Consider the following 144,179-nt stretch of genomic DNA (forward strand, 5'->3'; position numbering starts at 1 on the left):
TTGGGGCAGCAGCTGCCACTCTCACCCGCTGACGGGGCCAGCCCCGCTTGCGCCTGCTGCTGGCGCTGGACCCAATTGCTCCACGCTGTCAGTGGGTGTGAGCGGGGCTGGCCCTGGCAGCACATGGGAGCAGCAGCAGTGGGAGCAGGGGACCAGAGGCCATGGCGGGAGGGGCTGGGTAGGGGCGCAGAGGATGGGCCAAGACCGCCCCTGTGCCCACCCCAGCCTCATGGCCCATAGTTCCTTTTAAGGTGCATGAATTCGTGCACTGGGCACCTAGTTCTTATTATGCATAAAAATAGTTTTAAAATTACATTGTGCTTTTTTATGCTAATACACATTTTTAATATTGTACTATGGCTATAGAATATTACTTTGCACCAATATCACAATTTAGTCAAGCCTCTTGACTATTGTTTGGCATTTTTTTCTAGCCTCCTGTTTTTAAACTAAGTACAATAAATGTCATTTTGATACCAGGAATGGAACTGGCATTCAGCAGCATGGTTTGCATCTGTCTACCAGCACTTGCATATTCCAGGCATAGCCATTGATGGAATCTGGAGGAAATGCACCATTGGGAGATATGATTTGAAACTACAAGGAAAAAACTTGATCCAGATATAATACCTCCAACCCAATTAAAATATGAAATTATTTTCTGATTGTATAACAGTACTTAAAATCTTATTGTGCAAGACTAATGTAACCATTGAAATTTGATGCCTGTGCAATCTGAGCATCCTGGGGGACTATTTTCACTATCACAGCCACCACACCTCCTCAACTCCTCTTCCTAAATTAGCATGAGAACGAAATGTAATATATGCTCTCAGATCTGCAAGAAAAAACAGTCTAAATAGGAATACAGAACAATGTAGGCAAAAGAAAAATTATTTCTGCCATTCTCTCACCACTTCAAAAAATATCCTTCTGGTATTCTCAACCTTTTTACATCCACTGCATTTATATCCAAATGTTCTCAGACTCTCTTTGTCATGTCTACACTTAGAGGTAAAATGGTTCCAAATGTCAGTGAATTTGCTTTCTATTTTTCCTACTCAAATCTCTCCATTTCCTTTATACTATCTGTTCATACCATTTTTTAAAATCCTGACCTCCATATGTCCAAAATTATACTTTTCCCTCCTCAATTCTTGCAAGGCATGGCTATGTCCATTACCTTTGAAAGTTCTGGACTTCATGATCAGACTTTTTGTAAATGTATTGACATTATTGCTTCTTTGATGCTCCACATATTTACTTTGTATTCCTAGATTATTATATACTAGAGGCCTGGTGCACGAAAATTGTGCACTTGGAGTGGGGGTCCATCAGCCTGGCCTGTGCCCTCTTGCAGTCCAGGAGGCCTCAGGGGATGTCTGACTGATGGCTTGGGCCCACTCCCCATGGAGAGTGGGCCCAAGCCATCAGTTGGACATCCTTAGCGCTGCCACAGAGGTGAGAGGGGCTACCACCACCGCTGCTGCACTCACCAGCCGTGAGCCTGGCTTCTGGCTGAGCAGCGCTCCCCCTGTGGGAGTGCACTTTCCCCCTGGGGGCAGCTCCAGGGGGCAGCTCCTTCTTTGAGCATCTGCCCCCTGGTGGTCACTGCGCATCATAGCAACCAATCATTCTGCTGTTCAGTCGACTTGCATATTAGCCTTTTATTATATAGAACTAGAGGCCCGGTGTACAAAAATTTGTGCACTCAGGGGGTCCCTCAGCCCAGGCTGTGCCCTCTTGCAGTCTGGGACCCCTCAAAAGCTGTCCGCCTGCTGGCTTAGGCCCGCTCCCCGGGGAATTGGGCCTAAGCTGGCAGTCAGACATCCCTCTGACAGCCTGGGAGCCCTCAGGGGATTTCCACTTGCCAGCGGGGAGCAGGCCTAAGCTGCAGTCGGACATCCTTAGTGCTGCTGAGGAGGCGGGAGAGGCTCCCGCCACCACCGCTGTGCTGGCAGCCGTCAGCCTGACTTGTGGCTGAGCAGAGCTCCCCGTGTGGGAGCACACTGACCACCAGGGGGCAGCTCCTGTATTGAGCGTCTACCCCCTGGTGGTCAGTGTGTGTCCTAGTGACCAGTCATTCCCAGTTGCTCGGCTGTTAGGGTCAATTTGATTTGCATATCACCCTTTTATTATATAGGATAGAGTCCTGATGCACTGGTGGGGGCTGGCTGGTTTGTCCTGAAGGGTGTCCTGGATCAGGGTTGGGGTCCCACTGGGGTGCCTGGCCAGCCTGGGTGAGGGGCTGATGGCTGTTTGCAGGCTGGCCATGTCCCCCAGAGACCCAAGCTCTGAGCCTCTCCTTTTTATCTTTTTTTTTCTTTTTCTGGGATTTATTTATCTTCTATAATTGAAACTTTGTAGCCTTGAGCAGAGCCGAGGGCCAGCCAGGGCAGGCCGGAAGCTTGGCTTCCTCCATCGCCGGGGGCAACCCAAGCCTCCTGCTCTCTCCAGCTCTGTGGCCACCGCCATCTTAGTTGGGTTAATTTGCATACTTGCTCCTGATGGGCTTGCGGGCGTGGCTTGTGGGCGTGGCTTGTGGGCGTGGCTTGAGCTTAGCTGAGGGATTGTTAACTTGCATGTTTCTCTTTTATTATATAGGATTGCCAATGAAAGTCACAGATCTAGACTATAATGTTCTCTATAAATTCATGATTTTCCACCTTCAATGTTGCCTACTAATCCTTTCATTGATGTTTCATTGATGGACTTCTTATGGCATCATCCACAGCTGCTATTACAAAATTTTTTCATATTCCCTTGAACAATCCATGTAAGTTGCTTGCCCTGAACTATTTTACCCTTTGTTATTTGCTAATGGAATCCCTCTTTTATTCAGGAAGTATAATGCTCAACCCCAGAGTGAAAATCATGCTTGGTCTAAGCCAGTAATGCTAATTTCATTTGTTTTTTTACTAATTTGTGGTCTTGGGGTAGCTGCTGACCAGTTTTGGCCAATGAGATTAAGGCGATATTTGCTAATGCCTTCTGGAAAAAGACTACATATATATAGTATATATAGGAGAACATGTGTAAATGTGGGTGTTTTTCCCTATCTATTCTCGTTCTTTTTTTGTAGCTGTCATGTGAAACTGTGATTCAACAGCCATCCTATCACTTTCAGGAGAAGGTGGAGAAAGTTTCAAAGATGACAGGCCTGTGTCCTAGTATTTGTTGACCTCCTGAACCCATCCTGGAATTGCCTGCTTCCAAGCTCCTTATCATGTGATGTAATTAATTGCCTGGACATTATTATTAGTTGGTAATTCTTCTACTTGTAAGCAAGGATATCCTAATGGATCAGGTTAAGCCCCAACCCTCATTACTACCTCTTGATCTCAGCAGATGATTTTGTCTGCTACTTTACTAACACCAAGCTATCCTGCAAGGCCTCAGCTGGATCATTATCGATTCTATTGTCCCTTTCTCCTCTTATCAAAATTAACTCATAATCAATTTAAGCTGTTAAAATTAACTCAAGCTGTTAGAGTTCATCAGCTTGTTCCTGCTCTAAGACACTGCTCCTCAATCCTTAATTTCATCTACACCTTTAATCTTCTTTGTTTCATTTGCCACCTCTTCACCTTCTTGGAGGAATCCCCACCCTATGGTTTTGGGGATAGCCAAACACATGACATTGACACTATACAAATGACTTTAATAACAGTTTATTAGTCACATCTCCTCATGACCCAGAGGAGAAGGACACCATTTGAGACACATGGTCATATGGAGGTTGCACTCAGAAGAGAGTAAACAAGCAAAGGAGGAAGGCTTTATAGTACCAAGAGGATGTGACTGGCTTGTTTAAATATTTCGGTGGCTGGTAGGGAACTAAAGCCTTAGAAAAAAAGAGGACTGTGCCTGGTGCCCATGATAAGGAAGGTTGTTTGGCTAGGGGAATTTATCCAAAAAACAAATGGGAACTTAATGGCTTTTTCATTCTAGGCAGATATAAATATAAACTTAAATATATTATTCACATATTTTAAACTTCTAAAAAAATTTTGTGGACATTTTTCTATTCATTTGAACATGTACTCATATACATGACACATATACAGTGTATTATTTATGATTATACTCTCTTTACTTAAAGGCCAAAATTTAGATATTCTATTTGTTTCTGATGATATCTTCTTGTTATATTTTTTGCTGAATATTCTTGTGGCTAGATGTTTGTACATATAAATTATTTTTTTTCCTTTCTATAATTTCTAGAAAATAAAAATGTTGTCAGAGTTTACAAAAAGCATTAACTTGTCAAACAAAAGTTTATCCTGATTTATACTTCCCAAAATGTTTTAGAGTACACATCTCCAGGTACTTTTGATAACAGTACGCTTGATTACACTATTAATTTACTCCAATGTAAGAAGAAATTCTCACTCGGTTGAATCCATGTTTCTCCATAAGTTGATTGGCTACTTACATTTCTTCTTTTATAAACTAACAGTGTTATTTCCTATTTTCTTATGTAAATGTACATTTCATTTTCTGACTGAATACTTGTAGAATATTTTTTATTCTATAAAGAATTTTTAAAATTTCCCCATAATATGTCTAGTAACAAAAATATTGCTGGATGGGATTATTTTTTTCATCAAAATGACCTGTTTTTTTTTTTGTTTGTTTGTTTTTGTTGTTGTTAGGAGCCCTTTATATTTAAATATCAACTTTTAAAAAAATCGAAGGGCAATTTCTTTCCCTTTTCTTTTTCTTTTTTTTTTCTTTTTTTTTGTATTATGTCTTTTCCTCATTTACTCCTTTTGAAATTTCTATTATGACTACATTTGATGGCCCTGTTCTATATTTCTGTATTATTCTCTTGACTTCTTGGTCTTTATTGTCTTACTCTGATTTTTTTTAAGTAACTTTAAAAATATTCTCTAATCTTAAATTTTTCTTCTAAACAGTTCACTGCTTCCATTGTACCTTTTCTGTTTGGCAATCATGTTTGTAACTTCTTTTTGTGTTGAGTCACTCTTTTTCTAATTTCATAGACACAATATCTTCTCAGATTGATTGGAAAGTTAAATTCAAGATGTTCTAGAGACCTAGCTGGTTTTGCTCAGCAAATAGAAAGTAGGCCTGCTGACTGAAGGAATCTCAGGTTCAATTCCTATCAAGAACACATGCTCAGGTTTCGGGCTCAATCCCCAGTAGGAGGTGTGCAGGAGGCAGCCAATCAATAATTCTCTCTTATCATTGATATTTCTGTCTTTCTCTCCTTCTCCCTTCCTCCCTGAAATCAATAAAAATATATTTTTAAAAAAAGATGTTCTAGAGTTTTCTTCTGATTCTTTAAGCAGTTGTATTCCATAAGATATATTTACTTGCTGTTTTCTCTTCTATTTATAGTGGTTTCCATTTATTAATCTTATAGAAAGAGATCGTACTATTCTATTTTTTTTACCTTAGAGAGTTGGAATTGGTGCTTTTGGACATCATTTAGGCCCCAATTTAAGACATGGAAAATGTACAGGATGTGGGAAAATTTAAATTTATTAAAGTTTAACTTTGCCAGATCATATATTCAAGACCTTTGGTGAAAATAGAGGGTCGTATCCCATGTAGGCACGTTTGCTTCTGTGCTGAAAAGTTTCTTTTACATGGCTGTTATTGTGGCCTAAATATAATTTAGCCAGTGACTTCCTCTCTAACTAACTTCACTAATGGCAATTGGAATATTACCCACATTTTATTTAGCGTGCTCTTGGCAACTCAAGGGTGTAACTTCAAAAGAAGAGTCCCAGAGAGTTACTAGGATATAAAATAGGCTTTTACTCATTTTCCCCAGAGACCTCTTCACTTCTAGGGTCTTCCTTTCTACACAAGAAGATGTTATTGTAGTCCTACTAGGTAGTGAGCTCTGTGATCTGCTATGTGGTAAACATCGGGCCACTCAGTAATTCCCTAAATCCTGGAATATTTATGAACAGTTCTAATACTAGCACATTTTCAATCGTTTTAACCTTTAACACTGCTGCCAACCCTAACTTCTAAAATTTTTCTCTTTGTTTTACATGATACAAAATGCCAATGACCTCTTTTCCTAGCTGATTGTTTATTGTATTTTTCTCTAACTTCTCTTTTCACAATGACCTAAGTGTAGTTGAGCCTTAAATTTCTACCCTTTTTCAGTTTCCATTGTATCTCTTTTCTCTGTCCTTGTATGACCCTATAGGAACATTTGAGCATTCATATGTTGACCCAGTTTTTCATCATTCATTTACCAGGAATTTGTCAGTTTTACATGCGCTATGCGATATAAGGATGAATAAGATAAAATCCCTACCTTCAGGGAAGTCACTGATTAATTAGAATGGCAAACATCAAACAGTTTCAGTAAGATAAGCTACATGTTTTAATAGGCATATGATATGTGTGACATAAGAAATTGTAATTCTGGTGAGTAGGATAACTAAGTAATTTGAAATATGATACTATTTAAAGTCATTCTCATTAAATTATTTTTAAAATATGAAAAGTGATGACTAAAGCTCTCAAATTTTGAATGAAATCTTTTACTTAATCACTTTCACATGAAGTTTTATTTTTTTATTTAATTTGTTGGGGTGACACTGGTTAGCAAAATTATAAGGTTTCAGGTGCACAATGCCACAACAACATCATCTATATATTATATCGTGTGTTTACCACCCCAAGTCAAGTCTCATTTCATCATCATTTATCCCTCCTATACCCTCTCTACCTCCTCCATCCCCTGTCCCCCCAGCAATCACCACACTGTTGTCTGTGTCCATGAGTTTTTCTCATTTTTTCTTTTTTGCTCAATTCCTTGACTGCACTGACACTGGCCCCTAACCCCGCCCCCTGACAGCTGTCAACCAGCTCTCCCTCTATGAGTCTGTCTCTATTTTAGCTTGTAAGTTCATTTTGTGCACCCCTATATTCATTGCAGTGTTATTTACAAGTAGCCAAGATTTGGAAGCAGCCCAAGTGTCCCTCAGTAAATGAGTGGATAGAAAAGCTGTGGTATATTTACACAATGGAATACTACTTGGCTGTAAAAATGAAGGAAGAAAAATAGAAGGAAAACTCACCCTCTGAGACAGCGTGGATGGACCCCAAGAGCATTATGCTAAGTGAAATAAGCCACCCAGAGAAAGATAAGTACCATATGATTTCACTCACATATGAAAGAACTCTGGAAGGTAACTGCATGAAAAGGAACTTCCATCAGGCACTTCACTACTTCACTTATTATTTAATAGGGCATGTGCATTTTTCCTGGTTATGTTCATTTTTTCTTTATTTTCTCTAAACTGTTTAGAAAATATAAGAGCTAGTTCTGAATTCTTAAAGATCCAACTTTGCCTCTTTGTGTCAAGCAGAATGCTATATACAGTAAAGCCTCAAAAATATTTATGAAATAAAATAAAATTGATTAATCATTTATCTTAAGAAAATTTAGCCTTTTCATCTACTTATTACCTAGAAGTTAAAAATCCACGTGGAATATAAAGATTAATTTATTATTTCCTTAACATTCTGGAAAACAAAGTCAAGGCTACTATAGAAGACCTAGATTGGAGATTGGATCTACCACTTGCTATATATGTGCAAATTACCTTAGCTTGGTTTTCTAGCTTTAAAATTTGAGAAATTGATGATTTTAAATAGCAATTGGATGATATGGATGAGCCTAAGGTATATAACTTCAGTTTTTATAACTTTAGATTTCTGTGTATCTGGGCTGGGAGAAAGCCAAACACCCCAAAAGCCCCCAATCCCAAAGCCAGTTCCTGTATACTTACAGTATTTTGAGAGTGGGCATGATGTACAATTGTTTCAGGCTGTGTATAAACGTCAATCTGCACCAGTCCTGGAAAGTAAACATTTGAGGTAAGCATCCAAATAAATAAGGTAAAAATAAGCATTTTTTCATAAAACTCAATAAATCATTAACTTCTCTCAAATTTAGAATGATGTGGAGGAGTGTAAGCGGTAAGCAAGAGAGAAAGAAGCATGATTTGATTCCTTTCCATTTCAGGACACGTAGAGTCTCTGAACTATATAGCATCATAATGAAAATAAGTTAATTGCAATCATATTAGTCCCTTAACACTTTGGAGAAACCCTTTATATAACAGACATATGTTAAGATAATTTGAATTATAAAGGAAACCATATTCAAGTATCATCTAAAATTTAAGTTAAAAAATAAGCATTTTGTGAAAACAAATGATCCTGGAAAGTGAATCTGTTGGGGTTAAAACCTGTAAAGGGACAGTCAGCTTCAAACATACATGTGAGTAAGTACCCACATACTAATTCAGAGGTTAAAGTCACATGTTTAATACTTGGAGAGCACATGAGCCCTTTTGTTAGCAGGTGAGACCTAAATGACTCTGCTCCACACGTGCAGTGCAATGCTCTCTTCGGAAACTCACTCTAGTGATCTTCTCAGTTGATGACTAAGACACAGACCTGATTGTCTATTAATTAAATGCTCTGCCATGATGTTTCTTCACTGAATTATGCTGAAGCATTTAATTAACACATTACATGCTGCCATAGCATTTTCTTATGTGAGACAAGAATTTAGCTTTTTAATTATAAGTTCAATTTTTCTCTTTATACTTTTTGGTCATTTTTGGCAGAGAATGAATAAAAGCTGAATGATTTACAATACAAGTTTGAGAAGATTTGCTTGGAGACAAAAAGTAAAATGTAGCAGAGGACTATTTAGGCTGTGTTGTTTCATGGCACCTGTTAGAAATTGGAATACTCAACTTGTCACCTTACAACTATACTTACATAGTTGAAAATAAGTCTATTTTATTTCCTCCTTGGCTCTGAGGAGTGTGATTTTATTTTCCCTAGCAAAACTTATGAGTCTTTCCATTACATGTATTTGGGTTTGGGACTGTAACTTCTCTTATTGTTTCTAAGGAAATGGCCAGGAAAGGTCACACATCAGCTTTTTAGAGTAAAAATAATGAATGGGCATTTGAAATGAATAAGAATTATTCTCACCCTCTGTCCCACCTAGGCCACGTGTTCGCCCTGTGCCTCATTTCCCACAACTGGAAGCTCCCAGCTGAATAATCATATCCAAACATGCTGAGCTAATTGAAGAAAGGTGCCATGTAAACAGAAGGTACTATTATTATGGTCATTTTCCCAGACCTTGGCTTCCCCACCCACTTCCTCTAAATTTACAATGAGATGGAAAGCGTAACCTCCTCCAGCGGATGCAGAGCAAGAGCAATGCCTTTGGTGCCCTCAAGTGGTTTCCTCTAGGTAGAGGTCAATTGACCACAGAGCCGAAGTTCATAACAAGGAAATTATTCCCTTGAACATCCCAATTTAAAAGGGGAATGATATACGACCAAAACACTTATGGCCTTTTAGATGAGTATTTTTAAACAAAATATTTACATGCATTGAAAGTGCCAGGCAGTCTTCAGTATTACTAAAAATAACATTAGCCTCTCTTGTGAATGGGAGAGGACAGGCGCAGTAACTATTTTTCTGGCTAATCTAATCACTCAACAAATTGTTCGAGCATATCTTTCCATCCTTAAATTGGAGGCTGCATTGAAGGTAATGCATGAGGGTATGTGGAGGTACTGAGCAGACAGCCAGTTCTTTATAAATATTTCCTGAGTGTCTCTTGTATCAGGTCTACCACCATTGAGTTGGGTGAGGTCAGACAGGTACTTGTCCTGGCTGACCTAAAATGTCTTTATTCCCCAAAGAAATCATTTAACCAAATGAATAAAGTTCATTTTCTCTACTTCACTGCCTCTGTGCACACACTGATGATCAAAGTAGAAAAAAAACCACACACCTTATTACAGATCAATGGAAAAGTTAGGAGAGTGTTTGAATTTGAAAAGTCAGAAAGGATCGGAGGTTTATGAGGTCTTCATAAAAGTTTGGGGGCAGGAATGAATGATCTCAGCCTATCCTTGTGAGGCTGTGTGGTTGCAGGAGGACCGATAGCTGGAATCAGCAGCTCTGTGGCTGGACCTTGGCTTTACTCCTTAGTCAATGGAAGGATGTCTGTAAAGACACAAAAACACCTAGCAATAAAAACAATTAATTTCTTCTCTTAAAGTAACATGGAAACATTAATTTGCTCCCATATATACATTATTTTGCCATGTAAAAATATTGGAATATTACAACATATTTATGATGTGAGTGCATAATTTATATTTTGCAGTGTATTAAGTTTTAACCTGTACTCCAAGTAGATAATTCATGTTTAGTATGTAGAATGGTGATGCTAAGAATTGGTGTAATATTTTCAAACATGAGTGCAATAGCTAAAGGAAGCCTTTCTCCCTGTCAGGTAGGCATGCCTTAGGGACTCTACCTGCTAGGTCAATGCTGCCCTAAACAGATAGCACCAGTCTTCAGGTATCAGCTGTTCTGAGGTGGAATATTCGATACTGAGAACATGACTAAAATAAAAGGTCAATTGCTATCTTCAGGGAATAAAGCTCAGATAGAGAAGAGGTAACAAGGAAGTTAGTTGTGCTGATAAAATCATCATAGATCCTACTAGGTGAAAGAATAATAAAAATCTACCCCTCTGTAACAAAGTTGGTGGTTTTTCTCCTCTTAAATTTCTTTTCTTTTCTTTTTAATTTCTCCAATGGGCTCGTGTGATTTTGGCACTGGAACAGGTTGAAGTGAAAACAGGAAACCATCATTCCTCCGACTCTGCTTCCTGAGGGGCAGAGCTACAAAGTGCTGAGGACCAGAGGGGTGGACTCAAGTCAGTTCCTGAAATCTTCCTAATTCAGTTTGGTTCATTCCCTCTGAGGGAGACTTGCTGTTAATAAACACTGTGGCCCAGATTAAGAAAGAACATTGACAAAAAATTAATTATTTTATCGCACTAATAAGCTAAATTGAAAAAACAAAACAGGGTAATCTCAAAATGCTGGAAAGGTATTGAAAATATTCACAAATAAAGACTATTTTAGTATATTTGAAATTGAAAGATGTATTAAAAAGTAGGCAATAGGTTTTCTAGTGGTAAGAAATATATAAATATTGAAAAAGCAGGCAGAGAATTATTATATGTAGGTGATGTACCTACCAGGAGACTGAATAAATTACTTTGACAACTGTTTAAAACCAAGAGATTTAATCTAAGTGAATGATTGTACTACTTACATATGAAAATTAGTAGATGTTCTCCATTTACAATATCAAAATAAATGGAAACATTGTAAATAAAATAAGAACTATTTTAGAAAAAAGTTTGAGAGGCTTAATAATAGAAAATGATTTAGTGGAGATATGGTGTATTGTCTTACTGCCTTGGGGTGCAAGCAGTATGAGGATATATATATATATATATATATATATATATATATATATATATATCCAGGGGCCGTCACATACGAAACAACTGAATGGAGGACCAAACAGGCTAAGTGGGGCAACAAGGCCGTCAGGAGGGTTAGTGAGGATGACCAAACGACTGAGCAGCAGACTGCATGGGGTGACCAGGCCAGCAGGGGGGCAGTGAGGGGTGACCAAGCTGGCAGGGGTGGGGGCAGTTGGGGGCAACCAAGTTGGCAGGGGGGGGCAGTGAGGGGCAACCATGCTGGCAGCAGGGGGCAGTTGGGGGTGACCAGGTTGGCAGGGGAGGCAGTTAGGGGCGATCAGGTTGGCAGGCAGAGGCAGTTAGGGGTGATCAGGCTGGCATGGGGGCCAGTTAGGGGCTATCAGGCAGGCAGGCAGGTGAGCAGTTAGGAGCCAGTGGTCCTGGATTGTGAGAGGGATGTCTGACTGCCCGTTTAAGCCCAATCCCCAGGATTGGGCCTAAACAGGCAGTCGGACATCCCCCGAGGGGTCCCGGATTGAAGAGGGTGCAGGCTGGGCTGAGGGGGGACCACCACCCTGATGTACAAATTTTGTGCACCCGGCCTCTAGTAAATTATAATTGTGTTAGAGTTATTAACACTCTGCTTTTCAATCTATACCTTGAATTGAGAACGTTGGACTTTAACGTTGCTACTCTCTCTGTAAGTTGTCCACCACTGTTAGAAGCCATCAGTTCACCTCCAATTCCTTGACATTCTCATGCCCTATATATTTTTCCATGCACAGGCCACTCAGACTAAGATTTGCCTTTAATGGGCCTTTTATTGCATGTGACCACAGACAGCCCATGCCTGCCAGCAGCTGCCAGAGTTCCAGCTCTTAAGCATCCCAGGAATTCCTCACTGCTGTTAGTACCAACAAGGCCAGGTAACGCATCCTAAATTCCACTGACCTTCCTTGTGGAAAGGTTGTTGATTGCAATAATTTCCAGTGCTAACTTTTGCATTAGTTTACTTGTAAACCTGACAATTTAAGATATGTTTAGATGGGTTTATACAGGTAGAAAATACAGATGTGAGAGAGACACATCGATTGGTTGCCTCCTGCATGCACCTCAACCAGGGCCAGGAGTCTGCAACCAAGGTATATGCCCTTGACCAGAATCAAACCCAGGACACTTCAGTCCCCGGGTCAACGCTCTATCCACTGAGCCAAACTGGCGATGGCTAGAGGCTCTTTCTTAACACCTCTGTGCTTCTCAATCTTACTCTTTTCACGACCTTCTTCGCCTGCCTCGGCACTGCTTCTGCCCCTTCCCTGGTCATCGTCACTGTGCCCTGGTTCATGGTGGTCTTTGGAGACAGTGCAGGGGGCAGATCCGGGAGGCGGGGGCGGGGGGGGCGGATAGGAGGTCAATGGGGAAGGAGACATATATACTACTTTTTGTAATACCTAAACAATAAAAAAAAATAAGATAGCTTTTACTTGAGGTGCCAGAGAAACAGGCATAAAGGTCACAGACAGGAAGAGCATCGCAAGTCACGCCCAGCACTCTTCTGCTGCTGCTGGGACCAAGGTTGAACATACAATTAATGAAGGAGACTGATACCACTGGAATTGCTGCAGCTGCTGGAAACTAGAAGTAGCTGCAGCCTCTTCTACTACCTGCCAACGCAATATTAACTGACAATTACAGCCTGAGGAAGGCTGTGTCCCACTGGCATGGCATGAATCATGTGACCATACCTTGAGCTATGGCGGCTGGGGACGCAAAATTTTACATTTACAAGTCCTTTAAGGAGGCAGCCTTACTTTCTCAGGAGAGGGAGTGCTGAATTAAAAGAGGACAGAGAATTATTATTATATCTTGTCCTTTTTATATTTAGTTGTGCAAGTTCTTCATATATGTATTGTAGATATTAATTGTTTATCATATATATGATAATTTTTTTCCATTTAGGAGGTTAGTTTTTCAATTTATTGATGGTTTTCTCCTTTGTTAAAAAAAAAGCTTTCTGTTTGCTCTAATCCAAGTTGTTTATTTTGGACAAATATCAGCAAGTAGGGGAAGTCTTCTCTCATGTATTTTCTTTCTGAAAAACATTTTGATTCAATATTTCCATTCTATTTTTGTTTCAAAACTAACCTTAGCATCACATAATACATTTTGAAATTATTAAATAGAGTTCAGATTTTGATTACAGTAGATTCATGCTGGGGTCCAATCCCAGCGGGTCCAGGGGTCCCCAAAGGTGTGGACGGAGTCGGCGAAGAAGGAATGACACGAAGACATATTAAGAACAGTATGCTATATATGCCAGGTCCATTGAAACATATGCTGTGCAGATGTTTCTTTCCTGCAGCAACTGTGTAAAGCAGCAAGGATGGACCGGCTTCCGGCAGATTCAATGAGTGGTTTGAAAATAGTTACATTTTATAGTACTCGGTATTTCAGTCTAGGAATGAAGTATGACGCAATTGATTTACATAGTCACTTGTATTTTGGAACAAAGTTTGCATGCATCTTATTTTTGTGAATGTATAATTCCCATATAATATCTTATTAGTCCCAAGTGTTCATCATAATGATTCAACACCTATTTACATTCTGAAATGATTTCTATGATAAGTCTAGTTATCGCCTGTCAACATACAAAATTATTATAATATTACTGACTATATTACCTCTGCTATCCATATAGCCCTATGACTTTCTTATTTTATAACTGAAAGTTTGTATCCCTTAATCCTCTTCACCTAGTTCCCCATCCCCCAATCCCTCCCCTCTCTGCTAACCACCAGTTTTCTTTCCTGTATTTCTGAGTCTGTTTTATCTTTTTTGTTGTTGTTTTTTAGATTCTACATATAAATGAAATTATACAGTATTTGTCTTTCTCTGCCTGACTTATCTCATAAAGTATAATACCCTCTAGGTCCATTCATGTTGTCACAAATAGCAATGTTTCATTCTTTTTTTCTTTTTTTTTTTGCTGAATAATATTCAATTGTACATATTTGTATACCACCTCATCTCACCTATTCATCTATTAATGAATAATTAGGCTGCTTCTATATCTCAGCTATTGTAAATAACGCTGCAGTGAACACAGCGTTGCATGTATCTCTTTAAAATAGTGTTTTTGTTGCCTTTGGATATATACCCAGAAGTGGAATTGATGGGTTATATGGTAATTCTATTTTCAGTTTTTTGGGGAAGCTTCATACTGTTTCCATACTGGCTGCACCACTTATGTTCCCAGTAACAATGTATGAGGGGTCCCTTTTCTCCACAATCTTACCAACACTTGATATTTTGGGTCTTTTTTTTAAATTTTGTTTTATTGCTTAAAATATTACAAAGAGGGTCTTTTTTATAATAGCCATTTGAACACATGTAAGGAAATATTTCATTGTGGTTTTGACTGCATTTCTCTGATGATTAGTGATGTTGAGCAACTTTTCATGTGACATCTGCATGTCTTCTTTGAGAAATGTCTGTTCAAGACCTCTCTGTATATTTTTAAAAATGGGTTCTTGATTTTTTTGATATTTAGCTGTGTAAGTTTTTTATATATGTATTTTATATATTAATTTCTTATCACATATATGATAATATCATTTCCCATTTAGGAGGTTGCTTTTTTAATTTATTGATGGTTTTCTTCTTTTTTCAAAAAAAAAAAAAGCTTTCTGGTTGTTCTAATCCAATTTCTTTATTTTTTCTTTTGTTGTCCTAAGGGGACTGGTCCGACAAAAATTGCTGAGACTGATGTCAAAGAGCTTTACTTCTAGAAGTTTTGTGGTTTCAGGTCTTATATTAAACTATTTAATACACTTTGAATTTATTTTTGTATATGGCATAAGATATTAGTTCAATTTCATTCTTTTCCATGTAGCTGTCTAGTTTTCCCAAAACCATTTATTAAAGAGACTTTTATCCATTGTATATTGTTGCCTTTTTATGTCACAGATTAATTGAGCATATAGGAATAGGTTTACTTCTGGGCTATCTATTCTATATGTCTGTCTTTATGTAAGTATTATATTGTTTTCATTACTATAGCTTTGTAGTATAGTTTGAAACCAGGAAACATGGTTTCAAACTATACTACATAAGACCTCCAGCTCTGTTCTTCTTTCTCAAAATTGAGTATAGTTTGAAACCAGGAAACATGGTTTCAAACTATACTACATAAGACCTCCAGCTCTGTTCTTCTTTCTCAAAATTGCTTTGGGTATTTGGGGTTTTTGTGGTTCATACACTTTAAGATTCTTTGTTCTAGCACTGAGACAATGCAATTGGTATTTTCATGGGAACTGCATTGAATTTTCAGATTATTTTGGGTAGTGTTAAAAGTTTAACAATATTAATTCTTTCAATCCATGAGCATGGTATATCTTTACATTTATTTTTTATGTCATCTTCAATTTTTCCCAATGTCTTAAAGTTTTCAGAGTACAGATCTTTCACCTCCTTAGTTAAATTTATTCCTAAATATTTTATTCTTTTTGATGCAATTATAAATAGTAGTTTTTTAAAAATCTTCCTCTGAAAGCTTGTTATTTGTGTATAATGTATATCTATATATCAGTCTTTGGGGTAACTCCTAACCTATTTTGCCTCATCCAATAGCTGCTAGACTGTTAGTTTTTACTGCTGCCATAAAGTTGAGAAGCTGTTGGATTTCAAAGCTACCATAAAACTGAGGAGTGGACATGTAATTTGGGCAAGCTAAAATGTTATAAAGATCAAGGTTCTTACTGAGATTCAGCCCTTCTCTTGAACAATTTCTTTTTGGATTGTTATGAGCTTTTAGTTGATTGTCAGAGTTTTGAAAAAGTTAAATTTGACCATGCTTGCAATCTTTTTAAAAAATATGTTTTTATTGATTTCAGAGAGAGGAATGGAGAGGGAGAGAGATAGAAACATCAATGATGAGAGAGAATCATCGATCCATCAGCTGCCTCCTGCACACCCTCTACTGGAGATTGAGCCCACAAGCTGGGCATGTGCCTGATTAGGAATTGAACCATGATTTTCTGGGTAATAGATTGATGCTCAACCACTGAGAAACACTGTCCAGGCCAGTATGATATCTTAAACTGTTGTAGAAGACCGAAGAAACCCAAGCAACACTTAGAGAAATGGAGTTACACAGCTTTATTACGTCGGCGGTCTCAGAGGAGTCACCTCCAAAATCTGAGCAAAGAAATATAGTGGGAGCTTTTCCTTTATACCCTTTTGGTGTCTTTGTCCCCCAAATACAGATTATACTTCCAGACCTTTTGCTGGCTTTGCAAAATACCCCAGGTGTTGGGGGTCTTGAGACCATACCTAAGGGCCTGCCCTGGCGCCAGCACTGATAACCCCTCTGGGGGCTGTGTGCTGATCATTCTTTACGGCCTCTGTAAAATGTGAGCATTTAGGTAAGAGGTCTCGCAAGACCAGTTTGTGGAGAAAGGGACAGTGACTTAATTATAGGTTATCCAGAATGTACATTAGATTGCTGGCACAGATTCAGATTGCTAGCCCCCCAAATATCAGGGTTACATTGGAATTAGCCTTTTAGCCTTCTCAAAACAACTTCCGTCATTTCAGTACAGGTCCTGACATGGGTTTTTAAAAACAGCAATTTTATTTTTATAAGCTTTAATAGGTGTTGCCAAATCACTAATCCTATAATTTGTAAATAAGGCAAGTTTTCTTCCTAAACTGGTTCTAAAGTCAATTCCAAAAAAATATTCCAAGACATTATCTGAGTCAGTGGAAGAATATACTTAGAATAAGTAAAGCAGACAACCTTCAATAGTGAATATTTTGAGGGCAATAACATTCACATGGATTTTTAAACTCTGTATAGTTTTAAAAATTATTCTCATTTTATTAGTGCAGTCTTGTCTAAAATATACCAAATTTGGAGTTAGCTGAGTTTACATTCTGCCAATATCATTCACTAACTATGTAATATTGAGCAAGTTCTATAACTTCACTGATATTCAGTTTTGTCATAGTTAAGTGTATAACAATAATAATGTCTTTCTTAAAAGCATAGTGTGAGGATTATAAATATAATTTATTTAAAGCACAAAGCCTGCCACAATGAAGATGTCCTCCAGGTGGTAATTATTGAGAGCTATATTGATATCAAATTAACTAAACTAAGAGCAGGAGCATAAGACTTCTCATCCCACTCACATTGTACTGTTTTCAATTTTATGAATTAATAGGTTGCAAGTTTTATAAGGAACAGGGTTTAACTCTCTCTCTCTCTCTCTCTCTCTTTCTTCCGTTCCTCTCTCTGAAATCAATCTTCTGTAGAACCCAGATTTTTGACAAGTATGAAACAGTTAATTCAATGACCTTCATTTCCCATATTCTTACTGAGCACTTACTATGCTCATACAAATTTAAAACTAGTGAACACCTTGGGAGAGCTTAAATCTGCCTTGTCTTGTTGCCTCGTAGAAATGTTTGATCACTAGGTGGCAGCAATATATAGGGAAGGACACAGAAGACCTGACTGTTGGGGAAGTGAGCTGTTCTACACGAGCACAAGCAGCTTGTTGGCCTCCCAGTGGCTGGTAATGAATGGCCTGACTTACTTCCTAATTGTAATTCAGGAATGCATTTCACAGCTGGTGCTAATGAAGCAAAGTCACTTTCCTTCCTTAACCATCCCTACTGGATTCTCAGCATGATATTTTAAAAAGAGCTTTGAATCCGTTTTTAGTGGAAAAATATTGCTGAATGAACAGTATATTCAAAAATGCTCCCATTGCATTTTGTGTTACCTCCTACTTCAGCTCAAATCGCCTTATCTTCTACTTGTTTATGTAGCTGTGTCATGAATCTCTAGTAAAAATATATATATTCTTACATTTGCATTTTAAAATTTATATTTATCATCATTCCTCAAATTTAGTTTTCCTCTTATATAGAAGATAATTGTTTTAATCAACCAAAACATAATAGAACTAGCTGAAAAAATTAAAAATCTTTTTATTTTAAAATAATTACAGGTTTATAGGAAAATTGTAAAGACACTACTGAAAGATCAGACGGAGGCCTAAAACCAGGACTACAGGCTTTATTAGAGGAGAAGCACCTGCCGGGCTGTCTCACAAGGAAAGAACAGCAACACGTGCAGGGGTGGGCACGCCTTTTGAGGGGCGGAATGGGAAGGGGTGGGGGCTTAGTGTACTCAGCGCACACTGATTGGTGGCTTACTGCATTGTCCATACAGGAGAAGGGCTTAGGGTATTTGGCAGGTGTGGATTGGTGGTCCAATGTATAGTCCATATAAGGTACCTGGTTAGTCACTCAGGTATTTCTGGGCTGCAGGTTACGTCATACCCAGCCCGCCAGTTGGGGGAAGGGAGGATCTATCAACTACAAAGAAATCTCATATATGCTCCTGGTGAGAATATTTTACCTCTCTTTGTGACCCTTATGACAGTGCCATTTTTCACACAGTAGGGAGAATAAACGATTCACTAATAATTACTCCCAAAATGATCTTACTTATCAATGGATTGGATAATTTTAATCAGATATTGTTTTTCAATGAAGTTTTCTGTATCTAGTACTGTCCGCGGAAATTCAATATTTTGAAAGTTACTTTTGTTTGCCTAAGGTTTTGAACCAAGTTGTTTCTTATTATCATTTTTGAAACTTCTTATATACCTGCCTTGCATTTTATTACCAAATCTCAAGGTGATAGGGCAATTTTGGACTGGCAGGATGGTCTCCCGGGCTCTTTTCAGGTGGAGTCGAAAAATGAACCACTGATGAAAGGTGGTACAGTGGGGCCTTGACTTACGAGTGTCCGGACTAACGAGTTTTTTGAGATACCAGCTGTCTTTCGGCTGTTTTTTTGCATTGAATTGACAGAGTAATTTGAGTTAACGAGAGAGTTAACGAGCTCGGTCTCAGAACGAATTAAACTCCTAAGTCAAGGCCCCACTGTATAACAAAGGTGGAAACTTATTGAAGAACAAGTACAGGCTCCTACATGGGGAGGGGGAAAGAATGTCACAGCACAGACTCCCATGTGGGGAGGGGGAAGAGTCCCACTGAGTCCCTTTTTTCATGGTTTTTAAGGACTGCAGATCTGTGTGTCTTGATACTCCCTTTGACTGGTTACTATCTCTTTCATATTTGGTCACTATAGCGACTCCTGAGCTCAAAGGTCTGAACTTCACAAGGGACCTGAGGCTCTCCTCCCCTCCTTCTGTATTTCCCTATTCCCTCTGGGCTTTCTTCCTCCTTCCCTTTATTTTGTAAATGTGTACCTTTTGCTACTCCCAGCTCCCTTATCTTATGGAAATGTAACTTCTGCTGCTCCCTTGTCTTATGGAAATGTAAATTCTGCTGCTTCCTTTTCTTATGGAAATGAACCTTTTGCAACTCTGTAGCCCTGTGTTTTTTCCATGGACCCCTTAATTTTTAAAATTTCCTAAGCCTGGCTATTTCACCCCTAAAAGCTCCTTTCAAAAGGATTTTCCTATATTTACTATTCACTGCAGTCTTTATGAATAGGTAAAACAGGCATTACTCTGTGAATTTTACATATTTTATAAATAATTAAGGTGACAATTAGATTAAGTAACTACAGGAGAACCAAATCAGTATAAGAATTTATATCTGATTAGTTTGACTTCAAGTTTACTGTTCTTTCTTCTCTACTTTGCTCATTTTACCTCAATAGAAAAATAATGAATGGAATCCAGAAAATACATTTTAGAAAGAAGATGAATGAGGCACTGAAACTTTGAGCTGCATTTAATCTGAAGGCTGGAAACTTGAAGACAATCTCTCCTTCTTATAGTTTTGAATAAAATTCCTCAAGTTGTCTTTCAGGAATTAGAAATATAAAGAATTTCTCTTCGCCCAACACTGATACACACCCTTCATAAAAGTCAGGTCCTTTTGATCACCTGTGACAGAAAATCCAGCCTACCTGGCTTTATACATTAGAGGAGTTTGTTGATTTCTGAGTAAAAGTACAAATATGGGTCTGATTTCAGAAGAGACTTCATCTGTACACTCAAATCACATTATTGAGAATCCTTTTTTCTCTCTCTCTTTACCCTGCCTTCTTCAGTGCTGACATCCTTCCCAGGATCCACATGCCCCCTTGCTCTTCTCCCACTCCCCTCACCCCAAGATAGCGCTGATATATTACTTCCTGGTGGCCAAATGGCTGTTGTGGTTCCAGACTCCAAACACAGCACCATATCATCTAAGGATAAAGCGAGATTCTCTTCTGGAAGTACAAATGGAAGATCCCAATAAAATCCATGGGATTTATCTCTTTTTTTGGCCTGAATAGGATATTATGACTATTCCTCAAACAAACCATACAGGTAGGATTTGCTGATTGGCTTTAAGTCAACCAGGGGCTATTCCTATAGCTGAGAAGGAGCTGATCCTCACCAAGTCCAGTGCTGAAGGATTCTCCAGCCAAAAGGCAGAAGAGGGAAATGGTACTGGGTGGCAGTCAGGAAATTATACCCCCTTGACTATGCCCTTATTTTTAGGCTTTCTCAACTTACTATTTTGTCAATTATTATTTTCTCATATTTACTCAGAGTTTGCCTCCTCTCTTTGAATTGGAATGTTTTGGGTAAGATTCATAATAATCTAGTTTTCCTGTAGTATTAAGACCTTTATCAGGAATCACATCTGATATTACTTCCTGGCTGCGACATTTACTCACCATGTGGCCTAGCCACATTATAGGTTTTCTGAGTCAAAGGTTCTTCAACACTAAAAATAATGGGTCTGAAACTCCTTAATTCCTGAGGGACTGAGATAGCAGAGGTAAAGCACCTAGCAGAGAATTAATTTGCCTTTCTCTCATGAACTACCCGAAAGTCAGCTCAGGTAGGTATGACTTAACTAGACACTGGTGCCTCATCTACCTGTGCTCTAATAGGGATTGGCACTAAAATATCTCTTCCAGAAAGTTCTCTATCCACTTCATTCTGGTTTTCCCAAAGCTCTGTCAACTTATATGCTCATATTCAAAGATTATATCCTCCTCCAAAGGAACATCATGTAATTGGAGGAATGAAACTACCACCAACCATCTTGCCCCCAGACAGACCAAGAAGGAGGATGTCCTTTGTCTGAGAATCCACTCCAGTCCTAAAAAGTGATAATTTCAACAGTTTTAATGTGCCTTTATGTAGTTAAGAGAATGCCCAATAAAAGGCTTCTTGTTCACTGTTACATTTATTTCTTGTTATCCTCAAGCCTAAGAAGGGAAAATGTGAAAACTATGAAGAAAAATAACTGAAATTGCTGTTCATAGTAAGATAGGGTCCTGCACTTAGAGAGCTGGTTTTTGGTCAGGACAGTTTTTCCCTTTGGAGGACATATGTCAATGTTTGATGTCACTTATGGCCACAAATAGAGAAGGGTGTATTGCATCTGGTAATTAGAGACAAGATGGCTGTTAAACTGTCTACAATGCACACAGCAGCCCCAGCAACAAAGAATTATCCACCTCTGCTCAAGAACATCATTGCAGATGATGAGAGAGAAAAATACTTTTCTCACATTTAGGGTTTTTTTTCCCCCTACATTCTGTAAGATTTGTGTCCTTCAGAAGGTAGGTGTGTGGGTAGTGTGTGTGTGTATGTGTGTGTGTGTGTGTGTGTGTGAACATTTATCTGCTGAGTAACCAGGAAAATAAAGAAATATAAATCTACTAGAGGCCCAGTGCACGAAATTCATGCATGGGGGGAGGGGCTCCTTCAGCCTGGCCTGCACCCTCTTGTAATCTGGGACCCCTTGGGGAATGTCCAACTGCCAGTTTAGGCCCAATCTCACAAGGATCAACTGGCAGTTGGACGTCCCTCTTGCAATCCGGAACCGTTGGCTCCTAACCATTCACCTGGTCACCCCTAACCACTCTGCCTGCCTGTCTCATTGACCCTAAACCCCTTTTCCTGCCTGCCTGCTCGCCCCTAACCACTCTGCCTGTCTGCCTCATTGCCCCTAACTACTCTACCTCAGCCCCTGCTGCCACGGCTTCATCTAGAACAGTGGTTCTCAACCTTCTGGCCCTTTAAGTACAGTTCCTCATGTTGTGACCCAACCATAAAATTATTTTCGTTGCTACTTCATAACTGTAATGTTGCTACTGTTATGAATCATAATGTAAATATCTGATATGCAGATGGTCTTAGGTGACCCCTGTGAAAGGGTTGTTCAACCGCCAAAGGGGTCTCGACCCACAGGTTGAGAACCGCTGATCTAGAAGGATGTCTGGAATGAAGTCTGGAAGGTCGTTCGGCTGTCTGGTCTAATTAGCATATGACACTTTCATTATTATAGATAAATCACTGGGGTTAGATTTTGAAAGGATTTGAAATGCCACTGCTTCCTTTAAGCCATTTTATTAAAAAAATGTGGGCATTCAGATGAACACTTTCTCCTTGCTCTGCCACTCAAGAATTTCCGAATAAGATTCACACTTGGAGAAATGTACTTCTTGAGAGAGGGTCATGTACTGTGAGTGAAAAATTCTGAATTCAAAAGAAAGGTGTATGCACAGAAAAAAAAGGGGAGGGGGGAGACAAAGAACTTACCTATTTGATCTAATATGAATATAATATGAAATTTCCATGAATGTAGTAAAAAATAGGCAGTTATTCACTGCAGAAGTATTTATAATAGTTATAAATTGAGACATAAATATTCATTATTGAAAATTTAGTTAAAATGTAAAATAGCAAGATAATGGAATATATATATTAGCTCTTTAATATATATATTAAAGAGCTAATATGCTAATTAGACTGAAGAGCAAAATGACCATCCAGACATCCTTCTGGATGACCGTCCTGACGACCATTCTGATGAAGCCAGGGCTGCGAGGGCCGGCCGAGGTAGCCAGGGCTGTGAGGGCTGAGCCCCTTGCAGGAATTTTGTGCATCGGGCTTCTAGTATATATACTAGATTATATATATATAATCTTCAGTCCAGGCCGAACTCCCATTTATGCTGGTCTGAGTACTGGATGCTTTGCCTCTCCTCTCAGGTGGATATGACTTATTTGTTCTTGCTTTTCTACCTGGCATTTCATCTACTCTTCGTATGGTTCATGACTGCGGTTTTGTTTTGTTTCTTGGCCTAACTTTCTATGTTATTCATTTAGTGACTGTTCCTGCTCAGCGGAAAACAACAGCAGAGTCCTGTCTGGCCTTATGTGCCAGTATAAGAGAGAAAGTAATAATTACATTTCTGGATTGGCCCAAGGTTTGAAAGGCAGAGCTGAAAATGGAGTCTGCCAGGAAAATGTGTGCCTATGGAGGTCTGCCAGACATTAGGAGAGAGGAAACCATAAATATTTACACCCAAAGAACAAATTTGGAGTGGAATAGCTTAAGGCAGTGTGCTGTCACACTCGGCTGGTCATCACATCTCCTGTAGGAATTTATAAAATATAGATGCCCTGGCCCCACCACAGACCTCTCAGTGAAAATCATCCAGGTTGGGATCCAAGAATCTGTATTCTTGAAAAGCATCCCAGGTGATTCTAATGACCAGTCAGGTTTATGAAACTGGGCTCTGGGGGTTTCTGGTGAACAGCTGGCTTGCAGGCCTGACAACACTAATGGGTCTTGTCATATCTACAGATAGGGTACAGGGTCTGTGACACAATATCAAGTATATTAAATATAGTTTGCCCAGCCTAATTTGTACCCATTGCCCTTCTGTACTCCGATCTGGGGCCAGGACCTCATTGCCTGTGTTTCTGGCTTTACACACAGTGCTGACCTAATGTACAGGTCCCATCAATTTAGACTGGGCCTCACTGTGTTTACCTTGGCTTATTCTAGTAGTACAAAAGATAAGTGATTAATCTTCTCAACTTGCCACATATCATATATTTTTTTTCCATAAAATCTGCTACATAAAGAAGGAGTGATTTCCAAGCCAGGGAAGCCTCTAACAATTGGCATGTGTGTTTATTGTACTGAATTGCCTCTCCTGAGTGGTGTGGCTCATCTCACCACTTCCTGCAAGAGATTTTAAAGCTATTATCTTTGTAGTACAATTTTTGGGGTAATTGGGATAGTTATATATAATGGGACTTCACTATTTAAAAAATATCTTGCCTCCTAATTTCTATATAGTAAGTCTACTTCCATCCATGTTTCCTTTAAAAATTTAAACACCTTTGCTTATTGTTTTGTTTATTGCACTTTCCTGTTATTAAGGAATTAATTATTATAGTACTATATGACTTAAAAGTAATATTTTCAAGGTCCCTTCTGATCTATACTAATAAAAGGTTAATATGCTAATTAGACTGGATAGACTGGATGTCTTACAGATGTCCCTTTGGACAAAGCCATAGTGGCAGGGGCCAAGGCTGAGGCGGTTAGGGGTGATCAGGCCAGTAGGGGAGAGCAGTTTGGGGCAATCAGGCTGGCGGGCAGAGTGGTTAGGGGCAATCAGACAAGCAGGCAGAGTGGTTAGGGGTGATCAGGCAGGCAGGCAGGTGAGTGGTTACAAGACAGTGGTTCAGGACTGTGAGAGGGATGTCCGAGGGGTCCCAGATTGGAAAGGGTGCAGGCTGGGCTGAGGGATCCCCCCTACAACCACTGTATGAATTTTGTGCGCTGGGCCTATAGTTTTTAATAATCCCTAATTTTAATTGTTCAAACCATTTTTAAAGGTGTTAAATGATAATTCTAGCTAAAAATAGTCTTCATGGAATGGCCCTGTTTTGGATTGAACTTTGGAAGGAAGAAAATCAATGTTCGTCCTAGAACTTCAACTTTTCAGCATTGTGATGAAGTTATAATACAGTTAAGTTTGTTTGCCCTGGAGCCAAACATTCAAAAAGACTCTGGCAAATTAGTGGGATGTCAGATGATGGGTTTAAGTAATTATAGGATAAACCTGTTGCTAAGTTTTTCAGGGTTTAGAAGCCTCCAGATGAATGTGACTGGTATGAGGGGCCTAGGGGCATTAGCAGAGCCTGTGATTATGGCCAATTATTCTAAATTTCTTTAACTTACCATGATTGTGGGCTCTTTTCCCATAGAATATAGGTGTCTGCTTCTATTTCCAAATGGGTAATATTCTATACGCATTTGGAAAGTAAGAAGCTATGCATTTCCAGGGTTATTCAGTAATAGTCTGAATTATAGCCAAACACTCGAGTACAATCTGCCTTTAGAGCCAATTGAAATCATAAATCTCTCACTTAATATTCTGACAACTACTGAGGTGATATTTTCCACCTATTTGTAACTCACCTAAATATCCTGAGAACAAGTCTCAAGTATGATAACTTGGCTTTCCCACTCATAATCTTCAGAAAGTAATTTCACATTTATTTATGTTGCTTCACTCAAAATACACCCCCCCAAAGAAAGGAAGAAAGAAAGAAAGAAAGAAAGAAAGACCCACATGATTTTAACTAAAAATAGAATACCAGCTTATCATAGATAATGTTTGGAAACAACAAAAAAAAGTAAGGAAAACGAGTTTCTCAAATGTTCATCTATCTGTAATGAACCACTATTAAAAATGTTGTAGTTCTTAGAATATATAACATATATTTTTAAATAAAATTTGGATCACATAGTACTATTTTATTGTTTTCTTTTTAATTTAATAATGCAATGCAAATGTCATACCATTGTATATATTCCATGTCTTCTATAATGTTGTTTAAATATTTTTGTAATATTTCATTATCTTGCTATTTTACATTTTAATGAAGCTTTCAGTAATGAATATTTATGTCTCAATTTACAACTATTATAAATACTTCTGCCTATTTTTACTACATTCATGGAAATTTGTTACTATATTCCTATGACATCAAACAGGTAAGTTCTTTGCTCCTTCTCCCCCGCCCCCCCCCTTTTTTTCCTGTGCATACACTTTTCTTTTGAATTTTGGAGAATTTTTTAAGTTTGTGTTTTTTAAAAAAATAGGTTTTTATTGATTTTATAGAAAGAGGAAGGGAGAAGGAGAAAGAGATAGAAACATTGATAAGAGAGAGAAACATCTATGGGCTGCTTCCTGCAAACCCTCCAATGGGATCAAGACCACAACCCGGGCATTCACCCTGACCAGGAATTGAGCCAGTGACCTCTTGGTGCATGGGATGATACTAAACCAACTGAGCCACATTGGCCGGGCTCAAGTTTGTGTTTTAATTCCATTTAGTGTCCAATTTAATATGTCCTGCCTCCTGTATACTTCATTGCAAAGTATATTTTTCATCTCTAGAATTTTTATGATCTGAGCTTTTCTCAGCCTCTGAAAGACGTAGGCTAATTTCAAGATGTAAATATTTGTAATTATTTTCTGTATATGTAGGTGTGCTTGCACACACATAGAAGGGAGGAGGGAGAAAGAAATGGAAGGAGGTTGTTAAAAGAAGCTCTAATACATGCATAAGAAACATTGAAATCAGAAATGATGGCATCAAAAATAATTTGAATGAAGAGAACAGGAAATGACTTGGGTTGTAATTGTAGAAAGCAATTCAGTAATTAATACTCATCAGATTATAACTTTTGTGGCAAGGCAGGTTAGATGCAGATAACCGGAGGCCTGTTATGTTGGCACTGGATGAATAGTATTAGTTTTTGCCAGTGATCGCGAACCTATGACACCCATGTCAGAGGTGACACGCGAACTCAATTTTTTCGTTGATTTTTCTTTGTTAAACGGCATTTAAATATATAAAATAAATATCAAAAATATAAATCTTTGTTTAACTATGGTTGCAAATATCAAAAAATTTCTATATGTGACATGGCACCAGAGTTAAGTTAAGGTTTTTCAAAATGCTGACACGTCCAGCTCAAAAGGTTCGCCATCACTGGTTTATACCTTTACAACAAAAATTTATTTTCCACTTATATTAAAACCCACTTGAGCTGGGTATGTTATCTCTCTAGCTTACTGTGATTTTGATATAATGAGAAATATGTATTTTTATCTTTTTTCTTGCCTCTGGCCAGAGCTCCTAAAACACTTGTGATGTGCTAAGGTATAAGAGCAAAAGGAACATCTTTGGTTATAATATAATTAGAGGCCCAGTGCACAAATTCGTGCACCATGGGATCCCTCAGCTTAGCCTGCAAGATCAGGCTGAAACTGGCTCTCTGACATCCCCCAAGGGGTCCCGGATTTCAAGAGGGGGCAGGCCAGGCTGAGGGACCCCACCGGTGCACAATTGGGGCCGGGGTGAGACGCAGGTGGTTGGCCAGCTGGGGAGAGATTGTGGGAGGGCTCCAGGGCATGTCTGGCCCATCTTGCTCAGTCCCGATTGGCTGAACCCCACCAGCAAGCTAACCTACCAGTTGGAATATCTGCCCCCTGGTGGTCAGTGCACATCTTAGCGAGTGGTTGAGCAGCCTTAGCATATCATTAGCATATTACACTTTGATTGGTTGAACAGCCAGCTGGAAGATTGGACACTTAGCATATTAGGCTTTTATTATATAGGATTATTTTTGTATGTGTCCCCAGTTCATGAAATAGCTTTAAAGCTATAAAGGTGAAAGGAGCATGTTTTTTTATTCAGAACAACCTTATGTTAATGAAGTGACTTTGAAAAACCTCTCAGGATGGAGGTCTGCTTACCAGGAGAATCCACCAGGTGTTTAGAGACTTCTGTCCTACTCCCTGACCTTTGAGAAGGGAGAAGGGCTGGGGGTTGCTAACCACAAACAGAGGTGAGATGACATCTTATTGTGGTTTTGATTTGCAGCTCCCATGAAAATTTTCTTCTACACTGAGAATGCTGTAGTCCAAAGTGGTTGGACGGAGTGTGGTCGAAGACCCCTGGGAAAATACATCCATAAATTTTACAGTTAAAAACAAATGGATAGGTGGGAATAAAACTGAAGGATTCAGCATGATGAGAAAACAGGCAGGGTTTCCCTACTGAAAACATGCAAACATTTCTTTTATCAATGCTTTATTACTTACTTTTAATAAGTTATGCTATTAATTTAACACTCTTCAGCGATTATTTGGAAACTAGAGGCCATATGCATGAAAATTCATGCACTGGAGGGGGGGTCCCTTAGCTCAGCCTGCCCCCTCTCACAATCCAGGAGCCCTCAGGGTGAGAGGCAACCCAGCGATCAGGGGAAGGCGATGCCCCAGCACACCTCTGCTGCTGCCACTGCCAGCAGTGCAAGCCTCAGTCAGCCCTGGTTACCTGAGCCTCGGGCGGCCCTGGGTGGCTGGGCAGCTGCCATCTGAGGCTTGCCTGCACCTTGGGGCTGGCCCTGGGTAGCTGGGGGGCTAAGAGGACTGGGGGACTCTGAAGGCAGGCACCCCGGTGGGGCTGAGGGGACTGGGCACTACCATCTTCTGGCTGTGGGTGCCGAAATCTTTGGGGGCGGGGCAGTCAATTTGCATATTCCCTCCTTATTGGATGTGGGTGCCACCATCTTTGAGGGTGGGGCAGTCAATTAACATATTCCCTCCTTATTGGCTGTGGGTGCTGCCATATTTTGTGATGGTGTGAGGGTCAATTAGCATATTCCCTCTTTATTAGATAGGATCAGCACTGAGCAAAAATGGAACATTGACTGGGTGGCAGATTCCAGGCAAATATACTGCTTCCATCAATATACTGGGGACCTCGGTGGTTATCCACATCCAGTTTTTCCCATATAGCTTTCTCTTCTCCAATGATTAATATGAGTGAACTTCCTAATCCCCTGCTACCACGATTTGTTACTGCTACTTGAGTTTGCAGTTCTCCCTCCTCCTCTCCTTGCATACACCTCTCAGCCATTGTCAGGGTGCCTATCAAAAATTCTGTTGAAATTCTGGCTCATCCAGTTAATACTTATGTGATAATTGTCAACATCACTGTGTAAAACAGAAATGATATTACTTGTCCTACAGTTTTTATAGATCAAAAATTAGTTTAACTTATAGGAAAGTATACTATACACTTTTGCTATTCAACCTTATCAAAGTTTAACCTAGGCAAATTCACATTGCTAACTTTGTTTTCACTGCCAAACATCACTGTGGAAAGTATTGCAAAAATGCTGATCCCATTGAAATATTTATTGTCAGTCTGTACCTCATTTCTGTCCCATAATAATTTAACATTTGTTGTCTCCCTGTTGCATTATCTAAAATTACTGTTTCATCCCTTTTCTGCTTTTCTCATATATCTACACCCAATTTTAGCTCCTGTGATAGGTAGTACATTCATTGGGAGTCCCTTTCTCTTTTCTGCTTTTATCTGTATGTTTCTCTGTATTTTCATCTCCCCTATGTCTCTTTGTGTTGCCAAAAATATCTCCTAAAGATTATCTTGACTATAACCCACATTCTCCCATTCCTATGAAACCAGCTAAGTCATTATACTCTCTCTTCCCATCCTTTTTCCTCTCTTCTCATTTGTTGACTTGTTGCCTTCACATTCAGTTCTCACCCTCTTAATATAAACTCTCCTTCATCCTGCTTCTACCTTATATTACTATCGCATCTCCATCTTTCCTGGATCCCAATTCTCTTAAGTGAGTAGTATTTCCTCATCCCCCTTTCAATATTTAATCTATCTTTATTTCTCTTTATCTTCCATCCTCAAATATCATTTTGTGTGACTTCTCTTAGTTCACCATTCCAATCTTTATGTCACTAACACCTTTTTTGGCCTCTGTGACAATGACTGTTCTAATTCTTGTCTTACATCTCATACCCTTTCACTGATTCCTTTTTTTGTCTTGTCTTCCAAGTAGTTTTACTCCAAATTCATTTCACAGTCATCTTTTCTTTTATAATTTCTCCCTTAAGATTATCACCCATCCTTACCAATTCTAATATGAACATAGCTCTCAAATTTATTTTCTTGAGTCCTATTCTTATATTTTCTTTTTTAATTCTTTACTTTTATATTTTCCCTTTTTATTGAATTTATTGGGTGACATTAGTTAATAAAATATAGGTTTCAGGTGTACAGTTCTACCATACAGCATTTGTATATTGTATTGTGTGCTCACCACCACAAGTCAAGTTTCCTTCCACCACCATTTATCTCCTCTATATCCTCTTCTACCTCCTCTGACCCTCCTCCCCCATGTCCTCTGGTAATCACCTTACTGTTGTCAGTGTACCAACAGCTGTCAGAGGGGAAGGGTTTGTGAGGCTGGGTGAGAAAAATGAAGGGATTAAGAAAAAAACCACCATAACAACAATAACCAAAAAACCCCAAACAAAAAAAAAAAGTATTCTTTAAAAAAAAAAAAAAAAAAAAAAAAATATATATATATATATATATATATATATATATATATCCATTGATTTCAGAGAAGAAGGGAGAGGGAGAGAGAACTAGAAACATCAATGTTGGCCACCTTCTGCACACCCCTACTGGAGATCGAGCCCGCAACCCAGGCATGTGCCCTTGGCTGGAATTCAACTCGGGACCCTTCATTCCGCAGGCGACACTCTATCCACTGAGCCTAACCAGCTAGGGCCAAAAAAAAACCTATTCTTATATTTTCAATTGTTTCATGACAACTCCAACCAAACTTATATTTAAAATTAAATTCATGTCTAGCAGGAGTGGTTCAATGTCCTCCCGTACACGGAAAGGTCACTGGTTCCATTCTCTGTCATGGCATGCATATTCTTGGTTGCAGATTCCATCCCCAGTCAGTACAGAGGGAGGCAACTGATCAATGTTTCTCTCTTCTCTCTCTCTCTCTCTCTCTCTCTCTCTCTTCCTCTCTCTCTCTCTCTCTCTCTCTCAACTCCTCTCTCTCTCAGCATGTCCTCAGGTGATGATTTAAACACACACACACACACACACACACACACACAAACAAAAACTGAACTCATTATGATTTCCTCAAGCACATTTTACCAGTGTTTTTTGTTTCTATAATGGCATTATCAGCTATGTAATATTGGTACTGACACCTCACTCAACAACCTACTCAACTATATTTAGCCTAAATGTCATTAGATCCATATTTTAAAAGCATGTAATCAGTTTAGCCCATGCAGTAAAATCATCTCCTAAATATACACACATGTTCTTTATTTGAATTTATTTTTAAATAATATTAATATTTTGTAAATACTATGAAATGGGTTGCTAGGAATAGTCTGATTTGATGGTACTGTATGTATTGGAAGAAATGGATTTACAGTAAGCTGACATGTAACCGTCATCTAAGAACTCATCAAATCAAATATCTACTGCAGCATGAATCTCTTTTACAATAACTGTTGCATTTTTCCTTTAGTGTATTTTTAAATGTCTTATTTTACATCCTAGGTTATAATGTTAAGTGACAGTAGGGATTATATCCCATTAATCTCCATTTTATCTATAGTCCCTAGAGCATTGCCCATATATAGGTAATCAAAAAGCATATATTTACTAAATTCACAAAAACATTCAGTCTTTGAGGTATAATTGAAAAAGCCACCCCCAAAATGGAATGGCTAGTGGGGGATAGCTGATAACAGAGTAGAGAGACTGCAGAAAGCAATCTTTGCTTACTTAAACTTTTTTTTTTCCTAGACCCAAGGCCAACTGTGGCATCTTCAGTAAGAAACAAGGAAGTTAGTACAAGAAGAGCATACAGTTCTACTTTATATTACCACCATGTGTTTCTTATATTCTGTCTTTTTTCCTTGTAATTGGCAAGCCCTAACTAAATATTTAGCTGAACTATTTATTTTGGGAGTTCTTCCAGAAATATCATAAGCTTAGTGCACTCATGAAAATTGAGCAGTTTCATTACATCATTATTACTAGTAATAACCACTATTAGTTAATAAATAGAAACAATGATTCAGGACCAACAGAGTTTCATGAGATCATTTTGTTTAAATGTAACTGGAGGTGGTGCTAGGAGCCCCAGGGAGTAGAGTTTGAGCCAGGAATTGTGGAAACATAACCTTTGGGGAACTAGCTTCCAACCTCATACGTTTCTCAAAGTTTCAGTCACTTTTTTGAAAAGTTTCATATAATCCCAGCACTTTCCATTTTATTCTGGAACTGGATTTTCTCAGATTCAGACCACTGTTCTTATCTGATTTTCACAGTTGGTTTCATACCATTTTTTTCATTAGTTTAACTGGCACTGACCCTAGTGCCAAGACTGAAAATGAGGGCATGTCAAGAACATCCTTTTTTTTTTTTTTATTGCCAACCTGCTTTGTATACCCTCATAGAATACTTAGTGGGTAACTGGATATTATCCATTCATTCTGGTGACAGGAATTACTTTTCAATACTGTCATTTTCTAAAATGAGTGTGCTGGTGTAGGCTACTGCTTACACCAACAGTGTCTAAAATTATAAACAAGTTATAAGAAACCCTAGCATATGAAGACAATTTAAATCTTAAAATTGATAGGTTGATATTTGATTTTCTAAGTGTATACATTATCTATGGAACATTTACTAGAAAATAAATAAGAAAAGGAAAGAAAAACACAAAACCTTTTTGACTTTTATTGTCTCTTTTAGCTTTTATAAGCACAGAAAAGGTCAGAATTCACCATCAAACATTCATCCATGAGCTTAAGTCAAATTAAGTAGATGTTATTTAATAAAGACTTTGCAAAATTATGAGTAGCTATGTATATTAATGGAAGGAATTATTATATTGCAATATCACTTAAAGTAATATTAGACAGTAAGGAACAGTTTAGAAAATATTTGACAGATTTTAAGCCAGAAAGATGTTTTACTTAATTGTTGCATCTATTCAGCAAGGTGATATATATATATTGATTTCAGAGAGGAAGAGAAAGAGAGAGATATAGAAACACAATGATGAGAGAATCATTGATTGGCTGCCTCCTGCATGCCCCACATTGGGGATCAAGCCCACAACCTGGGCATATGCCGTGACCTAAAATGGAACTGTGACCTCTTGGTTCATAGGTTGATGCTCAAACACTGAGCCACACTGGCCAAGCAAGGTGGCATATTTTAAGTGAAGATACAGTTATGAATATATTAATGTATAATTCATATGTATATAAAATATATGTGAATATATAATATTAATATATAATTTATATATGTTTACATATAAATTTTATATATAGAACTATAATTTACAAAGAAATATTGCCACCATAATGAGTTTATTTTTAATCACCTTCATATTCACAATTGCATGTTTCTATTGTTTTGTGGAAACATAAAGAGTTAAATTAAGAAAAGTAAAAGAAAGCAGGAGCTGAGAACTTTCCAGTGGGACACACTAGGAATATTTTTTTAAAATATATTTTATTGATTTTTACAGACAGGAAGGGAGAGGGATAGAGAATTAGAAACATCGATGAAAGAAACATTGATCAGCCGCCTCCTGCACACTCCCCACTGGGAATGTGCCTGCAACCAAGGTACATGCCCTTGACCGGAATTGAACCTGGGACCCTTGAGTCCGCAGGCTGACACTGTATCCACTGAGCCAAACCAGTTAGAACCACACTAGGAATATTTATTTACTTATTATTTAAATATATTTTATTGATTTTTTACAGAGAGGAAGGGAGAGGAATAGAGAGTTAGAAACATCGATGAGAGAGAAACATCGATTAGCTGCCTCCTGCACACTCCCCACTGGGGATGTGCCCGTAACCCAAGGTACATGCCCTTGACCGGAATTGAACCTGGGACCCTTCAATCTGCAGTCCGACGCTCTATCCACTGAGCCAAACCGGTTAGGGCAGGAATACTTATTGATTGATTTGTCTTACCTGAGACTATGGTCCTACAAATTTAACAGGATGCAGAAAATACCTTGGTGACTCATCTATTTTCAATAGATGTTCTACAACTTATTATACATGGAAGGCATTCCTACTCTAAAATGACACACCAGCTCTCTAAATGAAGTTAACTTCTAAGTCTGTTTCTTTACAGAACATTTTAAAACTAGGTTCTAACACACTTTGGAGACTTGATAAAGGTTCATCAAAAATGTAAAATTGACTTTCTCCTTGTTTATGAATCTTACCAGACCCTACAAATCCAGAACTAATCTCACCTTCTCCTGGAAGCATCCATAGTGCAAAAGGTAAAATTAAAAATTATCATAGTGGGCTGTATTATTTTACAGATAAGTAAACTAGGAACTTATGCATAGCCCATGGACACAGACAGTAGTGTGGTGAAGGCTTGGGGGAGGCAGGTTCAAGGTGGAGGAAGTCAATGGGGGAAAAAAACAAAGACAACATCTGTAATACTTTCAACAAGATAAATTTAAAAAAAAGAAAGGAAAACGGGGATGAAGAGGGGCTAAGTGAATTGTGTAAAGCCACACAGTTTACTCCACTTTCCCGGCTTCCTCTCTGTCCCTGTGAGCTTCTCAGACTCTGAGCATTACCTCATAATGCAGTTTAGGAATACAGTGTTCTTGGAAATGGGTGAAATGTTCCAGAATCAGCTCACTAGCTTTGCCAGGAAGTGGGTCTTCTGGACAAAGGGAATCGATGTAGGAGGCCAGGCCTAACCTGTCCTGGCTGGTTAGTTTGAGGGGGTGATGATGGCAAGACCAGCAGGAGTGGAACCACATCCTTGTCAACGTCATCATCGCTTACCGTTGATATCAGGAATCGGTGGATGTCCCAGAACACTGATTTTGAAATCATATCTATAAATTGACTTCAAGGGGTGAGTATCTCCCACATGAAAGTCTGTGCAGAATTTCGTGGGAGGTGTTTTGTTGCTTGCTTTTTGTTGTTTTTTAAAAACCACATTTATCTGTGGTAAAGTCCACAGAGTTCCTTAAAATTGTTAAGGTTTTTCTGAACCGAAAAAGTGTTAAAAATCATTGACCTAGAATTTCAAAAAAAGTGAATCCTGCTATGAAACTGTAAAGTTGATCCTTTAATCTTTGGAATGTCCCACTTCTCCTTGCTATAATATTTTGCTTCATTAACAATACTCTGTTTCAGTCAGCCCCTCCCATTTCAGGGACTCAGTGTTCTCCTGTCTTTTTCTCCTGCTTTAAAGCTTATCTTCAAGAACAAGTAATCAAAAAGCTTTATTGTCATCTGGAATGTGTAAGACTGATGCAGCAATTACGCATCCATTCCCTTCTATTTAGTTGAGTGTAGGGTTGAGGGAGTCCAGCCACATCCTGCTTTGGTAATGAGAGGATGTACTCAACATTCCTTGGCTCTTTGCCATTCTTTCTTTTAGGCCAACTTTTATGATTCCAGGTAGAAGACAGTTCTCTACCTGTGTTTATTAATTTAACCTTCTAGAGAACGTGGACTTTTGTCCATGGGTGCTAGGTAGCATTTGTAGTATCCTTCAGTTCTAAGAATTTTCTAATTTCCCTTAAGATTTGCATTTGTTTGACCTCCAGGTATTCATAAGTCTATTATAAAAATTCCCATTCATAAGAATTGTTTAATTAAAAAAAAATATATGTTTTTTATTGATTTTAGAGAGGGAGCGGGGGAAGGAGAGGGAAAGGGAGAGAGAGAGAGAGAGAGAGAGAGAGAGAGAGAGAGAGAAACATTGATGAGAGGCAAACATTAATGAGAGAAAAACATAGCTAGGCTGCCTCCTGGGGATTGATGTAGTCCCACCTGTTCATTTTTGCTTTTGTTGCTTGTGCTTTTGGGGTCATATCCAAAAATCACTGTCAACATCAATTTCAAGTAGCTTTTTCCTATTTTTTTAAGGAATTTTAAGGTTTCAGATCTTACATTTAAGTCTTTAATTTATGTCAAGTTAATTTTTGTGAGTGGTAAATTACAGGATTCCAATTTCATTCTTTTCCATATGAATATCATTTTTTTCTAATGTAATTTATTAAAAATACTATATATTCCCCATTGAATATTCTTGGCATCCCTGTCAGATATTAGTTGACTGTGTATACATGGGTTTATTTCTGGCCTCTTCTGTTCCATTGGTCTGTGTGTCTGTTTTTTATGGCAATACCATACTGTTTGATTACTATACTTTACAATATAGTTTAAAATCAGGAAGTCTGATGCTTCCAATGTTTTTCTTAATTTTTAAAATTGCTCTGGCAACTTTGAGTTGTTTATGGTTTCATACAAATTTTATTTTATTTTTTCTGTTTTTGTGAAAATGCAATTGGAATTTTGATAAGGATTACATTGAATCTATAGACAGCTTTGGCTACTATGGACATTTTAATAATATGGACACACTTCTAATCCATGGACACAAAATATCTTTCCATTTCTTTGTTTATTCTTTAATTTTTTCATCAATGCCTTATCATTCTCAGTGTATAGATCTTTCACCTCCTTGGTTAAATTCATTTCTAAAGTATTTTATTGCTTTTGATGCTATTGTATATGGGATTGTTTTCTTTATTTTTCAGATACAACATTGTATGTGTATAGAAATGTCATTTTGTATGTTGATTGAATTCTACAATTTTGCTGAATTCACTTATTCTAGCACTTTTTGGGTGGAGTCTTGGGGTTTTCTATATATAAGATCATGTCACCTGCAGAGACAATTTTTTTACTTTTTTATTGCCTATTTGGATTCTTTCTTTCTTTCTTTCTTTCTTTCTTTCTTTCTTTCTTTCTTTCTTTTTTTTTTTCTAATTGTCCTTGCTAAGACTTCTAGTACTATGTTAAATAGCAGTAGTGAAAGTAGCTACTCTTGTCTTGCTCCTGATTTTAGAGGAAAAGCTTTCAGCTTTTCACCATCGTTTCTCAGAATATGGTTTCGAAAACTCTCTTTTAAATAATTTATAGACTAGTTTTAGTAAGAGTCTAAAGCATTACAATCCTGACACTTCACATATCAGTTATATTAACTGTTATTACAAAATGGATCTGAGAAAGAGGAACATAGAATATACTTAGGTGATTTGTCATATCCTGTATTTCCATATCATACGAAGGGTAAGTGAATGCAAGTGTTCCTTCCCTGGAGGCGGGACTGAAGTTTCCCATGAACTCATCCATCCAATAATCCACTGGGACTCCGTTTGCTTCAATCCCATGTTCAGGGAGACCATACGGCTCAGCTTGCCTAAGCCAGCCTCAGATTTTATGGTCAGAAATAAAATATGAATGTGAGTAAAAGTGAAAAATTTTGTTTGCAATCAAAGTTGGGTTGTTATCAGCTTAAGATTGACTGTTATAATTACAAGGTGACTTATATAAGCCTGGTGGTAACTACAAAACAAAAACCTACAGTAGATACACAAAAGATATATAAAAGGGAATCAAAGGATATCCCTGCAGAAAAATCATTAAGTCACACAGAAAGGCAGCAAGAGAGGACCAAAAGATATCTCCATTTCAAGGATGGACTAGGCAGAGTTTGTGGACTAGACAGCACCCTGGTTTAGAATGGAATACAACGAATGTTTCTGGGGAACCTGAGCTCAGAATATCTACCTGAGGTCTCCTGAATATCTAATTATAATCTAGAAGATCATATTTGCACAAAATGCCACCTGACAAGTATTTGAAACAAATATTAGCAGGCTGAGATGGAGTTAGAGCAACAGGCAGGAGCACAGAACTGGTTAATGTGCACATAAGGCTTTTGGAGGAGACAGTGAACAGTACACAATTCACTCTGAGATCAAGCTTTAAGGAGAAGTGATAAAGAGAAGTATGAATTAATGATGGCTCACTTTGTAACCTGGTACAAACCGTATTTTCTGTGTGTAAACGTGGCATGCTCCATCCCTCTTTTTTCATCCAGAAATGGTCAGAATAGATGACTTTGGAGAAATTTGTTTTGTAAGATGAGCTTCTGAATTGTATAGTTTTTTTGTTTTGTTTTTTGTTTACATTCGCCTTACATCCAAACACAGGTGCTCAAATTCTTTATCCCACTGTTGGGGCGTGTCCATTTCTCAGTCTGCACTGATACATCTCTTGCCCTGAGCCTGGTTCATTTCTGCCTAAATTACCAAATGAGAAATACTAAACTGGATCAGAGGTTGCGGCAGCAACAACCAAAGCTCTGGATTGAGAGACAGGAGGGCTGAGTTTATTTCCTGCCTTGGCATTAACTAAGAGTGGAAATTAAAAAAAAAAAAAAAAAGAAAGAAAGAAAGAAAAGAAAAGTAACTTGGCCTTGCTGACCTCAGCTTTCTTATTAGGAATCTTAGTAGGTTTGGCTAGAAGGCCCACTAGATTCTTCCCACCATACTAGTTATTCTTGAGCTCAGATTCCCGATACATTCAGCAGCATCGCTGTTGGGGTTAATAGCAGTGTGGACCTCATTCAATAAGTTGAGGACATTAATAGAAAAAAGATTAACCTCCTCTGAGAAACTGCATATTTTGCCAATAGATGGCCTTCACACTTGAGCTAGGTTTCCAGCCTGCTGGCCATCCTGCAGGTTGCAGACTTGCCTGCTAACACAGATGTGTGAAGCAATTTAGTTCAGAGTACAATAACTAAAGACAGAAATTAAATAACATGTGGGAAAAGGTAAGATTAGCTGGAGAACTAGGCTCTAGACAAGGGCTTGAGTTTGACTGAGAAGAGTAGGTTTAAAGCACTATTCAGCTGTCACTTCTTTGAGATCTAGCTACCTTGCCATGAACAAGCCAATACGAACAATGGCAACCAAGCTGATGCAAACTAGGAGCCTTCGTGTCCTATGTGGGACACCATTACAGTCTAGGAAAGGTTCAGAGACTGTAAAAATAATTCTATATTATGGGCTGGTTTCCATCCAGTGACAAAACAATTGCTACAATAGACCAGCAGAGTTCACTTCTCACTCTCTGCTTAATATCTTGAAAAGGCATCACATTTTCCAACTATGTAAGCCTGCGGGAGCTGTTGAATAATTTTGGAGTGGAAAGGCATACAGAAGCATATAATGGGTTCTCTGCTAATAGTGTTCTATGTGTGTTCAAGTGGATTACTAAAAACTTCTCTAAAGTTAAAATATATATCAGAATTTTATGTTAATAAATAATTTTGCTACAAAATTTTTTCAAAATCTTCAAATTCATTCATTTGACAAATATTAACAAATATTTATTAGGCATTTACTCTGAAACATTCACAGTCCTAGATGCTGGAGATACTTGTTTAAACAATTACTTGCCCTCATGGAACTTACATTCAATTGGATAAGACAGACTATAAAAATAAACAAATAAATATACAGGGGTGGGCAAAAATAGGTTAAATTACCAACCATCATTACCTAAAAGATGTCATAAGTAAGGATCTGAAATAACAATAAAAATAATAAAACAAATCATACAAATAAATATTATAATCCTATATAATAAAAGGGTAATATGTAAATTGACCCTAATGGTGAAATGACTGGAAGGACAGGTAACTATGACGCTCACTGACCACCAGGGGGCAGATGCTCAAGTAGGAGCTGCCCCCTGGTGGTCAGTGCACTCCGAGCTTCGCTCAGCCGCAAGCCGGGTTGACAGCTGCAAGCGCAATGGCGGTGGAGGGAGCCTCTCCTGCCTCTTGGCAGAGTGGGGAGCGGGCCTAAGCCATAGTCAGACATCGGGCCTAAGCCACCAGGTGGACATCCCCCGAGGGGTCCCAGACTGTGAGAGGGCACAGGCCAAGCTGAGGGATTCCTCCCTCTCCACGAGTGCATGAATTTTCATGCGCCGGGCCTCTAGTACTTAATAAATAAGTAATAGACCATAGACACAGATAATAGGGTGGTGAGGGCCTGAGGGAGAGTCAGGAGAGGGCAATGGGGGAAAAGGGGGACAGATGTAATACTTTCAACAATAAAGATTAAAAGAATAATAAATAAGTAACGATACAAGAATAAACCATGTTCTGCATACTCACATCTATAAATCTACTTTTACCCATCCCTGTATGATATAGAATGCTAGTATGTGATAGTATGCAATGAAGAAAAATAAAACAGAAAGGTATAGGTTGTGTTAGAGAATAGAACAATGGAAATTTCTGACCAGGTTACACATCAGGAAGTCAGACCAAATACTTAAAATTGTTAAACCATTCAGGTAGATATCTGAGGGAACAGCATTTCAGGCAGAAGGAACAGTCACAGCAAATGCTGAGGCAAGTATATGTCTGACATAGTCTAGGACTGTGGAGTAACCCAGTGTAGCTTGATTAGAGTGAACAAGAATACAAGGTCAGAGACCAGAAGGGACTGACCAGTGAGTGCAGAGTATCCAAGTGTGGGTCCTGTACAGCACTGAAGGTCATCATACTGGATGGAGTTGAGTTTAATTGAGATGGGGAATATTTTCAATCAGCTTGAATCTTTATGTGTAGGCAGATCATGGGAGTAAACATAGGATAGCACTTTCTACCCATGATCATAAATAAGAGGAATGAGATCTCCCTGTGGGAGTTTGTGAAATCAAAACATAATAAATCAAAGGTTATGCAAACAAAATGCCACCTGAGGATATGGAGCTGCTACTGGAGGTGTATGCGCTGGGGTATCCTATTTGTCTTCTATTCCGTTGGTGAGGGACAGTTTCTAACTTTAGGGTTATGGGTATGGCTGAATGCACACCTGTCACTGGTCAGAGGAGACTGAAATAGTTTATGTCACATATACTCACAGCCCAGGGTTGGAGAATGCTCATGCCATCTCCAAACACAAGGGCTACACTTGGGAACAGAGTGAACAATCAAGAGCTTTGGGAGGCAACTAAGGGGGTGAGATGTCCCTGGTCCCCATGGGAGTGTGTGCTGGGCTTGAGTAACTCTGCAGGTGGCAGGAAAATGAAGCAACTACTCAGAGATAATCAGGGCTTGTGCCTGGTCCCTGTGATAAGAAGAAGTGTTTGACTAGGGCCGTGGTTGGCAAACTGCGGCTCGAGAGCCACATGTGGCTCTTTGGCCCCTTGAGTGTGGCTCTTCCTAAGCCTTAGGAGTACCCTAATTAAGTTAGTAACAATGTACCTACCTATATAGTTTAAGTTTAAAAAAGTTGGCTCTCAAAAGAAATTTCAGTCATTGTACTGTTGATATTTGGCTCTGTTGACTAATGAGTTTGCCGACCACTGGACTAGGGGACCTTATCCATGGGAGCTGAGTAGGGAAACCTGTGGGTAGGCCAATGCATGCCCTCTTGTAGAGGGACACATAATATTGGGTCTTAATTTTAGTTCTTATACCAGAAAGAGAATGGGAGCGAATGTATGTAAGCAATGGAGCACAGAGAAAGTAGGAATTACATTTATAAAATTAGAAAGTGTCTATCTTTATTCTACCTGGAGCACAGAGTGCTCTGCCAGCCCCTGTCTGCTAGTTAAAGTACATCAAATGCTACATCATTTTGATTGGCCCCAATAGATCTCTGCTGATTATCTACTGCTTTTAATTTAGATGTAAAATGAGAGGGAAGGCCACTCATGTTACAAAGAACCTAATGGAATGCAACATGTATATATTAAGCACATAGCTAATAATTCAGGGGTAAAAGGGTTTTTGGCTGATTATAAAATTAACATCTAAGCAAGAAAGTAAAATCTTATGTAAATATTTTTTACATAAATGTACCTGAAAGCTGATAACAAAATCTCTCCATTTTCTTATGTAAAAATGTATTTACCAAGCTTAAAAGAAAATAGCTTTCCTTTCTTTGTGTTACATTATCTACTTACATGGTAAGTTAGAATAGGAAACCCTAAGTCTTTACATTGGTTTTGGCTTTAAAAGACTAACAGCGCTTTTTCCTTCTTTTCTTCTAAGACTCAGCTGCTCATGCTTGTAGTTCAGAGACTCTGCTAGTTTTTTGTTGTTGTTGTTGTTGTTTTGTCTTTTGTGTGTCTTTTTTAAAAACATTTTCATACATTTTAGAGAGGGAGGGAGAGGGACAGAGGGATTGAAACATCAATGATGAGAATCATTGATTGGCTGTCTCCTGCATGTCCCTTACTGGGGATCGAGCCCACAACCCAGGCATGAGCCTTTGACAGGAATCAAACCCAGGACCCTTCAGTCCTCAGGCCAATGCTCTATCAACTGGGCCAAACCAGCTAGAGCTCTGCTTGTTTTTTTAAGAGTGGTCCTCTTTCAATCATTAATTCAGTGTGCAAACATACTCAGTAGTGCCCCGCTGGCGTGGTTCAGTGGTTGAGTGTCAACCTATGAACCAGAAGGTCACGGTTTGAGTCCCAGTCAGGGCACGTACCCAGGTTTCGGGCTTGATCCCCATTCTGGAGCCAGCAGGGGGCAGCCAATTGGTGATTCTCTCTCATCACTGATGTTTCTGTCTCTCCCTCTCTCTTCCTTTCTGAAATCAATAATAAAAATATATTTTTTAATAACCCACATATTCAGTAGCTACTATTTTCTAATAGAAAGACCAATCAATAATTTTAGGGAAAACTTATATATTTTTGTTTATTTTACATAATTTAAAAATTGTACAAGTAATGCTAACCACTACTTAAAATTTTTTAAAAAGGGAAAGAGCCTGGCTGGTGTGGTTCAGTGGTTGAGTGTCGACCTATGGACCAGGAGGTCGTGGTTTGACTCCCAGTCAGGGCACATGCCTGGGTTACGGGCTCAATCACCAGTAGGGGATGTGCAGGCGGCAGCCAATCCATGATTCTCTCTCATCATTGATGTTTCTATCTCTATCTCCCTCTCTGTTCCTCTCTGAAATCAATAAAAATATTTTTTTAAAAAGGGAAAGAAAATGAATAAGAGCACATCTTCCCAGCACAAACACAAAAGCCTGTTGGATTTTTTTTCTGTTTCTGTGTTTTACTCTGAATAGCTTTTCAAAGTTTTTATTTAAGTTTGATTATTTTGTATATAATTTTATTGCTTTATTTTTTCCTGATATTATGATGCAAAGCTTCTCCATAATGTTAAAATTTATTGTACAGGTTAGTTTAAATATTGACTTAATATTTTGTTGAGTAGGTATGTAGTAGGTTACATACCTATCTTCTTATTTTGGGATATCTAATTTTAGTTTTATCTTTTATACATAATTTAATTGACATATTGAGGCATAAAACTCATTTTGTATTTTAGAAAATTTTCTTAGAATGATTCTCAGTGGTTGAATTATTTATTTACATATGAAGAATGTTTAAAGTTTTTGAAGGTGAAATGTCAAGTCTTCTCTTAGAGGGTACAAAACTCTTTGTGCTTTTGTTTGTTCTATTACCCAAAGTAGTGGTAGAGATTTGATCAGATAAGATTTCAATATGTATACGTGGTGAATCGGGCAGAAAGACAGAAAGTGTTCAACCATGTTTAAACCTGAGTTTCTTAAACTCCATGACAAATACTTTTTAGCACACTGGAAGCATTGAATCTGTGCCAACTCTGTGTACTACATTCCTAGGTACAGGAAAGCAAAGAGGGCAGTGTCTCAGCTCTCAGTGACTCTACAGCTCTCTCTGGATTGAAGGAGTGGCACCTCTCTGCCCATTCCAGATGCAATTGTGAGAGCATGGCAGTTTAGAAACATATAATTAAGTAAAAACATAAAATGAAGATCCTGTATCCAATGGTCCCAAGATTTAGGTGGTATGAGGCATGTATTAAAGGGAAGGGGCTTTCCTAATATCTCAGAAATTAGAGGGATTACTCAACTGGAACACAGGTTCAAAGCAGGAATGACCTTACCTACATCCATATCATAATAAATACACACATTTATCAAGACACATCTAAGTTCTTACCTCATGGTGGCTTATTGGGCGGTGGTAATATATTGGAAACACACTACTTTTGAGTGGGGATACTGGGGAGAAGAAAAGCTAAGCCATAGCTCATGACAAAGTAATCTTAGAACTGGGAGCCAGTCAGAACTTCCGCCTGCTTGTGCCATTGTTGCGGGACCACAGCTTCAAGGTTGTGCAACACCTTCAGTAAATACTTCCTGAAGCAGCGAGGGGAATGAGCCTGGGAGTCTCACTCGGTTTCACTTGAGAGGTGGCAGTGAAAGACCCAGCAGGCACTTCTGCTCGGTCAGACACCACAGGCCAGGGGTCGGCCAGGATGTTGCCAGGGCTGCTTCTGGTGGCCACGTTCTTGCTTTTTTCAGTTCCAGGTAGGTGTTTACCTTTTTTTAGGTTATTTTAAATACATCAGTGAGCTGCTTGCTTTTTATCTTCTCCAGATGTATTTGTTTAATAAATTTTACTGACTAGTTGGGCAGATTTTAATCTATTTTTGGAGAAGGCAGGTGACTGATGTAAAAACTCAATGTAAATGAGAGGCAAAGAGGTGTCCTTAATCAATATTGACATATATGTTCTGAGAACATGGGCATCAAATGGAAGATTTCATTCAGCATAATTAAAATAATGAATATGATCTTCAAGTCAAAAGGTGAAATTCATCAAAACCCACCTTGTCCTTTTTAGAGCAGTGCCCACGGCTTTGCAGAGGCTTTGGAAAGTATTTTCTATTATTATTGGGACGAGTTGGCTTGTCCTGTTCCTTTTGAGCTCGCATTTTTAGTTCTTTCATTTATGGTGATAATAAATATGATTAATTAGAAATAAATACTTGACCAATTTCATTTTATAAAGCAGTGTTATATTACTTGATCAAAATAATGCTGTTGCTAAACCGAACTTGATCACTTACTTCTATTTTGCTGGTATATCAAGCATTTATAAACTTAAAAGTAGAGGAATTCTACCTCCTAGTAACACATAATGTCTACTATCTCTGTCCATTGCTCATACATTCTTCTGTTAGATTTTGGTTAAATTAGATTGGCTAGCACATTTCCTTAGCTTATTTATGTTTCTAGAGCTTAGGGAAGCACATTAGCTTTAGTACCTGGGAATCCTTCCTTGGTCAGTCTTCTCTTGGTTATTGGCATGCTTACTGGGATCCAGGAATGGGAACAAATTATCAACCAGAAGTACAGGATTGGGGAGAAGTGGTCCTCTTCCCCTTGAACTCACTCTGTACTTTGTCACTAAAAGTGATTTTTCATTTCCCCCTGGTTTCTGATTTGTTTTCCAGATTTTTGAAAGTTTTACTTCATATCTTTAAATATAGAACTACGCTAGGCATTTAAGTTATTGGCTTAAAATTTCTACTTTTTGAGTCAAACTTAATAAAAATATTCTTTCCCTACAGTCTCCAAAAATACTATCACTACAAACTCTTTGGAAGCCTTTGTTTGGGTGAAACATAAGAATTGCTTGGGTACTAGCTTTTTCCCACAGCAGAAAGATCAAGCTGTATCCATAAACAGAATCACATCACTAACACTGGAGGTTAGCCATATTTCAGTCTTTTCAGGGAAGTTGGGTGTACAAACTGACTCTGCTCCCCCTGTGTCTGCATTCACTACATGGCCCCCAGAGATGCAATTCCCTTAGAAGTCATGCTTAAAAGTGTGGCATCTCTGAGTACTTGGTGGTGAAGACAGAGGTTCTTGTGAGAATGAGGAGACAGACAGAAAGCTGCCCACCTCGTTTTCCATCGGGAACAGAAATCTGCCCCACTTGTATTACCTGCCCTCTTGTATTTTCAAGACTGTCTCCCCCATAGTGAAATACTCTGATATTTTTTCCAATAAGTTGATTTCCCAGCCAGAATGCAAGAAGTAAAGCAGTTTTATTTCCCTATCTCTTCTTTTATTTTGTTTCTTTGTTCACATCATCCACAGAATAAATAGGTGTTGCTCAGACGCTGACATTTATCTAGTTCTCATATAATGAAATAAAAGAAGGGGGTAAAATCAGGCCAACTGTTTGTAATGAGCTTAGTAATTTCCTGAGAAAAACAACTTATAGAATTGCATCACAGGAAAAACCCCCACACACAAATATTTAAAAGAATGTTCCAGGTGCTTGGGAGTGAAGAACTAAATGCATTGACAAAGGAAAATGGTCTTTACTATATTCCAGCAGATTACCCAGGGGGATCAGTACTTCTGAAATTATTTTGTTTCCAATTAGAAATTCTTTCTTGTCTTCATAAGGTGACCAGAAGACCCTAAAGAGTACATATAATTTCATCTTAATAGCCAAATGATAGACTTAATTAAGATGTTTTTTTGTTTTCCTCAGTGTCTGTGCTCACTTTTCCTACATGAAGTTTAAAATTACCAGATGGGTTGAGGGGGTTCAGAGAACCCCGAACTTCAGTCAGTGTCAGGCATGAACCCTGATCAGGACTTCATGTCATGTGCTCAATCTGGGAAGACAATGCTTTAAGCAGTTTTGAATACATATGAAAATGTCATTATGTACAAATGTGCTAAAATCCAAAGTGGCCCAAAACATATTAAAATATAAATAGCAATCCAGACCAATGTCTATTACATTAATCTTGTCAACAGAATTAATTTTTAACTTTTTAACCTAAAAGAATTATTGAATCTAAACCAAACTAAGAGATTTCTTTTTGTTGATCTAGTTTTGCTAGTCAAAATTAATCTCGCACGTGAGTCCTGTGGGAAAGAGAAAGCAAGTATTCCAATGAGTGAGTAGAAACATACTGTGTTACAGCTCAAATTTGTGTAATCCCTGGATGGCAGTTAGTTGTGTTTGTTCCACAGGCTTCAAAATAACAAGCCTGTGTAATTCTGCTGAGAGGAGGCTTAACTATCTCTATCACCTTATGATGAACGAGCCATAAAATATGAAGGTCTGCTGCATCTCCTAGCTGCTGGGTCATTCATTACATCTCAAGTCACACTCATCCCAGGGCCTACTGGGTTTCAGAAAATCAAATGCCATTAAGGGAAATTCTATCTGCTTTTTAAGAGAATGTATGATGTTGCAAGAGTTTGGAAAGAGCTAGAAATCATTCATTTCAAACTGAAGAAAGTGAGAGGTTGCCGGAGACCTTTAAATACATTCTGGTTTATTTATTGATTTATTTTGCTTGCCATTGGAAAGTGATCTGCCGTCAAAAACATAGTTGAAAGTAAATTTCTCCACTATTTTACATATTTCAACTCCATATTTGAATCAACTGGTAATTTTGAATTTCACCAAACTCTAGAATTTAGATACTAATTAGAAGCATACTGATTAGATACTAAGCAGTGAGTATCAAAGAAAACTTGTGTTGGTCAGATCAACCTGTTCCTTACTCACCACTTTTGAACGGAGAATGTGCATGTGTATTACTTTATGCATTTATGGAAAGAATTATTTGGGTAGGTATTATTTTATGACCCGAGGGCAGCTTGGATAATATTTCCTGTCAAAATGATGTGTATTATGGATGAAAATGATTTTTCATATAGCGTTCTAGAAAAAGTTACTCTGTTTGCAACATTGGTGAATATATGGCTTCAAGAGCTCTGTATTAATGGGTCTAACTGCACTGATTGGACACAAGCCACCCGCCAGCATGCATGCCTCTTGGTATGTTTGTTTGGTATCAGAGTTACAGGGGGCTGTGGAGAATTGTGCCGATACCATTAGTTACTTTCTGGCAGGAGTAATTTTCTTACCTCTTAACATCATACTACTTTGAAATAAGTGTGATAATTACCAAAATATTCACTTAATGAAAAGACAATGATTGATTAAATATTTCTTCAGGTTTTTGGACTTCTGTTATGAAAACCGTTTATAACCAATGTGGGTTTTTTTTTACCCAAAATTAATTAGATAGAAATAAAAGAGGGCCAGTGATTATCTGTGTAACAGCAAGAAGTAACTGAGAGAACCTCAGACGTGGTTCTGTAAGTGTGACTCTGTGGCCAGACTTATTTTATCAACTGATTAGAAGTTTATTCAAATGAGCATTGCCTCTTTGAAGAGATTATAGGGGATTCTGTATGTATTTGCATGAAATTGTAGACTACTTGAACTGGCCAGAAATCACTTAACCTATCCTCTCTTTTCAAATAATTAAAAAACCAAACTAAACCCAAAGTTAAGGCATTCTATTATTGATGCCACGTCTTTAAGTGCCTTTGAAATCTTGCTAAGAGTAAATCTCAGGCCACTGAATAAAAAACTGTTTCATCATGTGAACACCTCATTTTTGACACAACGAATTTGCAGATAATTTTATCACTTTTTCTATCTTTTAAAGTTAGATGTACATGGCTCCTGAGTGATCAAATGAAATAAAGACATCCTAAAATAATAAAAGAAAATTGACATCACCAGGAATTTTAAAAATTTATGCTTTAGTTTTTAAAGAAATGTTTTTAAAATAAATCTTTATTCTTGGAACATATTGGGATAAGTGTACAGTCATTCAAGGTGACTAACAAAAATCCTCAGTTCTATTTGTTAAAAGACAATCAGGGTAACATACATTTGTATTATCATAGGACACAGGTTTGAGTAGTGTAGTGAGCTAGGGTTACCTTTAGAGAGCCTCCGACTCTACACAGACAACTAAAGTCTTCCTAGTCCTGGTGTCAGTCCATCGCCGGGTTGGGCCCTGGTTCCTACTGCATCAACATTCCGTGTGGACCTGCAGCCTCTTCAGTGGCCAGAGAGCAGATCTGCTGACATTTTCTTAGGCTCCACTCTGCACAGAACAGGGACAGGACCATGTGGGTAAATCTGCAATAATAAAAGTGTAATATGCTAATTAGACTGGCCAGCCGAACGACCTTCTGGATATCCTTCGGGACGATCTTCTGGACAAAGCCGGGGCTGTGAAGGCCGAGGCAAGCCACTGTGGCTGTGAGGGCCGAGCCCCTTGCACAAATTTTGTGTATCGGGCCTCTAGTAGAAAAATAAAAGAAAATAGAAATTCCAGTGTTAGCTTTGATAAAACTGAATATCTCTCAAAAATAACTTCTGGATCAGGGGTGGGCAAACTTTTTGACTTGAGGGCCACAATGGGTTCTTAAACTGGACCGGAGGGCCGGAACAAAAGCATGGATGGAGTGTTTGTGTGAACTAATATAAATTCAAAGTAAACATCATTACATAAAAGGGTACGGTCTTTTTTTTTTTTAGTTTTATTCATTTCAAACAGGCCGGATCCGGCCTGTGGGCCGTAGTTTGCCCACAGCTGTTCTAGATTCAATGTTGAGATGAGATTTCAAGATGCAGAAAGGAGGTTAAATGAGATAACTTTTCAATTCTCTTTTAAGGTAACAGCAGGCTCAGACATTTCCTTTCAGGCCAGTAATAGTGTTCTGTCTGTGTCTCTAATTTTTTAAAAATATTTTTTCATGTGTTGTATGCAAAAATGAAGGTGTGTCTGTGCTGCAAAGAGCCTGCCCATTCCATGGCGCTGGTATTGGAGTCTCTTACTGACTTTGTTTCTTTCAATAGTGTAAAGCATTGCTTTTGGGAAATCCAAGGAAAATATCTTAGAATCTGAAATGACACCCATTAGTTATTTCATTTTTCTAACACTGTAGTTTTGAGAGTGCTTCAATTCTACCATTCTGACACTGATTTATCTTCTTACAGGGTTCATTTGGCTTCTGCCTTCATTGACTAACTTTTGTCTATAGTATAGACTCTATACTGTTTGCTCTATTCCTCTGTGGGGATCCAAGATAGCAAAGAGTAGTGGAAAAACTTAAAAAAAATATTCTCAGTGGGGAAATATTTGAAGGGATAAGTTAAAGTAAAGATTTGAAAGGAAGAGTGAGTCTCTGATTTTGTGGATCTCTTTTGGTGTTTGCACTTTAATAACTCTCTGACATAACTCAAAGTCTCGGTGGGGGACACCATTCACAGAAATGCATTAAAGATGACCATTTCAGACCAGTCTATTAGTTCTGATTAGTTAAACCTTCTCTTATCTTTTTTTCAGTAAATGCTATAAGAGAACTCCATGGAGTAAAGAAGTATGAAGTGGTTTACCCCAGAAGACTTCATCCACTGTATAAACGAGAGGTCAAGAAGCCACATCAACAGGTACAGCTTTTGATTTAACAGAGACAAAAAAATCTTGAATTTATATATATATATATATGTATACAAAATACACATACATACAATATATAAATGCACATGGTGTACATAGAAATATATAATTATATTTAATATAGAAATACATATACACATATGTACACATTTGTATTTGATTTTTTGACCTGTTATACTTATTAATCTTTAAAATAATGTAATATTCTACCTTATTTTTCATATTAAAGTTCTGATGGTTAAATTAAACTGTCCAAGGTTACAGAGAGAGGAAAATTTAACATTCTTATGGTCATATATAATTTATTCTGTGTACTCACAAAAAAATTTGATACAATTTATTATCTCTCTATTTATACACACACATATAAACAAAATCATGAACTTTAAAACTGATGTAGAAAATAAAGTATTGTGGATAAATGCATGCATATATGCATACCAAGATTAATTACTGTAATTAAACATGACATTTACCTCTGTCCTTTCTAAAAAGGCAGCTATTAAAGTCTGTATAATTCTTACTAATTAATGGAATGACACATTCTCAGTCAAAAGAGGAAAGCTACAACATAATGATTCATTCAACAATAATTTTCTAATTCCCTACATCTGGAACTCTTTTGTGGGGCATCAGGAAAGCCCATATATATGAGACATAAATAATAACTTGCATCCTCTATTGTGAGATGGAAGTTCATATTCCCCCCCCCACCACCACCACCTGGATAATGCCAGATACCTTTCTTCACTGAATATTTGGAGAACAATTTGAGTACATGTCCAGTGTTTTTCATCACAGTTATATAGCGAGTTCCTCATAACTATAAAAATAAATGTAAGCTTCCGAATAATCTATCTTAATGAAAAACCATAAAGTAGTTATTGGCACATACTAGATGTTAACCAATTTGTTAAATGATTGAGTAGATGAATGCAATGCACTTGATATTTACTGCAAGTACATATTTATCTAGTCAGCTGTTCTGTTAACTGGCAGTATGAAACTATGGTTTCCTGATCCTTAGGGAAAGTGCAAAGGCTCTGAATTCAGAGGGCCTGTTTGTGCTCATGTCTTAGCTTTAGCTTAAGCTTTAGCTTAATCTTCCCTGTGTAAGTTTAGGCACACAGGAACTTCAAATTCTTTGTGTGAAAAGTGAGATGACAACAACATAAGTGCTTATCTCATACGGCTATTTTGAGGTAATTATACAAAAATCAAAGCAGGATGCAATAATTAACTCCCTGTTCAAGTTTTGCTCTGATGCTATCCTATGTAACCTATCATATTCTACTTCATATGACCAACTTTTAAGGTATTTTATATTTAATGCTATGGCTTATTAAGCCATTTTGTTATCTTCCAGCTTCTCAGCATAACTTCCTTTTTAGTCGCCCTGGGTATCCTGGAGGCCTTTCTTAAAAATATGCGTGCATAGCTTATATGCCCTTTCTTATGGAGTTCTTGAATTAAAGTTTTTTTAAAAAATATATATTTCATTGATTTTTTTTTTTTTTTTTTTTACAGAGAGGAAGGGAGAGAGATAGAGAGTTAGAAACATCGATGAGAGAGAAACATCGATCATTTGCCTCCTGCACATCTCCTACTGGGGATGTGCCCACAACCAAGGTACATGCCCTTGACCGGAATCGAACCTGGGACCTTTCAGTCCGCAGGCTGACGCTTTATCCACTGAGCCAAACCAGTTATGGCTTGAATTAAAGTTTTTAAATTAAAATTTTAAATCCTCACCTGAGATTATGGGAGAGGGAGAGGGAGAGGGAGAGGGAGAGGGAGAGGGAGAGGGAGAGGGAGAGGGAGAGGGAGAGGGAGAAGGATCCCCCGGCCAGGTATTCGAACCCATTCAATTCCTTATGCTGACCTGGAATTGAACCAGTAACCTTTCGATGCATGGAACTATGCTCAACCAACTAAGCCTCTCTGGCCAGGCCATCTTACATTCTTTGTGATAGATAGACGCCTTTTCTTAAGTCATGCTTTAGTCATGGTCAATGTTATACCATTTGGCTCTGGATTTTTTTTTCTGTCTATCTTATTTTAATGGTGATGGGTGTAGTGTGTGTGTTTCTATGAGAGTGTATGTATTTGTTTTCTGGTTTGAAACTGCCCAGGTCAACAAGAAAAGTGTTTTCTATATCTTTGGCATGTGTCTGTCCCTCTTCCCTGTCCTGTAGATTTAGTAAATAAAAATACAGAATATCCACTTAAACGTGAATGTCAGATAAACCATTAGTGCTTTTTTACTATAAAATATTCTCCATTATATGGGGCATTCTGATATTGAAACGTCATTCACTGTTTATCTGGCATCCTTATTTCACTGGTTGGTGTCCTGTATTTTATCTGGCAATCATATATGTGGCTTTTGTCATCTCCCTGTGAACATCTAGAAACATACCAGAGATGTCTCTCTGGCATTCCAGTCCTTGTCCCCCTTGTCCCTCTAAAATATAAGACCCCAGGCTGCTGCGTGCCTGATATTTCAATCCTGCCCTGTCAGGGTTGCTGATTTCTGCCATATCACACTTGTCTACTAAACATGTCTAGAAAAGCTAGTGGCATCCTATCTGCCATGCAGGCACATTCTTTTCCCTAACATAGAATATTCCCTTTTTGCTCAAGTACAGATTATGACTAATAAAAATACTGCCATCGATATAAGCCAAGGTCTTGGAGGTTATTCTTGTGGATTCTGTATTGAAACTATTGGTCTTTCTTGTGCAAAGAACTGATGAGCAATTACTTGAAACATCCAGAATTCATAATGTATGTGACCAAGAGGATCTCTGCATCCCATTGATGCCCCCTAGGTCTCAGGCTAGATTAACCATGTCTCATGTACTTATAAAGCTCTGTCCTCTACTGAACCAGAGACTCAAGCACCAGTGTTACCTGTCAGCTGCGCCTGAAGCTTGGCTCCATTTTTCTAAGTTTATCGTGACTGACTATATAACTTACAATTTGAGTTGGAATAAAATAATCCTTTGAAAACTTTCTGGAGGGGCCACTGAACATCAGGATAGAACCTTGAACATTTTATTCATGATTATAGATTAGATTCATTATTGTATTTTATATACACAGCATAGGGAAACTAAATAAGTATTTGAATAAATGAACAAGTGAATAAGTAGACAGATGGACAAATGAATAAAGGAATATAACTGGAGTACATTGCCCAAACAGCTGCATAAACATTTGCTCAACAGATACTTAACCAAAGTCCCTGATGTTGGGAACTTACATTCAAAAGGTGGTCACTATTCTTCCTAGAATTCAGCCTTCAGCTCACACACTTCCTAGAGGCCAAAATTGACTTTCTTTTGGCTCATGCCATAAAATAAAATATCTGGCAGCATAATGCTTCCTCTTATTAGGAACAATTTTAGACCTTAGCTAGGTCCACCAGGGTTTGTAGAAGTCTCAGATTTTCTGTATGTTGTGGCAAGGCGTGAATTAAGATCTTCCCTGGAACCTGTAGGGTTTCTTTTGCGAGGTCATGTGTGCCCATGGGCATCATCTTGATCTCATAGATCTACACATCTGCTCATATTTTGGATCATCCATGACTATGGCCCTCTTAGTACACACTCTAACCCTTAGCCATGGCATTTTTTCTGGAGAAAATTTACACACACACACACACACACACACACACATCTATGACCAACTAAACTTATTCAATAGACTTCACATCATTTCCTTCTAGTGGATTCTCTCCAAAGCAAGGTGCATTTCCCCTCTCCTAACCCTTAGTTTTGAACCCAGATAGAACAAAAATTGGGCACATTTCCTATTAGCAGGCATTGCTCTTCCCTATGGACTTGTACTTGAGAAGTACAGTTATAACCTCGCCCAGTGCACTCTCTTTCATACAGACTCTGGTTTTCTTCCCTGCTGTTGCCTTTCATCCAAAATCTATATGCTAGTGTCAGCTAAAACTCCCATTCCAAAAGCAATGATTATTTTCTAAAACAGCCTCTAAATAATGTTTTAGGTAAAGCTCCACTAAAATTCCATTGCTAATAGAAGCAGATATCTGGAAGGCTCTTCTGATTAGAAGCTCATATCTTGTTTCCTCCTAATATTTTTATTCTATACTAGGGGTCCAGTGCACAAATTCATGCACCTTGAAAGGAACTGTGGGCAGCTAGCATGGGGTGGGCATAGGGGTGGGTCTCAGCCCATCCTTCATGCCCCTGCCGGGCCCTTCCCACCACAGCCCACAGTCTCCTGTCTTCCGGCAGCCCCTCTCCCACTGCCACTGTTCCCATTCACTGATGGCAGCACTGGCCCTGCTCACAACCACTGATGGAGCAGAGCGATTGGGCTGGCACCAGCCGCGGGTGTGAGCGGGTCCTGCAGGGGGAGGTGGAGAAGCCCTCAGGGGCAATTGGGGCTGGCAGCCACTGTTTGAACCCGCTGATGGTGACAAATGATCAGGACTGGTGCCAGGCACCAGCAGCCGGTGCAGGTGGTGGCTCCAGCACCAGCTGCATGTGCGAGCAGTGGCTCTGGAGCCGGCAGCGGGTGCGAGAGGCGGCTGCCGGCCCCTATTGCCCCTAAGGAGCAAGGGGAGGTGGAGAAGCTCTTAAGGGCGATCAGAGCTGGCAGCTGCCCCTCGCACCCACTGACAGCGCCGAGCAATCAGGATTGGCACCAGGCACTGGCAGCAGGTGCGAGTGCCCGGCAGGACCATGGCGCATGGGAGCAAATAATTTTTAGTAACCACCAGAGGCTGGCCCCAATGACAGCGACCAGTACCCCGCCTTGGTCTGGCCCTCCAGCTCACCTGCTCCACCATCCCGCCCCAGCCAGTGCCCGCCATGTTCCGCACACACCCCCTGGTGACCAGCGCACGTCATAGCCACCAGTTGTTCGGTTGTTTCACCGTTGGTTCTGTTTGCATATCAGGGTTTTATATATACAGATGGCCTTTCTAACCAGTGGTTAGAGCAATTCCCCATGGATTTTATTTTTTATCCTCAGGATTTTTCCCACCTCCTGTTATTTATGAAAATGAACTAAATTACAGCAGCCTCCCCACCTTTAGGCCCACAGTATAGGATATTTATAGTCATGCACTTTTGACCCCAGGGAAGACACCAATAATTGATAATTGAAAGGAAACATGGGCCAAAATGCCGACCTTGGAGATGGTAAATCTCTGCATGATAGCCCTGACCTATGGGTCTAATTCACTATTGTCCCTCGATGAGCTCTGGTACTGTTGTGGCCAGGAGAGGGAAGGGAGAAGAAAAGTTGGCTTAGGTGCAACAGCAGAGAGAAGAGCACTCAGTCCATCATAAGTGGTTCTCAATCACATGTTGTCACCATTTTTAGATCTCTTTAATAGCAATGTCTTGGCACTTTCCAGTGAATTTTTAGGTGTTGTGTGTAACCATGACTAGTAACCTAGTTTTATACAATAAAACCAAAACTCCATACCGAGTGCGATCTTTAAAGTATCCTATATAGTCCTCTATAGTTCTTCCCTTAGACATAAATTGAAACTTAAGACAGTTCTCCTAATCCACATGGTTTACTTGAGGTGATATTTTTTTCTCTCTGAATACCTGAGACTGTTTTCTTCCTGATGGCTTCTTCCTGCCCCAGGGTGCATATTCTTGTTGGTTTTGCTCATATTCTGACCTCTGCTTAGCCTTAAGAAGATCTCACACTAGAAATCATCAGTGAGATCTTTAAAGTTTTTGGGTCTGTGCGCAAACTAATCCTTCTCAAATAACTTCCCTACCGTGCTTCAGCTGGCTAATTCATATCTCAGCTCATGCATTACTTCCTCAGGAAAACCTTCCCTTTCTTTAAGATGTTAGACATCCCACATTGCCTCCATATTTATATCATTTATCATACAACATAACTCACAGTTATTGTCTGTTTTTCTACAAGATTATAAGCTTTCTGACAGCAAGTACCAATTTTTATTGCTTAGAGTTGAATTTCGAGGACCAAGCCATATCTTGTAAATAACCAGCACTCAAATAACATTTGTAAAATGCATGAATGGGTAAATGAATGGATGGATGGAGGAAAAGATGGATGTATATAAAGGTCTCACATAATTTATCTATATAGTTGGCAAAGTTGTTAGATTTAAGAGAGGCAGAAGCAGATATTTGGCATTATACACACTAATGTTAAGGAAAAGCAGGCATTGCTTGCTAATGATTAAACCTAGCAAAACTAGATAGACCTAGCAAAATAAATATTTGTGTGTGTCTTTTAATTGCCAGCAAATGTTTTTACATTTTTGCAGGAAAAATATGAAACTGAATTGAAGTATAAAATGACAGTTAATGGGAAAATGGCAGTGCTTTATTTGAAAAAATCCAAGTAAGTGTCTTTACTTCTGATATAATCCTCACCAATAGCTAATGAGCATGTGGGAAGTATGCTAATTGAGTCTGTTATTACTTATGTCTCACATAAACTCTGGCTAATCAGCTTTTGCTCTCTACTGGCCCAAGAGGTTCAATGAATATTTGTTCCTACTGAAGTAGTAGAAACATATTGGGTAAAACAACCGTTTACTAGTATTTTGATAGTTCTAGGAATAAGACAAACTAAATGAGGTGCAAACAGACATACATTTTATCAAATTCAATGAAATCATTATAGATTTTTAACTCTTCCCCTACACTATTTCATTTTATTATTCTAACACTGAAAGATTAAATTTTAAAGCAATTTGCAACCATTTTCACTGGTAAAAAAAAATAAGACATATAAAAGTTAAATAAACTCTAGGGCCAAAGAACCCAGTCAATGGTAAAACCAGACTTGGACTCCCCTGATTTCAACACCAATGCCCTTTCTACTCAGCTGCCCACTAACCCATCCATTTCTCTCATATGTTACATTAGGCTCGTACCTCTCCATCCAGTTCATCAAATTCAACGTTTCTTTTCAAGTTTCACTGCCTAAGCTCTTACCCAAATCCTGATTACCCTATAGATACACTGTTTCAAAAGCAATTTCCTAATGTGTGCTTTCAATTTATTTCAATTCCTCAATTATTCTATATAGGACAGCAAGATAGACAAATAGAATATCACCTTTTGCAAAAAAAAAAAAAATCACAACTGTCTGGAGTTTGGAAATAGTGTACTGTAATGGAAGGAATACAGGCTTGGGATTAAGGCAGACCTAAACATGATTCTATGCCACTTGAACTATTTAATCTCATCCAAACAATAGAGAATGATATTTATTTTGTAGGATTGTTGAAAAGATTATATTAAATGACTCATGTAACAAGTCTAACCCAGTGGCCAGTACAGAGATAGCACTTAATACACAGTTATTACTTCCTTTTCTCTTTGCCCTACCTCTTTTAAAAATATAGTCAGGCTCCTATTTTCTAGAGAGTAATTGAAAGAATTTTAAGAAGGCTCGGCAGAAATGCTGGGAGGACCCTAACTGCCAAATGCAAGGGAATTTTTAATAAACTTGAACAGTCACTGGTGACTGAAGGGCTAGGGGAAATGAAGTTACCTTAAACTGGCGAGGAACAGCACTCTTTTCAGCCACTTTTTACCAACTTTCCCCTCAGTTTCATTTCTTCCTCAAGTCTTTCTTCAGGCCAGTAAGCAAAGTCAGACAACAAAGCAGATATTGTTCCCTACTACTCATGACTGCCTGAACTTGTAAGGGGTTAGGACGAGGTCCTCAGGAATTAGAACTTCACTGCACAGCCAGGGAAAGCTCTCACTTTGATCACTGAACTTTGTAATCAGCATGAGTAACTATGACTTTTTTCTTTGTCTCCAGGGATCTCCTGGCACCAGGCTACACGGAAACACATTATAATTCCACAGGAAAGGAGGTCACCTCCAGCCCACAGATCAGGGTAAGATGGAGTATCCTAGATTTATTGTTAATTGGGGTATGACCCACACATCCAAATGCAGTCATGGCCAAACAAGTAGTGAAAGGGAAGCAGCATGTATAGCATCAGTGCTTTATTTAATAGTACTTTCTTTCTTTTTTAAATATATTTTTAAAATTGATTGCTAGAGAGAGAGGAAGAGAGAGGGATAAAGAGAGAGAAACATCAATGAGAGAGAAACATCATCGATCAGCTGCCTCCTACCCCACCCCCTTCTGGGGATCCAGCCTGCAACCCTGGCATGTGCCCTGCCAGCGGCAGGGCTGGGGGGAGGGGGCAAACTGAGATCTCCAAGTTCCTGGGTCGATGCTCAACCATTGAGCCACACCAGCCAGGCTAGTAGTAATTTCTTGATTGATCCTCCATCATTTGGAGAGCTTGACAAAAACAGTCATTCCTTTACAAACATGGTAACCCTTTCCAGCCTTCAAGGGCTCCCTATAGGAAAGTGGACAGAAGGAGCTTCTTATTTTCATTAGAAGAGTAGAAAATTACATATGATCACTAAATCATCTAGACTCTCAAAGTCCAGACTATTTCCTCAATGTTAGAATTATAAAATTATGCAGTAGCACAGGGGTTTACATAGGCCAATATTTCATCTTTCCAAAAATAGAAAGGTCTACTTGATGGGAGCACAGACACAAGAAAAAGGGTGAGTGTTGTGCATTTTGCTGATGGAGGCCGAGAGTGCTGTACTAATCCAATTAGTCTGGTGAAACTCTTTAGATAAATCAAGAAATAACACATTCATTGGAAAAAACTCATACTTGTTAAAAAAGTAATGAGTGGTTGACTGATTAGTCAAAGAGAGGAATAAATGTCTAATGTTTTAGGAGCTCAGGTTTTAAACATACATCTGTTTGTTGCTTCCAGGCTGTATTCAACCTGTTTTCCTTTATCTGCAGCACAAACATTTACACCAACATTTAGCTAGCAATCTGTAAGCATTTGGGATCATTAACTACATATTAAAGATTTCAACCATAAAAAACTTAAAAAATGTTTTTACTATCTTTAAGTTGATTGTTATTCAGCATAAAATGACTTTAAAGCATTATAGATCCTATTTCAAAATTTCAATTTTAAATGTAGCAATGGTCTAAAAAACATGCACACTTTCCTTTATAAAATCCCTTTTCTCTTTTCTTTAGGATGACTGTTATTATCAAGGACATATTATTAATGCAAAAATTTCTGAAGCTAGCATCAGCACATGTAGAGGTTTAAGGTAAGACTTCATGAATAGTTTGTATGCACCTTTGATGATTGGGTGTGTATATATGTTTAATAAACCCAAAGAAATGTAGAACATCTGTAATAGTGCCAACAATAATATATCCTATATAATAAAAGCCTAATATGCTAAATGTCTGGTCGCCCAGTCAACCGTTCAACCAATCAAAGCATAATATGCTAATGATATGCTAAGGCCACTCAACTGCTCACTATGATGTTCACTGACCACCAGGAGGCAGATGCTCCAAGCATTAGGTTAGCTTGTGCTGGGGTCCAGCTGATTGGGACTGAGTGAGATGGGCTGGACATGCCCTGGAACCTTCCTGTGGTCCCTCCTCACTGGCCAACCTCCTGCATCCTCCCCAGCCCCGATCATGCACCAGTGGGGTCCCTTGACCTGGCCTGTGCCCTCTCACAATCCAGGACCCCTTGGGGAATGTCAGAGAGCTGGTTTTGGCTTGATCCTGCAGGCCAGGCTGAGGGACCCCACTTGTGCATGAATTCATGCACCGGGCCTCTAAAATTTTATATATATATATATATATATATAAATGTTACTATAGGGAAATATGAATTCTAAGGACTAAAAATTTTTAGATTTGAAGGAAACATGGTCCCTCTTGATAGTAGTTTATAAATTAAAAACCTGAATTGCTTTCTGAGTTGCTTTTCTTTGATTGGTTGCTTGCTTTCAAAATATAGGTTTTGAGTCCCAATTTTAAAGTCAGAGCCTTTAGGAAAGGGGAGCTCCTCTTCACCTTCTCTCTTTACTCTAAAATCTCTAGTTTGTCCTGTCCAGGCTTATCCATTTTTTTCTCTGTACTAAGGACTCCCCATGTGTCTGTCAATAATAAGATATCCAGACTTCCCATACCCAGACTTGAATATCTAGTTTTTTCTTTCTTATCTCCATATCTCTATATCTTAATGAAATCTTAATGAAGCTAGTGATTTTCTCTAAAATCTGGTACTTATTCAGTGTTTCTTATCACAGTAAATAATCAACCAACTACTTGCCCAATACAGAAATCTAGGTTCTTGATGACTTATTGTCTTTCAACTACCTATTTTAATCCATTATCAGGCCTTATTGATTATATGTTCTAAATATTTTCTGAGATTATTCACTACATTCTCTCTATACATTCACTACATTATGCAGACGAATGCAATCAATCCCCCAATTTATCTCTCCCGTCACCTCTTACTCTTCTAATTCTATGTTTAATAAATCCATTTGCCCTATTGTATGTTCTTGTGCTTTTCTTCTTAGAAATTATCTGCTATAATTATGTATATTACATATATGTCATATAATTATATATATTTGTGGGTCAAATGTAATTATCTAATCAACATCTATCTTCCTCATTTGAATATAAGCTCTATGAGAGGAGAGACAATGACTCTCTTTACCACCTGCCTCTAGTTCAATGCTTAATGAATAATGGGTGTTCCCTAAATACGGTCCAATGAATCTTAGCTTGGGGCTTCAGCAGAGAGAATTAAGATGAAATTGCCATTATTCATTGATCATATGCTTTTCATATTATCTCCTTCAATTTTTATAACCATCCTATTGTATGTATTATTATTCTCATTTTTAAGATAGAGAAAATAAAGCTATATGAGTTTAAGTAATTTTCCATGGTATTACCACTAATAAGTGATAGGCTCAGAGTTTTAACCCTTATATATAAGACTACAGATCTTCTATTTTCAGAATACCTGAGAACAGACAAGGCAAGGGAATTAGAAGAAACTGGACCAAGAGTCAGGAAATTTTATTCTAGTGCCAGCTCTGACTTAGGTTAGCTATAGGACATTGCAGAAGTCATTTCTCCCCCATAGGTTCCATTTCCTCATAGAGAGAATAAGTCTAGATAATTTCTAAGGGGATCTTCAGCTGTAATGTTACACTGTGTTCTACTGCCATGAGCTTAGAATGTTTTGGCAATGGTAACTTTTTGGAGTCTCTAAGTCTATTGCACTCAAATGCAGAAATATTTTTTAAGAAGCCTGGACTCTCATGTTTTTTAGGGGCTACTTCAGTCAGGGAGATGAAAAGTACTTCATTGAACCTTTAAGCTCTGCAAATCAGGATGAACAGGAGCATGCACTCTTCAAGCATGATCCCGACGAAAAGAAGGCTCCCAGCACCTGTGGGATGGATGACATGATATGGGAACATACATCTCGGAAGAATGTGACCCCACCTGGCACCAGTGTGGTCGTATGCATACCTCTATTTTTTATTTGGAATACTCTCATGCACTCTCATGTATTCAGTCCTGTCTGCCCTGGGTTCTAGTCTTAGCAACTGCACATTGCTGAAACCTTACAGTCATTGTTGAAACTAATAGGTTATAGAGACATTAAAACCTTATTGCACATTGATTTATTTAATTTAATAAGTACTTATGGATCAACTAGCAGCAGGCAACTTTCACAATACTCTAACATACAGCAACAGTGTAAAGTATTATTATTACTTTGAGGTAAAATATCCTGCTGTCTTCATGAATGAACTCATTCAATAAACCCTTCTTCAAGTACTGCCATAGGTGCTGAGGATGTGGCAGTGAGGAAGGTAAATATAGGATCTGCCCACGGCAGGTTAGAATGTGCTTTCATATATGGAATCCAACTTTCAGTTACAAAAGATCATCTCTTATAAACATTTGGGAAACCCATAAGCAGTGGGCAGAATTGGGCCGAATAAAATAAAATCTCTGTTGGGTTCAATGTGCTGGGTGTTTGCTACCAGCCAGAAGAACCACTTTTACCTGAATGCTGATCTCCTGGTTTAGCTGGTACAGACCCCTTGTCTCTGTCTCAATTCCTTGCTAATCATGTGCAAATAACCATGCTTCCATTCTCTCTCTCTCTCTCTCTCTCTCTCTCTCTCTTTCGTTTTCCTCCTACCTCATCAGTGCTATGCCTTCTCAGTTCCTCTCACTGTTATCCTTCCTCTAAATAACGGAGGCCCTCATAATGCCCATCTGATATGTCTGTGTTTATTTGCCTATTGTGAGCTCCTTCAGTGCACGGCCCATGTCTATTTCACTGCTATATCCCTAGTGCCCAGAGCATTGCTGGTGCACAGTAATTGCTAATGAATTTATTGCTCCCATGGAGGGTGGGAGGTAAGTATTATCATTAGATAATAGCTAAAAGTCTACCTTCAGGACTCTTTTTTGTTAATGGAAACTTATTTACCCGTTAAAAGAAAAGCACTTCTAGAAATGCAACATAATAAACTTTGGTGGCTTATTATTTAATACAAATAATGTCTGCTACTTTTCAATGGGACAATCACTATGAAATATGTTTTCATTGTTGTTATTTTGTTTTATTGTGGAGAAAAAGGAACAGAAAATAGGGAGGCTTAGAATGTAGGAAAGAGATCCAGCTCTTTCTGGGAAGAAAAGACAGAGTAGGTGTCATGTGGCTTTGGGCATGGCACCATTGGTAAAGAAGGGGGTGTTCACTGGAACAAGAATAAAAGGATACTCAACGACAACAAAAACACAAGGAGGACCCTGAAGTCAAAGTTTGTCTATTTCATAGCAGGATAGTGGGAACGTCCACTGTTCAAAAACCTCTGAACACTTTTAATTCCAGCATTCCTATTTACTAGTTGTGTAATCACTTTGTTTGGTAAAACAAAGGGGCTGGCCTAGCATATTGCTGACATCTCTCCTAGCTCTGACATTCTGAGCCTGTCTGTAGATAATTCTGGCTTATTAGTTAGAATTAACATCATAATCTTATCTTCCGTTATCCCCAGACAACAACCAATCTCATAAAAGAAAGAATCTTGCAGAGAAAGATCTTGTCTTAGTAATCTTTCTTGTTATATTGATTGCAGAAATTAAATGACCATGACCGGAAAGTTTGGGAACAAAAGAAATACATAGAATATTATTTGGTCCTGGATAATGGTGAGGTAACTATATCAATAAATATGCCTTTTATAATCCCCTCCTACCTTAACTTATTATGTGAGTATTAGCCCTATGGATTGGTTTTTAAAAATCATGATTATGAGTAATTCTTTTTTACCAATTGTTCTGAACCTATGAAAAATTTGACATATAATTAGACTGATACGATTTCTTCTTTCCAGGAATGGGCACTGGATATGATATGCATGCAATACATCTTTATATTCGAATGTCTTTTTTTTTTATCTTAAGAGCTCTAGACTCAGTTTCCAATTAAGTTTCTTTGTCATTTTGGCTTATGTTTACTAGTTAAGTCATTGGTAAATTAGAATTTATGCTCATAAGGAAGTGGTAAACATAAAGGACTAATATATAGGATCTTCTGGGGGAAAAAGCATTTTCTTATAATACTCATTGTCTAACTTCTTTTATAAGAATGCATTTTCATATATTGTGTGTTCTAAATCTGAGACCCACATGTATGATCTCAAAGGAAAAATTCTGTACTTTGATAACACAAGTTAATTAGTTCAGACTCTAAAACTTTGACCTCTCTTATTATACTAAATTCATTTACTGTTCATATTTTTTTAAGGAATAATCTATTCCTGGCACTGATTCTGCACAGATTAGGGAATCATGGTATTTAGCTGAAATACATTTGTAATAAAATCTTAAAGCTTTACACTGAGTTAGTACCTTAGGGGACGAAACATCATCTCTATTCCTAAAATGCTTTAATATGGTTAGAAAAATAAGGAAGCATTTGTTTCTAACTTTTTGTAACTGATCATGGGTTATAAACACTGATAAGTAAAATAAACTGAGAATGTCTTTATTTTTAAACCTTCCCATTATGTTTATTCCTATCAATGCCCATTTTGTTTTCATCTTGGTTGTCTTTTAGTTTAAAAAGTACAATCAAGATCCAGAGAAAATAAGAAAGAGGGTGTTTGAGATGGCCAATTACGTCAACATGGTATGACATTTATTTCGATGTAATTTTAACTCTTGCTAGGCAGTAACATTGGGTGTTTCTGTGAGTACTCATGAGGCAGGGAAAGAAAGTCAACACTCTTAAGACTAATACTGATGACTGCCTCTTGAAGGGTGACCACGACCTTTGCTACTTAATTAAATATTAATATTACAGGACAGAGACATTTCTCACCTATTTGTCACACTAGTCTCAGCTCCATGAAGGTATACAAGGTGTCTGCATGGTTTTTCTTTTCCCAAAGCCCAGTATAAAAATTCTGACAAACAAGTCTCAAGGGAAAGCCAATCATGGCAAGAAAATAAAACAAGCAAAATAAGGCAAGCTGTGGCACAATAACATCTTTCAATACATTATATCATTGAATCATCAAACAACACTAAAATATTATCAAACCTAATTTATAGCAAAGAAATCAGATTCTGTGAAGCAAAGCAACTTTTCTAAAATCACAAAATTAGAAAAATGATAGAAATAAAATTTGAACTTAGATTGGTCAGATTTCAAGCCCATTTTGATTACATAATTGCTGATCTGTTCTTTAAACATGATTTTATAATCTAACCTTTTTAAAAGATTTAAATATTAATATTTAGTTTATTACTTGAACATATAGTTAGCCTGCTTAGTTGAAAAGGGTTGGTCACTTTGTGGTGTCCTACACATCATCTAAGGATAGAAAGAAAATAAAGGTGGATTCAGTGACCAAGGTCCTATTTTGTCTTCTCACCACAAAGATCATGGTGACTCACTCCTCTTAAGGAAACCCCCAAGTACTGGCCATATTTTTTGAGCATCTACTTTGTGCCAGGGACTTTTTGAGATTACAGAAATAAAATGAGAAACAAAACTGACAAATATCCTTTGCTTCAGGGGAGTTTACATTATTGTTTAAGGAGACAAATAAATCATATAAAGAGTATGTAGGATGGTGATAATTGCTATAAGGAAAAATAAAGCGAGAGAGGAAGAGGGGGACAGAGAGAGAGAGAGAGAGAGAGAGAGAGAGAGAGAGAGAGAAGAAATTCATCTTAGGTGCTATGTGAAATAGGAGGCCTCTCTAATAAGGTGACAATTGAGTAGAGACTTGAAGGAATTCTCTCTGACCCTAATGGGAGGTGTGCAAAGCAGAGCAAAGGACCTGAGGGCAGAACCTAGATTGTCATGTTTGAGGAACAGTGGAAAGGCCACTGTGGCCAGAATGTAGTAAACCAGCACAAGGGTGAGAGGAGATGACATCTGACAGGTAGCAGTGACCCAAACCTGAAGGCCTGGTGGTTCTGTGTAAGGACTTCATGAGTGAGGAGAACACTGGGAGCCTGAGGTATGACATGGTCAGATGTGGGTTCTTAAAAGATGATCTTGGCCATTGTGTTGAAAATAAAAGGAAGGAAAGCAAGAGCAGAAACAAGATGAGACAGGGGAATTATGCCATAATTCAGGCAAGAGATGATGGTGGTTTGAGAAAAAGCAGTGATTATGGGTCTATTGAGAATAGCTAACAGGGTTATGGCATGTGTGGAGATAAGAATTACAAAAATATAAAAGAGAAGAGTCAAGTGACATAAAGGGTTTTGACTTAATGAACAAGGAATGGGGGGAAAATGGTAGGGGATGGTAACTCAGAGGACAGATTAGGATTTCCATTTTGGACAAATTAACATTGAGATATCTTTTTGTATAAAGATTTCCAGGTAGAAATGCTGCAAATATAAGATTGGAGTGCTATGTAAATCTGTAAGCTATAAATCTGTAAGTCCCCAGCACATATAGAGAAGGCACAGGTCAGAAAACTGCAGCCTGTGTACCAGATCCATCCTGCTGCCTTTTTACAAAATAAAGTTTTAGTGAAACACAGCCACCCCCATTTGTTTGCACAAGGTCTGTTTTGCTGCTTTCCTGATACAATGCTGGAGGTGGTGAATAGTTTCAATCCAGAGTACATGGACTCATAGCTTAAGATACTTTCTATCTAGACCTTTCTAGAAATAGTTTGCCAAGAAACTGTTGGTGCAGGCTCACCAAGGGTGTGGGCCTAGATAAGTAGAAAAGAAACCTAAAGACAGATCATTGAAGTACTTCTCTGAGGAGAGATTAGAGTGGAGGAGACACTGATAGAGTCCAAGAAATAGTAGATAGTGAGGTAGGAGGAAAACCAGGAGAGAGTTGTTCTTCTAGAAGCTCCTTGAAACAGAAATCTATAAAAGGAAAAATGATCAAAGATTGTAGATGCTTCTGAGCACTAAGGATTGACCATTGCATTTAACAAAGAAGAGGTTTTTGGTCACCTGGAGATGCAAGTTTCTGCGGAGTACAACAGTAAATCAGGATTAGAGTGAGTCCAGAGACAGTGAGAGAAGTGAAATTAGAGACAGCAAATATGGAAAATTCTCCCCAGAAGTTGCTATAAAGGGGAACAGAGAAATGGAGCCTATGTTGGAGGGAGAAGGGTCATAAAGAGAAATTCTCTTTTCATCCTCTAACCCCCATTTTGCCGCCAATGGGAAACAATTCCATAGAAGGAAGATGGAAGAGTTGCTGGAAGAGCTCTTTGATCTGGTGCATGAATAGAGGAGTTGTCCTTCAGTTCACAGAGCATTCATCGTAAGAAAGGAGAGGCATGGGTTGTTCCAACAGGTGTAGGCCAGGGGGTAGATAGATGGGTGGTAGGAGCTTGTGGAAGTTCTCTCCTGATTGCTTCTAGATGCTTAGTGAGTATGCTAAGCAGGGGCATCCATTTAAAGTGAGGATTTAAAAGAAACTGTCAGAATTTCAAAGAAAGAGGAGTGAGTATGAAAAAAATGTGCAGAGAGTGAATGGATTTTGGAAATGCAGCTGGTTTCTGGCGTGTGGGAAAGACCACTGGAGGTCAGTAGTCAGGGCTTCAATGTGGAAGCAGTCAGCATGGTGTGCTTTCCCTGTCGGGGTTCTGAGGCATGATGGGGGGCAGGCAGAGTGGGGAGTGAGCTTTAGCCAGGATTAGAATTTTGTCAGGTGACTAAAATAAAGCAAGAAAGGAATAAGGAAGTTGAGGGAATAATAGAGAGGATTTTAATCTTGTTAGATTTTTACTTCTCTTTTGGTGATACTTGTAGTCCTAAATGTTTTATTATTTTACAAACTACTTTTAATGCGGCAGAATGTCGCCCCATGAGAAAACCTGTCACTGTGGATTTTTTCAGTATATCTCAAAAAGATATAATTGGCATATAGCATTGTGTAAGTTTAAGGTGTTCAAAGCATTGCTTTGAAATACTTATATATTGCGGAATGATTACCACCATAGGTTTACCAATACCTTCATCATGTTACATAATTACCATTTCTTTATTTTGAGGAGAACATTGAACATCTACTCTCTTAGCAATTTCCAAGTATATTATATGATATAGTAATATTAACTTTAATCACCATGCCCTACATTCAATCCCCAGAACTTATTCATCATAAAACTGGCAGTTTTCATCCTTTGACCAACACTATAGTTTTATAAACTATAGCAGCTATTTAAGTTTTTATATTTAGAGTAAGCGTATTGTCTCATAAGCTTAACTTATTTCCAAAGGTTATTCTATGTGTATTGTAGTGTATTTGGTTTATAGTTCAGTTATCAGAATTAGAGGACCACTTATTTCATTGTGACTTCCAGATGCAGGACTTTTCCACATAGCACGTTTCTTTACTACTGTCCAAACCAGCACTGACTCAACCTTGCTAAGTTCTGAAACATGAAGATTCTAAGAATGCTACAAGGCATTTGAGTTAAATGCAGTAATAGTAATGAGCCACTAATAGAAAATTATATTTCTTGAGGTTGCAGACAGAAAAAAGATTTGTCTCAAAAGAACCTTTTCTCCAAAAAAAAAAGGAATTTACAGACCTGAAATATCTAAGGGTGTTTGTTTTGCCTAAGAATGGGGATACCAGCCTCTGCAAGAAAGAAATGGCAACTTCCATTCACAAGTTTGTTTAGAAAGAAAGCTTTTACAGTGGTGTTATAAATAGTTTGAAAATCTAAAGTATATTGAGAATATTAAATGATGATGTCACCATTATAAGTTGATGTTTTGTCATTTTTTTCCCTTTGGACAGGTTTATAAAAAGCTCAATACTCATGTGGCCTTAGTGGGGATAGAAATCTGGAATGATGAGGATAAGATAAAGATCACCCCAAATGCAAGCTTCACTTTGGAAAACTTTTCTAAATGGAGGGGGGATGTCCTCCTTAGAAGAAAGCGTCATGATATTGCTCAGTTAATCACGTATGTATAGATTGCCCCTTTTTATGTTATGTGGTTTTTAGCATAAAACTTCTCAAAGCCCGGGCAAAGCAAGTGGTATCTCAGGGTATAAGGTAAGGGGACATGGTTTAACATAGAAGGTTAAAAGTTTTAAAAGTATTCATTAGGACCTTATGTTGAATATGCTCTTTTCTTTTTTATGAGAAGTTAATGGTTTAGTAATGATTCGCAAGAAGTTTGTCTGTTTTTATTGGATGCACAGAAAGGAAAGACTGGTTTAGAGGATGGCCAGATGAATTTAGATTTACTATCTAAAAAGAATTGATTAGCTTTAAGCGCTAGTCAGGACACACTTCTAGAATAAAAGATAAATTGAATATTGCATTCTAATTACACACCTCTACCATTCTGCTGAAATGACTAATTTAAAAAAAAACAGGGAAAATAAATATAAAAGTTGTAAATTATACAAAAAGTGCTGAACATTTGCCTTAAAAGAGATCAAGAAAATTTTGCTGGATAGCTTGCAGCTGTATCAGATAGAAGGAAGCAGCAAGAAATTAGATTTTGTCAGAATTAATATTGTTTGCTGGTTATCTATTACAGCATAACACATCAGCTCACAACCTCTTGACTTAAACTAAGTCTTCTTCACTTATATGGCTGATAATTTGCCTGGTGTGGCTGGAGAAGGGAGGCTGGTTGGTCATCTTTCTGTAAATACAGCTTTTTGTGTGGCTAACTTGGACTGCCTCTAACATGGCAATCTCAGGATTTTGGATATCTTAGTAGGTGACTCACTTTTCCCCGAAGAAGCATTCTAAGGGGCCCAGGAGAGAGCTTTAAGGCTTTGTTTTGACCCAATTTTAGAAATGACATGGTCACATGATTTGTTCTGTTGGTCAAGAGCAAGTCATAGACCTATCCAGATTCATAGGCACTCCAGGATGTGAATACTGCAAAGCTGGTCTTTGGGGTTATCTTTGAAGAACAGCAGCCAGAGTTCCTTCATTTGGGAAGGTCAGCCAGACTCAAGGGCCCACCAAAGGTAAAACATCATTTTTGAAAAATTCATGATTTTTCAAGATCTTAAACTAGTAAGTAGTAAGGGAATCCAATTACCAGACTGGCTCCAGGGCCATGCTTGATTATAGTGTATTCCTGTATGTGAGTAGAAGGCTAGAGAGATACAAATTATACATAAGATAACAGGTGCATAAATAAAAAATTGGAAATCAAATGTCGAGTAAATTTCTTGAATAGGTTAAAATAAACAGATTAAAATATATGATGGAAAGAAATAATTGTCTATTTACTTGTAAATAGAAAGTTTACCATTTACCTGACAAATTAACAAAAGATACCTGTATCTCAGTGTAATCAGGTAGAGACCTTAGAGTCTAAATATATTCTATTCACTAAAAATTGGAACCAAACTAGATAACTCCAAGATGGGGAAAGATTTTATTTCTTATAAATGAGCTAGTAGTGAGATTGAACCTAAACAAATGTAGATGTAAGTATAAGTAAATTTACAATATAATTTTTTAAAAATATATTTTATTGATTTTTTACAGAGAGGAAGGGAGAGAGATAGAGAGTTAGAAACATCGATGAGAGAGAAACATCGATCAGCTGCCTCCTGCACATCTCCCACTGGGGATGTGCCCGAAACCCAGGTACATGCCCTTGACCAGAATCAAACCTGGGACCTTTCAGTCCGCAGGCCGACGCTCTATCCACTGAGCCAAACCAGTTTCGGCTACAATATAATTTTTAAGAGATCAATATCATTTCAAAATAACAGATATCTGAACACTCCACAGTGAATGCAATTTCCTCATTTTGCATGGAAAAAATTAATATTCTCCATTCTTGATGTTGTTAAGTGGGAAGATATAGGTTCTTTTTTTTTTAAATGTAACTGCATCTACTAAGTAAATTTATTTTCTTTCTTTTTCAATCCTCACCAGAGGATATTCTTATTGATTTCAGACAGAGGGGAAAGGAGAGAGAGAGAGAGAGAGAGAGAGAGAGAGAGAGAGAGAGAGAGAAACATCAATATGAGAGAGAACATCAAACCCACAACCTAGGTATGTGCCCTGATCTGGAATGGAACCTGTGACCTTCCGGTGTATGGGATGACACTAATGATGCATATATTGCAAATTTCTAGTACAAATGAGGACCAGGATCTTGAACAGATGGCAGAAGAAGAATAACAAAGAAATAAAGTGGAATCATTAAAAACTGAGAAAAATAAATTAGAATTACTAAAGACCAAATACATCATCTCCATAAATAAATGCAAGTGTTTCAAATCCCTCTTCAATAGGACAAATATTTCAATAACAAATAAGGTTCATTAACACAAAATTTTTCAGAATGGGCCCAAATTCCAAATCCTACTATACTTAAAACAGTGCTAAAGGAAAATAAGAGTAAATGGTTATAAAAATATAAAGGGTGTCCCAAAATTCACTCAAGAAGTAATTTTGATAGAAAACACAGGTTTATAATTAAAAATTGTAAATTTTTTATTGATTCATAAAGTATAGGGTTATGTATAGAATAGCATATCTGGTAAATGGATTATTATGTCACGGTAGCGAGCACCATTAACTGTTATTGCCTGAGCAGCCGCATTTTCGAAGAAGAATGGTCTGATGATGCCTCCAGCCCAAAATCTGCACCAAACAGTGATACGTTGTGGATGCATTTGTTTCTCAACAATCACTCGTGGATTTTCTGAACCCCAAATGTGACAATTTTGTCGATTAACCAAGACATCAAGATGAAAATGAGCCTCATCGCTGAAGATGATTTTGTTTGAAAAATCAGCATCCACTTGTTGTTCCATAATCCATTCAACGAACTCTATTCACTGTGCGTGGTCAGTAGGCTTCAGTTTCTTGAGTCAATTGAACTTTGTAAGCATGAAGATGCAAATCTTTCGTGAGAATACGCTGTAGAGAGCTTCTCAAAATGTCTGATTCTTGACCACGGCGCCGAATTGATGTCCCTGGACTCTCAGCAACACTCTCACGAACTGCTTTGATATTTTGTGTTGAATGACTTGTTGAAGGATAGCCAGAATGTTTAGGATCGCTAATTGAGCCAGTCTCCCTAAATTTTTTAATTAATCTCATCACAGTTGATGAAGTTAAATCACTATTCCGACCATATTTTGCACAAAAATTGTGAACTGTAGCCGCCAAACCTTCATTATTTTTAAAATATTACTCAACAATGAAAAAGCATTGTTTTTTTGTGTAGCGCTCCATTTTTAATAACCCTGAACTGTCAGCTGTCATGCTATCTTTTTTTTTTTTCCATTGGCAACACTTTACGGCACAAATGGCGTAAAATTTAAAACTTGTGTGAATTTTGGGACACCCTTTTATAACAGGAAAATATAAATTAAAACAAAGCATATGTGACAATCTATACTAATAAAAGGGTAATATGCTAATTAGACCAGATGTCTTCCAGATGACCTTCTGGACATCCTTCCCGACAAAGCTGCTCTGGCTGTGAAGGGTCGGAGGGAGAGGGCCGTGGCCCAGAAGTCCCGCCTCTGTGTGTGAGCTGCACAGGAAACACTTTTTCTGACTGCTCATTGGCTAAGCTTGCAGTATGCCACTTGCTTGGGTAATAAGAATTCAAGAAGGTGATCTAGGGTTTTTCTATCTCACTCCTGCAGGAAAAAATGGAGGTCTGCTGCTGGAGGGGCTAATAAATATCATATCCTGCCCTAGCCAGTTTGGCTCAGTGGATAAAGTCTCAGCCTGCAGACTGCAGGGTCCCAGTTTGATTCTGGTCAAGGGCACATACCTAGGTTGCAGGCTCCTCCCTGGCTGGGGCCCAGGTCAGGGCTCATGCAGGAGGCAACCAATCGATGTGTCCCTCTCACATTGATGTTTCTCTCTGTCTTTCCCTCTCCCATGCTCTCTAAAAATGAATGGAAAAATATCCTCAGGTGAGGAAAGGAAAAGAAAGAAAGAAAGAAAGAAAGAAAGAAAGAAAGAAAGAAAGAAAGAAAGAAAGAAAGGAAGAAGGAAAGAAAGAGAGGTTATATTCTATGAAAGAGACATCTTGAAAATGCCTAAAGAAAGTTGTCATTTTTTTCGTAGTGAAGGGACTGGAGTCCATGTTGACAAAAACACCTTGGCAGCTGCAAGGGCTGAGTGCTGGCAGCTGCAGTGGCTGGCAGTGGCAGCAGCAGTGGGGTGATGAGCGTGGTGCCTTCCCCTGATCAGCTAGTTGCCTCCCGCAGATGGAGGCCAGACTGTGGCTTAGCTGTTAGCAGGATATTCCCTGAGGGCTCCCGGACTGTGAGAGGGGGCAGGCTCAGCTGAGGGCCCCCCTGTCCCCCCCCGCCCCCCCCCCCTCCCCCCCCCCCCCCGTTGCATGAGACAAAAACACATTTTCTGACAAGGGATGTATTCCACAATGAAAATATAATAATCATGAATGATAGATATAAAATATTAAAAGTGATTACATTCAGGTGTTTAGATTTAGGTGACATGACAACCATTGTATAAGAAAAATGCCTCATAAAATAAAAAAAATAAGAAAATATTTAAATCATTTATTTATTTACTTTCGAGAGAGAGGAAGGGAGAGAGAAACAGAGAAATATCAATTTGTTTTTCTACTTATTTATGTATTAATTGGTTGATTCTTGTATGTGCCCCTGCCTGACTGGAGACTGAACCCACAACCTTAGTATATTGATAAGAAACTCTAACCAAGTAAACTACCAGTCCAGGAAAAAAAACGGAAGGGTATATTTAGAGTGATGATTCACAATGTGAGCTTCTCTGTTAATCATTTAGAGTTGTGGATGAACTGTCTATAGAAAATAAAGCTTAGTTGTCATACCAATTTCTTTCAGGGCAACAGAACTTTCTGGAACAACTGTGGGTCTTGCTTTCATGTCCACAATGTGCTCTCCTTACCATTCTGTTGGCATCATTCAGGTTTGTTTAAGATAATCAATTGGTCTGTGTTCAAGCCTGTCAAATGCTCTGTTTTGTGAATTTATTGAGAAGGTAGTATAGTTTTTTCTCCTTCAGTGTCTTGACATGGCTGGTTAACATTGAATTTCAAATGTTGAATGTATCTTGCATATCCAGTATAAACCCAGCACGATCATAATTTTTTATCTTGTTTATGGGGTCATTCCAGGGGAAAAACATTGAAGTTATGAAAAGAACTATTTTAAAGGAATACCCTAAATTTGAATACATCTTAAAGCAATCTGGACAGTCTTGAAACACATTTATACTTTTCTTAACCTTTTTGATTTGTTTTTGTCTCCATTCAGGGAGTTGTATCTTACTAGATAGCAAAGTTTAACATATTTATTTCAACAGGATGAAACAATTTGTGAATGGTAGGTATTACCTTCTCATCTTACACGAGTTTTCCTTGCTTGCCAGTCTTGTACTGTGCATTATTAATCTATTTACTTGGTTCTTTGAAACGAAGAAGATAAGGGAATCGGGTTTCTGTGGATTGGTGTTATCAGCAAATTTGTCTCTCCATTGGGAAATTAAAACTAGCAATAATTTCCAAGTGTTTTTAAGTGCACCTCTAATCAGAAATAATCTGGTAATGAAGTTGGCCATTGGTTGGACTTCATGCAATGGGGCAAGTCTGGAATTCATTGAAGTATAGTCTTGGCAGTAATAGAGTTGAAAAAGATACCCATGTGCTAAAGTTTTAGGTTAATCAACACTTTTAAAGCTCCATTAGTTAAACATATCAAAGACCTCCAATTGAATTAGAAGGTATTAAAAAGCAAGCTGGGGACTGGAGGTAGATTATTTTAAAAACATTTCTGATTCCTTAACATGCTGAATAAATTTTGCTATCTCTCATGGCAGGAAACCACTAATATCTTTCTCATTAAAATATTCCCATTCACATATGTCTCAGATTTTGCTGCCTATGGATTCCTCTAATAATTTTATGGTTTCCCCCATCTTACGTTTAAGTCATTTATCCATTTTGAGTTTATTTTTGTGTATGGTGTAAGTTGGTGGTCTAGTTTATTTTTTTTTTGCAGGTATCTGTCCAATTTTTCCAACACCATTTATTGAAGAGATTGTCTTGATTCCATTGTATGCTCTTACCTCCTTTGTCAAATATTAATTGAGCATAGTGGTTTGGGTCAATTTCTGGGTTCTCTATTCTATTCCATTGGTCTATATGTCTGTTCTTATGCCAACATTGATACAGCTCCTAGGGCAATAGAAGCTAAAGAGAAAATAAACAAATGGGACTACATCCCATTTATTTTACATCAAAATAAAAAGCTTCTGCACAGCAAAAGAAACCATCTACAAAACAACAAGAAAGCCCACTGCATGGGAGAACATATTTGCCAATGTTATCTCCAATAGGGTTTAATCTCCAACATTTACAGGGAACTCATACAACTTAACAAAAGGAATATAAACAATCCAATCAAAAAATGGGCAACGGACCTAAATGGACAATTTTCAAAAGAAGACATAAAGAAGGCCAAGAGACATATGAAAACATGCTCAAATTCACTAATCATCTGAGAGATGCAAATCAAAACAACCATCTCACACCTGTCAGAATGGCTATCATCAACAAATCAGCAAATGACAAATGCTAGCGAGGATGCGGAGAAAAAGGAACCCTCTTGCACTGCTGGTGGGAATGCAGACTGGTGCAGTCACTGTGGAAAACACTATGGAGTTTCCCCAATGAACTAAAAATGGAACTTCCATTTGACCCAGTCATCCCACTTCTAGGAATATATCCCAAGAAACTAGAAACACCAATCATAAGGATATATGCACCCCTATGTTCATAGCAGCACAATTTACAATAGCGAAGATTTTAAGTGCCCATCAGCAGATGAGTGAATTAGAAAACCGTGGTACATCCACACAATGGAATACTATGTTGTGGTAAAAAGGAAGGAACTCCAACCATTTGAAATAGCATGGATGAAAGTGGAGAGCATTATGCTAAGTGAAATAAGTCAGTCAGAGAAAGATAAATATCATATGATCTCACTTATTTTCGGATTATAATGAGCAACATAAACTGATGAACAAAAACAGATGCAGAGACAGAGAAGCATTGATCAGATGCTCAAACCTCAGAGGGAAGGTAGGGGAGGGTGGGGGTAAGGGGTAAAAGTCAACCAAAGGACTTGTATGCATGCATATAAGCATAACCAATGGACATACACACCAGGGGGCTGAGGGCATGAATGGGAGTGGGGTAGGGGGAACTGGGGGGATAAGGACACATACACAGAGTCCAGATTATTATGACCACCTGACGTTTGTAGGCAAATTAGCTATAATTTCGTGCTGAAGTTGCTAGAGGGCCAGACCATTATAAATAGGGAAGCAGGTTGTTTACCATGACAGTAGAAGTGATTTTTTTCTGAAGACATGGGTAAACAATGCGGTTTAACAGCCTTTGAACGTGGGATATATTTGAATGTGAGTGGCCAGATTATTATGACCACCCCATCAGTACTTCGTTGGGCCACCTTTTGCCTTCAATACTGTGGCTATTCTTCTTGGCATTGACTCCATGAGCTATTGAAAGGTGATGCAAGGAATCTGACACCATGCCTGATGAATAGCACTGTCCAGTTCTGTGAGATTTGATGGTTATAGAACCAGCTGTCTGATGACTCTTTTAACTTTGCCCCACAAAAGCTCAATTGGATTGAGATCCGGTGATTGTGGGGGGCCACCTAAGCAAGGTAAAGTCTCCCTCATGTTCTTGAAACCACTCCTGCACAATACAAGCACCATGGCATGGAGCATTGTCTTGTTGGAAGAAGCCATCTCCATTGGGATACGCCATCAACATGATAGGATGAACTTTTTTTTTTTTTTTTTTTAAATATATTTTATTGATTTTTTACAGAGAGGAAGGGAGAGAGACAGAGAGTTAGAAACATCGATGAGAGAGAAACATCGATCAGCCGCCTCCTGCACATCTCCCACTGGGGATGTGCCCGCAACTCAGGCACACGCCCTCGACCGGAATCGAACCTGGGACCCCCCAGTCTGCAGTCCGACGCTCCATCCACCGAGCCAAACGGGTCTCGGCCATGATAGGATGAACTTGATCAGCAACGATACTTAGGTATGCTGTGCTATTCAGATGTTGTTCCACATGAATTAAAGGGCCCAAATCATGCCAGGACAACATGCCCCAAACCATAACACTGCCCCCACCACCTTGAAGGGTTGTACTTATGCATTTGGTGTGCATGCTTTCATGCTGTTTCTACCAAATTCTCACTCTGACATCTGCATGATGCAACTGGAAAGGTGATTCATCAGACCACATGACTTTTTTCCAATGCTTGACTGTCCAATCCTTGTGTTCCTGTGCTATAACTGCAAACAGCAAAGGTGTTCGAACAGGCCTTCAGCTTCCATATCCCATTCGATGCAGTGTTCGGCTAATTTGCCTACAAGCATCAGGTGATCAAAATAATTGGCCACTCATCATAATACATATCCCACATTCAAAGACTGTTAAATCGTATTATTTACCCATATCTTCAGAAAAAAATCACTTCTACTGTCATGGTAAACAGCCTGCTTCTCTATTTATAATGGTCTGGCCCTCTAGCAACTTCAGCGCAAAAGTATAGCTAATTTGCCTGCAAACATCAGGTGGTCATAATAATCTGGACACTCAGTATATGTAATACCTTAATCAATAAAAAAAAATTTAAAAAATTCCCCATTCACAAGAAAAAAAGAGCAGGTAATATGACCTGTGATGGACATTCAGTATTGAAGTTTTTGTTTTATTTTATTTTGGTGTGTGTGTGTGTGTGTGTGTGTGTGTGTGTAGAGAGAGAGAGAGAGAGAGAGAAGAAGAAGAAGAAGAAGAAGAAGAAGAAGAAGAAGGAAGAGGAAGAGGAGGAGGGGGGGGGAGGAGGAGGAGAGGGGAGGAGGAGGAAAGGGGAGGGGAGGGGAGGAGGAGGACAGAGGACAGATGATGGGTAGGGTGAGTAGGCTGAAGCTAAAATCAGCCTCTCCACTTGGCTACAATAAAAATATTTAATTATACCGAGTGATACTTTAGTTTACAAACTAGATCTGTTTCTTGTTCTCACCCTTAGGATCATAGTGACAATGTGCTTAAAGTTGCAGGGACAATGGCCCATGAAATGGGCCATAACTTTGGGATGTTTCATGACGCCCATGTTTGCAAGTGCCCTGCTACAATCTGTGTGATGAACAATGCACTAAGGTAAGGCTCTCTGGGAAGATGCTATTTCCCCCTGTTTTTTTTTTTTTTTTTATTTTTCTCTGGGGTGTGCTACTCTTTTATGTCATCTTCCATAACATGGTCAAGGTTTTAAATCATTAAATAGCAACATCACAAATGTGTATCTATACCAAACTACTTTATCCCTCCCCTATATGCTAATATTTTTCATTAACTGACACATAGTTTAAACATATTTTCTCTTTGCTCTTAGGGTGATTTGTCATTTTATCCTCATCTTTATGAAATCATTAGCATTTATCAAATTTGGATTAAGTTTAGATTGGGTGGCAGTAAGGAAAAAGTTCTAGGAGAAAAATCTAAAGAAGAAAGTTCTTACAGAAAGATGAAGAGAGAGTCTGTGAAAAGAGATTACTCATTTCTGCCTTGCCTTAGGCAAACTTACCAGGAAATTTTATCTTTAAAAATTCCAGACTCCCTTTCACACAATCATTTCCTCTTTTTCATTTCCTTCTTAGCTTCTCGATATAGGATTAGTCTCCATTCTGCGAAATAGCATATGGCTACATGCCAACTACATATCTGATGCTATTTTTTCAAAATATTAGTGCATTTAATATATATATTGATTTCAGAGAGGGAGAAAGAGAGAAACATCAATAATGAGAGAAAACATTGATCGGCTGCCTCCTGTAGGCCCCACACTAGTGATTAGGCCCACAACCTGTGCATGTGCCCTGACAGGAAAGCGAACCCTGACCTCCTGCTTCATCGGTCGACGCCCAACCACTGAGTGACACTGGCTGGGCTGCATTTTTGTTTTTTTAAACAGCAGCCCGGATTCTTTATTTTGCTCATTTAGTTGGAGGTGTTTATGTCCATTCAGGTGGGCTAATTTAGTATGTAAATGAGTTTATGACTTGGTAGTTGATCAGTGGCTTTGATTTGCTCTTTTGGGGAAGGTTTCAGGTGTAGCATCCCCAATGTCTGATATTTGTCCCCTACCTTCTCAGCATAACTGCATTCTCTTCTCTTTCCTTATCTTCACAGCTTCCATATACCTACAGACTTCAGTTCCTGCAGCCGTGTCAGCTATGCCAACTTTTTTGAAGATAAATTATCAAATTGCCTCTTCAATATTCCGTTACCTACAGATATCATATCCAACCCAATCTGTGGGAATCAGTTGGTAGAAATGGGAGAGGACTGTGATTGTGGGACTTCCGAGGTACAACTGAGTCCTTTATATAAAAGTTTAGTTTGTTTTTAAATTGCCAAGAAGATAAGCTATACAACTCTGTAGTGTTTGTACACTTGAAATCTATGTAATTTTATTAACCAACATCACCGTGATGCATTCAATTTTAAATAAAATGAAACACTTTTGAGATATATTTTTAAAAATGATATAATGTGGTTCACTATAAAAGTTCATGTTTTTTGTGATTTTTGTATATTCACTTGTAAATACTTGCCAGGCCAGCTTTTCTAACAACGAATCCCGCATTGCTTAACAGACCTTCTTGGGTTTCTTCCCCATGTCTAGTTTTTTAATACCACTCACCAGCCGGGGCTTTGTGTCCTTATCCCTCCCTTTCTGTCAGAAGTACTTCACATCTCTTAAGTGCCCTATGCCTTCTTGAGCAGTCACTTTAGACAGAGCACTGCGACAGTGCTCAGAGAGCGGAAGTAGCTTGCCCAAGGTCACCAGGCTGATAAACGAAGGAGCCATGGTGTGGACTCAGGGGTGCTGTTCAGCAGTCCCACAGCACCCTGCACAGTTTATCCCTTGGTGACTCAGGACTTGTTACCATTATAAGTGCTTGGCCTGATCCCACCTTGTTCACAGGGCAGCCGGGGTTCTGCATAGGACCCTTGCCCCACTCTTATTAACACTTAATATAAGTAACATGTCAAACCCCCAGGGGTCCAGCTTCTCAGTAACTTCAAGTAGGATTTCAGATCTATTCATTCTGTGAGAAAGAGCAAACTTTCTCAGATGATACTTATATTTGAAATTGGGTAAGAATTTTAAGCTTAAATATTGTAATTCTGAATATGCCGTTCGTCTTGGGGAATCTCAATTGCTACAACGAGAAAGGGGCACGATTTCTCAAAAACTAGGCAAGGAGAACAAAACAAAGTATACTGCTTTATGTAGAGTTGAATTGGATGTAGAAATTTAATAAAGAACTATATTTTTAGACTTTCAGTTACATGTTCTAGATATTAAATTTACTGCTGAATAGATACATAACTGATCAATTGAATTAATTATGTTCTTTATTCAGATAAATGTTATTTTTTTAATGAACTGTCCTTTGTATGTTTGTTTGCTCTCATATTTTCAGTATTAATATGGGAAGCTTGATGAACTAAAAAAATATATTCAAATTAAAAAATATATAAGTAGAATCAGAAAAATACCAAACCCTTCATTGTTCTAAAATCTCAGCTTTTCTAATGTTAAGCTTTGTTGTTGTTTTTTATTTTCCTGAAAATTATGTTCAGACTATACCAAATGGGGTCTGTGCAATGAACAAATTGTATTATGAATTGTGCTGAAAGGAGACCAAAAAGTAATTTGGCATTTGCAATTGTTTCTGGTATTCCTTAGGAATGCACCAACATCTGCTGTGACGCTAAAACATGTAAAATCAAGGCAGGTTTTCAATGTGCGTTAGGAGAATGCTGTGAAAAGTGCCAGGTAAGATTCTTTTATTCTGTCTTAACCATGATGACTACCCTTTATTTTTTCATGTTAAAATCTCAGGGGTTGTGTTAAATGAAATAAGGAAAACAGCATTTTCCTGTCTCTACATAATGCTACCTGCCACTTATCAAGTCCTCCCTGAGGGCTTGACAAACATGAGCTATTTCATCCTCCAACACCGCTTTGAAGTAGGTATTAGTATCTCATTTTGCTTTTGAGGGAAAAGAGGCTCAGAACAGAAAACGTGCAGATTAATAGGATCACTAAGTGGCAAACTCCAAATTTACTGGTTCTTGTAAACATAACTCCCTAAAAATGGAAGATTCTCTGAAGTTACAGATTGAAACCTCCTTGAAAGTCTTGACAACGATGCATTCAATAAAGTTAGAAATAACTTCCTTCTTTGCATCTAGGATATTGCTTGGTTTTCTTTGGTACTTTTCTCCTTGATATTTCTATAATGTTTCTACTACAAATCCAGAAATATTGATTGCTTAAAGAATCAGAGTGTTGGCCAAAATCGGTGGAATTGACATAATAGGTGATGGCTTTAGCTTATACCAGGTAAATATAAACTGGAATAGAATGATCCCCTAACTATCTTGGCAATAAAAGGCCAAAGGGAAAATATTATTTGTGTTAATTTGAAATATTTGGAAAGCCAGGTGGAATACAGCCTTCTCTCAATGTCTCTCCCCTCCCATCCCCCCCCTGCAGTTTAAAAAGGCTGGTACAGTGTGCAGACCAGCAAAAGATGAGTGTGACCTGCTGGAAATGTGTGATGGTAAATCTGGTATTTGCCCTGCTGATCGATTCCAAGTCAATGGCTTCCCCTGCCAGGATGGGAAGGGATACTGCTTCATGGGGATGTGCCCCACACTGCAGGAGCAGTGCACTGAGCTCTGGGGAGCAGGTAGGAGGACACATCCCAGTGTTGCTGGCATTCCTGCCTCTCTCTACACATATGGAGCAAAACAAAACATGTTATTGCAAGTGACAGTGTTTAATCATGGCCAAAGTGGCGTTCTGTCCCAATCTTCTTTCTTAGCAACTACACCACTGCATTTTAGGACCAAAGGTCAGTTTGGGGTTTGTTAGATTTAGCAAATAAAAATAAGAATGGGCCAGTAAAACTTAAATTTCAGCTTAACAATCTTTTTTAGTATTCGTATGTCTCGTGCAATATTTGAGGCAAACTCAACAAAAACCTTTATTTGTGTATCTGAGATTTAAATTTAACTGCTGGGTTCAGTATTTTATCTGATAGCACCAACCAAGATCTTTTTCAGATAAGTAAACCCTTGGAAGTTTGTATGCATGCATGTGCATACATGTGCGTTTGTATGCATGTATATATGTAGGTGTGTGGAGGTGATCAGAGGTGGACAGAGAGTTAAAGAAAGGGGGAGAAGGAAAAGGAAGTTAGAGAAAAGGAAGACACTTGGAATGCAGAAGAGCAATGAAGACAAGTGAATGATCTTTAATGCTTGTCCTATATAATAAAAGGCTAATATGCAAATCAACCGAACGGCACAATGACCAGTTGCTATGACACACACTGATCACCAGGGGGCATATGCTTAACTTTGGAGCTGTACCCCTGGTTGTCAGTGCACTCCCACAGGGGAGCACCGCTCAGTCAGAAGCCGGGCTCACAGCTGGCGAGCACAGTGGTAGTGGAAGGAGCCTCTCCTGCCTCCGTGGCAGTGCTAAGGATGTCTGACTGACAGTCCCCGAGGGCTCCTGGACTGTGAGAGGGCACAGGCTGGGCTGAGGGACCCCCTAGAGTGCACAAATTTTGTGCACTGGGCTTCTAGTTTTGTATATAATACCAGAATTTTAGAGGCCATATTTCCTAATTATACAATAAAAAATAAATAAAAAATAAAAGCATAACTCAAAAATCTGCAAAAACTTTAAACCAAAATTTAAATTGTTCTAAATAACTTTATTAGAAAGGCAATTTTAAAAATATCAATTCTTTGGGCTTCCTGGATATGATGCATTGTATAAATATATATAAAATTAAATAAATATATAAATATTTAATTTTCACAGTCTTTTTGCCACACTCCCAGATTCCTACTTAAATGGCTGAAGGAATCTTTTTCAAATATGGAGAATAGATATTCTTAAAATATGCCCAAAATAAAAGAAACCTGGGAAATAAATGGACATGAACATAGAAAAATTCCTCAGTAAAACCCTGTGTGTCAGGGAAGCATGGGCTGAAACCCAACTTGAGGAGCAAAGTTTGATACCAAGTTAATCTTCTACACTTGTTAAACTGGAAAAGCTGGGATACAGTTAATGCCTAATGTTGGTGAAGATGTGATAAAACATCTAGGTTCACACACTCTGGTAAGAATACAAATCAGCACAATCTTTTCAGAGAGAATTGGAAAAATGCAAATACAACCTAAAAAAGTACTCCTTTTCCTAAAAATTATACCAGAGAATATTTACTTACATGTATTTACCCAATACTTTCAAAAAATAATAGTGGATATTTGGGAAATATCTTCAAGTCCAAGAATAAGGATTAGTCAAATACATTATAGTGTATGTATCCAGTGATTTCATTACAGCTATGATACTGTAGAACATTTAATGCCTGGAGAAAGGACAATTAGGGAAAGTAATTAATGAAGAAGCGTGATACCAGGTATATGAATGGTACTTTCCACAATATTAGCAGTAGTAACTCTGACTTTTGGGGATTAAGAATATTATTTTTCAGCATAGATGGACTTAGAGGATATTATGCTAAGTGAAGCAAGCTAGTTAAAGGCAAATACCATATGATTTCACTTATATGTGGGATCTAATGAACAAAATAGAAACAAATTTATGATCCATAGAAGAGACTGACAGCTGTCAAGGGGGAGGGGGTTGTGGGCTGGGTAAAAAAAGTTGAAGGGATTAAGCAATACAAATCGGCAATTACAGAATAGCCACAGTGATGCAGATTACAGCATGAGGAATATAGCCAATAACATCTAGAAAACTGGGTATAGGGCAGATGGGTGCTTCAGGGAGTAGGGGCCACTCTGTAGAGTACATGGTTTTCTGGCCACTCTGCTATACATCTGAAACTGGTGTGAAATGGTACTGCATGTAAACTGTGGATATATCCTATATAATAAAAAAGAAACATGTAAATTGACTATCCCTCCACTACACTCACCAGCCAATCAGGCATGAGTATGCAAATTAACCTGACAAAGATGACGGGTTAATTTGCCGGGAGGAGAGCAGAGCAGGAGAGCTGGAGACTTGGGGGGATGTGGCTCCCTCAGTCACTCCCAGTGACCAAGGGAGCCACACCCCCCTAAGCCACCAAGGGGAGAGCAGAGCGGGAGAGTCAGCAGAGGGTGGAGCGGCTTGGGGAACTTGGCTCCCCAAGCCACCAGACGGAGAGCAGAGAGAGAGAGTTGGCAGCTTGGAGGACTTGGTATGTGGGAGGCCGAGGGATGGAGACAGAGCGGGAAGGGAAAACCAAGAGCGTGGGGAGCACCAGAAATTCTGGGAATCATAGTTCTGGTGGCAGATGGATCCCCTAGACACTAGAGCAAAGTGAGCCTGGAGCAAGTTACTGTTGCGGTGGGGATGGAGGGAAAGCAAAGGTGAGAGACATAAGTAAAATCAGAGTGTCTAGGAAAAATTAAAGGAAAGATATTCTAAAACTTCCAGGAAATCTCTACCAATGAAGCAAAGAAAAAAAAAAATGCCTCTATTATTCTGTGAGCAGCAAACCAAACTGCCAAACTGGGTTGGGGGTCTCAGACAATTTGCTCATATCATTGCAAAGACATACAGAAACTCCTGGATTGGAGACGGCTCCGCTGAGGGCTCCCAGATTGGAGAGGGTGCAGGTCGGGCTGAGGGACCCATCCCCAGTGCACAAATCTTCATGCACCGGGCCCCTAATATATATATATATATATATATATATATATATATATATATATGTATGTATATGTATATATGCTTTTTCCATATTATTAATGCCAAATTATTCCAATTTTTAGTGTAGATATTTTATTATAACGAGGGACTAATAAACACTACTAAGATACCAATAAGAAAATATGGTAATAAACTCATTTTATCATCTTGAACATTGAAACATAAATTCATTTAAAACAGTTTGAGTTTACAAATCATTATAATAGATTGAATAATTTTTCTTGAAATCAGTGCAATACCTTCATGGATTTTTAATTATTTTATCCTAGTTTGCTGTTTTTTGAAAGACTGAATTAAAATTATTTTCCCATGTTATTTATTGATATTTAAGAGGGGCATTCATACGGAACAGGAGCATAAGTCTTGGACTCAGACTGGGTGTGAAGTCTGATTTTTCATCTCTCTTCGTGACTTAACCAGTATGATTCTCCACTTCCTTGTTGATGAAATGGGAATGATGATAACCATTACAATGGCTAATATTTCTCAATCACTTATCACTGACTGGCCACTCTTCTGATTGGCTCACATATACTAAGTCACTTAGTCCTCAGAACAGCTCTGTGAGGTTGGTACTGTTATATACCCTCATTTTACAGCTGAGCAAACTGCCAGGTTAAGGTACTTGCCTGAGGTCACACAGCTGCTCAGTCTTAATACCTGAGCTGCTAACCACCATGTTCTGTTGCTTCTCTGACGGGGATCTGAGGAAGATTACACGAGAAATCAAATATGTGATGCTCATGGTCTCCTTGGCAAAACAGGAGTTTGACCAAGCATAGCACTAGCTGCCACAGCAGGAGCACATGGCAGCAGGATAGCATTCCATTGCTTGCTTGTGAGTTAATGTAATGGCTGTGGCTCTCCTGGTTCTATCTCCATATTTACATAGATTTCTTGTAACTTTAAGCAAATAATTCAGATGTTTTCAAATATTTAGATAACCATTTATTCAGAAAGAGAATATGTAGACATTGTTTTTCATTCCAGTCAGCTCTCTTGATATCAAATTGTTGCAGGCTATAATTCTGAGAATGACCATTCCATCCTGTGCTGCATAACTATGTTTCCATCAATGACAAACCACATACTAGTATACTATGGTGGCTCTGCAAGATTATAATGGAGCTGAAATTTTTCTGTTACATATTGATGTCATAGCCATCATGATGTCATAGCACAATGCATTACTCATGTGTTTGTAGTGATGCTGGTATAAACAAACCTACTGCACTGCCAGTTGTATGAAAGTATAGCATTTACAATTATGTATGGAACATAATATTTAAGAATGAAAATAAACAATTATGTTATTGGTTTATGTATGTACTGTAGTGTCCTTTTATTCATTATTTTAGAATGCTCTCTTTCTACTTACATAAAAAATTTCTGCCATAAAACAGCATGTCCAGTTATGCTGAAAGCAGCCTCATACATCTCATGTATACTGTGTCTGCTAATGCATCGTCTTCTCTTGTTATAGATTTAATCTCATGTTGTGGTTTATGACCCTAAATGTACAAAATCCACTTTTAATGTTGCCAGTAAGAGGCCACATTGAGTGATTGGCCTGGAAATAAAATTTAAAGTGGTGGTTTTGCTCGCCAGTCAGGCACGTCCCATTCCACCACAGCTAGGATCTTGAAGAATAAGAACAAAGTGACAGAAGCTGTTAAAGGATCAGCTTCTTTGAAGGCAATGGACTAACAAAAATTTAAGAACCATATGATTTCACTACTATGTGGAATATAAAGCTGAAAGCAACAAACAAACAAAACAATCAAAAACTTATAGATATAGACAATAGCATGGGGGTTACCAGAGAGAAAGGGGGGTGGGGTAGTAAAGGGAAAAAGGGGTCCAAATATATAGTGACAGGAATTTGACTTTGGGCGGTAAACACACAGTACGATACACAGGAGATGTATTATAGAATTGTACACTTGAAACTTACATAATTTTATTAACCAATGTTAGCCCAATAAATTTTTAAAAAATGAAAAAGGCTTATATCCAGCATAGAGAAAGTTTTAATGACCTGGATTGAGGACCAGACACAGAAGCATGTCCCTCTCAGCATCATGACAATCACAGCCAAAGCAAAAAAGTTTATGTTGACAGAAAGACTACATGACTACAATGTTGAATTTACTGCCAGTTCTGGGTGGTTGAAATGTTCCAAGAATCCTTATTCATTACACAATGTGAAACTGAGTAGTGAGTCTGCAAATTATTGATGTGAAGGCAGCTAAATAACTTTTGAAAACTATAGATAAGCTAATTGTAGAGGAAGATTACTTGCCAGAGCAAATATTCCATATGAATGAAACCTTATTCTGGAAGCAGATGACTCAAAGGACCTTCATCACAAGAGGCCATTCGATACCGGGTTTCAAGGTTTTAAGGACAGGATAACAGTCTTGCTTGGGGGCAGTGTTGCAGGCTACAAATTGAAACCCTTTGTGATCTGGCACAGTGAGAACACCAGAGCCTTCAAGCTTATCTGTACGCACAAGCAGCCATTGCACTACAGGAGCAATAAGAAGTCATAGATGATCCAATTTCTCTTCCAAGATGCTCTCCTAAATTGCTGTGCCAATGAAATGAGAAGTACAGTTTGGAGAATAGTATGCCTTTCAAAACTTTGTTTGTTGTTGATAATGCTCCTGGACATCCTCCTTTTATTGGTGATCTTCATCCCAACCTCAAAGTGATGTTTCTCCCTCCAAACACCACCTATTTGATCCAACCAATGGATCAAGCAAGTACAGCATCTTTTAAGACCGAAGACCTGAGGAGGACCTTTGCCCAGGTTTTGCTGCAACTGAAGAAGATACCAATGTAATTCTGGAAGGATTACAACATCTATGATGGCATCAAGAACCTTGCCTAGGCATGAGGTGGTCACCAGGCGGCGTACACATGGTATTTGTAAAGAAGAGACTCCAGAGTTTTATCCATGACTTCAAATGATTTGTCAAGGATGAGGAGGTTGTAAAAATGAACAGAGCTCCACTTGGGATGGCAAACAGCTTTAACCTGGGTGTGGATGAGGAGGACATTGAGGTGCTCCTAGAGGTGGTTGCTGAGGAATTGACTAAGGAGGAGTTGTTGGAACTGAACAGGAGCACATAGTTGAATAAGAGGCAAGAGGAAAAGTAATCGCAGGGGAAAAGAAGAACCCCAAGAAAATTCACAGTGAAGGGCTTAACAGAAGCTTTGGCAGACTTTGACAAACTCCTTAAAAAGTTTGAAAACATGGATACCAGCACCAAAAGGTTTCCATTAATAGAGAGGAATGTTCATTGTGCATTATCTGCTTACAAGCAAATCTATAATGAAACAAATAATTCAAATAAACCACCATGGACATATTTCTGAAAAGAGTGACACCCCCCTCAGGCAGAGCCTCAGCAGGTCCTCCAGGAGGAGCTCCAGGAGAAGGCACTGCCATCACAGGGCAGGGCAGCTCCAGGAGTGTTACTGCCCCTGATCACCCTCCACTGGGGCAAGATGTGCAGGTGGTAGACAATGATAGTGATAATCCTGATGCTGGCTAGGCCTAGGCTAATGTGTGTGCTTGTATCTTTGTTTTAACAAAAACATTTAAAAAGTAAAAAAAAAAATTAATAGAGAAAAGTTTCTAGAATAAGTATATAAAGAAAAATTGTTTGTGCACAGCTCTGTACAAGTTTGTGTTTTAAGCTGTGTTATTATAAAGTAGTTGAAACATCCTATATAATAAAAGCCTAATATGCAAATCACCCAACTGGTGGAACAACTGGTCGCTATGATGTGCACTGATCACCAGAGGGCAAATGCTTAACGCGGGTGCTGCCCACAGGCCCCAGGCCAGCCAAGGCGGGTGCCAGTCGGGGATCCCCCCCGATCACCCCACCAGTCACCCCACAGATTGGCCCTAATCGCCAGCCTGGCCTGGGGATCCTACCTGTGCACGAATTTCGTGCACCGGGCCTCTAATTAAAAAATAAAGAAGTTGTATAAAGTAAAAAAGTATAGTAGGCTAAGTTTAGTTTATTATTGAAGAAGGAAAATTATCTTGTTATACATTTAGTGTAGCCTAAGTGTACAGTGTTTATAAAGTTTACAACAGTGTACAGTAATGTCCTAGGCCTTCACATTCACTCACCACTCACTCACCCAGAGCCACTGCCAGCCCTGTAAGCTCCATTTATGATAAGTGCCCTATACAGGTGTTCCACTTATCTTTTATACCATAATTGTACTGTACCTTTTCTGTGTTTAAATACATGAATACTTACCATTGTGTTACAATTGCCTACAGTATTCAGTACAGTAACATGCTGTACAGGTGTGTAGCTTAGGAACGATACGCTATACCATATGGCCTAGGTGTATAGTAGGCTATACTCTCCAGGTTTGTGTACGTAAACTCTATGATAGTCACACAACAACAAAATCACTTAAAGATGCATTTCTCATAATGCATTGCTATTGTTAAGTAATGAATAACTACAAATAGCATTTATCATGATGTTTTAAAATTTATTTTATTTTTCAATTACAGTTTACATTCAACACTATTTTGTATTGGTTTCAGATATACAATCAGGTGGTTAGCCAGGGGTGGGCAAACTTTTTGACTCGAGGGCCACAGTGGGTTCTTAAACTGGACCCGAGGGCCAGAACAAAAGCATGGATGGAGTGTTTGTGTGAACTAATATAAATTCAAAGTAAACATCATTACATAAAAGGGTACGGTCTTTTTTTTTTTTTTTAGTTTTATTCATTTCAAACGGGCCGGATCCGGCCCGCAGGCCGTAGTTTGCCCACGGTTGGGTTAGACAATCATATAATTTATATGGTGATCCCCCTGATATTTCAAGTACCCATCTGGCACTGTGCATAGTTATTACAATATTGTTACTATATTCCCTATGCTATTGGTTTTATATTCCATTAACCCTTTGCAGCATTGACCTTCCTTTATATTTTTTTTGCAAATATGTTCCTACTGATCCTGCCTGGTCCCAGGAACTGAGGTTGCAGATAAGTCATGCTACAGAAAGAACGAAGGTGTGTCAAAGTATGGGTACTGCCGCAAAGTGAACAACACACGTATTCCCTGTAAAGCAAAGTAAGTGGCCTTCAAACAATACTTTTAACCTTTTTGCTCCACAGACTAGAGAAATTATTCACTTCCAGCTATATGTTCTGATTTATTCCATTTCAAGAAAAAGTTAATTTGGAAATCATTCATTTGACAGATAGTAATTGAGTGACTATTATGTGCCATGTTTCTAACTAGGCACTGAGTTAACAAGAGAAATAAGAATTAATGCCTTTTTTCAAGTCCGTCCTGGTGGGTGTTTTAGATGACATCAGGTACAATCACTGTTAAAGGAATGAATGTTTGAGATGGGACAAGCAAGGTAAATAAATGGTCCTGGTTGGAAATATGTCCATTGATATTCCAGGATATTTTAGGTACTTTCCCATCTGATATCTTTCATTATGATTCTAGGGCAGCCGTGGGCAAACTACGGCCCACTGGCCGGATCCGGCCCGTTTGAAATGAATAAAACTAAAAAAAAAAAAAGACCGTACCCTTTTATGTAATGATGTTTACTTTGAATTTATATTAGTTCACACAAACACTCCATCCATGCTTTTGTTCCGGCCCTCCGGTCCAGTTTAAGAACCCATTGTGGCCCTCGAGTCAAAAAGTTTGCCCACCCCTGTTCCAGGGGCACAAATATTTACCTACATAGAGAAATAATTAATAAATGCTTGTACAGTTTTATGCAAACTTGCCATGTAATTATATCAAGAAAAAAAAAAAAGGCAGCAAGAGAAAAAATTGACAATTCACCTGAAGAATGTTTTAATCTTATATTGATATTATAGAAAAAGTATAGAATATTATATGCAATAAACTTGGTATTTTTCTCTAATATTTTTTGATTGTGCAATTTTAAGATGACATTAAAAACTCAAATTATAATAGACTAGAGGCCCAGTGCACAAAAATTGTGCACTCAGTGGGGGGGGCGGTCCCTCAGCCTGGAGCCCTTGGGGGATGTCTGACTCATGGCTTAAGCCTGCTCCCTGTGGGGGGTGGGAGTAGCCGCAGTCAGCCATCCTTAGTGTTGCCACCAGTGGGCAGCTCCTGCATTGAGCACCTGCCCCCTGGTGGTCAGTACACTTCACAAGGACTGGTCATTCTGCTGTTTGGTCAATTTGCATATTACCCTTTTATTATATAGGATTAAAATCCTAGTACCTGCTCCAAATTTTTCACTAAGTAATATGCAACTAGAGTTTAAACAAGATAAGCATTTCTCAAAGTTTTTCTATTAAATACTATTTTTTCTAGATGATAGATATTGCCAAGCAAACTATATTTTGTGTTGTTGTTGTTTTTTAAATTTTTCTAAGCAAAATGTATTTTAGACATAGGATAATCTCTTGGGGAGGTTGGGCCTAAATGATGGACTATCATATTCTGTGCTTTCTCCTTTATAGGCTATCAAGGAAGATTCAAAGGGGGAAATATGTATAAGGAAATATTTTTGGGAAAAGAGTAATATGTAGTATGAGTGGTAGTGAGTGGGGAAAGAGAGCAGGGTAGTTGTGTTTTTCATCGACAACATGTGCATATCCCATTGTCTTATATCATCATTGTGATCACAACTAGAGGCACAAGCATTTCATTCTACTCACAGGCTGCCTTTCTAGTCACATTTTAATAGTAACTGGCTATCATGAGAGTAAGCCTGTAATTCCCTGTATCCTAGAATCTTCATTATAAGCCTTCCCTTCAGTGATTCAAGAAAAACTAATTTGAAGAGGATGCATGCCTTTCTCTACTGCTCACTCATATTTTTCTACAACCACCAAAGACATCAGAAGGATTCGATTCTATCTGCTCTCAGAATACTTTTTCACAGCCCTCCTCTGAATTCTGCATAAAGCAATGGTCTGCACTTTTATTGGCGTTGACTTTATTCTCTTCGGTGGTAAACGCATGGTTTTCTTGAGTGCTGAGCAGTGTCATCTACCTTTGCAGGGAGATAGTTCTTTCAGTAACCCCACATGAGGATCAACTAAGTCTAAGATTTATATTGACACAACCATAGTGGAAATAATTCTACTGCAATTCATGAAAATAAACAAGAGAAGTTAACTGAAACAAGATAGAAATTGACTTCCTAGGTACCCTCCATTATATTAGAAATCCATTATCCTTATACTGTCTAGCTCTATCATATATGTGAGCTCCATTCCCAAGCATTTCCATTGGTCTGTGTTGGCTTCTTCAGAGCCAGCCATCACTTTCCAATAAGCAAAAAGGACAAACAAACAAACAAGAACAAAAAAGTATGGCCACCTTTAAGAATTTGTACTTAAGAATCTTCTTCTTTCCCATTGTCCAAAACTAGTAGCATGGGAATCTGAGAAATGTGTTTTTGTTGTTGTTACAGCAACAATATGCCTTTCTATATTCAATGGTGCTATTACTGAGGAATAAGAAAAATGTTGATATAAAGGAGAACTAGGAGTCTCTGCTATAGGGAGAAATACCTCTAGTTCAATCTGGATAGTTGGGGAGCTATCAACAGCAATTTGGTCCTGGTAATTTAACTGCAGCCCATTTTTTACTTTTCCTTAGTGATGCCATATGTGGGAAGTTGTTCTGTCAAGGTGGGTCAGATAATTTGCCCTGGAAAGGACGTATAGTAACTTTCCTGACATGTAAAACATTTGATCCCGAAGATAGCAGTGAAGAAATAGGCATGGTAGCCAATGGAACTAAGTGTGGAAATAAGAAGGTAGGTTGAAATCGTGGCTTTTATTCAAATGTTTTTTTAGTTTTAGTTTATTGTTTAGTTTTTCAAGGCATCCTTGTGTTTCATAGGAGCAGTTTTCAAAGCAATGTTTATGTCATTCATTTAGGCCTGCCTGCATGCATTCCTTCAATATTATTTAATCAGTACCTATTATGTGCTTAGCACTAGGTTGTTAAACTTAGGTAAGTTTTATTGCCCCTAAATTGGTAGGTTTTCAATGAATGATAGTCTCACTGATAATAATAGATCAAAATATTATTTATTTTTATATAAATGATAATTGTTAATATTGTAGAAGATGTGATATTAACATGTTTTCCGTAATATTTTTTGTTGGAATGGGTACCTTGTATTATGTGCTATGCTCAGCTCTATGCTAAATATCAGTCTTAAGAGAGGAAGTGAAGTAAGGAGATGACCCCTGAGGAATGAAGTGAAGTAAGAAAATCTTTAAAGAGGACTCTCTAAATATTTTATTTTATATATTTATCTATATCTATATCTATATCTATATATCTATATCTATATCTATATCTATATCTATATCTATCTAATCTATATCATCTATATTTATCTATCTATTTATCTCTATCTTTATCTCTATCTGTATCATCTATATCTTTACAACTTTATTGTTGAAAGTGTTACATATGTCCCCATTTTCCCCCATTGACCCCATCTAGCCTGCTCCCACTAACTGCCCCAGGCCTTCACCACCCTATTGTCTGTGTTCATGAGTTATGTATATATGCATACAAGTTCTTAGTTGATCTCTTCCCACCCAACCACTCTGCCTTCCCTCTAAGATTACGTAGATCCCATCTTCCTATTTTCAAAAGAATGCTGTGATTTCCCAAATGAAAAGGTAAGTTTAATAATGGTATTAGTGGCTAATAATATAAGACCAAATTCCAAACAATTTGAAGAACTGATACTATTGGACATTAGTGTAAACTTCTTGTTTTTCACATCATTTTCAGGTTTGCCTTAATGCAGAATGTGTAGATATCGAGAGGGCCTACAAATCAACCAATTGCTCATCTAAGTGCAAAGGACATGCTGTAAGTTTTGAAAATGTTTGCCCAATCTTGCTGAATCTTATGTAATTTTTAGGTCAGTTTTGATTATATAAAACAATGTGTCAGTAACTGTGAAAATAGAAGGATCTCTTACCCTTTGAGACAACATGGAGGACCTGGAGATTATTATGCTAAGCTAAATAAGCCAGTCAGAGAAAGACAAATATCCCATGATCTCACTTATATGTAGAGTCTAATGAATAAAATAAACTGACAAACAAAATAGATCCAGAAACATGGAAGCATGCAACAGTCTAGCACCAGAGGGAAGGGATAAGACAGGAAGAACTAACCAAAGAACTTATATGCATAACCCATGGACATAGACAATAGTGTGGTGAAGGCCTGGGCAGGGCACAGAGCAGACAGAAAGAGGGGGGTGGGGAAGGGGGATATTTGTAATACTATAGCAATAAAGATAATTGTTTTCAAAAATCCACCAACCAAAAAATAAAGCTTATGTTTGTCTAACCCAGTGGTCGGCAAACTCATTAGTCAACAGAGCCAAATATCAGCAGTACGATGACTGAAATTCCTTTTGAGAGCCAAATTTTTTAAACTTAAACTATATAGGTAGGTACATTGTTATTAACTTAATTAGGGTACTCCTAAGCTGGCCTTTGCTAAAAACATCCTGAATCTAATTGAGGTACATTTGTTGAGGTCGACCCCTTCCAACTCTCCCATCCACACTTGTCTTGTATACTTGTTTTGTGTATCTCCTTTTCGGAAACCGACTTCTTCGCATGGGCCACGAAGTTTCAGTCACACTGTACGTGTGCGCCGCATGTGGTATTTTGTGGAATAGCCACACTCAAAAGGCCAAAGAGCTGCATGTGGCTCACGAGCTGCGGTTTGCCAACCACTGGTCTAACCCATCACTAGGGTGTTTCAATGAAAAATTTCTTTCAAGGCCAGACCTGAGCCCAGAGGGTCGGAGGGAGACCGCATGGCAGACAGCCGCGTCTCTTGGGACAGACACAGACCCTGACCAGGGTAAGGAGTTCCGCGGGTTTGCTGGCGCCAGGAGATTTGAGATTTGGATTTTGTGACTGCGGAGAACTGAGACTAAAGGGGGCATCCTGAGGAACTGATCAGACCATGCAGTGCCCATAAGAGAGGAGCGTTTCCCAGACCGCAGATCCAAGCAACAGCAGCCCCCTGAGCACCGCAGCCTCCTGATCACCACAGCCTCCTGATCACCACACCCTCTGTCTGTGGAACAGCAACTGTACGTGAAGCCTCCCCCCACCAGCCAGAAGAGCCAACACAGCTGTGAACAACACCCACCAGAGGAGCTGCTGCCAACTGGAAAGCAGCTGCTACCGCAACCATCTGAGCAGCAACCACAACCCAAGGAGCCCCTGCAACCCAGGGAGCAGCCACTGAACATCTCAACATCTACATATGTCAGCGAGATCAAACATGGGTAGGCAAAGAAACCCCCAAAGGAAAGAAAAGGAGGACTCCCCAGAAAAGCAGCTAAGTGAGACAGAGATATGCAACATGACGGAAAAAGAATTCAGAATAAGGTTCCTAGAGTACATGCACCACATGTTCAAGAAGCAAGAAGAAACAGATGAAAAACTCAACTACTTATGCAAGAAGCTAGAAGAAACAGATGAAAAAATCAACAACTTAAGTAAGTCCCAAGAAGAAATGAAGAGTGACATAGCTTCAATAAAAAACTCCATTGAAAGTATCAACAGTAGACTGGGAGAAGCGGAGGACCGAATTAGTGAATTAGAAGACAAGGAAGCAAAACACACTCAAACTGTACGGCAAATGGAGAAAAAAATTAAAAGACAGGAGGAGAGCCTAAGGGAGCTTTGGGACAACATGAAACGAAACAACATACGAATAATAGGGGTGCCAGAACAACAACAGAAAGATGAACATGGATTAGAAAACCTATTCGAAGAAATAATATCAGAAAACTTCCCTGAGGTGGGGAAGAAAAAAGTCACACAAGCCCAGAGAGTTCCAAACAAGGTGAACCCGAAAAGACCCACACCAAGACACATCATAATTACCATGGCAAATGTTCAGGATAAAGAGAGAATCTTACAGGCTGCAAGAGAGAGACGGAAAGTAACATACAAGGGATCTCCCACTAGATTATCAAATGATTTCTCAACAGAAACACATCAGGCCAGAAAAGAATGGACGGAAATCTACAAAGTGATGCAAAGCAAAGGACTGAATCCAAGAATACTCTATCCAGCAAGGCTATCATTCAAAATTGAAGGGGAAATAAGAAGCTTCACAGACAAAAAAGGGCTAAGGGAGTTTATCACCACCAAGCCAGCCATGCAAGAAATGCTAAAGGGACTGGTGTAAAAAGAAGAAATATCAAGCTCAGAAAGAAAACAGCCACATACACACACAAAAAAAAGAAATGGCTACAAACAAATACCTTTCAATAATAACTTTAAATGTAAATGGACTAAATGCTCCAACCAAAAGACATCGAGTGGCTGAATGGATAAAAAAACATGACCCATACATCTGCTGTCTACAAGAGACCCATCTCATTAGAAGGGACTCACACAGACTGAAAGTGAAGGGATGGAAAAATATCTTTCACGCAAATGGAAAGGAAAAGAAAGCTGGGGTAGCAATACTTATATCTGACAAAATACATCTCAAAGTGAAGGCCATAACCAGAGATAAGGAAGGCCACTTCATAATACTAAAGGGATCAATACAACAAGAAGATATAACCCTGGTAAACATATATGCACCCAATGCAGGAGCACCCACATACATAAGAAAACTTCTGGAAGATATCAGGGGAGAGATCGACAACAATACAATCATAGTAGGGGACTTTAATACACCACTGACATCACTGGATAAATCCGCTAGACAAAAACTCAGCAAAGAAACAGCAATCCTAAATGACTCACTAGATCAGATGGACTTAATTGACATCTTCAGAACACTTCACCCCACAGCTGCGGAATATACATTCCTCTCAGGTGCTCATGGGACATATTCAAAAATAGACCACATATTGGGTCACAAGCAAAGTCTCCACAAATTCAAGAAGATTGAAATCATAAAAAGCTTCTTCGCAGACCACGATGGCATAATGTTAGAAATAAACTACAATAAAAACAACCCAAAATACTCAAACACTTGGAAGCTGAATAGCATGTTATTAAATATTGATTGGGTTACCGATGACATCAAAGAAGAAATTAAAAACATCCTGGACACTAATGACAATGAAAACACAACAATCCAAAACCTCTGGGACACAATGAAAGCAGTCCTGAGAGGAAAGTTTATAGCTCTACAGGCCTATCTCAAAAAACAAGAAAAAATGGTAGTCAATCATCTAACTCTACAACTCAAAGAATTAGAAAGAGAGCAACAAGAAAACCCCAGAGTGAGCAGAAGGAAGGAGATAATAAAGATTAGAGCAGAAATCAATGAAATAGAGACCAAAAAAACAATACAGAAAATCAATGAAACCAAGAGCTGGTTCTTTGAAAGGATAAACAAGATTGACAAACCCCTAGCCAGGCTCACCAAGAAGCAAAGAGAGAGGTCCCAAATAAACCAAATCAGAAATGATAGAGGTGAAATAACAACAGACCCCACAGAAATACAAATGATTGTTAAACAATACTACGAGCAACTCTACTCCAACAAACTGGACAACCTGGAGGAAATGGACAAATTCCTAGAAAAATACAACATTCCAAAACTCAATCAGGAAGAATCTAAAAACCTCAATAGGCCAATAACTATGGAAGAAATTGAAGCAGTCATCAGAAAGCTTCCAGCAAACAAAAGCCCAGGGCCAGACGGCTTCACAGGGGAGTTCTACCAAACATTCAAGGAAGAACTAAAACCTACCCTCCTCAGACTACTACAAAAAATTCAAGAGGAAGGAATGCTTCCAAGCTCATTCTATGAAGCCAGCATCACCCTAATACCAAAACCAGGTAAAGACATCACAATGAAAGAGAATTACAGGCCAATATCCCTCATGAACATAGATGCCAAAATCCTCAACAAAATCTTAGCAAATCGGATCCAGCAGTACATCAGAAGGATCATACACCATGACCAAGTAGGATTCATCCCAGGGATGCAAGGATGGTACAACATCCGTAAATCAATAAATGTGATACATTACATAAACAAATTGAAAGAAAAAAACCACATGGTCATATCAATTGATGCAGAAAAAGCATTCGACAAAATCCAACACCCATTTTTGATAAAAACTCTCAGAAAGGTGGGAATAGAAGGATCATACCTCAACATAATAAAAGCCATATATGACAGGCCCACAGCCAACATCATACTCAATGGACAAAAACTAACACCATTTCCCCTAAGAACAGGAACAAGACAGGGATGCCCACTCTCACCACTCCTGTTCAACATAGTACTGGAAGTATTAGCCATTGCAATTAGGCAAGAAGAAGGAATAAAAGGCATCCAAATTGGAAAAGAGGAAGTAAAACTGTCCTTATTTGCAGATGACATGATATTATACATACAAAACCCTAGAGACTCCATCAAAAAGCTACTAGACTTAATACATGAATTTGGCAATGTAGCAGGATACAAAATTAACCCCAAGAAATCTGAGGCATTTCTATACACCAATAGTGAACTTTCAGAAAGGGAGATCAGAAAAACAATCCCATTTACCATCGCACCAAAAAAATTAAGATACCTAGGAATAAACTTAACTAAAGAGGTTAAAAACCTCTACTCAGAAAACTACAGGACGTTGAAAAAAGAGATAGAGGAAGACATAAACAGATGGAAGAACATACCATGTTCTTGGATTGGTAGAATCAACATCATTAAAATGTCCATACTACCCAAAGCAATCTATACATTCAACGCACTTCCCATTAAAATACCAATGGCCTTCTTCACAGATCTAGAACGAACTCTCCAAAAATTCATCTGGAATAAAAAAAGACCCCGAATAGCTGCAGCGATCCTGAGAAAGAACAAAGTAGGTGGGATCTCAATGCCAGATATCAAGCTGTATTACAAAGCCACTGTTCTCAAAACTGCCTGGTACTGGCACAAGAACAGGCATATAGATCAGTGGAATAGAATAGAGAGTCCAGAAATTAGCCCGAACCAATATGCTCAATTAATTTTTGACAAAGGAGGCATGAACATACAATGGAGCCAAGATAGTCTCTTCAATAAATGGTGTTGGGAAAATTGGACAGACATATGCAAGAAAATGAAACTAGACCACCAACTTACACCATACACAAGAATAAACTCAAAATGGATAAAGGACTTAAATGTACGACAGGAAACCATAAAAATTCTAGAAGAATACAAAGGCAACAAAATCTCAGACATATGCCAAAACAATTTCTTCACTGATACAGCTCCTAGAGCAGTTGAAACTAAAGAGAAACTGAACAAATGGGACTACATCAAAATAAAAAGCTTCTGCACAGCAAAAGAAACCATCAACAAAACAACAAGAAAACCCACCTCGTGGGAAAACATATTTGCCAACGTCATATCTGATAAGGGCTTAATCTCCAAAATTTATAGGGAACTCATACAACTCAACAAAAAGAAGATAAACAATCCAATCAAAAAATGGGCAAAGGATCTAAATAGACACCTTTCAAAAGAGGACATTCAGAAAGCCAAGAGACATATGAAAACATGCTCAAAGTCACTAATCATCCGAGAGATGCAAATCAAAACAACAATGAGGTACCATCTCACACCTGTCAGAATGGCCATCATCAACAAATCAACAAACGACAAGTGCTGGAGAGGATGTGGAGAAAAAGGAACACTTGTACACTGCTGGTGGGAATGCAGACTGGTGCAGCCACTATGGAAGGCAGTATGGAGGTTCCTCAAAAAATTGGAAATGGAACTCCCATTTGACCCTGTGATCCCACTCCTAGGAATATATCCCAAGAAACCAGAAACACCAATCAGAAAGGATATATGCACCCAGATGTTCATAGCAGCACAATTCACCATAGCTAAGATCTGGAAACAGCCTAAGTGCCCATCAGTAGATGAATGGATTAGAAAACTGTGGTACATCTACACGATGGAATACTATGCTGCTGTTAAAAAGAAGGAACTCCTACCATTTGCAACATCATGGATGGAACTGGAGAGCATTATGCTAAGTGAAACAAGCCAGTCAATGAAGGAAAAATACCACATGATCTCACTCATTCATGGATAATAAAGACCATTACAAACTTTTGAACAATAATAGATACAGAGGCAGAGCTGCCTCAAACTGATTGTCAAACTGCAGTGGGAAGGCCAGAGAGAGTTGGGGGGCAGGAGGGAGGGGAGTAAGAGATCAACCAAAGGACTTGTATGCATGCATATAAGCATAACTAATGGACATAAGACACTGGGGGGTAAGGGAGGGTAGGGGTTTGTCAAGGGGGGGGGGGAAGGATACTCATGTAATACCCTTTGTAATACTTTAAGCGAAAAATAAAAAAAAAAAAAAAAAAAAATTTCTTTCAAGAGCCTGGTCTATATGAAATTCCTATTATTGATTTGTAGTTTCTGTAGATAGCTGAAAGATGCAGAATCGGAGTTATTCCATTTTTAGAATGGACCTAATGGTGGTTGAGTAGGCCCTTGGGTCAGTGGACAGTCTAGCATGGAAACTGACAAGATCATTGATCCCGCAGGTGTGTGACCATGAGCTCCAGTGTCAGTGTCAAGAGGGCTGGGCCCCTCCTGACTGTGATGACTCCTCTGTCGTCTTCCGTAGGTAACATTCCACATCTAACCTGAGAAATTGCTCTTTTCCAAGCTTTTCTTTCAGATTACAAAAGATTTCATTGCCTCTTTTCTCTCCTCTTGAAATTCCTGTCCTGTAAATAATGAATCCACAATGTTAATCTTCAAAGTTTCTTTAACAGGTTTTTAATCCAATTTTCCACATCCCTATGCATTTACTCTACATACAAAAAAGATTTCTTCAAGTTTATATTTGTAATCTCACTTTAACTTCCCAAATTCTCTTTTCTGATTGTTCCATTTTCATACCATCCTTGACTTAAAGTATAGATATAACATCCTCATAAAACTCTCTAAGGATATAACAGATTGTTTTTGTAGATTTAATTCTATGAACTGAATTATCTCTATTTCTTTTTGAAAATGTATTTTTATTGATTTCAGAGATAAGGGAGAGAGAAATAGAAACATCAATGATGAGAGAGAATCATTGCTCTACTGCCTCCTGCATGGCCCCTACTGGGATTAAGCCCACAACCCAGACATGTGCCCTGACCAGTAATCGAACCCTGACCTCCTGTTTCATGGTTTGACGTTCAACCACTGAGCCACACTGGCCAGGCTATCTCTATTTCTTTTGAGTTTGACTGTTCTTTTTTTTCACCCTGTCTCTTGTATTTCATTGTGTTATTTTACTTCAGGGTATGTGATCTTTTATTACATGTGGGATTAGGTCAACTTGAATTAGCTCACATGGATTTTCTTTGCATGAGTGTGTGTGTGTGTTTGCTGTATCTACTCATAACCTCTCCTGATGGGAGATCTGGCTGTGAGCTCTATCAGTGTGGGAAGGAGCCAAAGTGGGGACACTCATCTCTAGTCGCCATAGTGAAGAGTACTTGGCCTTGAGGAGAGGGGTCTTTATTTCATTTACTTCCTGAGAGATTTTATTTTTCTTTGCACTCAATTTCTCCTTGACTCTTCCTTCTCTCTAGATCTGTGCTGCTTCTCAGGCTCTTATGTCCCCCATTGTTTCTAGAGAGTTCTCTAGAAGGGCTTTGTCTTGAGGCATGAGGCATGCTTGTTCTGTATACACAAGGGATGGGGATGGGCCTGAATGAATCATCTGTCCCAAGTTCAGCTCCTCTGTTGACTTCCCAAGAAAAAATAGCATCTATTTCTGATGTTTGGACTAATTATGTTTTTAATTTGTTGATTCTTTGTTAGACTTCCCAAGAAGGAATAGCATCTACTTCTGGTGTTTGGAGCTTTAATCTACTCTGTTTCTGTCCACATAAATCCTTTACTTCCTATATTTTTATAATTATTTTCATTTTTATGGAGGGTAGAAAGTTTCAGATATTTGAAGTGAAATTGTCATCTCACCTAGAATTCTACTACTGTTGTCTTTGTCTATGTGTGTTTACACTTGTGACCTTTTCTTATATTAAAAAATAATCTCATTGACCTGCTAATCTGTGCAATAAGAGAGTAATACCTGTCTGATTTTCTCTTCAAAGCTGTACCTCCTGGTATCTGTGGTTTCTGATTATTATAAGAAAAATGAATATTTCAAATAGCAAAAGATTGGAGTCACAGTGATTACTTAGATAAGTAGGTAAAAGAAAAAAATAAACCATTTCCCAATTTACACGGTCACATCATTTCTTTTATGTTCATAATTTTTGCAATATAGGGCAAAAATCAGTAGAATACTTAGTTGTGTCTCTATCAATTGTCATACATCTCAGCTCCTTATTTGCTACTGACAGAAATATGATTTTAAGGCTTCAGTTTCTATTTCCCTGTTTTATTTCAGCCTTGAGTTTGAAAAATATTTCACTCCTTTTCTGCCATCCCCCTTACTTTATATTCTCTCTAATTTTCCAGTCATTTTCCCCAATTATTATAAACATCATTGCTTCTAATACTTCTCCATAGTACTTGCTTTAACTATCTTATACAAAATGTTTCATATAGATTTCCCCTTATTTATTCTATCTAAATAAAATTTTACTAATCACGATCAAAATAATCTTCATTTTACTGGATATGAGAGATTTGCCAGAGAATGCATTTTCTCTCAGAAAGGGTAGATGGAATTTATGCTAAATGATGAATAAGGACTAATGTGATATATACGTATGAACACCCAGATCCTCACTAGGCCTGGGTTCTCTTTGTTGTAGACTTCTCCATTGTGGTTGGGGTGCTGTTTCCTGTGGCTGTCATATTTGTGGTGTGTGCTATAGTATTCAGGCATCAAAGCACCAGAGGAAAGCAAAAGAAAGTCCAGAGGTAGGTTTTTATCGGGGGGCTTTTGGGCCTCTAATGAACTTTAAATTCAAAGATGTGACCCAAATTCTCAAATTTAAATTTGGTTTACTTCAAATACTTAGAAATAAGTATAGGCCTGGCTGGTGTTGCTCAGTGGTTGAAGTTTGACCCAGGAACCAAGAGGACTCCATCCCCAGTAGGGGGCGTGCAGGAGCGAACTGATCAATGAAGTTTCTCATCCACGTTTCTATCTCTCTATTCCCCTCCCTTCCTCTGTCTCTAAAAAAATTAATAAAAACATCTATTAAGAAAAAAATAAGTGCAGATACATTTTGCTTGGATCAGAGGCTGAGTATTCCTTTTACTGAGAAAACTTTCACAGTAAGGCATGTCTTTTTCTCCTGTAATTACTGTATATATATTTAATAATAAGATTAATAACTCTTTATTAAAGATTTTGTGCTCATTATAATAATACAATATATAATCTTTATTGATTATTATCTTTATGATAAACACTGTTAGTAAGTCCTTTTATGTACATTATCTCATTTAATCCTCTTAAGAATATCATGAGGATGGTAACTATTATTTCTATTCTATAGATTAAAAGATGTTATATATCAATTTTACAACAATCATGCAAGGCCAGGCACTTCACATTTTACTGATATGGAAAGAGAAGCTCAGAGAGGTCAATAAACATGTTCAAAGTTGTACAAAGTAAGTGATGGAGTCTTGATATGCACCAAGATCAGTCAGTCTTTTGAAAATGGTCTTGGCACTACAGCATCTTTCTTGCATTTTTTTTTTTTAAAAACTAACTATTTATCCAAAATGGGCTATTAATAAATAGTGAAGGAATAAAACAAATCATTAATTAGGTGGCGTAATTTAGATAAAAGTTGGTTTCCACACCATCCTTATTAGGATTCAGGGCTCTGCAAGAGAATCAAAAAGAAAATCAGTGGTGTTAATGATGAATTACAGAACACAGAAACCTGAAGAACATCCTAGGGAGCAGGTGAAAACCTAGTCATTCACTAATTATGGCACAAGTGGCAACGGAAATTGGCAGATTTATCATGAGTTTCCCCCTAATGGTGAACACACTGCTTGGTCAATTTGTATGATATCCTTTCACCTACAGGTCACAGCCTGACCCTGGCACCAGGCCATGCAGAGAGAAGAGGAAACCACAGACAATGAAGGCTCTTCATTGCAAAGAGGTGAATCATAGTCTGTACTATATTTGCTGTGGACCCCAATTTGTGATTTTCTCCCTCTCTTGTGCTGACCATCTATCCATCATTTCTACTCATCAGTGTTTTATAAATGTATGACGCTTCTGAGTATGCAGCAATGATTGTGGGCTCTGTAACTACACATTCAGAAAGTTGTCCTCTGCCTTTGGTTAAATGTAGAAATCTCCTTAAAATACAGAAACTCACTGGCTGCTTTGCTGGGATTCACAAAATGCAAACACAATAAGAGAACAAGGAGGGCAGATGTTAGATGTCAGATTTCTCTCTCTCTCTCACTCTCTCTCTCTCTCTCGATTTCTTATTCCTTAAAAAATATCCCAGTAAAGAAAATAATATGTGTATTTGTATGACAATACATGTAATATGTATAAGTCCTAATGTCTTGGTTGTGTCCGGCAAGTTTAGAAATTTTAGCAGAAGTTGGCTAGTGATAATGACATTGGTAATAATGTTTTTGATGGAGACTTACCAATCTCTGATAGCTCTGGACATAGCAGAATGCAGCAGCTGGGCCACTGTGATTTTTCCATCTGGCTTTTTGGTGTCATCATAGTCTTGGTCTCCGATGCTTTGAAAGGATTGCTTATTTGGAACATGAACATAGGAAATTGATAAAATTCATTTAAAAAATATTTTTTCTTTTTAGAAAAGTCAGATGAAGCTTCATGCCCTTGACCTGCCAGTGGATGGCAGTGAGCCTCCAGCTTCTTTTGTGAGTTAGCAACTTCTCTTAAATCACTTCCAGCCTAACCTTGAGGAAATAGTAGTGAAAGTCACAACCCACAATGCCCAATTATTTCTTTAGAAGGATGTTAGAATCTGTGTGAATGTAATATAAAGTATAGATTCTTCTACACAACATTTTGAAAATGTCAAATTTGAGAATGTGTACCTGTCCATTATATTCCTAAATTTAAACCAGAATTACCAGGTCTATAAAGCTGATAACTCATTACAGGAAGAGTGCCAATCTGCTTCATACAATGGCATCCCGATCATATGTCTATTGGCATTGGACTTATTTCTCAATTGGATGTGTACACCAAAATGAAAACAATTGAACTTACAGGTTTAGAATATTCTCATGGGTAAAGTCATAAATTCTCTGAAAATTATTTCTGAAAATAATTTAATCCTTTCCATTAAGTGCATTTGTTTTTAAGGCCCAACCTTTGATTTTTTTTTTTACCTCTTACTAGCTAATTACAAAGCCAGATTTTCCACCACCTCCGATTCCTACTTCTGTGTCATCTTCTTCCTTCCTTGTACTAGTAAGTATCAGATGATCCCCGATGATCTTTAAAATGTCTTTTGTGCCAATGTGAATAATATCTCTAAATCTATGGGTTCTTTATCAAGATATGTGCTCCCTAGGTTAATCTGAGATAGCATAGCAAGTTCTATTTACTATCTATAAGTTATTATGGGTATTAATTTATTATTATTAAAAACAGCTCTGTTATATAATTGTTAAGAAATGATCAATAGTTCTGCTGTAGAAGCCTGTCTCCCTCAAAGGACGGTGTCTAGATGTTGATTTTGGAGGATGTAAAATTTAACAAGTTATATTTACTTTTTTATTTATTATAGGTAGAATAGAGCCTATATTAGTCATAGTTTCTGTAGGAGGTAGGGCATGAAAAATAGCCCACATATAGGCAAACATGGAATCAAAGTCAGGCACTCATGAAGTAAAGGGTAGAATTTATTCACTCAAATAGTTACTGAGCATATTTCCTCATACTTGATGCTCTCTTGTGGGTAAATGAAAAAATTAAAACTTAAGATATTTTTTTGAAGAACTTTTACAATTTTAGTAGGAAAACAAGTCAAATATATATGAAGCACTTATTTGCTTATATATTATTTATGTCAAAGCTGGTGATTGGATGAGAAGAATATGGTGAAGAGAAAATGAATGGGGTCAGGGTGGTTAAAACAGGAAATTGAGAGTTAGGTAGAATTTAAATGAGTGCTGACAAGGTCAGGAATGATTTTTTAAAAAGTATAGCTAAGATGGGAAGTGCATAGCATTTCTAAAGTCTTACCATTATTTTTGTCCATAATATAGCATGAAGAAACAAAGGTCCTTTCCTCTACTGTTTTCAAGGATAAGCCAATGTCTATGCCTAAGGTATGAGATCCATAGCAAAACTATTATAACCGTGTAGCACTCCTGGTATCAAGGAAAGAATAACCATATTTCCCTAGAAGATGTTCACTAAGAATAATATCTGTATGATTATAGGATGGGTGCTAGCATATGTCTTCCTTCTGAGTCTGCCCAATAACCAAGAGGAAAAAGATGGATGTGTCTTAGCTATGAAGTGATGATGATCTCAATATTATTCATTCTCTCAGAAATACTCCACAGAAATATTGAGATTGTGGAAGTATCCCATAGAATAATAATCACCTAGTATCTCAAAACTTTTCTCCTGATTCCCCCGACCATCTCCATATTATGCTAATTAGCTAGATAGATATTTGCATCCCAGTGTGGTATTTTTCTCACCTTCTTGCCTTACACTCCCATGTTTCCACTCCTTTCCTGTAATGTATGAAATAATCCATAAAATAGGAAGTACTACAGATAATTAATTTTAATTTCTTAATATTTCAAAATTATGAGATATATACATTTTTTTAGGAAAAAGTTGATCATTTAAGTGTATTGTCTTTTTTAGGGCTCCAATCCAAATGTCTGAAGCAACAGCTAAGCAAGGATTGGTGGGTAAATGATCAACTTGAATGATGGGACAATCTGGATAGAAGAGAAATATATGGGCTATCTAACTACTATTTGCTCTTGATACCCAAAGAGGTTAACATTTCTTGATTCATGTTATACTTTGAAGAGATGAAATAAAATGTTTAAGAGAGATGTACTTTTGAGAATCTTTGAATTTAAAATTTATATTCTACATAGGGAAGGAAGATGACTCTACAGATACAGCTATGAAGCTGAAATTTCTAATTAGGTTTGGTAGGAATTAATTCACCCTGTAAAGAAAACAAATAAACAAGTAATCAAAGAAAACTGGGAAGGATGGGAGAAAATAGTACATTTATCATTAGAAGACTAACAACAACTCAATTGTTTTAACTATTAACCTGTCAAATTAGAACCCTTTGTTAAAAAGAAAAAGTATATAACCATTTTCTGATTTATATAATATCTTTCCTACATTATCGTCTATAATCCATATTAGTTGTGTAATTTGAGGTTTACTACAATTGAATAAACTTTACTAATAAAAATATTTTTCATAGAAATTTGTATAATTTAGTTACTGGCGAGGTTAAAGTAAGCTTCACTTTCTAAGTAAAGAACTTTCAGTTAAATAAAAAAAAAAATTAGAGATTGTAAACTGGTAGCCTTCCAGACATGTATGAATTGCAGATTTATTCGTATTGGACCTGAATAATTTGGGTCACAAAGTATTTTTAAGTGTTTTTGAATTTATTGCCAATATTTAAAAGTTGGGACATCTTGTATAAACATCCAGATTTCCAGCTTATTAAAATTAATCAAATGTTCTGTCAACACTAATCACAGGCTCATAGCAACCATCTGCTTAGTTGGCTGCTGATGAGCAAACATCGCTGGTTGCCTGCCAAATAGCCCTCTTCTTTCTTGTTTCCATTATGCCAATTTGTTCAGTTGTCCATGTTTTAAAAGAATAACTCTCACTCTAATGGGTAAATCTCTACTACTCTAAGTCAACATAAGAATCTAATCTCCCTTACTGGTGGTTGATTTGGAGGTGAGTGTAGCTCCCCCTGTTTTAGCCAATGACACAAGAAAGGAGACATGCTGGGGAATTTATGGGGAAGATCTCCTTGTTCCTTCTTCTGGATGTTGGCATCTGGATATGCTGTCTGGTAGTGTCACAGCCATGTTGCAACTATGAGGGCAAGACTGATATACAGAACAAGGTAGAGCAGAAAGATGAAAAGAATAAATCCTGGTCTTTTAATGATGTTATTGAACTGGTCGATTAGTAACTGCTGGAGTCACCCCATACTTTGTTGGGACTTCCTATTGATATGATCAATAAAATTTCTTATTGTTTAAGCAATTTCAAGTTGAATTTTCTCTTACTTGTAACAGAAGTCATCTCAACTAATAAAATAGCTGCTCCATTATTAAGGCCCATACTTTCCACTTCATCAATACTGCTGTACATTTTTTATACATGGCCTGCTTTACTCATTTGCAGCACAGATCTGGCCTTATTGGCCTTCCTTTCCAGGACGGACTTTGCCCATATGATGTTCATTTGCCCTTGCAGTGTGAATTCCTAGATAAATTCATTCTGGCCTCAAAAGCGAAGCTCAATCCCCAGTAATTCCAGAGTCCATCTGTCAGATCATTGTCATTGTAGCAGCCTTTCTTCCCATGTGGGAGTTTACTCAAGAACACATTAAACATATTGCTTTATCTGCAGTGTGAAGTTTCAGAAGACCCTGCCCTAACCCAGAAATAAATTCCTATTTGCAGCAAGGCCATAATCTTACGTGTGATCAATCTATTAATCTTCGCTGGTTTTTGTTGTTGTTATTTGATTTGTTGTCATTCCTGTCCCTCTCTCATTCTTTTAAGATTGACAAAATGGGAATCTTGAACCTATGATTTTTCAACCAGCCACCTACATAACCTGAGCTAGAAATAAAACATATTCCTGTAGATTCTGAAATGATGGCACTAGGTCCTTGATGTTTATGGAGATGGAAGACAGGAGGACGACAGAAAAAAGAATTCTCTTTTCCTAAGGCTTTGAAGCCTTACGAAGTTTCCTGGTGGGCTGAACTGTAGCTCAATTTAGACAATTTAAAGCAAAGACTTTGATTTCACAGTCCTGTTTCCAAGCTAGATTTACAACATACTAACTTTAAGGGAATTGTACTAATATGACATTTAACCACCTCACGTAGGCCACCAAATCTTTTTTATAATTAGGCGTTATTACCTTCTCTACTTTTTAAAAATTGTAACAGGTTAAACTGTGGTCTTTTCCAGGTACTCTAGAACTGGTATACCATGGGGTATCTCTAAATACTCCTTAGCACTTCAGTCAGTTACTGCCTCTTATGGCTTTGGAGATGTTTTAACTTTGTATGAAATCATGAAGTATGCATGAAAAGGAAAGCAAGCTTTAGTTGCGATCAGGATGGAGCTATGCTATTGTTTAAGTTGGTAATAATGACACCTATGTGGTAAAGAATTGAGGGTGACCTCTGGCTAACAGCCAGTGAGAAAGTGAACACTTTAGTCCAACAACCCTCAAGGAGCTAATTCTGCCAACATCCATCGAATGAGCTTGGAAACAGCTCTCATACTCGTTGGATCTTGACTGACACCTTGGGAGAGAAATTGAAGCAAAAGACTCAGCTAAATTTCGTTCGCATTCTGCAAGCACAGAAACCGTGAGAGAAATACTATATTTTCTTTTAAGTTGCTCTGATTTGGGGAAATTTGTTGTATAGAAAATGATAACTTCTACAAAACGAGTAGAGTTCAAATGTTTCAAGTATTCCAGACTGGTTTACATAGACTTAACTACTATATTTAACAGGATTTCCATCATCTCAAAAAATGTTTTTCTTCATATTTTCTTTAATTTATTCCTTTCTCTTTTTTATGAGTACTGATTATCTGCTTGAGATCACTGATATCCAGTCTTCTCAAATAATCACGTTCTTTCTCACTTTTGTTTACCTATTTTTTTGGGGGTATTTTTGATGAGTTCCTTAATTTTAGCTCCAAAGTTTTTGATTTTATGTTCAATACTGTCAATGCTCAATTTGTACTAATTTTAAGGCATTTTATAATGTTCCTCATCTTTGCTTAGTAACATTCTCTTCTCACATTAGTTTTATAAAGGCCTGCCAATTAACTTTTTCCCTTTTGTTTCCACAATTTTACTTCTAAAATGAAATTCGCAAAGCAAAATTGGTCTAAACTTTATTAGTGTGCCTCAAAGTAACTATTTTTCAAAAATTGTATCTTCCTCAGCCATTTGAGTACTATGCTCCTGATCCCTCAGCAACACAAGTATTTCCTGGTGGCTCACCTTTGTGTTTTAAAAGTTTTATTTTAACTTGTAAAATATTCTCACATTTTATATATTTGATGATATATTCTATCCCTTGAGCTAAAGAACTTTGGTACACTAGCATTCTGAGTGTAATATAGGAAGAGGTGGGTTCATAAGTAAATCTTGCATATTCTTCTCTGCCCAGGTTATTTTTTTCTTCGTAGGCTACTGGTAGATCTGTCTACCAGGGCCAGACAAGGAGTGGCATAGTTCTATTGGTGATGCTGAGATCCACCTCATCAGGAAAGCTCCTGACTCACTAAAGGGAAAGCCTCAAACAATATAATTTGCAACCATCTTGGCACATTTGCTCTTGAATTTCTCTAGTCTTTTCTGCTGCTTCCAGAAAAAGACCTTTGTGTGGTAATGACCACTTTAGACATTGCTTAACAATTAGCCTGGGATGTTTGCTATGCTGCTCAATTAATACCATGACTCTTATTACTAAGCTAAGTAAGCGAGAATGTCATGGACATTAAATCTCTAAGCAGAGGAAAATGATGGTATGTAATTTATGAAGGCATCTCCTTGTTAAAATTGAACTCTTTTCTCTCATACTTAGTATTGAAGCTTATATTTTATTTTTAAAATAATATTTTATATGCCTTAGCCAGGTAGATCAGTTGGTTAGAATATCACCTCAATATGCTATGGGCTGTGGTTGCAGGTTTAACGCCTGGTCAGGGAACATACAAGAATCAACCAATTAATGCATAAAGAAGTGGAACAGCAAATTGATGTTTCTCTGTGTGTGTGTGTGTGTGTGTGTGTGTGTGTGTCTTTCTCTTCCTCTCTATTGAAAATCAATTTTTAAAAAGTTAAAAAAAGAATATATTGTGGTAAGAGCACAACATGGGATCTACCCTATTAATAGATTTTAAGTGTACAATACAATATTGACATATATAGGCACAATGTGTACAACAGATCTCTGATCTTGTTCATCTTGAATAAATAAAATGCTATACCCTTTGAGTAACAAATCCCCATTTCCCCTTCCTAATCCCTGGCAACTACATTCTAAGCATTGCTTCCACAAGTTTAACTATTTTGATATCACATATAAATGAAGTCATGCAATATTTGTTCTTCTGTGATTGGCTTAGTTCATTTAGCATAATGCCCTTCAGGTTCACCTAGGTTGTTGACATGTTTCATTTCCTTTTTAAGGCAGAATAATATTCCATTGTATGTATATACCATAGTATTTAAATCCATTGATCCATTGATGGGCATTTGCATTGTTTCTACATTTCTGCTCTTGTGAATCAATAAACATGGGATTGAAAGTAACTCTTCAAGATCCTGATTTCAATTTACCCACCCTCACAAACTCTTGTTTTTACTGATCAATTTAATCACAGCCATCCTAACAAGTGGGAGGTAATATTTCATTGTGCTTTTAATTTGAATTTCCCAGATGATTAGTGAATTTAAACACCTTTTTGTATACCTGTTAGCCATTTGTATGTCTTCTTTGGGAAAATGACTATTTAGGTGCTTTCCTCACTTTTAAATCTGGTTATTTGTGGATTTTAAAAAAAATCCTATATAATAAAACCCTAATAAGCAAATCGACCAAACAGCAGAATAACCAGTTGCTATGACATGATGTGCACTGACCACCAGGGGGCAGACGCTCAATGCGGGAGCTGCCCCCTGGTGGTCAGTGAACTCCCACAGGAGGAGAACTGCTCAGCCAGAAACCAGGCTCACAGCTGAAGGGCACAGTGGCGGTGGCAGGAGCCTCTCCCACCTCCACTGCAGGCGGGCGGTAAGGGGAGAGGGATCCCAGACAGTGAGAGCCCCAGACCATGAGAGGGATGTCTGACTGCTAGCTTAGGCCCAGGGGGATCAGGCCTAAGTTGGCAGGTGGACATCCCCCGAGGGATCCTGGACTGCGAAAGGGCGCAGGCCAGGCTGAGAGACCCCCTAGACCCCAGCTGCATGAATGTCATGCACTGGGCCTCTAGCATATACACAAAAATTAACCATTTTAACCAATTTCAAATTTACAATTCAGTGGCATTGAGGGTATTCAGAATGCTGTATAACCATCACTACTATCCATTTTCAGAATTTGTTCATTATCCCAAACAGAAACTCTGTACCCATTAAATAACAATCAATTACTTCTTCCCCTAACCCCTAATAACCTCTATTCTACCTTCTGCTTATATGAACTTGCCTATTTTAGGTACTAGATATACTAGTAAGTGGTATTATGCTCTATTTTTTTCTTTTATCTAACGGCTTATTTCACTGAGCATAATGTTTTCAAGTTTCATCCATGTTGTAGAATGTATCAGAATTTTATATCTTTTTAAGGCTAAATAGTCTGATACCATTTTAGTCTATTTTCTGCTTAAAGCATCTCACCATTCATATTAACATTTTTTTACCCTTGCTCTTTTCTAGTCAAATAATGCTTTTCATACTTTGTTTTAATTTGTACTTCTTTGATGGTGAACACATTTTAGAACTGATCATTTTACTGACTTTATACCTAATATTGTAGAAATTGGTTTTAAATCAGAGTTAGTGCTATCCTCTTCTTACCAAGAACTATGTCTGAGATTTCTTTCTTAGCCTTACACAGCATCTGCATCATTTCTGTGTTGAAATTGTTGGTGTGCAATCCTGGTGGGAGTAATAATTAAAGGAATTTCCTAAGTTTATCTAAGTGAAAACCAGGGTGGTGGGAATATGACTATGAGGTAATGGTCTCCTCCTGATGTCCCAGTAATTTCTGAGAAAGATGGTCTCAGCCTCTGAACTGTAAAAGTTGTTGCATTTCTTGTAAAAAAGACTCCAGATTCACAGGTCAAGTGTTATGACCCAGCACACAGCATTTTTCTCTTGTAAATTGATCTGAGCCTCCAATTTGGCTTTCTACATTTTTTAATGTCTGTGAAATTACTGAGATTTGTGAGTCTTTCGGAATAATTTGTCACTACAATTGTAATGGAGTCTGCAGGAGTCAAGTCTAGGCAGAATGATAAGTCCTAGTCAAGTCCAGGACTCCTTTAGTCCTGCCTTCCAATGGCAGGGCAGAGCAGATCCAGCAGAAAGTTCAAGTGTCACATGGGAGACCAGGGAACATCAAGAGAAAATGTAATGGAGATATACAGAAGAGAATAAGAAAGAGTATATAACTACCTAACGAACTAACTAAACAACTAACTAACTAAATAAATAACATTGAATGGGGAAGGTAGACAGCCCATAGAGATAAATGCAGAGGCAGTCCTTCTAACTCTCCTAATAACTAGCTTTTTAGGCTTAGTAAAAAATTAAACTCTTTGTGCATCTTTAAATTTTCTCATCTATGAAATGCAATTAGTTCATAACTTGTCAGTTTCCAAAGAGAGTTTTTTAAGAAACGTGTAAAGGTAGCATGGGAGTATAAAAATAAAAAGAGAAGAGAAGACAGATGTCCATGGTCTAGAAAGGGAGATAATGTACCTTTGTCAATGATCTATCCAGAGGACAACTCTGTCCAGGTTTGTCAGAGGTGAGGACCCTCACTGCACAGGTTATTAGTTCACAGGTCTTTGAGAAAGAAGTAGGTCAAAGTTACTTATCATTTGCACATATTTTCTTGGTGATTCTCTATTGTTCTTGGTATTTTACTCTGTATCTGAAGTGACTTCAGAATTAAACTTCAAATCCCTACTGAGATTCCTCTTCTTATGTTAAGCCAAACACTGTCTTAGATTTGAGGCTGCCATGTACAATGACCCTGAATTTTGGGGAAATCAACGACCATTGAATTCACAAAGCTCTTATGAAAAATGAAATCACAGCCAAATGTAGATGTAAATTTATTTTTTTTAAAAAATTCAAATATCTTCCTATATAATAAAAGCCAAATATGCTAAGTGTCTGACCATTCGACCATTTGACCAGTCACTATGATGCATACTGACCACCAGGGGGCAGATTCTTCTACCAGTAGGTTAGCTTGCTGCTGGGGTCTGGCCGATCGGGACTCGACAAGATAGGCTGGACACACTCTGGAACCCTCCGGCGGTCCCTCCCCAGCCTTGATAGTGCACTGATGGAATCCTTCGGCCTGGCATGCACCCTCTCGCAATCCGGGACCCCTCAGGGGATGTCAGAGAGCTGGTTTGGGCCCGATCCCCACAGGCCAGTCTGAGGGACCCCACAGGTGAACAAATCTGTGCACCGGGCCTCTAGTAGGTGCAGATTTATATCTGTATAGTGCACTATGATTTTTACAAGATTGTGTATGTGAGTGCGTGTGTGTGTGTGTGTGTGTGTGTGTGTATGATTTCACTTAACTTTTATAAAAATCCTATGTGAAGGACCATAGTCCTCATTTTATAGATGAGCAAACAAAGATAAAAATGACAATAGATGATTTTTCTCTAGGTCACAGGTAATAAATGTTGGACTAGGGACTTCAATCCAACTAGTCTAAATCTAAATTTTTAGTTTATTCTAGACAACTATAGAGCCTGCAGTAAAACTATTTGGCACAGAAAGGCAGATACAATATTAGAGTGCTCAGTTCCATTTTATCTCCAGCTACAATTTCTTGTACATAATGTTAGCAGTGAAAATTTATCTGATGGTGCAGTCCAATTATATGCCATTTGTCAGCAATTCTCAACCTGTGGGTCGCGACCCCTTTGGCGGTCAAATGACCCTTTCACAGGGGTCGCCTAAGACCATCCTGCATATCAGATATTTACATTACGATTCATACCAGCAACAACATTACAGTTATGAAGTAGCAACGAAAATCATTTTATGGTTGGGTCACAACATGAGGAACTGTATTTAAAGGGCCAGAAGGTTGAGAACCACTGGCTTCCTCTGAAATCACTTTTGACTTTTCTCCCTATTCTTGTGACTGGAGCCTGGAAATGGTAACTACTCAAAAAGTCTTTGTTTAACAAGTTTTCTTTTGTTCTTTCAATTCAAACATTTACAACCCCATTTACTATGTTGACACTTGGGATAGAAAGATTAACCTCTTTCCCTGCTGTCCAGGGACTCAGGACCTCATTCTAACATGAATAAACAGAGAAATAAGATAATCACTAAAAGAGATATAAGTCATTAAAATGCCATCACAAAGAGCAGATGAGAATAAGTGTTTATCAGGTAAGGGCATGAGAAGTTTCTCAGGAAAGTGCTATTTAAATCTTAAATTATAGGCATTTTATTAGTTCTAAAATGGGAGAGGAAAAGGACATTCTGGGGAGATAATGAGGTTAAACAATAGCATGGATGAAGTCATGATTTATCAGGTTTATTGAGATTAGAATGAACTGAAGCATTGTCTTTATTTTTAATGAGTCCTTCTATATATTTATGTTACCACCCTTCATTAAATATACACATATATTTGTGCATATGCAAATTGAGGAGGTTTAGAAAAATCCAACAAAAGAAGAAGGAATAGTTAAGAGAGAAAACAGGACAACAAAAACATTCTAGAAATCTTAAAATCATGGGTCAGATGACACCAGTGAAATATAAAACACATGGCCTTCCATGTTTGGTAAGTATGAGCTCCAAGTTTTACTCCAAACTACCTAAAACTAAAAAAGGAAACAAACAAGAGAAGTAAGCAAACAAGAGAGGTAAACAGCATTGACAGATTTAGAGCATACATGAATTTTAAACAACATACTATAAACAAGGAGAATAAAACCACACAAACAGAGCAAAAACAACCAATCAAACGAGTGCAAATCAGTGGCTCAGAGAGACACAGCTCTTCCTGCTGCGGAGACTCAAAAGAAATGTTCCTGATGATACTGCTGCTGGATCAAACTGGAGAACCCAGATCTGCCTTTTTCCTGGACACTCACACTGCTACCCTGGGGGGTCTTTCACATATGCACTCTCTTGGCTCTTTGTCCTACTCCACACTCTGGTCACACACAGTAAGAAATGAACCCCACCAGGCAGCAAGACATAGGCTCAAATTAGGACATTTCCCCAACTTTTCACCAGTAAATTCATCACTTGTCAGGGTAATGGAGTAATTATTTATAACTGCTCTGCATTCTATGAACTGAGAAACTAGCTAATAGCTCCTCATATCATATGAGCTAGGATCTCATATCACCACTGAATGAATAAAATAGATATTTTCACCTGTGTAAGAGTATTTAAATTTTTTTGAAATGTACACAGTAGTACATTCAAATTTGCCATTGAGGGAATTTAATATCTGAGAACATAATGCCTTTACACTGAGTGACAAAGGTTACATTTTGTATCATCCTATCTAATAAAGAGGGAATATGCTAATTGACCCACACACTGTCTCCAAGATGGCAGTGCCCACAGACAATAAGGAGGGAATATGCTAATTGACTGCTCCGCCCTCAAAAATGGAAGCCCCCACAGCCAATAAAGAGAACATGCTAATTGACTGTCCTGCCCTCAAAGATGGCAGGGCCTACACCCAATAAGGAGGGAATATGCTAATTGACTGCCCCACCCTCAAAGATGGCAGCAACCACAGCCAATAAGGAGAGAATATGCTAATTAACTGCCATGCCCTCAAATATGGCGCACCCACAGCCACAAGATAGCAGCGCCCAGTCCCCTCAGCCCTGCCCGGGCACCTGCCTCCGGAGTCCCCCAGTCCCTTCAGCCCTCCAGCTGCCCAGGGCCAGCCTGAGGCACAGGCAAGCCTCGGATGGCAGCTGCCCAGCCTCCCAGGGCCACCCGAGGTTTGTGCTGCTGGCAGTGGCAGCAGCAGAGGTGTGATGGGGATGTCACCTTCCCCTGATCTTCGGGTTGCCTCCCGCCCCTGAGGGCTCCAGGACTGTGAGAGGTGGCAGGCCAGGCTGAGGGAGCCCCCTCCAGTGCATGAATTTTCAGGCACCGGGTCTCTAGTTAGTTATAATAGTTGAGATGGAAATAATTGAGATAGAAACCTATCTCAATTGATTCTTCTAGAGACTAAATTTTTTTTTTCTACAGAATTATTTCTAGGCTTATTAGAGTCACCATTTTTGATCACTAAAGTATATGTAAAATCATATATAATAAAGAAGTGATATGCAAATTGACCCTCACACTGTAATGCCATCACAAGGTGGCTGCCCTGCCCAGCCCCTCTCCTGACCCCACCCCTGATCAGCCTCTCCCACCCCAATTGAGGGTGGGGCAGCTAGCCCACCCTTCCACCCCCCCATGGCCCCTCACCCAGCCTGGCCATCCTCCCACACTTTCCTGGGGCTGGGGGTACCCCAGAAAGGCTGCAGGCATGGCATTGGTCAGAGGCAAAGGTCCTGGCTGTCCCTAGCCTAGAGAGTCCAGAAAACCTCAGCAGTGACCAAAGACCAAGACCATCTTGTGGCTTTGGGCGCTGCCACCTTTGAGGGCATGGCAGTTAATTAGCATATTCCCTCCTTATTGGCTGTGGGTGCTGCCATCTTTGAGGGCATGGCAGTCAATTAGCATATTCCTTCCCTGCCAGCGCTTATGGCTCAAAGTGCCAGAAGGAGGTGAAGCATCTTGATCCTGCAACCCTGGCATCTGCACACCAAGCCTTGGGGCACACCATGCTGGTGGTGCCTGTGGGTGAAGGGGGAGAGCAGGGAGCTGGGGAGCAGAGCTGGGAGGGGCCTAGAATCTTCACGAGCAGCCTGCCTGCTGAGGTTGCTGTGACCCGCATACTTGAGCTTGGTCAAAGCCCCAGGTCAGCTCTGCCGCTTGCCTTCCAGGTGCGGCTAGCCCTGAGCCAGCTGGCATTGTGCTCAGAGAAGCAGCTGACACTGGGCTCAGTTAAATAAGATAAATCAAAGAGCCGAGAGTAAATATTGTCCCAGCCCTTCCTACGCCCCCTGGGTGAGGAGGGCTGGGAATGGGGGCAATAGAAAATGGCTGCTGCTTTGCATTTTATAATGAAAAGATTCCTGCTATGTAGAGAGAAGAGCTGATTCGTTTCCAGCAACACCTGGCATGTTCCCTGCCCCAGCTCTGAAGCTGACAGCACCTAGCAAAGGTGTGCCCACACAGCCATGTTGGCCTGGCTCCTGGAATGTTGGGAGCAAGTTTGAACTAAATTGATTTTTTTTAAAAAAGTAAAGATTGAAAAACACCTCTTTGTACTCAAATGGCACTATAAAATGCAAATTACTGCATCTGATTTTGCCTTCTCTGTTAATTTTGAGGCAGAGCACAAATAGGTTCATGGTAAAAGCAGAAAAAAACAAAGGGAAAGGGAGAGGATTCTACTGTCCACAGCACTGAACGTTGTTTTGTTGTTGTTGTTGTTATTTTTCCTCCTGTTCTTTAAGTCAGTATATGCCATTTAAACCACTTTATGGCATTAGGTAATGAGCTACTGCTTCTTCTATTAAGACCAAGGAGCAGTGCCTTTCATGAGTCACATACATTTAATCCATTCAAATGGAGCATACTGAGTGGAGAGAATGGTATGTGTAATTATATAAAGAACTTGGCATTATGGTGCTATCTGTCTGGAGATCTAATTTATTTTGCAATTTAGAGAATGTAGACAAATCAGGCATTGAAAATGAATGTGCATGCTTAAATGCACGACTTTATTTTCATCTGTAACGACCAAATGACTGGTCACCAGGAGGTGCATTGATGGGTCCTGTGGTGTGGCGGGTCTGGGGTCTCGCAGTGATGCAGGTCTGGGTGAGGCTGTGTGGCGCAGGCCAGAGCTGGAATGTTAGGCTGTGTCCCCCACCTGGCAGGGCTTGACGGGGGTAGGGCCATCCGAGTCTTGGTGCTACCCAATGGGGGTGGGGCCAGCTGGACACTTCTATTATAGAGAAAGGGCAAGTAGCAATATTAAAAAATTTCCTCTAATTCCCTTTTAATGTGCACAAATTTTGTGCACCAGGCCAGTAGTATTACAATATTTTCTTTCTTACCCTTGTAATGATTTTATTGGTAATCAATTCTACATGGAGTAAAATAAACAACAACAAGTTATATACAATTTTCTTCACTTGCTAAAAATCAATATTGAAATTGTTTCTCATGTAATAATGGTTCTTTTTTTAATTCTTTATTTAAGTATTCCATATGTCTCCTTTTTCCCCCATTAACCTCTCCCCAGCCACGCCTACATGCCAGCACTTGCCCACACTCCTCTATTGTCTGTGTCCATTGGTTGTGCTTATAAGCATGCATACAAGTCTTTTGGTTGATCTCTTACCCTCTCAACCCCTCCCCTGCCTCCCCTCTGAGGTTTGATGGTATGTTCAATGCTTCTCTGTCTCTGGATCTATTTTTGATCATCAGTTTATGATGTTCATTATATTCCACAAATGAGTGAGATCATATGATATTTATCTTTCTCCAACTGGCTTATTTTGCTTAGCATAACGTTCTCCAGGTCCATCCATGCTATTGCAATTTGAAGTAAAATGAAACCAAAGTTAAGTATTAAAAACAAAGGTTACAAATGATATTGAAAAATAAACTTGTGAATTATTAAGAACAAACAATATTTAGATTTGAGACTATCATTTTCCCTCTTGGTAGTTGCTGAACAAAATTCTATATAATAAAGAGGTAATATGCAAATCGACCATCATGCCCTTACACAAGATGGCTGCCCCATGTGGTCAAAGATTGCCACCCCCATGTGGTCACAAGATGGCCACCACAAGATGTGGCAGAGGAGGGCAGTTGTGGGCAATCAGGCCTGCAGGGGAGGGCAGTAAGGGGAAACCAGGCCGGTAGGGAAGGGGAGTTGGGGGGGAACAGGCATGCAGAAGAGGGCAGTTGAAAGGATTGGGTCAGCAGGGGAGGGCAGTTGGGGGCTAGCGGGCCGGCAGGGGAGGGTAATTGGGGGTAATAGGGCTGGCAGGGGAGTGGTTAAGGGGTGATCAGGCTGGCAAGCAGAAGTGGTTAGGGGCAATCAGGCAGGCAGGCAGGCGAGCAGTTGGGAGCCAGCGCTCCCGGATTGTGAGAGGGATGTCCAACTACCAGTTTAGGCCTGATCCCTATAGGTCTGTCTAAACCAGTAGTTGGAAATCCCCTGTGGGGTCCCAAATTGGAGAGGGTTCAGGCTGGGCTGAGGGACACGCCCCCAGTCCCGGGGCATGAATTTCATGCACTGGGCCTCTAGTTTTGTATAAGAGTGCTAAGCATAAAGAAGAAAATATATACAACTGTAGCATAACCTAACGCATTTGGGGATAAGTGGATCAGCTGTACCACACACTTATGGTTCACTTATTTCTTTGTGGATCATTCCCATGATCAAACAGAAAAGACACAGTCTTTTCTTGTTTTGATAGTCTTTATCTTCTAGAGCACTTTTAGGTTCACAGCAAAAGTGAGTGGAAGTTACAGATGTTTGCATATGCCCCTGCCCCCACCCCTGTACAGCTTCTCCCACTATCGACCTCCTCACCGAGTGGCCCATTTGTTGGAATCAATGAACGTACACTGACACATCGTTATCACCCAAAGTCCATAGCTTATATCAGGGTCCACTTTTAGTGTTATATGTTATGGGGTTGGAAAAATATATAATGACGTGTCTAGTATCATATAGACAGCCCTAAAAATCCTTTTGCCACATGGATTCATTCCTCCATCCCCCCAACCACTGGTAACCATGGATCCTTTTACCATCTCCAAAGTTTTCCCTCCTCCAGAATGTCATATAGTTGGAATCACACAATATGTGGTCTTTTCAGATTGGCTTTTTTCAAGTAGGAATATGCATTTAAGTTTCCTCTATGTCTTTTTATGCTCAATAGTTCATTTCTTTTACATGCTGAATAAAATTATATTTTGTGAATGTACAACAGTTTATTTATCCATTCACCAACTAAAGGACATTTTGCCCACTTCCAAATTTTGGCAATTATGAACAAAACATCTATAAACATCCAGGTTCAGGTTTTTGTGTGAACACAAGTTTTCATTAATTTGGGCAAATATCAAGGAATATGATTGCTGAATCATATGGTAGGAGTATGCTATGCCAAACTGTCTTCCAAAGTTACTGTACCATTTTGCTTTCCAATGAATGGGAGTTCCTGTGGGTCTACATTCCTGCTAGTATTTGATGTTGTCATTGTTCTGGATTTTGGCCATTCTAATAGGCGTGCAGTGGTATTTTATTATTGTTTTAATTTGCAGTTCCTAATAATAAATTATGCTGAGCAGTTTTCACATGCTTATTTGCCAGACATAGACATTTAACTCGTCCAGGCACCTTTTATTTTGTTGCAACTGGAGAAAATGCCATAAAAAGTTTTATATTTATTTGAGCCTTCCAATTTCTCTTCAGATGGTGGATCTCCCGCTCACTTAAATGATCTCAAAATAATCCTCATCAGCAACTTGTGGGGCTTCCTGTGACAGTGTCTCACAACTAAAGACACGGGAGCTGTTTGGTTTAGACTTCTGCTTTCTTCTTAAAATGCAAAATAGAGAAACAAAGGGAAAGAAAGAAGGCTGATACAACTAACTTTTATACTAAAAAGTGGATTTTGAACAACCCACTCAACTGAATGATCTACTTCCAGGTAAACTTAATGTGAAAAGAAGACATGCATATCTTGTTTAGATTAAAAAATAAATTCAATGATTTCAAGCAAATCGATGATATGGCTCAGCTGTCTTTCTCTTTGGTCCCAGAAGTTCTTTTAAGAAAACTAAAATATTCCCCCAGAGAATGTGGGACTGGGGGTCAGATCGTTTGCAGACTTCTGTGTGTGGTTGGCTTGGAAAGATCATCACCTGGTAGCTCTGTGAGAGAATAAAAGAATAGAACATATTTTGTGCTTCTCTGCTGCTTGCCCGCTGTGTGTTGAACACACATGCTGTCTGTATACCTGCAGCCATTGGAACTAGTCTTTGTGGACAGAGGAATAAAATGAGGACAATCGAGAAACCCGTGCAGTGTGAAGCCAGGGGAAATGAAATTAATCCCTGACAGTGGTTTTCTCTAAACCTACAAGAGTGACAACTGAAGAGTTACTCTCCAATGCTGCTTCTCTGGGAGCAAAAGCTGAACATCTGACCTGAGAGATGTCTGAGGGCAGGAGTAATGAATGGACTGGTTTTCTGATACTATAGATATCTGAGGTTTCCACCCTGTGGAGATTCATCAACTTGCCACTCCCTGAGCTTTTGCTGCTGACAATATCTGAGGCTGCCCTTCACCATAGCATTGCTTAATAGAAAAAAATGGTGTTGTCATGTAAAAATGACCCAAAACAACATATTAGGGAACACCAACATTTCCAAAGAACACATTGGATTAAAAATTCCAACCTATGCAGAAAGATGACACAAGAGGGGCCAAAATATAATAATGGTATTAAAAGGCATGAGGGAAGTTATTCCAAATATAAAATGAAAACAAAAAACATGAAAAATGAAGCCAAGGGAAAATATTAGGCATAAAAATGTGATAGTTGACAGTGATAGTTGACCATACTGTCCATACTGTTATCTGTGTCTATGAGATTTTGTTTGTTTTTCTTGTTTGTTCAGAGGGTTGGAAGGAGGTAGTAAAGAAGGTATAAATGGTGATGAAAGGAGATTTGACTTTAGGTGGTCAACACACAATGCAATATACAGATGATGTATTATAGACTTGTATACTTTATTCACCAATGTCACCCCAATAAATAAAAATAATGTTTAAAAAATATAGTGGTTGAAATGCACACTAATAGAATGAATAGTAGAATACATAGAACTTAGGAATAAACCAGTAAATTGCAGAGATCAAATAGAGAAAATATTCCAGAAAGCCTTTTAAAAGTCCTATTTCTACCCAGAGAAACATATAATATTTAATGGTACTGTAAAGACAGAGTTGAATATGAAAAAAAATACTATGCAAACAGTCTTTATCAGAAAGCTAGTATGACTATAAAATATTAGAAAAGTAGATTTTTACATAAAAAATACAACTGGAAATAAAGATGGACATACATCATGAAAACATAATAATCTTAAATATTATGCACGTCAAATGAAGCTTAAAAATACATGAAATGCAAAGTAATAAGCCCTAAAGAATAAATAGGTAAATTCACAACCACAGTAGGTGATTTAAAATACCTCTATCAGGAACAGATAGAATAACGAGGAAAAATGTTAAGAGTACAGTTATAGAAGACTTGAACAGCACTATCAACTAGGCAACTAGTACAGCCTAATTAATAAAGAGTACTACACTCAGAACCACAAAAATATGTAATTTTAAAGAGATCACAGATCCTTCCCTAAGAGAGATAATATGCTGATCGATGTGTCTCCTATACTTAAAAAGGCTGAAATGTTACAAAAATTTTCCCAGAACACAACTGAAATATATTAAAATTCCATTAAGATATCTTAGAAAGTTTCAAATATTTGTATATTAACCAGCACACTTTAAAGTCTTCTGAATTAATGAAAAACATGAAATTAGGGGATATTTTTTAAGTGAAGGATAATGAAATAAAAGTGATAAAATTTTGTTGCATAGTGCTGTGAAAATGTCTAAGGCTTATGTTATCTAAAATCAATGACTTCAAATAATAAAATATCAAAATAAATAAATTATAGAATAGGGAATAATAGAGTCCAGCCAGGAAATATAACCAATGAAATTAACAACTCTATAATTTGATTATTTGAAAAGAAAAAATAAATTGGTAAATTTTTACTAATCACATCAAGTATAATGAGAAAGCAAAAATTACCACTATTGGGAATGAAAGATGACATGACAGACCTTTTCGACATTAAAAGGTTAATAACAAAGTAGCATAAAAACTTTATGGTAAAAAAAAAATTCAGAAAGTTAGATAAAATAGAGAAAACTTAATAATTTATTAGGAATATGAAGTAGATATATTATTTTTCTGATTTACCATATGAAGTACAACTAAAACCTATGTATATTAAATATAATAAGACTCTGAAAGGTGAAGAGAAGATGGAACTTTTAGGACCTTAGGATGCCAGGAAGGACATAGTGGTGGGTTCCCCAGGTTTTCTTTTTTGTACAGACTAGAGGCCTGATGCATAAAGATTCGTGCAAGAATGGGCCTTCCTTCCCCTGGCTGCTGGCACTGCCTTCGCTCTGGCTGGAGCCACCTTTCTGCCTTTGTTCAGGCCCGGAGCCACCTTGCTGCCTTCCCACTCTGCCCAGAGGCCCAGATAGGCTGGGGCGGTGCAGAATGCCTGCGTTGTTGCCACTGCAATGACGCAAGTGTCCCACCCCCAGGCGCTCCACACCTGTGTATGCAAATTAACCCTCCATCTTTGTTGGGTTAATTTGCATACTCACTCCTGTTTGGCTGGTGGGCTTCACGAAGGTATGGTCAATGTGCATCTTTCTCTTTTATTAGTGTAGATTGGACCTGAAGAAGCCATAGACCTGGGAATTTCAATGGACAAAGATAAGGAAAGCCCCAACAAAAGTCTGTTTACTTTAGCCAATGGACCAGGAACAAAACAGGTTAGCAAAACATAAGACTTTAAACAATAAATGCTCCACTCCAGCCAAACACTACAGAAATATGTGTGGCTACACTCTCACTACCCATCAAAGGCTGAATGAAAAGTCTAGATTTTCACACTTACTAGCTTGTCCCCAGACCCCTTACCCCTATACTGGGGAGCTATCGGACAAGGCTTAGAGACTGGGCCTTTTATTCTTACTGGGCAATACTAGGCATGATAGCCACCTTCCCCTTGGTCTCAGTAGAAATGAGGTAGAGAGCTCTGATAGTTTGTTATTCAGCAATAAATAAGTAGAACCATATGTAGATTCAGTAGTATTATTGAAGAGAAGGAAAGGAATGCTGGACATAGTGTTCAAGACAATGATTACTTTAGATTGGGAAGGAAAGCAGATGTGTTGAGATAGAAACGAATTAGCTGTAGATCATTGTCAAAGGTTGTAGCTTTTGTCTTGGGGGGTGTCTTCTCAGGTACTTACACATTATTGAAAATGAATAATTAACAAAGAAAATCTTAATATTTATTTAAAATTAGATTATATGTAGATAAATGTGTTATAAATCAAGTACCGTAATTTATTCAATTATCTTCACTTGATACCCAATAAGAAAAATTGATCACTATATAGGCAATTATGTTGTGGATTCTATAAAGTTCATATATGAAATATGAATTGGTCTTTTTTGTATTTTGCTTTCATTGCCTTGTTTTAAGGTCTTTTTTAATTAGTTATAAGTATTTTCCCAAGGAAAATGGAATACACATTTAACCTCCTTATATTGCACTTGAAGAATGGTTTACAGGAATAGTCAACTGATGAAACATGTTTGCAGGATTTGATATATCTCTTTCTTGAAATTAATATTTGTTTTATCAGAGATGTTAATCTTAGGGTTGATTAAATAATTATGTTCCTTCCCTGAATAAGTCTAGATAAGATACACAGATTCAAAATGATATATACTTATAATAAATCGCTGTAGCAAAAGCCTTTATAACAGCTTAAATAGTGTAGTGGCTCCTTGAATTTAAAAAAATTGGAGATTTCATAAGAGCTAATTTTAAAAAGGCAATCTTTATTTATTGTATAAATAAGACTGTAACAATAACAGTTTTACAAAAAAAACAAAACAAAACAGGCTCCCAACAAACCAAATGTTTTTGTGCTTCAATGATGAGAGAGATCATTGATTGGCTGTCTTATGCACACCCCCTACTGGGGATTGAGCCTGCATCCAGGGCATGTACTCTGACTGGGAATTGAACAGTGATCTGGTTCAAAGGTAGACCTTTAACCATGAACCATGGTGGCCGGCCCAAACCAAATGTTTTGAATTGTTGATGTTGTGTTTAAGACAAATATGTATGTTTATGTGCATAGATGCATAGATACATATACATATATAACAACGTTTTAAAATTTTAATTAAGGTTATTATACATATACATATTTAGAGAAGTATACAAAATTTACAATTGTACAGCTTAATGAGTTTTCACAAGGCATATATCCCATGTACTGACCACATCCACCAAAGAAAATGTAACATTAACAGTGCCCTGGAAATGTTAATCATATCTCCTTGCAGTCATTATATTCCCTCCTTCCCACCCAAACCACTATATGATATCTAAAATTATAGCTGAGTTTTGCCAGTTTGGGAATGTATTTCAGTAGAAGTATAAGACCTTTCTTTTTATAAAATATGTAGGTGATATTTATCCATGACTCTGCATGTAGCATATGGTACACTTTCTTTTCTGTGTGGTTTTTCACTGTGTATTTCTACCAAAATGTACCTTTTCTTCTGGCAGGCCATTAATCTCGAGGTAGATCACCTTAATGTAACTGGGGACTGAGCTGATCAGAATCTGTAAAGGCTTGAGTGTTTAGTGTTTGCCTTTACTAATAGAGTGCTGTCTTTCATAGATCTCAACTCATCCTGAGGAGTTTATTAGTTTCCTTCTTGGGGGACCTTTAATTCCAAATTTGCCTTGGCAGCAGTGCGAGGCTACTGAGAACTCTGCTCAGTTTCTTAACCTCTCAGCTGGAACCTAAGAATTGCTAAATGCCTGAAGGAAAATGTCGGGGGGGGGGGGGTGGGGGGGGGGCGGGCGGGGGGATGTCAAGCTCACCTCTGTGTAACTTCCTTTCTTTTTGAAACCTTGCACATTCCATTTCTTGTTGCCTTAGCTATTTTAAATACCTTCTAATAGCTGTTGTGTGCCTACATTGTCCTCTCAGCACATTAAGACATCACTAGTGCAGGACTGCACTGATATAAGTTAGTCCATCATAGCGGGAAGTATTCTATGATTGATACCCCAAATATCCCCCTCTTACCCAACTCCACATCCTCTTTTTCCTTATGCGTTGTTCCACTTACTATTCCTTGTGATTTCCTTCATATTTCTAGTATTTAATCTCACATACAAAAGCCCTTATGTGAAGCCTAGAAAATATGAACATAAACAATTCTAAATATTTGTTGAATAAATTAGCACACCCTACTGAACCTTCTCTCACTCCTTTCACTGAAATACTTAGAGACCTTTATTCACCTGCAAACAAAATTTATCTTTCACCTTCAGTCTTTCAACATCTATACCACCTATCATAAGTGAAATCTCACTCTCCATACAATGACTTTGTTACCTTGCACCCATTTGGGGGGTATTTCTTAGGATTTGCTGTAATTTTTGTCCATGTTGCCATTCAATTTTCATTTCTAGTTAGATAATAAACATCTGCCATGAGTCATCAAGTATTCTTCATTAGGAAACATTCCAGAATGTTAAGTTGCAAGTTTTCTGGGAACAAAATTCTCTGTGGTCAGGATGTTGGTAATGATTTCTTAGTTTCATGATCATAAATTTAGTCCTATGTTTATGTAGTCCTTGGATATTGTATTCATAAGGGTCCATATATATTTTTCATTGCTCAATCCCTCCAGATGCATCAAGTAAATAATCTTTTTAATATTTCCACAGTTGTAATTTTTATGCTGATATTCAACTACCAAATAAACAGTACCAGTATTCCAGGGGGAAAAAATGTAGTTTACAAACTCCTTTCATGGTACAAATGTTCAATGAACATTTTTGAACATCAATTATCTTCAAGGTGCTGTGCTCCTGAAGAGTAAACCAGGAGATATACCTCCTGCTTTTAAGGGGTATAACTAGAGTGCAGCTCTTATCAACTGACCAAGTACCTTGGAATTGATTGCAGATTTCTCTATCTCCATCAGTTGCCACCCAATCAACTATAAAGTCGAACAATTTTATGAGCTAAATATTTCCCAGATGTGTACCTTCTTCAGTAAGGCCTTTAGCATTTTTCTTTCCATAACTTGGCTCCTGCATATTTCACAAGCTTTATGTCAGACACCTACTACTTTTTATGTTATTTTCAAGTTACGAAAAACACATTGTAGTTCCACAAGGTTACCCATGGCTTTGCTCATATAGTTTTCTCTCTCCTATTTCTTTTCCAGCCAATATTATCTGACTCTTTCTACTCACCAAATGTATGCTTCTAAATTCTACCTAAATACAATGCACAAACCTCAATCATAATGTATGCCAATTGTACAAACTATATGTTTGTAGATTTATCTTCATTATACTTTATTGCAGGAATATCTCAATAGTAAGGATAGTATCAAGGTCATCTTCACATGCCCAGAAATGATATTAATTTAATATTAATGTATTACTCAATATTAACTTAATATTAATGTAATACTAACTCAAATTTAAAATGATCTCAATAAATATTTACCTTATCTTGCAATACTTGTATGTTTAATTTCCATTTAATAGACTGAAAGCAGAATTTTTGACAGTAGCAGTGGTTGTCCAAAATAGTAAAATAGCTCCCAACTAGAGTTTTAGTTATCATCCTAAAACTGTATTCCCAGTTAAACTACCATTAAAGAATAGGGTGAGATAAATCTACTCTCTGAAAAAAATTTTTTAAAAACATAGAAGTCTTCCTTCTAGAAAACTTTAATAAATGATTTATCAAATAATTTATTTCACAAAGAAACATTTTTTTCTAAAGGACCTATATGCAAAGAAGGTGGTACACATGTGAGTTATTTCAAATAGGTCATCTGAATAAAGCACAAAACTATTGATGATGACTAACTTGCAGGTGAAAATCATAGTAGAACTAAAATACTTGACAACAATACATAAGGCAACAAGAGGTAGGATGCTGATGCGTTACACCATCCCAGGGTCTTGTATTATTTAATAGTAGAGAGGTAATTGAGATTACATTTTGTTAAAATTCAATGGTAACTACCATAGAATATATGTAGAATGTTGATCTTCTGGACCAGCAAAAGTAATATAAAATAATATAGAAAACTTAACTGACTCAAAAAAAACATAGACATAGAGAGATAACTGCAAAACTTGCAATCAGATGCTAACAAACTTCCAAAAGTATCTGTAAAAATAAGCTCAGTAATTAAAGATAGATTTTAGATTGGGTAAACTCTATAAATGGAAATTTACTTTGATGCTAATTGTCCAAGAAGTACAGCTCAGTGTTTACCAAGAACCTCAAATTGATTTATTCTTTTAAACTAAATAATACCACTTCTAGTAACTTATCCAAAAGAAATAATTATAAATGCAATCAAAGAAACATACACATACAAAGACACATGTAACATACACACAAAGCAATATTCTAAAGTCATTAAAATAAAGTCTTAATATTCAACATTATGTCATAATGCTATGCAAAAAAATATAGGTTTCCAAAACCCTTTATACAATAAGCACTAAAACTAAAAAATTTAATTTTCTTTTATTTTTCAACTTTTATTAGTACACTAGAGGCCCAGTGCACAAATTCGTGCACGGGTGGAGTTCCTTGACCTGGCCAGTGATTGAGGCTGATAGGGAGGGATTACTGGCCAAGGGGAGGGGCCGTGGGGGGATGGCCAGGAGGGGGAGAGGGAGAGGGCCATGGAACGCTGGTCAGTCGGAGTAGGGGAGGGGGTACAGGAGGTTGGCCAGGGGAGGTTGGCTGTGGGAGTGCACTGCTCACCAGGGGCCAGCTCCTGCATTGAGCGTCTGCCCCTTGGTGGTCAGTGCGTGTCATAGGACCGGTTGTTCTGCCATCAGCTGAAACCAGTTCTCCGACATCCCCAAGGGGTCCTGGATTATGAGAGGGCACAGGCCAGGCCGAGAAACCCCACTGGTGCATGATCAATGCCGGGGAGGGATGCGGGAGGTTGGCCAACAGGGGAGGGATTATGGGAGGGTTTTCAAGTTTTTTTCCTTAGTATACTCTTGATATTTATGACCATGAAAAAAATCAGAAAATATTGTTATTTTTCTGCAGTAGAACTCATACTGCACTTCAAACATATTTCATATGTAGTATAATTTGTTTGATGCTAACGCCGTCAAGAGAATTACGTTTCTTTACAATTTTATGTGCATATGTGCATGCATGTGTATATTTTACCTTACATGAATTTTTTTAATCCTCACTCAAGTATATGTTTTTATTGGTTTTCAAAGAGGAGCGGGAGTGAGGGGGAGAAAGAGAGAGGAACAATGATGTGAGAGATAAAATTCAATTGGTTTCCTCCCACATGTGCCCCAACCGGGGATCAAACCCACAACCCAGATATGTGCCCTGATAAGGAATCGAACTTGCAACCTTTTGGTGTAAGCGATGATGTGTGTACCAACTGACCCACCCAGCCAGGGCACCTTACATGAATTTACAAAAAGCTTGAGGTAGGTATTGTTATCATCATCCCATTTTCACAGAAAAGGAGACTGAGGGACAGAGAGATTACAGTATGCTAGCTTGTAACTTTGCCTGGTACTTGTTTTATCAATTTAGTGTTTCCTGTGCCAGTTTCATAAAATATGTAGAGACTACTGATTTGTTTTCTAAATTTGTAGATCAATTTCTATAAGGTTATAGAAGAACAAGGGTGATGGTTCAGTTAGTTTGATGAGTATGTGAATATGTACATGGGCATAAAAGTCTCAGCTGGTACTTTTCCACTGTTCAGAGGCACTAGGACCAGCAGCTGTCTGGAAGTGATTTTAACAGGCGTAACCACAGACATAAACACATCTCATCAACGAGGAACATTCTCATGATCTTGATATTGCAGTTTCTTGGCAATCTCTCAACACTATTAGTAAACGTGTCCTAATCTCATAAGTGAAGTTTGAGATTTATTTTTCAATTTGTAATAACAAGTAGGGGAAGATAAATAGCTGGGGAGACCACATCTTCATGCTGTGTGGGACTTCTCAGCTAGCTGCATTCGCCAACATGTCTTTGGTCCTGCTCTCTGTTCTCTGGTTCATTGTACAAACTGAAGGTAAGTGCTGATATATTGACATTTTATACAAAATTCAAATTATTTAATGCATTTAAAAATACCCCTAAGAAAGTGGCATGCTCATATGACCCAAATATCATTGCCATTTGTAGTTTAGTATATTTACTCAATTTACATAAATTGTGCTCATTGTCAAGGTGTTGTGATTGGCAAAATAATTTAATTAGAATGTCTCTGAAATTTTATCTCATTCAATAATCCTACAAGATCTATAATTTGTTTTGTAATAATAGCAGATAATTAACTCCAGACCAGAATTCAAGAATTTTCTAACCATCATCCATGTTATCTTAAATAACATTAATATTTCTACCCTGTTAAAAGACAATCATTTATCTAAATACACAATTTATTCAAATGCTGCACTAGGGTAGATGACAAGGAAGACTCTTAAGTGAAATTAGAGTTGTTAGACATAATTACATTAGTAAGCAAAATTAAAAATTAATTGACCAACTGACCAATTAGTATTAGAGTTGGGACTAGATATTATTAAATTAAAATTCACTCTAATTTTAATTTCAGAACTCTTTCCATAATAGGGTTCATATTCTCTTTTGATAAAGACTTTTAGTAATATATTTATAAATGCTCTTTTCTTCGTGTGTGGTGAATTCTTCTTAGGATAGCATCACAGCAGAACTTGGAGGGTTGATTAGAAGAGATTTTATGACTTACTGCTTCCCTTCAGGTTGTCCACATCGGCCAGGTATAGAATTGCCTAAAGTCACACTGACTGTCAAAATTGAGTGAGAATTTGTCTCTAAGCATTGACACTTATCTGTGAAAATAAAAACATTTAAAAACAAAACTGAGTTTATATGGATAATTGAGTGAATAAAGAAAAAAATGGATAAAGGTGTGTCTGCCACCTGTTATTAAATAATTTTATAAAGTTTATGCTATGTGATTTTTATACCAACCTCTACTTTAAGTAAGTAAACTGATAGAAATTGAAGTGACTTTTACAAGATTACTTACAAGGCCATTTAGCTAGGTTTTGAGACCAAATTTTGGCTCCCATATCAGTTATTTTCTTACTATATGCAAGTAAAATAGAAAATTCTCTATCTAATGTCATTCCAAGTAAATCCAGAACATGCAGTTTACATAAAATTTTTCTTCTGGCTCTCTGATGCTTTATAATTGTTCCAACTGAGAATAACAAAAACATTATTTCCTGTGAAATCTAAAGTCTGAGAGTGAATGCTAATGAAAGACTGCAATGGTTTATTGTTGCACTGAGAAATAAAATAACTGTTAGTAGAATGAAGAATTATCTGTCTATGAAATATTTAATTTTTTTCAGGGTAGGGAGTTAGTCAGGTATTGCACCACAGAGAGCAAAATACATAAAAAGGAATACAGAGACCACTGAGACCATTAAAAGAAAAATTCACAATTTTGTAGAGGACAATAGAGAAAGAAGAAACTGGATTACTACAGGAAGAATTCCTGGCTCCTATAAACTGTGTTCTAGTCCAAAACCTGCCCTTTCTGAGCATGGTGGTCCAGAGCTTACAGAGTTTACACATATTGGGAGATATCCAAAGCATTGTTCTATCATCATTATGTCTTTCCAGAACCAAGGGTCGGGGGAATGGAGAGCAAAAGGAAAAAACTTTGTTTTCCAAGTTCCAGTAGAAAGAAGAACTTGTTTTTATTTTTATTTTTTTATATTTTATTGATTTTTCACAGAGAGGAAAAGAGAGAGATAGAGAGTTAGAAACATTGATCAGCTGCCTCCTGCACATCTCCTACTGGGGATATGCCCGCAACCAAGGTACATGCCCTTGACTGGAATCGAACCTGAGACCTTTCAGTCCGCAGGCCGACGCTCTATCCACTGAGCCAAACAGGTTTTGGCAGAAGAACTTGTTTTTAATGTTTATTTTCTTAATGAGAATACGGTTGCCCATGCAATTTTAGCAAACCAACCAAGCAAAACCAAAACAAAATCCTTCAATATTTTATATCACTATTATCTCTCTTTCCCTAGCAATAGCCATAAGGCAAATACCTGAATTTGAAGGCTATGAAGTAGTTCATCCGAAAAAACTGCATATTTTACATAAAAGGGAGATACAGAACAACCAAACAGAGACACATGATAAAGAGGTAAGTAATGTAAATGACCGTGGGTTTTACAATTATCTGAAGAGACAATAAAGAGCCTTTTAACTAATAGAAGTGGTGTCATAGTCAACATCTCATGGTTTAATCTTCATCCAGGAGAGAACATGGAATTTCTTAGAATGTTTTTACAATTAAGCAGTAGAAAGGGAGTTAACTGCCTTACTTGATCAGAAAGAATAAAGCTACTTAGGCATTTCTTCAAGTTTCTGGAATGGTGGGGGAGGGAGAGAAAAAAAAGGAGCCCAGGAAAGGCAGCCATTTTTGACAATATTCCTTGCCAAGAGCCTCAAACCCTTTCTCCTACCCTCCTCCTCTTCCTAAATGAATTGCCTTTTCCTTGGCTATTTTGTCTATAATGGAGAACTGAACATTATCTCATTAATAAGATTTTAAAAATGTATTAAGGATATTAACTTATTGACTATTACATTATTGTAAATATTTCTATCAGTTTCTAGTTTTTACTTTATATAACTACTAGAGGCTGGGTGCATGGATTCGTGCACTGGTGGGGTCCCTCTGCCTGGCCTGCACCCTCTTGCAATCTGGGACACCTTGGGGGATGTTGTAAAGCCAGTTTCGGCCCAATCCCCACAGACCAGGGCGAAGGACCCCACCAGTACACAGATAGGCCTCTAGTATGCATATAAGATCTTTGGTTAATCTCTTCCTGTCCTCCCCCCTCCCTCGTTCCCTCTGAGATTCATTAGTCTGTTCCATGTTTCTATGCTTGTGGTTTCTGCTCCTGCATTGAGTGTCTGCCCCCTGGTGGTCAGTGCATGTCATAGCTACCGGATGGTCAGCTAGTCACTTAGGCTTTTATATATATATATTAGTAGGTTTGGAGTTGATTTTCTTTAGTGTATTTGGCTTTATTTTATCATAATAAAATATGTGCCTTATTATTAACCCATTAGTGATCCATTAGTGACTGCCTATTGTACACAGGGCAAATGCTTAGTCTTTATCTCACATTAGTTTAAACTACAGATTAGTTTAATCTGTAAGTATTATTACCGTGTTATTGTACTTTTTTGAAATCCATCTAAATACACAATTTATATTTACTTTTACATATTATAAAGGCATAAGAGATCTGCTTTTGTCTTAAATGCACTTGCAATTACCCTTCTATATTATATATATTACTAGAGGCCCGGTGCACAAAAATTTGTGCACTGGGGGGGCAGGGGGGGTCCCCCAGCCCGGCCTGTGCCCTCTCCCAGTCTGGGACCCCTCTGGAGATAATGACCTGCTGGCTTAGGCCTGCTCCCAGGTGGCAGAGGGCACGCCCAATCCCTAGGTGCAGTCCCTGGTCAGGCTCAGATCCTATGGGGATCGCTCAGCACAGGCCAGCCGGCAACCCCAGCCCCAGTGGGGTCCGGGGTTGCCGACTGGCCTGCGCCCAGGCTCTCCCGCCCTCCGATGCCATGGGGATCCTGGGCTGAGGCCAGCCGGCAACCCCGGCCGCAGTGGGGACCGGGGTTGCCAGCTGGCCAGGCTCTCCCGTCCTCCGATGCCATGGCGATCCTGGGCGCAGGCCAGCCGGCAACCCCGGCCCCATTGGGGTCCGGGGTTGCCGCTTGGTTGCACCCCAGCCCTCACGCCTCTGATCGCCACCATTGCTCGGCACAGGCCAGCCGGCAACCCCAGCCCTGGGGTCGGGTTTGCTGCCCAGCTTTCCAATGGCGATCACCGGCTGGGGGGTTGGTAAAGGCGGCCTTTGCCCACCCCCTAGCTCTTGCCTGCAGCCTGGGTTGCCGATCAGCATTCTTCAGTCCTTCCCCTTTCGCCTCCCATCATTGGGCGTATGCAAATTAGCCGCCATCTTTGTTGGCAGTTGATTTGCATAAGGATATGCTGATTAGCCAATGGGAAGGGTAGCGGTAGTACACTAATTACCATTTTTCTCTTTTATTAGTGTAGATTATATTATGTTTATTTTAGCTAGACTCAGAAATATAAATTGATATTATATAATTACATTTTTAAGGAGAAATATGAAGCTGAACTTCAGTATCAGATTATATTAAATGGAGAAGTCATTCTCTACCTACAAAAAACCAAGTAAGTTACTTTTCTAAAAGTTTAATCAGTGATTTGTATTAAGAGAACATGGAAAAATAAATCTCGAGAACTTATTTAGTGTAATTTTAGGTAAAGGACATCAAGTATATTGAGTTTTAGATGTTTTAGATGCATTTGCGCTAATGTTATCTCAGAAATGTTGATGCTTTCCTAGGAAATTACACACAAAGTCTAAAACAAAGAAAGCTGCTCATATAAATGACTTTGTCCCCTGATTCTTCTTAGAATTTGCAGAAATTTTTTTCTACCCAGGGAAACTTACAACTTTGATATGACTTTCCATTGCTTTTATAAAAAGGTATGCCCCATGTTCATTCAGGGCACACAGCCTTGAGATAGATCCCAGGGCTGGGCCTCCCCCGAGTTCTCTAGCAGTCAGCAAAATCCTCTCAGATTGCAGTGATCCTTTATGAATACTTACGATCCAGCATCTGTTCTTTGTGCAAAGAATCCCCAAATAACTCATTTTTGAACATAAATAATCTGCACTTAAAAGGAAGCCAAGGTCATTTCTTCCCTTAGATTTAACAGGTAGAGCTAATGCTCTGATTTGCATCAGCAGCAGAGCTCCAATGTTGGAAAAAGATCAGTGGGTCAGAATGTCAACACCTTCTCATTGTGGACAGTATTATTGCTTTACTGCCAGAGACCATGTCAGGGATATTAATTACCCTTTATCACCACAGTGAGCGAATTATGCAACTTTCTACTCTCTACAGGCTTCTCCTGGGGCCAGACTACACTGAAACTTACTACTCACCCAGAGGCGAGGAAATCATCACAAGCCCTCAGAACATGGTGGGTTTTGAATGCTTTCTGGGACTCTTTCTGGATCTGCCACTTATGCTGTAAGATGCATAAGTCCAAGAACAACTTAAAAATGCTTGAAGAACTTAAAAGCAAGTTGCTTATCTATCCAACGAGTTAACAGATTTAAAAAGCATAGTCAGCATTTTTAAAAGGTAGGAGTACTAGGCAACTTCCAAGTGCTGCATTTTTTGAAGCAATCAAAAGTCTACTTTTTTCCCTAAACTGCCTTATCAGTAGGTTAAAAATAGTCTCCCCTAAAGGTTTTAAAATGTCCTGAAACTATTTACTATTTTCTGATGATACATGCATTTATCTTGAGGTCAACAATGGAATATAAATTATTTCATTAATATACTGTATATCTGGTTAAACCACCACCCTACAAATAATGCCAAGGCCTAGATGTTAGACATAAAGAATCAAGGCCAAAAGAAGAACCGAAAAAGATTACAAAAAGGTTAATCATGGAGTATTACCAGGTTAAGTGACTTTCTCAGAGCCACCCCCATAGCATTTCAAACGTGTGTATCTCTAAAAAATACCACAGGTAAGACTTCTGCCACAAAATGTCTCTTTCTTGCCAAAACTGGTTTGGCTCAGTGGATAGAGCGTCAGCCTGCGGACTGAAAGATCCCAGGTTCGATTCCGGTCAAGGGCATGTACCTGGGTTGCGGGCACATCCCCAGTAGGAGATGTGCAGGAGGCAGCTGGTCGATGTTTCTCTCCCATCGATGTTTCTATCTATCTCTCTCCCTTCCTCTCTGTAAAAAATCAATAAAATATATTTTTAAAAAATGTCTCTTTCTTTCCTACTCACATGGAAACTCTCATCTTGTGGATATCTGTCTGGATTCTTGCTAACACTGACCTCCAAAGAAAGTATCTGATGATTAATTCACATTCACTTGCTGTGGGTGATACTTTCATGTGGTACAAGTCTTATATGAGAAAGTGTTTATGATAACAAGGTTTCTTCCAAAGGAGAAGGAAACACAGATGGAATGTCAACCCCTGAGAAAAGTCAGTTTATTTTTTTATATATTTTTAAAATATATTTATTGATTTTTTTTACAGAGAGGAAGGGAGAAGGATAGAGAGTTAGAAACATCAATGAGAGAGAAACATCGATCAGCTGCCTCCTGCACACCCCCTAATGGGGATGTGCCCGTAACCAAGGTACAGGCCCTTGACCGGAATGGAAACCAGGACCCTTCTGTCTCCAGGCGGACGCTCTATCCACTGAGCCAAACCGGTTAGGGCAATTTTTATCAGGAGGTTATTCATTGGCTTTCTTAGATTACTCTACACAAGTGACCCCTATTTTGCTTATATGGATCATCAACCATATCTAAATCTCTAGTTTTAGAGAAATTCTCAGGGGTTTTGATGATAGCAAAGAAATTCTATTAATACACAAATTAATACGGTAAATGAGATCAATTATTATGAGGGCTCAGGACAGGTAGTGTGGTGTTTTAAGGACTCTAGAATCCAGAAAAATGTATACCCCATTTTATTGATATGGTATGTACAGTGTCTTAGCAACTTAGCAAAAGGGAGCCAAATTCTCACAAGTTGTGTCTCAACTCTGAGCGTTCTCTGGGAGTGCTGTAGGCCTCAGGCCAGCTGGCTACTTCTCGGATGCAGCGTCCACTGTCAGCAGGAGCCCACTCAGGACTTTTCTTTGGTGCCAATTAGCATCAGAAAAACACCTCAGTCATTCAATAGAGAGAGTTTCCAGGGTCGGCAGTGGAGTAGTTCATAAAACTTCTGAGTTCCCACCGTGTTTGTTTCTTGGAATTGGTCTGGCCACCGTCACTACTCAAAGACCTTTCCTACATATTCAAGATAACAGCTTCCCCCACAATTGTGATATATTTATTCTTGTAGTTAACTTTTTTTCTTTTTTCCAACCTTAGGAACACTGCTATTATACAGGACACATCCTGAATGATAAGAATTCTGTTGCCAGCATTAGTACTTGTAATGGGTTGAGGTGAGACCTACTCCCCAAAATACTAAACATCAACCATCATTTTTTTACACAGACAAATGTCTTCCTGGATATCATGTCTTATACTATATTGGTTAAATGTTTCCATCGATAGCATGCTGAATATATCATCCTTGCAAGCATTTATAACCTGCTGCTCTAGTAAAAGTTAGCCCTAACAATATTTAAACAAGATGCTACACTATGGACCCTGATGATATCTGGATCCATTTTTACATTGAGCAATCCCACTCCCTGAAGACATTCTATTTTATTTTCTTAAAGTCTACTTTGCAATTGTCATGGTGAAACATACTTTTTAAAAAATTGTGTATGTGTGTGTGGTATTTATCCTTATTTAAAAGATAATTCTTTTCAATTAGGGAAATTTTGGACAGTAAGAAAACCAAATAAGAAAATAACCACTATGAAATGTTACCTCTATTATTAACATTTTGTCCCATTTCCAGCTTTTCGTGTATATAGGCAAATATACCTCTTATGTGGCTGAAATATGAAATAAAATACACATAATTGTTCTTCTTACATAGCTCATACCACAACATCAAAGCCTTTTCCCTTGTTAGAAGATACTTTCATAAATGAAATCTTAAATTATTATATAAGCTTTGTAATATTCCATCATATGGATTCAACTCTCTATTTCTGAAAGAATTTTATTACTATAAAGTAGAATTCTTTAAACTACTAGTTCCAAACTGTTCCTCTGGCTAATCTGCTCATCATTCTTTCTCTTCACTGGGGTTCTTGGTATCTATACACTCCTTTAGTTTATTTTATTCTGCACTATTTTTCTAAGACCTGTCAAGGAATATGTGCTAAATGTGTGGACAAATTTTACTTTGGTAGCTTCATCTTACTAATTATTGTTCACAGTTCTCTGAGTAAATAAAACAGGCTCTATTTTAGTATTGAAAATACTGATTAGCTCTTAAATTAGGGGAAAAAAGCCAATAGCCAATGAATCAGTACTGTGTGTGTGAGCTTGGGATAGAGGGAGAGGTGGTAATCCATTCTGGTCAATATGTGTGACTGGGGCAGAGAATCCTCAAACATGAGTCTCTATGTTTCACAGGGGATTCTTCACACATCGTGATCAAAGATATATGATCAAGCCTCTGAAAAACACAGACCAAGAAGAACATGTTGTCCTGATACATAACCAGGAGGAGCCAGACCCCGCTAACCACACCTGTGGAGTAAAAGATGTTGGCAGAAAACACGGCCGCATTCGGACCTCTAGGTCACTCCGTAGCCCAGAGGTAAGTGCAGCTTTCCTATGTCATCATTTACTTCGGGTGGCTCAGCAAGGATATGTCACAGACTGTTGTGCTCAGCAATGACTGGTACAGGGAAAACCTATAATTTATTTACTTATTCATCAATTTACTTTTCCTCTGAAGAAAAAATAAACCTCTTTGTAAGCGTTTCAAACTTTTAGGATAAAGATAATTATTAACAATGTTCGCCGAAACCGGTTTGGCTCAGTGGATAGAGCGTCGGCCTGTGGACTGAAAGGTCCCAGGTTCGATTCCGGTCAAGGGCATGTGCCTGGGTTGCGGGCAGGAGGCGGCTGATCGATGCTTCTCTCTCATCGATGTTTCTGGCTCTCTGTCTCTCTCCCTTCCTCTCTGTAAAAAATCAATAAAATATATTTTAAAAGATTATTAACAATGTTCTTTTACTCTTTGTAAAGGAAGAATACTTTCTTCGGGCTGAGAAATACATTGATCTCTTTTTGGTGCTGGATAATGCCTTTGTGAGTATGAAATGTGTGTGCTTCTTATCAAGTTAAGCCAACTTTTAAGTTTTCTTATCAGCAAACACAAACAGTAAACTATTCGGGCTGAAAATACAGAGCTTGTCCTGATTGTCTTATCTGTTCTACCTGTCTTGCCAACAACAGTTTTTGCTCACCCACCCCTTTAATATCCAAAATAGTCATATATTAGAAATATTCTTAATACCAGATACCTACAGGAGATCAAGCACAATACTGAAAAAAATTGAATGGGTTATTAAAATATTTTTAAATTCTTACTATATTTTGTAAATATAAAGTAGACACAAAATTATACTTTACAAGTTACATTTATATATTCAAAAATACCAGGATCAGTGCTTCTAACTAGTAAGTATTACTTTATAATCAAATTTTAATAATATTGAATTGGTTTAAAACATTTAAATCATTTGTTTTATTCAATGTAAAAATGAAAGAAACTAAAATTTTACATCAATGCCTAATTTTTATCTTACCAAGAAAATCTTACATTTGAAATACAATTTGTTGAAACACAGAATCTTATATAAGGTAGATATGGAATAAATGTACATTTGTTTACATTAAAATGTGTAATTTTTCTTAAAATGTGTACTTCTATATTTCACCAACTTTCTCACTATAGTTTGAGATTTTAATTATGCTCTGTATTTTGTATTTTACAGTATAACATGTATAACGGAAATCTAACTTCCATAAGAAGCTTTGTGTTTGATGTGATGAACCTACTCAATGTGGTAAGATATTTGTCCTATAAACATGTGATTCCACACTGGGGCCTGGGCTTCCCTCTGGTTTCACCAAGTAAGGAGTTGGGAGGGTCACAATGGTTTAAGGTCAGCAGTTTTGAGAACTTTAGCAGATAAAGATAAACATTAAGGTTAAATCATACATATTGTAGCAAAGGCAACTTTGAGAATTTTATTTTCAAAATGAGTTACATTTATCCATCACTTGTGGTCAGCAAAGGATCTAAAACATTAAAGAAATCTCAAAATTTTTATGAAGAAAAATGCTCTTTCCACAGATTTATAACACCATAGACATTCAAGTGGCCTTGGTAGGTATGGAAATCTGGTCTGATGGTGATAAGATAAAGGTGGAACCCAACACAGGCGCCACCTTAAACAACTTTTTGAATTGGCATCATTCTAACTTTGGGAAAATGAAGACCCATGACCATGCTCAGCTACTCAGGTGAGCATACACTGGCCAGGGCCAGGCATAGGTACGTAGAGCAGGTTTCTTGGCAGAGTTTACTGTTCAGTTCTATAACCCCAACCATTTATCAGAGACCTTGAAGTTCTATCCTTAGCAATTCACTCGTGAAATTATTAGACCTGTGTCAGATCACTAAAATTGATTCTTGGATGTGGGACAAGCATTATAATTCTAGGGAATAAATTCTACCGATGTCAATAGTTTTTGGAGGCCTCTGGATACATAGAATGGTATCTTTTAGTAGTTCCTATGACGCATGTATTAATATAACCATGGTTTACTGAGAAATTATCATTAGTTCAGAACTAAAGAACTTATATACTTAAATGCCCATGGACACAGGCAATAAGGTAGTGAAAAGCTGGGGGCAGGTAGGAGCTGGGAGGAGATGGGTAAAGGGGGGGAGACAATGGGAGATAACTGAAATACTATCAACAATAAAAAATAGATATTGAAAAATAATTCTATGGAATAGGATAAAAAATAGATATTGAAAAATAAAAACAAAAAGACATATGGCAGCCGCGAATTCCTTGGTGTTTTTTTTTAAAAAAACAAGCCATTTAATTGTCTTTAAGGTAAACAATACATGGAGCTGGATCCCAAGCCCCAAGAATGCCAGAGCTCAGGTCCCTGTGTCCCGTGGTGTGATATTCTCAATGGAGCTCAGAAGGGTCAGAACTCAGAGGTGTTGGAGGCAGAGCACTTCTGGAATTCACGCATTCCACTTAGCAATTTTGCAAACTGCCAGAAACAGAGCCCAAGAGTCTTTTGAGATGGGGAAAATTCAGCTCCTGGTTTTACAGATAAAAGAATGAAGAGTACCAAAAGTGCTGTTTACTTTTGTCACACAGTCTGAATCCTGAACTGTCGTAATCCCAATTCATAGCATCCTATGCTGCAGTTTAGGTACGAGATCAGTCCCTATTCTATGGAATAGGATAAAAAATAGATATTGAAAAATAATTCTATAGAATAGGATAAGCTTTTCTGGGCCCTAGTAAATACAAAAAGGTAGGATAACAATGGAAATCTAAAACATAACTGACAACAGCTAATGGTTCCAAAGACTCAGATTGTGACCATGTACCTGTAACTCTCATACAGTGGAATTGGGTTCAACAATCGACGTGCAGGAACGGCAGTCCCGAATTCCTTGTGTTCCCCAACTTCAGTTGCTGTTATTGAGGTTTGTAAACCTATAGTAAAGCTCCCTGTGGTCTTATATCCTCTATGAGGACCAGCATAATGCCTTATATGAAGTTTGTACAATGGGCATTTGCTGAGCCAGTAAATAAAGGTAGAAATAAAACTACTGGTAGACCTTGGCCCTTGGATGACAGAACAGAATATTTCCTTACATTGACTCTCCCAGAAGGCTTACCTCTTCAGTTGGTATTAGGAAGTAAAAGCAGGACAATTAGGAGAGAAAGGGAATACAGGTATTCTCTGAGGCCTGAAAGTACTGATGGCCAGAGAGGTCAGACAAGGTGCATGTTGGTGGGATGTGGCCAAGCACTACCGATGTCAATAGTTTTTGGAGGTCCCTGGATACATAGAATGGTATCTTTTAGTAGTTCCCATGAAGCATGTATTAATATAACCATGGTTTACTGAGAAATTATCATTAGTTCAGTAAGTGTTTATTAAGAACTAACTCAATGGTTGATTCACAGGAACCAATCATTTCAAATGTTTACTCACATTTTACAATAACCAATGACAGGAAAAGGAATATAATGACTATTTTTTATTTGTCAAACTATCATTTTATTATTGAACATTGAATCAATTAAGAATTAACTGGATCAACAAAGAAGTAACAGATATTTGCATGTCTTCCTAGGCTAAGAAAAAGAATAACGTGGCTCTTGTAGGCGTGATGTCACATGAGCTGGGTCATGCCCTTGGTATGCCTGATGTTCCGTATAACACGAAGTGTCCGTCTGGGAGTTGTGTGATGAATGAATATCTGAGGTGAGACATATGTTTCTTAAATCTTAAAGAATTCAGATGTAGTCTCTATAATTGGATGGGCCTATTTTTTGTGTGTGTGTATGTTGTTTTTTTTACAAAGGGCTGTGCATCCCATTAATTCACCCTCAAGCCTCTTGATACACAAGTTTTACCAGCTATTAAGGCTCATTATTTAAGATTTTCAAATATATCAAGATAGAGAATAAGTATGGTGACTATGTTATTTTAACTTTAAATAATATATTTCCAAAACTATGTATGTAATTAAGATGATCACAATTATCTTCATTACCAATCAATCAATCCATTTTTTTTCTGTTATTAATTACCTTCTGGTACCAGATGCTTGCAAGGACTTGGGATTTTAAAAAAAATGAATAAAACTAACTCTTGAACATAGAACATGGAAGTCTGCAATTACTTCCTTCCATTAGGTTATTTTTATCACTGACTTCTCAGCACTCAGTGGCTAAATAAGCCAAAGATAACAAATGGTGAAGCTCCTGCCAATTAGTACAGTACTGAATCCAGGCTGGAATTTAAATTACTCTAGCGCTATAACTGAGGATCCGTTTTCCAACCAGCATAGCAGCATGCTCTGTCACCTTCCGCATGTAACACAGCGCAGGCCTAAACAGATACTAAATTTGGAGTTTCCACTGAGCTGGTAATAGTTTCAGACAAGTCAGGTTCCCACGTTCATGTGTCACAACATATCATGGTATCTCTGATTGTTTTCTGCTTACAGTTCAAAATTCCCAAAGGATTTCAGTACATTGAGCCGTTCACATTTTGAAAGATACATGTTATCTCAAAAACCAAAGTGCCTGCTGCAAGCACCAATTCCTAAAAATATAATAACACAACCAGTGTGTGGGAACAAGCTTCTGGAAGTAGGGGAAGCATGCGATTGTGGCTCTCCTAAGGTATGGAAATGTCCATGGTTTCAAAAACTTATTATAGAGTGATTGTGGCATACCTGTTTTCTTTCCTTTTCCTTTTCTAAAAAAAAAAAAAAAAAAATGGGCTTTATGGAAATTTTTTTGTAAAGACAAGTTTGGAATGACAGTAAAAAGAAGATTTGCACTGACTTTAGGCATCTTTTGAAAAGCATTTCAAAAGCCAGGATACGGTTATGATTGTACGACGTTCAATGACTCTTTAGAGGTAACTCATTAACTATAATATGTCACTTAGAAGCTTTCCTAAATGTATTAGTCAGAAATCCTGTGCCACATAGTCACTAACAGATTGATCATCTGTTGACCAATCACAATTCCTCCCCATGGAGAGAGTTGGCTTTCTCTCATCCAGCCAATGTGTAAACCAGGAAGTGAATAAAATGGAGAAAAAGAACAAACTTGTAAAAAATGGATTATTAGCATTGAATGTCTAAGGTAATTGCTCTAAGTCTGCTAATGTCTGTAAAATCTGATCCCTTTGAGGCATCAGTGTACTCTGGGGAATGTTTGGTAGAATGTTTGCTAGCATCCCATGTGAGGTTTTTAAAAGAGAGCATTCTGGTGGTGTTTTTTTGGTTGTTGTTGTATTTTTGTTTGTTTGTTTGTTTGTTTGTTTGTTTTTTAACAATCTTTCAC

The 144,179-nt window shown here is 38.2% G+C and overlaps 2 protein-coding genes across 7 annotated transcripts in view; both read left to right on the top strand.

Moving 5' to 3' along the window:
- The first annotated feature begins 44,177 nt into the window (after positions 1-44,177).
- Positions 44,178-106,819, top strand: ADAM28 (ADAM metallopeptidase domain 28). Of its 6 annotated transcripts, none has more exons than XM_070414096.1 (24): positions 44,178-44,334; positions 50,001-50,104; positions 56,413-56,489; positions 57,927-58,005; positions 59,199-59,275; positions 61,324-61,516; positions 63,155-63,232; positions 64,138-64,209; positions 68,320-68,489; positions 73,369-73,453; positions 77,620-77,750; positions 78,780-78,957; positions 80,347-80,436; positions 81,160-81,355; positions 89,428-89,530; positions 92,066-92,225; positions 93,224-93,304; positions 100,006-100,084; positions 102,247-102,355; positions 103,485-103,563; positions 104,246-104,311; positions 104,799-104,870; positions 105,671-105,733; positions 106,287-106,819. In XM_070414096.1, the coding sequence occupies exons 1-24, from the start codon at positions 44,283-44,285 to the stop codon at positions 106,305-106,307; spliced, it is 2,415 nt and encodes an 804-aa protein (XP_070270197.1). In that variant the 5' UTR covers positions 44,178-44,282; the 3' UTR covers positions 106,308-106,819. The 6 variants fall into 6 exon arrangements, 5 of the variants coding, with proteins under 5 accessions (XP_070270197.1, XP_070270198.1, XP_070270200.1 ...); XM_070414097.1 differs by having other exon boundaries at positions 61,324-61,513; XM_070414099.1 differs by lacking the exon at positions 102,247-102,355 and having other exon boundaries at positions 100,006-100,088.
- Positions 106,820-130,426: 23,607 nt separating this feature from the next.
- The window catches only part of ADAMDEC1 (ADAM like decysin 1), an 18,320-nt gene continuing 4,567 nt past the window's right edge, over positions 130,427-144,179 (top strand). The window contains exons 1-12 of the mRNA XM_070416605.1: positions 130,427-130,531; positions 132,552-132,670; positions 134,682-134,755; positions 135,496-135,574; positions 137,506-137,582; positions 138,676-138,862; positions 139,297-139,359; positions 140,049-140,120; positions 140,411-140,580; positions 141,712-141,793; positions 142,451-142,581; positions 143,330-143,507. Of these exons, the coding sequence (XP_070272706.1) occupies positions 130,444-130,531; positions 132,552-132,670; positions 134,682-134,755; positions 135,496-135,574; positions 137,506-137,582; positions 138,676-138,862; positions 139,297-139,359; positions 140,049-140,120; positions 140,411-140,580; positions 141,712-141,793; positions 142,451-142,581; positions 143,330-143,507 (1,320 nt within the window). The 5' untranslated portion in view covers positions 130,427-130,443. The remainder of the gene's footprint in view (positions 130,532-132,551; positions 132,671-134,681; positions 134,756-135,495; positions 135,575-137,505; positions 137,583-138,675; positions 138,863-139,296; positions 139,360-140,048; positions 140,121-140,410; positions 140,581-141,711; positions 141,794-142,450; positions 142,582-143,329; positions 143,508-144,179) is intronic.

This window comes from Myotis yumanensis, unplaced genomic scaffold (genome assembly GCF_028538775.1).
Source record: "Myotis yumanensis isolate MYYU_CA2020_CCGP unplaced genomic scaffold, mMyoYum1.0.hap1 SCAF_5, whole genome shotgun sequence".
Classification (NCBI taxonomy): Eukaryota; Metazoa; Chordata; class Mammalia; order Chiroptera; family Vespertilionidae; genus Myotis; species Myotis yumanensis.

Coding starts and splice junctions, on each gene's coding strand:
- ADAM28 (XM_070414096.1), top strand. CDS start 44,283: ATGTTGCCAGGGCTGCTTCTGGTGGCCACGTTCTTGCTTTTTTCAGTT. Junction 81,356..89,427: donor CACTGAGCTCTGGGGAGCAG/GTAGGAGGACAC, acceptor GCCTGGTCCCAG/GAACTGAGGTTGCAGATAAG. Junction 104,312..104,798: donor GTGAGCCTCCAGCTTCTTTT/GTGAGTTAGCAA, acceptor ACCTCTTACTAG/CTAATTACAAAGCCAGATTT.